At 42.9% G+C, this 144179-nt stretch overlaps 3 protein-coding genes and 1 pseudogene across 4 annotated transcripts; all 4 read left to right on the forward strand.

Annotated features, from left to right (window-relative positions):
* The first annotated feature begins 5932 nt into the window (after nt 1-5932).
* Nucleotides 5933-19420, forward strand: DBR1 (debranching RNA lariats 1). Of its 2 annotated transcripts, XM_025377825.1 has the most exons (9): nt 5975-6158; nt 6211-6284; nt 7253-7377; nt 9178-9258; nt 10371-10456; nt 13233-13457; nt 16645-16725; nt 17009-17154; nt 17923-19420. In XM_025377825.1, exons 2-9 carry the CDS (start codon nt 6241-6243, stop codon nt 18614-18616), a joined length of 1482 nt encoding a protein of 493 aa, XP_025233610.1. In that variant the 5' UTR covers nt 5975-6158; nt 6211-6240; the 3' UTR covers nt 18617-19420. The 2 variants fall into 2 exon arrangements, with proteins under 2 accessions (XP_025233609.1, XP_025233610.1); XM_025377824.1 differs by having other exon boundaries at nt 5933-6284.
* Nucleotides 19421-48269: 28849 nt separating this feature from the next.
* Nucleotides 48270-57232, forward strand: A4GNT (alpha-1,4-N-acetylglucosaminyltransferase). The gene is made up of 3 exons (XM_025377523.1): nt 48270-48446; nt 49370-49803; nt 56072-57232. The coding sequence occupies exons 2-3, from the start codon at nt 49396-49398 to the stop codon at nt 56684-56686; spliced, it is 1023 nt and encodes a 340-aa protein (XP_025233308.1). The 5' UTR covers nt 48270-48446; nt 49370-49395; the 3' UTR covers nt 56687-57232.
* An 8807-nt stretch (nt 57233-66039) lies between these two features.
* DZIP1L (DAZ interacting zinc finger protein 1 like) lies at nt 66040-121309 on the forward strand. The gene is made up of 16 exons (XM_025373940.1): nt 66040-66314; nt 77607-78188; nt 83864-83948; nt 86710-86831; nt 91769-91930; nt 95864-95992; nt 97346-97408; nt 98647-98787; nt 101133-101163; nt 102264-102317; nt 105737-105870; nt 111473-111665; nt 114939-115155; nt 115604-115770; nt 118554-118693; nt 120325-121309. The coding sequence occupies exons 2-16, from the start codon at nt 77688-77690 to the stop codon at nt 120484-120486; spliced, it is 2301 nt and encodes a 766-aa protein (XP_025229725.1). The 5' UTR covers nt 66040-66314; nt 77607-77687; the 3' UTR covers nt 120487-121309.
* LOC112617192 lies at nt 78749-80186 on the forward strand (annotated as a pseudogene).
* Nucleotides 121310-144179: the final 22870 nt, after the last annotated feature.

The raw sequence follows: 144179 nt of genomic DNA on the forward strand, positions 1-144179 counted from the left end.
TTTTAATCATCCATCTATTAAACACAGTTCTTCCTTCCTGAATTCTTATTTGTATTCACGTCTTATTTGGCTGGATTTCGTTATAGTCTTTTTTTTTTTTTTTTTTTTCCAGGAAGGGTCTATGAGTGTTGTCTCCCTGGAGTTCTTTTCAGTGGTCAAAAACATCTGCTTGCTGCCTTTTACATGAATAACATCTTGGCTGGCATATCATACAGGAAAACAGAACCCATTCTAAGTTTTTTAAACAAAAAGGTGACAAGTTATTGGAAGACCTAAAGTTGCAAAAAGGCAGGGTTTATTTTACTTGAGATCAGGAGCTGCAGAACGTTCATCACCACTAAAGAAGCTTAGGGTGCTGGCTGCCACTGAGAAGGTCAGGCTTGTCTGCTGCTACCACAATTGCCAGAGACAGAAAAGAAGCAGCTTTCACCTTTCTTCTGCCTCCTAATCTCACACAAGTGCCTCCCACTTGTAAAACCTAATCCAGAACTAAGGTGGCATGGGAATCCAAAAAATACAGTTCCTTAACTTTTAGTCCCTGCAATACAGGTATGAGCAGATAAGTAAAGATATATATACATAATTTGAGAATAAGTTTCAGAAATGATGTCCATTTACACCTAAATATTTCAGTGTGTGTTTCCTGAAAACAAGGAATTCCCTTATATAACACCAGTGAAATGATCAAAATCGGGAAATTAATGCTAATATACTTCTATCTAATTTGCAGATCTTATTCAGATTTTGTCCATTGCCTTAATTAATGTTTTTTTCTGGTAAATCTTTTTTTTTTTTTTTTAAGACAGGGTCTCACTTTGTCACCCAGGTTGGAGTGCAGTGGCATGATCATGGCTCACTGCAGTCTCCACCTCCCTGGCTCAAGTGATTCTCCTACCTCAGCCTCCTAAATAGCTAGGGACACAGGCACCCACCTTCACACCTAGCTAATGTTTTCTTTTTAATTTTTTTTGTAAAGTGGTCTCACTATATTGCCCAGGCTGTTCTCAAACTCCTGGCCTCGAGCAATTCTCCTGCCTTGGCCTCCTAAAATGCCGAGTTTACAGGCATGAGCCACAATAGCTGGCCCGGAAATATTTTATATCTTGATATGGGTGGTTGTCATACGTGCATCATCACACTGTGCATGTAAAATGTTATTTATGTTAATTTAAGTAAGCTATACCTTAATTAAAATTTTTTACATGGAGGAAAAAGATCTAGAGGAAAACAGTTCCCATAGATTAAAAATAAAATATAGAAGTTAAATTTAACAATGTAAAAAACATCCATTGTTCTATTTCAACAACATCTATATAGAAGGAAAATAAAATATTTAAAACTAATCAGAACTATTAGATTTCCATATTTTTCTACCCTCCCAATCAATGTAAGCATCATGAAAATTATATCTTCCTTGTAAATTTGAAATAAATTGCTCCAACATCACTCTGGACACAATGCCTTCGTATCTTTGATAATCTTTACAGTGTCTCCTATTATCATTGTTCTGTTTACATGTACTACTTCATTTTTAATTAATTTTGGTGTTTTTTCTTAGAATATTTATTTTAACTAATTTTTTTACATGGTAAGAGATGGATTTATTATTCTCTGTACTACCTTGATTAGATTATCTTTTCTTGATTAAGTTTTCCAGAGGTGTTTTCTTTGCTTGTTTTTGTCTTGGTCACTCATCCTTTTTTTTTTTGAGACAGAGTCTAACTCTGTTGCCCAGGCTGGAGTACAGTAGTTGCAACCTGTGCCCCCAAGTTCAAGCGATTCTCCTGCCTCAGCCTCCCGAGTAGCTGGGATTACAGGCACCCACCACCATGCCCAGCTAATTTTTTGTATCTTTAGTAGAGACAGGGTTTCACCATGTGGGCCAGGCTGGTCTGGAACTCCTGACCTCAAGTGATCCACCCACCTCAGCCTCCCAAAGTGCTGGGCTTACAGGTGTGAGCCACTTCGCCTGGCCCAGTCATTCTTTATTTACCAGTTTGGTCATCTTCCTTTCTGAAAGTTTTAGAAATATTCACCTACTTTCATTTAGCTTGCATTCTAGTTAGGAAAACTATTTGTCAGGAAAATGAAAAGTCCTTGGCCACTTAAAGGAAAAAAAGAAACTGATAATTTCAGAATCTCTTAGAGGGAGGTAATTTTTTTGTTTTGTTTGTTTTTTTGTTTGTTTGTTTTTGAGATGGAGTCTCGCTCCGTCTCTCCCAGGCTGGAGTGCAGTGGCGCGATCTCGGCTCACTACAACCTCCGCCTCCCAGGTTCAAGCAATTCTCCTGCCTCAGCCTCCCCAGAAGCTGGGAGGAGGAGGAGTAGTAGGCGCGCGCCACCACGCCGGGCTAATTTATGTATTTTTTTTAGTAGAGACGGTTTCACCATGTTGGCCAGGCTGGTCTCAAACTCCTGATGTCAAGTGATCCGCCCGCCTTGGCCTTCCACAGTGCTGAAATTACAGGTGTAAGCCACCGCACCCGGCGGAGGGAGATAGTTTTTAAATCCTCGGTGGATTTTAAAGTTTTATTTAAAAATAATTATTTTGGGGTGTTTAAAAATATTTTTTAAAATTCTAATTCACTTTCAGGTAATTGTCTTTGCCTTGAGAGGTTCGTCCTAAGGAATCCACCATTTGCGCCTGCTTGCTCGTTTATCTTGGTTTAATTTTGTCAAACTAAATTCCTACTTTTGGGGATTTTATTTACTATCCTAGTTTTGAATTTTAGCATCCGTGAGACTGCTAGGACTCAAGGACCTGTAAAGATAGGTGAAGACAGACCAAGCCCAAGAATCCTCTTTTCTTCTTCTTTTTCTTTTTCTTTTTTTTTTTTTTTTTGGAGACAAGGTCTTGCTGTGTCCCCAAGGCTGGAGTGCAGTGGTGAAATCTCCGCTCACTGCAGACTCTGTCTTCCAGGTTCAAGCAATTCTCCTGCCTCAGCCTCCCGGGTAGCTCCTACTACAGGCATGTGCCACAATGCCTTGCTAATTTTTGTATTTTTGGAGAGACGGGGTTTCGCCATGTTGGCCAGGCTGGTCTCGAACTCCTGGCCTCAAGTGATCCGCAAGGTACGGAGAGCATCAGGAAAAATAGCTAATGCATGCTGGATTTAATATCTAGGTGATAGGTTGATAGGTGCAGTAAATCATCACGGCAAACGTTTACCTGTGTAACAAGTCTGCACATCCTGCACATGCACCCTGGAAGATATAGATATAGATATAGATATAGATATAGATATAGATATAGATATAGATATAGATATAGATACAGATAGACCAGAAACGAGATATTTATTTATTTATTCTTTTTGAGACAGGGTCTCACTCTGTAACCCAGGCTGGAGTGCAGTGGCGCGATCTCGGCTCACTGCAACCTCCGCCTCCCGAGTTCAAGCGATTCTCCCGCCTCAGCCTCCCAAGTAGCTGGGATTACAGGCGTGCGCCATCACGCCTGGCTAAGTTTTCTTGCCTTGTCGCCCAGGATGGAGTGCAGTGGCGCGATCTCCGCTCACTGCAAGCTCCGCCTCCCGGGTTCACGCCATTCTCATTCCTCAGCCTCCCGAGTAGCTGGGACTACAGGCACCTGCCACCCTGCCCGGCTAATTTTTTTGTATTTTTAGTACAGACAGGGTTTCACTATGTTAGCCAGGATGGTCTCGATCTCCTGACCTCGTGATCCGCCCGCCTTGGCCTCCCAAAGTGCTGGGATTACAGGGGCGAGCCACTGCGCCAGGCCCACGCCGGGCTAAGTTTTATATTTTTAGTAGAGACAGGGTTTCACCATGTTAGCCAGGCTGGTCTCGAACTCCTGGCTTCAAGAGGTCCACCCGCCTTGGCCTCCCAAAGCTGGGACAACAGGCAGGAGTCACCGCGGCCAAGAAACGAGATTTTTAAACTAAGAATCCAATGAAACAAAAATAGACAATAGAATCAGCTCTGCAGATAAGATATTGGGCTTAGAAGATAGGCAACCTAAAATAACTATGATAAATATATGAGAGAAAGAGAGGAAAAGATGAAGAAAACAAATTAAAAGATAAAGAATCTCTTTAAACTATTGGCTTTACTGGAAAATAATCCAATATGAATCCTAAAATTGAAAAGGACTATGTTAAAACATTAACAAATGAGTTTATACATTGGAAATAGAACAAAATAGGATTAGTAAACTAGAAGACAGGTTATTAGAAATTATCCAAAATAAAACACTGATCAAAACGAGAACTATGGAACAGAAATAAAAGATAGATAAAATACCATGGAAAAATTCCAAAGGAGTAGGAAAAGACAGGGGGGAAAAAAAAAAAAGCAACATTTAAGTAGATACTGACCAAGAATTTTCCAAAACTGAAAAAAGATACCAAGCTATAGATTCAGAAAGCATAAATGAGATAGGTTCAAAAAAACAAAACATAAAACTTAGACATATTTTATTAAAATAGCTGTAAGGAGTAGGGAGAGAAAGAAGAGAAAGAGATAACAGTAAACAGCAAAGAAAAAGGCACATTACTGGCCAGGCGAAGTGGCTAACACCTTAATCTTAGCACTTTGGGAGGCCGAGGTGGGAGGATCACTTGAGGTCACGAGTTCGAAACCAGCTTGGCCATCGTGGTGAAACCCCGTCTCTATTAAAAATACAAAAAATTAGCTGGGCATGGTGGTGTGCGCCTGTAATCCCAGCTACTTGGGAGGCTGAGGCAGGAGAATAGCTTGAACTCGAAAGGCAGAGGTTGCAGTGAGCCGAGATCATGCCACCGCACTCCAGCCTGGGCAACAGAGAGCGAGAGACTGTCTCAAAAAAAAAAAAAAAAAAAAAAAAAAAAGACATTATTTTCAATGAAAAAAAATTAAGTGTATAGGTGACTTCTCATAGAAGATAATGCAAGTCAAAATATAATAGAATGCTATTTTTGAAATGCTTTGTCAAACAAAGACAAAAACACACTGCTTAACTAGTATTCAGTACTCAGTAAACACATCCTTTATAAATTAAGGTGAAACAAAGATTCCTCCCTCCCTCCCTCCCTCCCTCCCTTCCTTCTGACAGAGTCTCACCCTGTCACCCAGGCTGGAGTACAATGGCACGATCTCAGGTCACTGCAACCTTTGCCTCCTGGGTTCAAACGATTCTCCTGTCCCAACCTCCCAAATAGCTGGGATTACAGGTGTGAGCCACCACGCCCAGCTAATTTTTTGTATCTTTAGTAGAGATGGGGTTTCACCATGTTGGCCATGCTGCTCTCCAACTCCTGACCTTGTGATCCACCTGCCTCGGCCTCACAAAGTGTTGGGATTACAGGTGTGAGCCAGTGCAACCGGCCTCTTTTCTTATCTCTCTCTTTCTCTTTTTTCTCTTTTTTTTTTCTCTTTTTTTTTTTGAGAGGGAGTCTCGCCCTCCCCCGCCCTCCCCTCTCCTCTCCTTTCCTTTTTTTTTTTTTTTTTTGACGGAGTCTCGCTCTGTTGCCCAGGCTGGAGTGCAGGGGCGTGATCTCGGGTCACTGCAAACTCCACCTCCTGGGTTTGAGGAATTCTCCTGCCTCGGCCTTTGGAGTAGCTGTTATTACAGACGTGCGGTACTGAGCCCAGCTAATTTTTGTATTTTTAGTAGAGATAGAGTTTCACCATTTTGCCCAGAGTGGAAAGACATTTTTAAACAAACAAATATCTAGAAAAACATTCATCTGTGGTTGGCCTACACTAAACAAACAGGAAAACTAAACTGAGTTCTTCAGACTGAAGAAAAATGATCCCAAAGAGAAAAATGGAAATCCAGGAAGAAGAGTGTAAGAATGGAAAGAGTACATTTGTGGATGTATATACGAAAAAAATATTGACTGCATACAACAATAATATAAAAAAAAGAAAAAAGAAAATAAGTTCCCTGGGATCCCGGAGTTAGGTTTGACCTTCCCGGTTCCTCTATCGCGAGATCTGGAAACCGGAAGTGAATTATTTTGCAGGCGTCTACACCAGGCTGTGGCTCTACTTATTAAAGTTGGCGGGAGCTGAGCGATCATTCGGGCCTGGGCAGGCTGTGGTGTAGTGCGTTGCAGGCAGCGCTCACCTCCTCGGGCCGGCAGAATGCGGGTGGCTGTGGCCGGCTGCTGCCACGGCGAGCTAGATAAGATCTATGAGACGCTGGCGCTGGCGGAGCGGCGCGGCCCGGGGCCTGTCGACCTCTTGCTGTGCTGCGGCGACTTCCAGGCGGTGCGCAACGAGGCGGACCTACGCTGCATGGCCGTGCCGCCCAAGTACCGCCACATGCAAACCTTCTACAGGTGAGGACGCGGCCCGGGCCAGGACTTGGTGCGGGGTGGGACTGGGTTTGATTTCCCTCTGCCCCTGGCTGCTTGTTTCTCTTAGATCCTTTGTTCGCTCTGTGTCTCTAACTGGTACCTAACTGAATATAGGGGTGAGGTAGTGGGAGGCGGGAAATGTATTCAGTTAGGTACTGTATTCAGTTAGGTACCAAATTGTGTCTGCTTAACTTTCAGCACCCTGTCTCATTAGGAGCTTAGGAAATGTCACTTTCCTTCTTTCCATACACCCATCTTATTCATTTCACACGGGATCGAAGCCTGGGAGGGGACAACCTGGAGGAAGAAGCTGACAGGTTTAGATAACTACCTTGTACTTGATAGGGCTCTGGAATTAGTTCATTTAGTGATCCTGGAGTTTTTACTGGGCGCCTGCTATGTGCTTGTGGTTCTAGAAAGATAAGGTTATGGCAATGAACTCGACACAGTTCTTGACTTATTTGAACAGGCACTGACTTGAGGCCCAAGGTGGAAGCTCTTCATTCCTAAGGGCAAGGATGGATACTGGGCAATTTTTTTTTTTTTGAGACAGAGTTTCACTCTGTTGCCCAGGCTGGAGTGCAGTACCGCGATCCTGACTCACTGCAACCTCCGTCTCCTGGGTTGAAGCGATTCTCCTACCTCAGCCTCCCGAGTAGCTGGGATTATACCCAGCTAATTTTTGCATTTTTAGTAGAGACGGGGTTTCACCACGTTGGCCAGATTGGTCTCGAACTCCAGACCTCAGGGGATCCGCCCGCCTCTGCCTTCCAAAGTGCTGGGATTACAGGAGTGAGCCACCGCGCCCAGCCCCGGGCAATTCCTTTTGAAAGAGCTTTTTAACTTTTTATGATGAGGTCAATTTCTTTTTGTTGTTGTTGTTTTTTCAGAACTTATTTGCTTTTCTACTATGCCCAGTTGTGGTAACTGACTTTGCTCTTATGTTCTAGGTATTACTCTGGAGAGAAAAAAGCCCCAGTTCTCACGCTCTTCATTGGGGGAAACCATGAAGCCTCAAATCATTTGCAAGAGTTACCCTATGGTGGCTGGGTGGCACCAAACATTTATTATTTAGGTATGTGATTGTGTTTGTGGATAGTTTTTTTTCCTGGGATGGAAGAGTCTATCAGGATTTGCGCTAGTTGGGCTGTGTCCTAACAGGTATGGTGTTTGGAGAATGTCATTAATTTAAATAGTTAATCATGAAAATTTAATTAAGATAGTTAATTATTAAATGGTTGATCATGATAATATGCCCTTCATCTAGTGTTTTAAGCACTAGCTAATATAATTGAAAGACCTCACACACTATTTGTAATCGCTTCATTTTTTCTTACAATTTTTATTGAATTAAAAAAATACCTTAAACTTTTATTAATAGAAATTCTTAAGCATACACAAAAGTAGAGTATAGCATGATGAATCTCAGTACCTATTACCCAGCTTCAACCACTATTATATTGAAGTCTCCTGGTTTTTTTTTTTTTTTTTTTTTGTGGGAAGAGATGACTAGAGTATTTAAAGCAAATCCAACTGTTAGATTATTTCACTTATACATATTTCAGTACGTGTTTTTAAGTGATGAGGATCTTTAAAAATACTACTACAGTACTGTTATTATACTTAACTGAAGTACTCATTATCTATTGCCATGTTCATGGTCAGATTTCCCTGCTTAACCTAGGGATGTCTGCTTTACAATTGGTTTAAATAGGACCCAGACAAGGCCAGCCCATTTCATTTGGTTGTCACGACTCTGAAGTCTATTAGACTATAATAATCTCCCTGTCTCTCTTTTTCATGCCATTTACTTGCTGAAGAAAACACGAAATTTGTCCTGTGGCATTTCCTGCATTCAGGGTTTAGCTGATTGGATTCCTTTTATCCTCTGCATTTCCTATAATCTGCTTTTAGATTGACAGATTTGATTAGATTGTTTCAATATTAGTCCCTATAAACTATATAGCCTTTTCATCCCTTTATTTTTCGAGACAAGGTCTGGTTCTGTTGCCCTGGCTGGAGTGCAGTGGCTCCATCTTAGCTCATTCATCTCAGCCTCTGGCCTTCCAGGCTCAAGCCATCCTCCCACCACAGCCTCCCAAGTAGCTGTGACTTCAAGCGTGTACCACCATGCCTGGCTAATTTTTTTGTTTTTTTGTATTGTTTTGTGGAGACTGAGTTTGGCCATGTTTTCCACGCTGGTCTCGAACTCATAAGCTCAAAGTGATCCGCCCACCTGGGCCTCCAAAGTGGTGAGATTACAGGGATGAGCCATCCCACCTAGCTTCATCCCTTTATTTAAATGTATATTCTTTCTAGAACTGTTTATAGGTTTTACCAATGATGAGATTGTAATTTCAGAAATTTAGTTTCCCTACTTTGCTACTTATTGATCATCTTTTGATGTATTCGTTCTATATTACAATATTGTGAAAAAGTGAAATTGTCAGAAGATGATCAATCAGAAATGAAACTAGAAGCTGCAGGTTCTTTATACCTTACCTGTTGATTTTCAGGTTTATACATGTAAGTCCATCATAGGACATTTTCCGCCTCCCACTACCTCCCCCGTGTATTCAGTTAGTTACCAAATTATGTCTGTTTCACTTTCAGCACCCTATCTCATTTGTCCCTTCCGCAATCTACTTAATGTTTTGGCTCATCTAATTCCAGACCTTGCCTTTATATACTTTTATAATATATCCCTAATACACTGTTGGCATATTATTATGTAAAAAGGGTAACCTCATCATGGTGCTTAATTTTCAAATAATTTTAGAACTGTGTGGAATTCCATCTAAATGGAATGGTTTATTCAGTCAGTGTAAAGAGATTCCTTTTACCTACAGTAATTTTATTTAACTGTATTGTTTAGGTTTGGCTGGTGTGGTAAAATACCGAGGTGTAAGGATCGGTGGAATCTCTGGTATCTTTAAATCTCATGACTATCGGAAAGGTATTGTTTTGAGAATTATTTTTAAACTTTAGAACTCGCATGCCCCAGAGTGACTTAAGCATAATATATACTTTGACTCTTTCATATATCTTTGTATCCTTGATCTAGTTTTATCAAGTCTTAGTATTTTGCTAGTTTTTATTTTTATTTTTAAGAAATAAAACAGTATAGATACAATTAAAGTTCATTGTTTATCTGTCCTCAATCTCATTCCCTTCTTTTCTTCCCTCCCTCTCTTTGCCAAGCAGTCACTATGTTGAATTTGGTGATTATAATTTACTTGATTATTTTACATCATTACCACATGTATAAGAGCTTTAAACAATGTACTTGTTTTAAGCTTCATATAAATGTATCATATTGCTTGTATCTTTCTCCAACTTGCTTCTTTGTTTAACATGTTTTGAAATCCGTGTTGATACATTTAATCTAATCTGTTCATCTGTGAATAATATTCCATTATATAAGTATATCACAACTGCCTATTCATTTCATTGTGTTTGAATGAATTATACCTTGATTTCAAAATTAAAGGAATAGCTTGGATTCACATCAATTTCACAAATTTCATGAATTAAGTTGGCAGCTAAAACTTACATCCTGAATGTAACTGTTACAAGTCTGTTCCCTGCCGCTTGGCTCTTTCTTATTCTAAACTGTTGAAATGGAGGTACAAAATAGGCTGTCTTCTCTGTGGCAGGTGTGAGTACAAATTGGAACCACTCTTGGGAAGATGTTTATCAGTTTTTTCTGTTTTATCTCAGGGATATCATTTATGCATGTAATACACATATTTCTTTTTTGGCTTAAAACAACAATAATTTGTTATTTTATTAATATTGGGCGTAAGGAACTAGTCTCCAGTCAACATTTAGAAAGTAACTGAAGTGTGCCAGCAACCATGTGTGGGACCTTAGAAAGCACATACACCCTTAGTTGAGCCCGCACAGGAGACTGCAGTCCACCATCTTTTAAAAAAATTTCCCTAGATAACTTTTTAAAATCATATATACTGAAGGTGTACATGATATTTTGGAAACTTGTGTATATGTCTTTGTATTTGCAGTGTTTAAGGAAATTGAATATAGCTTATTTTTCTTCTTCAATCTAAGGTCATTTTGAGTGCCCCCCTTATAATTCATCTACAATCAGGAGCATATATCATGTGAGAAATATTGAAGTCTATAAATTAAAACAGGTATGTAAAAAGTGCATTACAGCAGACTTGAAAAAATTTTGAAGTAATTCTGTACCAAAATGTATTTTGGTCATATTGGTATGCTACTTTCAAGAAGAGCAATTCAGTATTTTTTAAATGTGGATCTTGAGTTGTTTTTAGGAGTTTCACGATGAACATTTTGTTTTTCTTTTTTTGAGACAGAATATCACTCTGTCGCCCAGGCTGAAGTGCAGTGGCATGATCTCAGCTCACTGCAACCTCCGCCTCCTGGGTTCAAGCGAGTCTTGTGCCTCCACCTTCTGAGTAACTGGAACTATGGGCGCCCACCACCACACCTGCCTAATTTTTTGTATTTTTAGTAAAGGCAGGGTTTCACCATGTTGGCCAGGCTGGTCTCGAACTCCTGACCTCAGGTGATCTGCCTGCCTCAGCCTCCCAAAGTGCTGGGATTACAGGTATGAGCCACCGTGCCCAGCAAATTTTTTTTACTTCAATAATTATGAGTTTATTTTAGTAAGAATGAAACATTTAATTCATGATTTCAAATATTACTTAGGGTAAGGCTAAAGAATACCTATTAAAATAAAATTATATTTAAAAGAAAATATTAAAGTGATATTTTAAAGAAAATATTAAAATAAACATTTTATGTAATAGTAATTAAGTAATGGTGTTAAATAGAAAATAAGTAATAGTAAAGATGATAGAGGAAATGGGAAAATTGTGAAGGTGGTATGGAAACACTGCTTAATTGCAGAGTAGGTGAGACTAGGTTTTCGTTTGAGAACCCATTACATGGCTGACACTGGGCCAAGCAGACTTCACACTTGGTATTTCATATAATCTCCACTCAAATCCTATGAGATAGATCTTACTCTTAACTTCATTCCTTTACGGATGAGAAACCAAGGCTCAGACAGGTAAGTAACCTGCCCAGGACTTCCCAAAGTTTAGTGATAGAGCCTGCCTGACTGCACTCATGCCCATCACACTGTCTGTAGAGCCTCTGCAGGAGCCTAATGATGCTTGCAAGTGTTTCTTTTATGCTCTATGCATACAGTTCCCTCAAATAGATTTTCTTTTTCACCTATCTAAATCCTACCAGTCCTTTAAGACCCAACTTAGATGCCATTTCCCAACCATGACTTTTCTTCTTTTTTTTGAGACAAGGTCTCACTCTGTCACCCAGGCTGGAGTGCAGTGGTATGATCATGGCTTGGCTCACTGCAGCCTCAATCTGCCAGGCTTGGGTGATCCTCCCACTTCAGCCTCCCTAGTAGCTAGGACTACAGGCATGCATCACCTCGCCCAGCTAATTTTTTTCGTATTTTTTTACAGAGTTTCACCATGTTGCCCAGGCTCGTCTCAAACTCCTAAACTCAAGTGATCCTCCTGCCTTGGCCTCCAAAGTGCTGGGATTACAGGCATGAGCCACCGTGCCCAGCCAACCATGACTTTTCTAGTTTAGAGTCATTACCCTAGTCTGAATTTTTGTTGCATCTATTGGCCATACCAGTTATTCAGTGGTTAGTCATATCTAATATTTTGTATTGTCTTGAGCAGTTACTTTAAGTTTTTTTTTTTTTTTTTGAGACAAAGTTTTACTCTTGTTGCCCAAGCTGGAGTGCAACGGTGCGATCTTAGCTCACTGCATGCTCTGCCTCCTGGGTTCAAGTGATTCTCCTGCCTCAGCCTCTTGAGTAGCTGGGATTACAGGTGCCCACCACCACGCCCGGCTAATTTTTTATATTTTAAGTAGAGAAGGGGTTTCACCATGTTGGCCAGGCTGGTCTCGAACTCCTGACCTTCAGGTGATCCACGCACCTCAGGCTTCCAAAGTGCTGGGATTATAGGCATGAACCACTGCACCCAGCCGGTATTTAAGTGGTGTTAATTTCGTTTTTCGAGTATTCGTTTCAGATTACTTGAAGGTTCTGGAGATAAGTCTGGAGTATATTTTGTTTCCTTTAGTTGTTTAATTAAATACTAATTTATGTAGTAAACAGAGTTTTTTAGTGTATACTATGTCAGCCTATTATAATTTTTTTTTTCCTGATAAATCTTTGGGTTTACTGAATCAGTCATGTTAGAGGTCTCGTGAAATCTGGTTTCTCTGGATCTTCAAAATAGTAATTTCTTTTTTCTTTTTTTTTCTTTTTTTGAGATGGAGTTTCACCCTTGTTGCCCAGGCTGGAGTGCAATGGCATGATCTCGGCTTACTGCAACCTCCACCTCCCGGGTTCAAGCGATTCTCCTACCTCAGTCTCCCTAATAGCTGGGATTACAGGCAGATGCCACGACGCCCAGCTAATTTTTGTATTTTTAGTAGAGATGGGGTTTCACCATGTTGGTCAGGCTCGTTTCCAATTCCTGACCTCAGGTGATCACCTGCCTCGGCCTCCCAAAGTGCTGGAATTACAGGCGTGAACCACTGCACCCAGCCCAAAGTAGTAATTTCTTTACCAAAGAAGAAAAGAACTATGGTCATCGTGTATTTTAGAAGCTAAGTGCTAAAGATCTTAGATGATTGGCAGTCCAGAGTCTGTCTCCATTGCCTTGCCTTGCCACTGAAAATAAGAATGATTTATGAGCAGAGAAAATGCACCTTTTCTTTGCCTAGATGAATGAGTAGCCTAGTATTTTTATCATTCTCTTAAAGTGTCCTTAAAATGAATTACACAGAATTCTAGAGATCTCAGTGGGTGAATGGTTGTATGGTGGTAGAGAGAAAGGAGGGGATTGTTTTTATTAATCTATTTTAAGAGTTTTCTTTTTTCTTTTTCTCTTTTGAAAGCTGAAGCAGCCTATAGATATATTCTTGTCTCATGATTGGCCAAGAAGTATATATCATTATGGAAATAAGAAGCAACTTCTTAAGACTAAATCTTTTTTCCGACAAGAAGTGGAAAATAACACATTAGGAAGTCCAGCTGCCTCAGAGCTTTTAGAGCATCTAAAACCTACTTACTGGTTTTCTGCCCACCTTCATGTGAAGTTTGCCGCCTTGATGCAGCATCAGGTAGAAAACAAAATATTTATTCTCTCATTTAACACACATTTATCGAACATCTGTGGACCAGACACAGTTGTAAAGTAAGAGAAAGAAGTAAAAGATAACTTACCTCTTATGAGTAGCTCAATATATGATTCTGGGAAAAGACAAGCAATTACAAAATAGTACAGTAAGTTTGAGAGAAAACTTAGGCAGTGGGAGCACATAAGCCAGACTGGTGGGATGGGAACGTGGGAGATGACGATAGAGAAGGTTTTCAAAAGGCGATAGCTGAACTGAGTCTTGAAATGCCAGGAACAAACAGACTGTAAGGGTATTTTATTTAGAGGGACTGACGTGCAGAGGCTAAAGGTCTGAGAGCATGGGGTGTTTGAGCGCTTGTAGGTAGTTCCTGTGGGACTAAGGCATAGGGACTGATGAAGCTGGAACAAGATCATAACTGCCTTCTAGGGGCCATGCTCTGAAGTTCAGGTTTTTGTTTTTTTTTTTTTTTGAGACGGAGTCTCGCTCTGTCGCCCAGGCTGGAGTGCAGTGGCCGGATCTCAGCTCACTGCAAGCTCCGCCTCCCGGGTCTACGCCATTCTCCTGCCTCAGCCTCCCGAGTAGCTGGGACTACAGGCGCTCGCCACCTCGCCCGGCTAGTTTTTTGTATTTTTTAGTAGAGACGGGGTTTCACCCGTGTTAGCCAGGATGGTTTCGATCTCCTGACCTCGTGATCCGCCTGTCTCGGCCTCCGAAAGTGCTGGGATTACAGGCTTGAGCCACCGCGCCCGGCCGAAGTTAAGGTTTTAACCAGAGATGGTGGGGAAATTTGGGGAGTGATGAAATCAGATTTTCATTTTAGAAAGATTAGTTTGACAGCATTGTTGTGTATGGATTGGAGTACTGTAAAATGGGAGGCAGAGCAGGCTATTTAAGCAAAAGAAAAGGTTTTAACCTAAGGCAAAGAGAGAATACGGAGAATGAAGTAGATTCTAGAGAGATTTTAGAAGGAGAATCATTGTGATTTGGTGACTGGGGGAGAAGAGAGTCCAGGATGATCCTCCGTTTTCTTTGCTTAACTGCATGGATGATGTACTTGATGGAAGGTAGAAAATAAATATATACTTATAATTAAAATTCTATGGAAGTATGCATTTCTTCCTTTCACCTCTGATTCTGGCTGAACTCTGACTTACCCATAAAGTATTCCATAGGAAAACTGTTTAGAAAATTCTGGGTTAACAGAGTTACAGATTTCTTCTTGGAAACATTTAGAGAATTTCTGAGAGTCTTTATTGCACTAATGGGCATTCCCTTTCGAGTAGAATGTGATGCTTCCCAAACTTAACCAAACACTTTTCTGTGTTAGAGGTACACTTTAAAAATGTTCCTCAAACACAGTTTGGAAGGTTTTGTCTGAAAATATTCCTATAGGCCCTTTGTATTGGGGATTTATTCTTCTCACTTCCCAGTTTCACTGGGAGACGGAGAGGTTACTCTTTTCATTGTGTTTCTGCATTAATGATATGTTTGACCTCTTTGTAATTGGCTTCTCAACCTCCTCTGACTGCCACTTTCTATTTTAGCCCCTTTACCAGCACCAAAGATCACTTTTCCTTGCAACTGCTTTGCTGCCAATATCTGCCTATAATTTCCATGCCTTCCATTTTTCTTAGTATAGATTGAGCATCTCTAATCTGAAATCTGAAATGCTCTAGAATCTGAAATTTTTGACATGACACACAATTTTCAGATTTTTGTATTAAGGATATTCAACCAGTATGTATTCTGCAAATATTCCAAAATCTGAAATTTAAAACACTTCTGGTCCCAAGCATTTTAGATAAGGCATACTCAACTTGTACCTCACCAGAACTGAACTGATGCTTGGTCCTCAGCAGGAGATACATAGCTTGCTTCCTTGTGTTTTTTCCCCCATGATGAAACTGGAACAGATCATGACTGCCTTCTAGAGGCCATGCTCTGGAGTTCAGGTTTTAACTAGAGATGCTGGGGAAAGGCTTTTTAACCTTTTCCACAATGACCTACATGTTTGTGACTCCCCCCATGTTTCTGACAATTCACCTTTGGAAAAAAAACTTTATTGGAGTATAATTTACATACCATAAAATAAACATGTTTTGGCGTGGTGGCTCATGCCTGTAATCCCAGCACTTTGGGAGGCCAAGGCAGGTGGATCACTTGAGGCCAGGAGTTCGAGGCCAGTCTGGCCAACATGGCGAAAGTACGTCTCTACTAAAAATACAAAAATTAGCTGGGCATGTTGGCGCACACTTGTAATCCCAGCTATTCAGGAGGCTGAGACATGAGAATCATTTGAGCCTGGGAGGCAGAGTTTGCAGTGAGCCAAGATCATGCCACTGCACTCCAATCTGGGCAACAGAGTAAGACTCTGTCTCAAAAAGAAAGAAAGAAAGAAAAAAACCACGTTTTAAATGAACAATTCAGTGATTTTTAGTAAGTTTCCAGAGTTGTGCTAATATCACATAATCTAGTTTTAGAACTTGTCCATCACTCCCGAAGATTCTTTGTGCCTGCTTGCAGGTAATCCTTGTTCCTACCCTCAGCTCCAGGCAAGCACTAACTTGCTTTGTGTTTCTATAGATTTGCCTTTCCTGAGCATTCATTTAAATGGAATCATAAAATATATAGTCTTTGACAACTGATTTCTTTCATTTGCTTGATTTTGAGATTCACTCATATTGTAGCATGTATCAATATTGCATTCCTTTTTAGTGCTGAGTAATAGTTCATTCTATGGATATATCACATCTATTTTTGGTGGTATAGCTAAGAAATCTTTGCCTAACCCACAGTTACAAAGATTTTCTCCTATGGGTTCTTCTAAAAATTGTACAGTTTTAGTTCTGCCAGTTTACTTTTAAGCTCTTTTGTTTATCTTTAATCCTTTAAGCTTTGATTTATGTATATTCAATGCTTTGAGTTAATATCGTCATCATTAGTTTTTGCTTTGAATTTTGTAGGAAAATTGAAGCTCTGAGAAGTTAAATGCCTTTTCTTATACACAAGTGGGTATAGAATTAACTTATTTTGGAAAAGTAACAGTTATTCCTTTGATACACAACTTAGGGGTATGTGTAATAAAGATTATTTTCATCCTATTCTGTGTATGAAGAATTACTGTGATTGTTTTAACATTCTTTCTTAAATCACGATTCATATTGTCCAGGCAAAGGATAAAGGACAGACAGCCAGAGCAACCAAATTTTTAGCCTTGGACAAATGCTTACCACATAGAGATTTTCTTCAGGTAAGAAGAACGAAGTGGCTTTATAATATAGTTGTACTCTTCCAGAGACTTAAAAAAATATTAATTTTCCTTTCAGAATTTTTTTGTGCTCTTTGTAATTTACATATTCTGAGAATTCTGTGGGAGTATTTTAGTTATTCATGTTTTAAAATTAAATGGGTTTATTTAAAATTAATTGAGATTAAATTTAAATTAAATTTCTTTTTATTTTATTAAATTATATTAAAGTTCTTAGGCTGTTAAAAATAAATATATATTTCTTAATGTTGATTTCATCCTGTAGATATTAGAGATAGAACATGACCCCAGTGCTCCTGATTACTTGGAATATGATACTGAATGGCTCACTATTCTCAGGGCTACAGATGATCTTATTAATGTGACTGGTCACCTATGGAATATGCCTGAAAATAATGGCCTGCATGCAAGGTAAGTCAGACTTTATTTAGGACCTGCTTTTTCCATTGCATTCATAATTTTTGTGTCTCCCACCTTTGTTTTGTTTTGTTTTGTTTTGTAACGGGGTCTAGCTCTGTTATCCAAACTGGAGTACGGTGGTGTGATCTTGGATCTTAGCTCACTGCATCCTCCGCCTCCTGGGCTAAAGGGATCCTCTCACCCCTGCCCCCAGAGCAGCTGGGACCATAGGCACACGCCACCATGCCCAGCTAATTTTTTGATATTTTTGGTACAGATGGGGCTTTCCCATGTTGCCCAGGTTGGTCTTGAACTCCTGAGCTCAAGCAATCCACTTCCCTTGGCCTCCCAAAGTACTGGGATTACAGGTGTGAGCCGCTGTATCAACCTCCACCGTTGTTTTTAATCAAGGGAATTATTGTTGAATGAGTATCAGAACAATTCAGTTTGCAGGTTTTCCATCTAAAAGAGACAGGAAAATGGACTGTTGAGCATTACCTCAAATAAATTTATAAGTGAGTAAGTGTACACAAAACTATAATATGGTAAAGATATAGTCCACACATTAAAATTGTTGTGGAGTATGAGTTAAAGATGGCTTTTTCTAAGAATTATTTTTATTTCTAAATGGTCCTTTGCTAAATTAACTGTAACTTTAAAAATGGAATTTTGATAGATGGCTTGTTTTTTATCCTTGCACCTGAAGTCTAGAATTAGACTTCATCATTTATTGTTTAGAGCTAATAAAATGTAAAAAGCTATTGTTTTGTACTTTTATAGGTGGGATTATAGTGCAACAGAAGAAGGTATGAAAGAAGTGTTGGAAAAATTGAATCATGACCTCAAGGTTCCGTGTAACTTTAGTGTAACAGCTGCTTGTTATGATCCTAGCAAGCCACAGACACAAATGCAGCTGATTCATAGGATCAATCCTCAGACTACTGAATTTTGTGCCCAACTTGGCATCACAGACATCAATGTTAGGCTTCAGAAGTCCAAGGAAGAACATCATGTGTGTGGTGAATATGAAGAACAGGATGATGTGGAGAGTAATGACTCTGGAGAAGACCGGAGTGAATATAATACAGACACATCTGCTCTATCTTCTATTAATCCAGATGAAATAATGTTAGATGAAGAAGAAGAAGATGAAGATAGTATTGTAAGTGCACGTAGTGACATGAATACACCATCTGTAGAACCTTCTGATCAAGCTTCTGAGTTTTCCGCAAGTTTCTCTGATGTCAGGATCTTGCCAGGCTCTATGATTGTGTCTTCTGATGATACGGTGGATTCCACAGTTGATAGAGAGGGGAAACCTGGTGGGACTGTGGAATCAGGGAATGGAGAGGACTTAACCAAGGTGCCATTGAAGAGGCTGAGTGATGAACACGAACCTGAACAAAGAAAAAAAATTAAGAGGAGGAATCAAGCCATTTATGCTGCAGTGGATGATGATGATGATGCAGCTTAAGACAATTTACTTGTTTTGTTTTTGTTTCTGTTTTTTTGAGACGGAATTTCACTCTTGTCAGACAGACTGGAGGGCAATGGTGTGATCTCGTCTCACTGCAACCTCTGCCTCCCGGGTTCAAGCAATTCTGCCTCAGCCTCCGAAGTAGGTGGGACTACAAGTGCCCGCCACCGCACCCGGTTAATTTTTAGTAGTGACAGGGTTTCACCATGTTGGCCAGGCTGGTCTCAAACTCCTGACCTCAGGCGATCCACCTGTCTTGGCCTCCCAAAGTGCTGAGATTACAGGCGTTAGCCACTGTGCCTGGCCGACAATTTACTTGTCTTAGTATTATAAATAGATATATGATTTTTGAGACTGTATTTTTAGAGCTGAATTTTTGACGAAAGACTTAACTTTATAATAATGAAGATACACTAGAGAATTTTAGTTAGATATTGACTTTAGGCTTTTGTATGTTTCAGATGCAAACATATTAAAACTTTCATATATTTACTTGACTGGGTATCTTTTTTTTTTGAAGACATACATTATTCACTTCTACTTTTACAATAAACACTTATTTAACATCTACTTTGTGCCAAGCACTCTGCTATAATATGGGACCATAAAGATAAGTAAGACAAGGATTTTTGCCTTCAAGGACTTGCTATCACTGTAAACATTTTGATGTATACAATATGGCTATATTATATTTTGTTTTATAAAATCAAGTCATTGTATATACTATGTATGCTTTTCATTTATTATAAATATTTTTTCTAATCAGCTTTTAATATCTGTCAAATAAAAATTGAAATTGAAGATGGTATATAAGATTTCAGGAAATAAACTACTTTGAATACTAAACATTGGTAAACGTACAATCTTATATTTGCTGAGATTAGTATAACCCTGCTGACTTTTGCATATTGTGTTCTTTTTTTTTTTGAGACGCAGTCTCACTCTGTTGCTGAGGCTGGAGTGCAGTGGCCGGATCTCAGCTCACTGCAAGCTCCGCCTCCTGGGTTCACACCATTCTCCTGCCTCAGCCTTCTGAGTAGCTGGGACTACAGGCGCCTGCAACCATGCCTGGCTAATTTTTTGTATTTTGTTTACTAATTTTTTGTATTTTATTTACTACTAAACAAAATACAAAACGGGGTTTCACCATGTTAGCCAGGATGGTCTTGATCTCCTGACCTCGTGATCCACCCACCTCGGCCTCCCAAAGTGCCGGGATTACAGGCGTGAGCCACCGTGCCCAGCCAGCATATTGTGTTTTAACTTTAGCTTTAATTTTCATGTAACTATAGTAACTATGTAGGTCATTTTTGGCATCGTTCACCCCATAGTTTTAATTACTAGCAAGGATCAAGCTGCACAAATACTGCCCCTCATGCTGCGTGATGGATTGCTAATATTAAAGTATTTTTGAAGATCTGTATAGAAAAACTACACCTCTGTGCTATCTCTGGTTAAACTACCTGGGCCACCTGAACAGATTGTCACTCTGTACTTAAAGTCGTGGAATCCAAGATTGTTCCATGATCTCATCAATCCATGGCAGTCCAAATCCAGGAGTTAATCTAGGAGAATAATGTAGTGCTTGGCTTCTACCTTGTCAACATTTGACTTCGTAAAGGTCTATTATTTTGGGGATTTTATCTTTATTTCCTTCCATTTTTTGGTTTACTTTCTTTTTTGAGTTGAATATTTAATTCACTTATTTTACTTTTTTTTTTTTTGAGACAAGGTCTCACTCTGTCGCCCAGGTGGGAGTGCAATGGCACAATCTTGACTCATCACTGCAACCTCCACCTCCCAGGTTCAAGGCAATTCTGGTGTCTCAAGGTGAATCTCATGCCTCAGCCTCCCAAGTAGCTTGGACTGCAGATGCCTGCCACCATGTCCAGCTAATCTTTGTATTTTTAGTAGAAATAGAATTTCACCATGTTGGCCAGGCTGGTCTTGAACTCCTGGCCTCAAGTGATCCACCTGCCTTGGCGTCCCAAAGTGCTGGGACCACAGCCATGAGCCACCATGCCTGGCCCACTTATTTCATTTTATTTATTTATTTATTGAGACAGAGACTCACTCTGTCACTCAGGCTGGAGTGCAGTGGCGTGATCTCGGCTCACTGCAGCCTCCACCTCCTGGGTTCAAGCGATTCTCCTGCTTCAGCCTCCCGAGTAGCTGTGACTACAGACCCACGCCACCACACCCAGCTAATTTTTGTATTTTTAGGAGAGACGGAGTTTCACCATGTTGGCCAGGATGGTCTCAATCTCTTGACCTCGTGATCCGCCCGCCTCGGCCTCCCAAAGTGCTGGGATTACAAGCGTGAGCCACTGTTCCCGGCTTGCTTTATTTATTTAGTTAGTTATTTAGTTATTTTTGAGACAGAGTCTCACTCTGTTGCCCAGGCTGGAGTGCAGTGGCACAATCTCAGTTCACTGCAACCTCCACCTCCCGGCTTCAAGCGATTCTCCTGCCTCAGCCTCCTGAATAGCTGGAACTACAGGTGTCCGCCACCAAGTCCAGCTAATTTTTGAATTTTTAGTGGAAATAGGGTTTCACCATGTTGGCCAGGCTGGTCTCAAACTCCTGGCCTCAAATGATCCACCCGCTTCGGCCTCCCAAAGAGCTGGGATTACAGGCCTGAGCCACCATGTCCAGCCTGGCCCACTTACTTTTATTCCCGTTATTTACATAAAGTATTTAAAGCTATGACCAGGCACAGTGGCTCATACCTGTAATCCCAACACTTTGAGAGGCTGAAGCAAGAGGATTGCTTGAGCTAAGGAGTTTGAGACCAGCCTGGGCTGTAGTGAGACCTCGTCTCTACAAATTAATAAAAATTAGCTGGGTGTGGTGGCACGTGCCTGTGGTCCCAGATACTTGGAACGCCGAGAAGGAAGGATTGCTTGAGACTAGGAGGTTGAGGCTGTAGGGAGCTGTGATCATCAAACTGCACTCAGCCTGGCTGACAGGGTGAGACTGTCTCAAAAGATAGAAAGAAAAAGCTATGAATTTCCCCCGATTGCTGATTTAATTGAATTGTAAAAATTCTGCCATTTATTGTTTTTCCCCAGAAATTTTTATTAAAGATAAAAGCAGAAACAAATATTAGAGTTAATAAATGGTGTTTCTCAAAAAATCTAGATAATCCTCTAGCTTACCTAGTCAAAAAATGAAGCACACATTAGAAAGAAAGAGAAAGCACAAATATAGAAGGAAAGAAAGAAAAAAAAAGAAAAAAAGGAAGGAAGGAAGGAAAACGAAAGAAGGAAGGAAAGAAAAGAAAAAGAAAAGGAAGGAAGGAAGAAAGAGAAAGAAAGGAAAGAAAGAAAGAAAGAAAGAAAAGAAAGAAATTGCCATACTAAAGAACCTCCTGGCCCGAAAAAAAAGAAAGAGAGAGAGAGAGAGAAAGAAAAGAAAGAAAGAAGGAAGGAAGGAAGGAAGGAAGGAAGGAAGGAAGGAAGGAAGGAAGGAAGGAAGGAAAGAAAGAAAGAAAGAGAAAGAGAGAGAAAAGAGAAATTGCCATACTAAAGAACCTCCTGGCCCAGATGGTTTCGGGAGGAAACTACCCAATCTTTTAAAGCCTAGATAATTTCTGGCCAGGTGTGGTGGCTCATGCCTGTAACCCCAGCACTTTGGGAGGCTGAGGCAGGCAGATCACCTGAAGCCGGGAGTTCAAGACCAGCCTGACCACCATGGAGAAATCCCCGTCTCTACTAAAAATGCAATATTAACCAGGCATGGTAGCGCATGCCTGTAATTCCAGCTACTCGGGAGACTGAGGCAGGAGAATCGCTTGAACCTGGGATGCGGAGGTTGTGGTGAGCCGAGATCATGCTATTGCACTCCAGCCTGGGCAACAAGAGCAAAACTCTGTCTCAAAAAAAAAAAAAACAAAAAAAAAAAAACAGATAATTTCTGTTAGATAAATTGTTTTAAAATATATAAAATTAAATAAAGTTTGCAGTTTCTTTTTATGAAAGTATCACATTGATGTCTAAATCTGAAAAAATTATACAAAAAAACCCTGTAAATCTCATATATAAATATCAATGCAAAAATCCTAAATAAAATATTAGAAAGCAATCCATGGCACACTTTATAATGATATGGCATGACCGATACAAAAATGATTCAATATTAGGAAGTCTGTTTACATAATTCACACATTAATACACCTAAGGCCAAACATCATGATTATTGTCATGGACAATGAAAAGGTCTTTGACAAAATTCAACACCAATTTCTGATTTTGTAAAAAAAAATAATAAACAAAAAGTAGCATCTTACTTAATGGGAAAGCACTAAGTATTCCCATCAAAGCAAAGGAACAAAACAAGGAAACCCACTACCTCCCTTACATTTTAACATTGTATTGGAAAGAACAAAACAATCACAAAAAGAACACAATGAGGGGAATCAGAATTGCAAAAGAAAAGGCATCCATATACAGGTGATCTCATAGTTTAGGTGGAAAACAAGAAAATTACAATTAGGCCAGTCACGGTGGCTCACGCCTGTAATCCCAGCACTTTGGGACGCCGAGGTGGGCGGCTCACGAGGTCAGGAGATCGAGACCATCCTGGCTAACACGGTGAAACTCCATCTCTACTAAAAATACAAAAATTAGCCGGGTGTGGTGGGGGAGCGCCTGTAATCCCAACTTCTCAGGAGGCTGAGGCAGGAGAATGGTGTGAACCCAGGAGGCGGAGCTTGCAATGACCTGAGATTGCACCACTGCACTCCAGCCTGGGCAACAGAGCAAGACTGTCTCAAAAAAAAAAAAAGAAAGAAAATTACAATTAAAAGTAATTCAAACAATCCTATACCTCAGTAAAGTAATAAGATAAAATTAACATAGAAATCAGTTTTCACACACACAATTACCAGTGACATAACACCAATAAGAATACTTAAGAAGTAGGCAAAACGTATAATGAGGAAAACCATAAAATATACTTGAAAAATACAAAAGTAGACTTTATGGTAAAATATCTTTTATTCTTGGATAGATGACAATTTTAAACATATCAATTATTCTCAAGTTACACAAATTTAAAATGATCCTAGTCATGATACCAATAGTTTTGTTTTGTTTTGTTTTGTTTGTTTGTCTAAAGCCACACAAGTTGATTTTAAAGTTTACTTGGAGAAATAAGAACAGACAGGAAACTTTCCAAAAAAGGGCAATGGAGGGATACTGGGCATATTATATATTAAAAACATACCATAAAACCTGCATGGGCCAGGTGCGGGGGCTCACACCTATAATCCCAGCAGTCTGAGAAGCTGAAGTGGGCGGATCACTTGAGGCCAGGAGTTTGAGACCAGCCTGGCCAATATGGCAAAACCCAGTCTCTACAAAAAGTACAAAAATTAGTGTGTGGTGGTGCACTCCTGTAGTCCCAGCTACTTGGGAGGCTGAGGTGGCAGGATCGCTTGAGCCCAGAAGGTGGAGGTTGCAGTAAGCTGAGATCACACTACTGAACTCCTGCCTAGGTGACAGAGCAAAACTGTCTTAAAAAAAAAAAAAAAAAAAAAATTCCTGTATAATTAAAACAATGTAGTACTGTGTAGTATTGATGCATTGGACAGATCAATGGACCAGAAAGACTGGAAATAGGCCCAAATGTATATAAAGTTTTCGTATTAAGTGACATCTGAAATTACTGAAGAAAAAGAATGTTTTTGTTTGTCTTTTCAGAGACAGGATATTGCTCTGTTATCCAGGCTGGAGTGCAGTGGTGTGATCATAGCTCACTGCAGCCTCAAATCTTTAAGCTCAAGCAGTCCTCCCATCCCAGCCTCCTGAGTAGCTAGGACTACAGGCATGTACCACCCCACTTGGCTAATTTTTTTAACTTTTTTTTTTTTTTTTGAGATGGAGTCTTGCTCTGTCGCCCAGGCTGGAGTGCAGTGGCTGGATCTCGGCTCATTGCAAGCTCCGCCTACCAGGTTTACGCCGTTCTCCTGCCTCAGCCTCCCAAGTAGCTGGGACTACAGGTGCCCGCCACCTCGCCTGGCTAGTTTTTTGTATTTTTTTAGTAGAGACGGGGTTTCACCGTGTTTGCCAGGATGGTCTCGATCTCCTGACCTCGTGATCCGCCCGTCTCGGCCTCCCAAAGGGCTGGAATTACAGGCCTGAGCCACCGTGCCTGGCCTAAATTTTTTTTGTAGAGATGGATTTCACTGTGTTGTCCATGTTGATCTTGAACTCCTGGCCTCAAGCAACCCTCCCATCTTGGCCTCCCAAAGTGCTAGGATTACAGGCGTGAGCCACTGCACCTGTTAAGATGATATTTTTAATAAATAGAGTTGGATATATGGATATTTATTTGGAAAGAAACTTGGGTTTATACTTTATATACCATAATAAACTCCAAAGAGATCAGAGATCTAAATGTGAAAAATGAAACCCTATAAATACCAGATGAAAACACAGGTAAATTTCCTTATAACCTGGAACGAAGGAAAGCCTCTGTAACTATATCTTAAAATGCAAACACAAGAAAAGATTGATACATTTTGACTATATATAAAAATAGATAACTTTTGCATGGCAAAGAAAACATACCATAAACAAAGTTAAAAGGTAAATGACAATCTGGTGATATATACTTGCAAGTCATCACCAACAAAGTGCTTATCTTCCCGAAATATAAACGATATAGACCCAGTAATCCCAGTTCTAGGAATATGTCCTAATGACATATGTCCACAAATTAAAAAAAAAAGCATAAGCACAAGGTTATTCATTGTAGCATTATTTGTAGTAGCATAAGATTAGAAATAACCTAAATGTTCACCAGAGGACTAGTTGAACAAACACCCAAAGAAATAAGATGAAGCCTTAAAAAATAGAAGAATGTGGTACATGAAATTTTATACGTGAATATTTATAGCAGCGTTATTCATGTTAGCCAAAAAGTAGGAATAACCCAAATGTCTATCAACCAATGAATGGATAAAATGTGGTATATCTATACAATGAAATATTACACAGCAGTAAAAAGGAATGAAGTGCTGATAAATGCTATGTGGATGAACCTTGAAAACATTATGCTAAGTGAAAGAAGCCAGACACAAAAATCCACATGTAAGACTCCATTTATATGAAATGTTCAAATTAGATAAATCTATAGAGATAGAAAGTAGATTATTGGTTGCCTAGGGCTGAAGGAAGGGAGTAGGGAATAAAGAGGAATAACTGCTAATGAATACAGGGTTTCTTTTGGGGGTGATGAATATGATCTCAAACTAGATTATGGTGATGGTTACACAACTCTGAATATATTGAAAACATTGAATTGTGGCTGGGTATGATGGCTCATTCCTGTAATCCCAGCACTTTGGGAGGCTGAGGCGCGCAGATCACTGGGTCAAGAGATCAAGACCATCCTGGCCGACATGGTGAAACCCTGTCTCTACTAAAAAAAAAAAATATAGGCCAGCCACGGTGGCTCATGCCTGTAATCCCAACACTTTGGGAGGCTGAGGTGGGCAGATCACGAGGTCAAGATATCAAGACCATCCTAGCCAACATGGTGAAACCCCGTCTCTATTAAAAATATAAAAATTAGCTGGGTGTAGTGGTGCACGCCTGTAGTACCAGCGACTTGGGAGGCTGAGGCAGGAGAATCACTTGAACCTGGGAGGCAGAGATTGCAGTGAGCCAAGATCGCACCACTGCACTCCAGCTTGGGCAACAGTGAGACTCTGTCTCAAGGTAAAAAAAAAAAAAATACAAAAATTAACTGGACGTGGTGGTGCATACCTGTAGTCCCAGCTACTCAGGAGGCTGAGGCAGGAGAATTGCTTGAACCCAGGAGGTGGAGGTTGCAGTGAGCCAAGATTGAGCCACTGTACTCCAGCCCAGCAACAGAGTGAGACTCTGTCTCAAAAAAAAAAAAAGAAAAAAGAAAAGGAAACATTGAATTGTACACTTAAAGAAAGAAGAATGTGAGAGATTCTTATAAACTGATATGGAGTGAGTTCTAGGTTATAAGTGAAAAAAGCCAGATGCAGAACAGTATATATGATATGGTTTGGCTCTGCGTCCCTACCCAAATTTCATCTTAAATTGTAATCCCTATAATCCCCACACATAGAGGGAGGGACATGGTGGGAGGTGATTGAATCATGGGGGTGGTTTCCCCCAAGCTGTTCTCATGATAGTGAGTGAATCATCATGAGATCTGATGGTTTTTATGTTTAACAGTTCCTCCTTCTCTTTCTCTCTTGCCTGCCACCATGTATGATGTGCCTGCTTCTCCTTCTGCCATGATTGTAAGTTTCCTGCATCCTCCCCAGTCTTGCAGAACTGTGAGTCAGTTAAATCTCTTTCCTACATAAATTACCCAGTCTCAGGTATTCTTCATAGCAGTGTGAAAATGGACTAATACAATATATTTTCTGCCAATAAGAAAGTTCACCTTCTGCTTTTTTTCTTTTGGTTTTGAATTTATAAAACATTTGCATGTTTCAAAAGTCAAACCTATATGGGAAGGTATACTCAGAGATGTCTTGTTTTCATTCTGAACTCCTTTATTCTCTTATCCCTCCCCAACTCTTTTTTTTTTTTTTTTAGTTTCTAGTTTATCCAATTATTTGAATTGGTACTATCTCAGGTGAACCTTTAACGTGGCGGAAGTTGTGAAAGTCATTGATTTTTGGCCTGTAAACCTCCATTCCTCTTTCTAGTACTGGTACCACATCTTATTTTTTTGAGAGTCACCTTTACTGCACTGGTGTCCAGCTCTTGCCCATTCGTGGGAAGTCACGTGACTCAAGTTGTACCAGTTGGATGCTCCTTCCTTGGAATACAAATCTTGATCAGAGAGATAAAGAGATGAAAATGGTTGGTGCTCATTAATTCCAGTGGCAGTAGCTTGACAAAACTATTGAGTAATTTCTACTATCTGTTCTACATTCTCAGGATTTCTCTTTTCTTAGCCTAGTTTTTCAGCCTTCCTTTCATCTTCTAATCACCAATCCCCCATTACCTTACCTCCTTCCAGTAAATTTCCCAGTTGTTTAATTTAGCCAGAGTGAGTTTTGGTGTTTGCAACCAAAATATCCTGACTTATACATATACTCTGAGTGTTAATGAGCTTGTCTTGGAGTGGAGGGAAAGTGCAAGGGAAGAAATAGAAGGCCCTTACCTGTTATTTTCTTCAATTTTTCGTTATCACCCTAGACCACTCATTTCTTTATTCAAGAAATATTTACTGAGATAAATATGTCCCAGGCACTATACCAGGGATATAATGGATGAGAAAAACCAGGTATAACTCCTGCCTTCATGGAGTTTATAGTACAATGAGATAAATTAATGTTAATAAAATAATCACACCAATAATAGTGAAATTCTAATTATAGTAGTGTCACACATGAGAGGAATATAAGTAGAAATTTGACTTACAAGTATTGTTTAATATTCTTATTGGAGGTCTTGGTCAAAAGTATAAAATATAAACCGAAAATAAGAAGTATAAGGGTTGGCCAGGAGGCGGAGGTTGCAGTGAGCCGAGATTGTGCCACTGCACTGTAGCCTGGCAACAGAGCAAGACTCTGTCTCGAAAAAAAAAAAAAAAAATCGGTAGCATTTTTCTACATCAGCAATAACCAGTAAGAAAAAATGAGAGCAAATGAAATAGCGAGAACAAATATGATAACATTTCTGGAAATTAATGGTTCAAAAAATGAGTAGACATCAATAAAGAAAAATTTTAAGTTATATTAAAAATAGTATTTTAATATTTACATAAATGAGGAAATAGTCCATGGTTCTGGATGTGATAGAATAACATTATAAAGTTGTCAATTAACAACTGCCAGTGATCTCAAACCACTTGAGAGAAAGTGTTCATGCCATTCTGGTAATTTAACAAATTGGAAAAGTAAAATTTTAATATGAATTATAGAAGTGAAATTATGTAGGACATTCAACATCAATTCTTTTTTTTTTTGAGACAGAGTCTCGCCCTGTCACCCAGTCTGGAGTGCAGTGGTGCAATCTCAGCTTACTGCAACCTCCACCTCTGGGGTTCATGATTCTCCTGCCTCAGCCTCCCAAGTTGCTGGGATTACAGGTGCCCACCACCGCGCCCAACTAATTTTTGTATTTTTAGTAGAGACAGGGGTTTCACCATGTTGACCAGGCGGGTCTCAAACTCTGACCTCGTGATCTGCCCACCTTGGCCTCCCAAAGTGCTGGGATTACAGGCATGAGCCACCACACCCGGCCTCAACATCAATTCTTTAAAGTAGATAAAGGTACTGATACAAGAAAGAACACTGTGAAATGTTGATATGACCACTATATTTATTATTAACACATAAAATGTGGAGAAGGAAGGCTAGGTGAGATTATCAAAGGATTCCAAAGCATTTCAGTTGCTTTTCTTTTCTTTTTTTTTTTTGAAGATGGATCCTTGCTCTGTTGCCCAGGCTGAAGTGCAGTGGTGCAATCTCGACTCATGGCAACCTCAGCCTTCTGGATTCAAATGATTCTTCTGTCTCAGCCTCCGGAGATTACAGGTGCCTGCCACCATGCTGAGCTAATTTTTGTATTTTTAGTAGAGATGGACTTTCTCCATGTTGGCCAGGCTGGTCTGGAACTCCTGACCTCGAGATCCTCCTACTTCAGCCTCCCAAGGTGCTGGGATTACAGACCTGAGCCACGATGCCTGGCCCTTCAGTTGCTTTTCTTTGTCCATTTTGGGCTTCTCCACTTACTGACTTACTGAGTCCAAAGTGGGAAATTGCTGGTGATTTCCTGAATTTTTCAGTAATACCTGTATCAAAATTCTGAACTCTCATCATAAGCTTGTGTTCATCAGTCATTGTTGGGATACTCATTTGGTTTTCTTTAAATTTTCTTTTTTTGAATTATTCATATATTCACACGATAAAACATATCTATTTTATCTCTGTCTTCCAGTCACCCAGTTCCTCTCTCTAGAGTCAATCAACATTATAAGTTGAATTTATCTTTTTCTCCTCTCTTTTGAGGAATATGGTGGCAATCTATATTCTACTTGTTACTTCACTTTTTTTCCACTTTAACAATCAGTATATCTTGGAGATGATTCCATGTCCATACACAAAAGTCTTTTTTGTTTTTTTATGGGTGCATTATATAAATGTATCTTATTAAACCAGTTCCTACTGATATACGCTAGGTTGTTTCTAACCCTTTGATAATACAAACAATGAAAATGTCATTTTACCTATGTGTAACTGGATCTCTAGGATAAATTCCTGGTATTAGAATTGCTAGTCAGGCCTGGCTTACACCTGTAATCCTGGTACTTTGGGAGGCTGAGATGGGTAGATCACTTGAGGCCAGGAGTTCGAGACCAGCATGGCTGACATGGCAAAACCCCATCTCTACTAAAAATACAAAAATTAGCTGGGCATGGTGGCGTGCACTTGTAATCCCAGCTACTGGGGAGGCTGAGGCACAAGAATTGCTTGAATTCAGGAGGTGGAGGTTGCAGTGAGCTGAGATCGTGCCACTGTGCTCTAGCCTGGGTGACAGAGTGAGATCCTGTCTCAAAAAAAAAAAAAAAAAGGATATGTTGGTTTATAATTTTGGTATGTACAGCTCAACTCCCCTTTGCAGAAGCTGATACAGATTTACGCTTCCAGGAATGTATGTTTCTCCACATCTTCCCCAACACCTTATATTATTAAATTTTATAAGCCTTTGCTTATCTTTTACTGTTAACTGCCTAGTCATAATTTTTTTTTTCTTTTTAGGGATGGGGTCTCACTTTGCCACCCAGGCTGCTGGAGTACAGTGGTGTCATCACAAATCACTGTAGCCTTGAATTCCTGGGCTCAAGTGATGCTCCTGCTTCGGCCTCCCAAGTAGCTGAGATTACAGGTGCACACCACCATGCCTGGCTAATTTTAAAAAAATTTTTGTAGAGATGGAGTCTCAATATGTAGCCCATGCTGGTCTCAAATTCCTGGCCTCAAGGGATCCTCCCTCCTCAACCTTCCAAAGTGCTGGGATTACAGATGTGAACCACTGCATCTGGCCAATTTTTGCCTGTTTTTTTATTGAATTAAATATAAATTTCTTATTGATTTGTAGAAGTTTCTATATAATAGGGAATTTATAATTTTGCTTTTGTCTCTGACTTACCCTTAAAGATACTGTAATCATTAGGCCTTTTTTTTTTTTTTCTTTTTTGAGATGGAGTCTGGCTCTGTCACCCAGGCTGTAGTGCAGTGGCATGATCTCAGCTCATTGCAACCTCCACCTCCTAGGTTCAAACAGTTCTTCTGCTTCAGCCTCCCGAGTAGCTGGGATTATAGGCATGGGCTACTGTACCCGGCTAAGTTTTGTATTTTTAGTAGGGATAGAGTTTCACCATGTTAGCCAGGCTGGTTTTGAACTCCTGACCTCAAGTGATCCACCCGCCTCAGCCTCCCAAAATGCTGGGATTACAGGTGTGAGCCATCGTGCCTGGCAGGTCTTTTTATATAATAAAATAATAAAATATAATAAAACACAGAATCAGAATATTCTACAACACAAGTATATGGCTGACTGAATTATAATGAGGTGAATGCTCCTGTAATTACCACCCAGGTTACCTGGGTGGCTAGAACTTTGCCAGTCATCCCAGAAGACCCTCTATATGCCCCATTCTGATCTCAACTCCCTCCCTTCCTTCATTATCCATTATCCTGTCTTTTACAATAATCACTTCTTTGTGTTTCTTCAGTTTTCCATCCATGTACAATCCTAATCACTACAGTTTAGTATTGTATATTCAAAAATTGCTATATCTTTAAAGCTTTTTTTTTTTTTTTTTTTTTTTTTGAGATGGAGTTTCACTCTGTGGCCTAGGCTGGAGCGCAGTGGCGCGATCTTCACTCACTGCAACCTCTGCCTCCCGGATTCTCCTGCCTCAGCTTCCTGAATAGCGATACTACAGGCACACACCACTACGACCAGCTAATATTTTGTATTTTTAGTAGAAATGGGGTTTCACCATATTGGCCATGCTGATCTTGAACCCTTGACCTCAAGTGATCTGCCCACCTTGGCCTCCCAAAGTGCTGGGATTACAGGCATGAGCCAGTGTGCCCAGCCTTAAAGTACCTTTTAATCTTCAGGAATCCCCTCCATTCTTTGTTTTCTTTACAATTTTTTCAGATTAAGAAACTGGAACTTCTGGTGTGTGGTTTTCTGCAGTCTGGATTTTGCTCTTGATACAGTTTAACAGATTTTGCTCTTGATACAGTTTTTCTCTATTGGCTGTATTACCTGCAAATCAGCAGCTGGAGCCAGAGGCTTTATTGGATTTAGGTATAATCCCTTTGAAAAGTCCATAGGTGGTGCTGTGTTCATTCATCAGGAGGCAAATAATGCCTGGTTTTCACTCTTTTTTGATATTAGCAGCTGTTGATGCCCAATGCCTGGAACCATTAGTTTACTGGGAGTTGCAAAATTGTAATATTCTAACTCAGTAATTTCTTTGCCATGTATTAGTTGGAATGCTTTTACATACATCTATAAATTGAAATATTTTTATAACTGCTGTTTTTACTGTCAGTAACCACAAGTACAATTTTATATAGGAAATATAAAATAAATCTTTGGTTCTCTCTCTTACCAATTTTCAAGATAGTGATTTGAGTATCTATCATGATCCAAAACTGGTCAATTAGGTTTTTAAAAAATATCATGAGTCTATGATTTTAAATATATTTGAAGAGTTTTGATCAACTGCAATGATTATGCCTTATAAAACTAAAAGTATCCTATTTTTGTTCAGTAGAAACCTCCTCAAATTGGTTCCTGAATCATTTGATATGACCCTACTAGCTTTCTTGCTATCTGGTGTGAAAATATATTCTAGATTCATCATGTACTTTTCCTGCCTCAGGCCTTGAATGAAGTATTTCCCTCTAAAAGCCCTAATTTTTCTTTCTTTTTTTTTCCTGTGTTGCCCAGGCTGGAGTGCAGTGGCACGATCTTGGCTCACTGCAAGCTCCACCTCGCGGGTTCATGCCATTCTCCTGTCTCAGCCTCCCAAGTAGCTGGGACTACAGGTGCCCAACACCAATTTTTAAAAATTTTTAGTAGTTGTAGTAGAGACAGGGTTTCACCGCGTTAGCCAGGATGGTCTCGATCTCCTGACTTCGTGATCCACCCGCTTCAGCCTCCCAAAGTGCTAGGATTACAGGCATGAGCCACCGCACCTGGCCCTAAAAGCCTTAGTTTTTCTTAGAGATATTTCAAAACCACAATCTGTTTGGGTTAAAGGATGGCTAATTGCTACTGGATTGGCCATTGTTTGTAGGCTTCTTCAATGATAGCTAGGAAATGTACACACACACACACACACACACACACACACACACGGCAAAATATCCCAAGTTCATTCTGATACTTACAATTCAAATTCAGGACTACAGGGTGTTTTGCTTAACCTTTTCTGTATTGGATATATTTCTATCCACCACAGGAAATCCTGATTTTCAAGGACCTAGGTTATGATAGAATTAGAATACTCTGTAATCACTCATTTATTTTGACTACATTATTCACACAAAAGTCTCACAATAAGACAATTACTGAGAGCTTTTTTGTGGTTTTTTTTTGTTTATTTTGCCTATCTGTTCTCCATTTTCTCCCCATTTTGGTTTTTGCTTGTTGATATGGTCAGTTTTAAGTCACTGATATAGATTTCTTTTTTCTATTTTTCTCATCAGTTTTTTGTTCCCCATTTCTTCCTTTTCTGACTTCTTGTAGAATAATTTAATATTTTTATGATTCGATTTTTACCTCCTCTGTTGTCTTATTAGCTATAAGCTCAGTTGTGTCATTTTGGTGGATACTTTAGGGTTATAATACATACCTTTAAGTTATGAGTTTTTGCCTTCAAGTGATATACCACTTTACATATAGTATAAGGACCTTATGATCATATACTTCCATTGCTTCCCTCACAACATTCACGCTATTTAGTCATATATTTTACTTTTATATGTGTTATAACCTCCACACTACATTGTTTTGATTTTTATTTAAACAATGATTATATTTGAAAAATTTTTTAAGTTTTGTTTTTAAACCTTTGTATATTTACTCATATATACTCATTTCTGGTGTTCTTCATTCCCTTGTGTCAGTCCATAGTTCCTCATATAATTTTTCTACTGCCTGAAGGACTTATTTTAATATTACTTGTACTGCAAATCTATTTGTGATAAATTCTTTCACCTTTTGTATATCTTTAAAAAAGTCTTTATTTTGCCTTCAAATTTCAAAGATATTTTCATGGGGGGTAGAATTCTATGTTGATAGTTCTTGTTGTTTTTCACTTTCAAATGTTGCCTCACTGCCTTCTTTTTTGTATTGTTTCTGATAGGAAATCTGCTATCATCCATGTCTTTGTTCCTTGTATGTAACATGCATTTCTCCACCTCTAACTGCTTTTTTAAAAAGACATTATTTTTAGAGCAGTTTTAGATTTACAACAAAATTGAAAGGAAGGTATAGAGATTTCCCATATACCCCTCACCTTCACACATGCATAATCTTTCCTATTATCAACATCCTCCACCAGAGTAGTACATTTGTTATGACTGACAAACCTACATTGCTACATCATTATCACTCAAAGTCCCCCTAATTTACATTGGGGTTCAGTCTTGGTGTTGTATATTCTAGGGGTTTAGATAAATGTAGAGTCACATGTACCCACCATTGTAGTATCACATAGAGTAGTTTCATTGTCCTAGAAATCCTGTATGCTCTGTCTATTCATCTCTTCTTCCCCGAAACCCTGGTAACCACTGATCTTTTTACTATCTCCATAGTTTTGCATTTTCCAGAATGTCATATAGTTGGAAACACAAAGCATGTAGCATTTTCAGACTGGCCATTTTACTTTGCAATATGCATTTGTGTCTACATGTCTTTGCATGGCTTGACAACTCATTTCTTTTTAGCATTGAACACTATTTCATTGCTTGGAAGTACCACAGTTTATCCATTCACCTCCTGAAGGACATTTGGTCGCTTTCAAGTTTTGGCGGTTGTGAATAAAACTGCTAAAAATATCCATGTATAGGTTTTTGTGTGGACACAAGCTTTTAGCACCCTTGGGTAAATACCCAGGACTGTGACTGCTGAATTGCATGTTAACGGTATATTTAGTTTTGTAAGAAACTACCAAACTGTCTTCCAAAGTGGCTATATCATTCTGCATTCCCATAGCAAGGAATAATAGGTCCTGTTGCCCCACATCCTTGCTAAACATTTGTTGTCAGTGTTTTGGATTTTAGTAATTCTAATTGGTGTGTAGTGGATCTCATTACAGTTTTAATTTGCAATTCCCTAATTATATATGATGTGGAGCATCTTTTCATATGCTTATTCACTATCTGCATATTTTCTTTGGTGAGGTATCTGTTAAGGACTTTGGTCCATTTTTATTTTTATTTATTTATTTTTTGAGATGGAGTCTCACTCTGTTGCCCAGACTGGAGTGCAGTGGCACGATCTTGGCTCACTGCAACCTCCACCTCCCAGATTCAAGTGATTCTCCTGCCTCAGCCCCTCAATAGCTGGGATTACTGGCACGTGCCACCATGCCTGGCTAATTTTTGTATTTTTAGTAGAGACAGGGTTTTGCTATGTTAGCCTGGCTAGTCTCAAGCTCCTGACCTCAAATGATCCACCAGCCTTGGCTTCCTAAAGTGCTGGGATTACAGGCATGAGCCACCATGCCCGACCTGGTCCATTTTAAAATGGGATTATTTATGTTCTTATTGTGAGTTTTAAGAGTTTTTGTATATTTTAGATAACGGCCATTTATCAGATATGTCTTTTACAAATATTTTCTATACATTTGTTGCTTTAAAAAACTCTTGACAGTGTCTTACATGGAGGAGAAATAATTTTAATGAAGTCAAGCTTATGAAATCTTTTTTTTTGTAGATTATGCCTTTAGTGTTGTATCTAAAAAGTCATTGCCAAACCCGAGGACATCCAGATTTTCTTTTGTGCTATCTTTTAGGAGTTTTATAGTTTTGTGTTTTACATTTAGGGCTGTGATCCATTTTAGGTTAACTTTTATAAAGGTTGTAAGGTCTGTGTCTGTCTAGATTCGTTTTCTTCGTATGTGGATATTCAGTTGTTTCATCACCATTTTTTGAAAAACTATCTTTTCTCCATTGTATTGCCTTTGCTTCTTTGTCAAAGATCAGTTGACAATATTTGTAAGGATCTATTTCTGGGCTCTCTATTCTGTTTCATTAATCTGTTTGTCTATTCTTTTGCCAATAACACACTATCTTGATTATTTTAGCTTTATAATAAGTCTTGAAGTCAGGTGGTGTTAGTCTTTCAACTTCGTTTTTCCCCTTCAATATTCTGCTGGCTATCGTGGGTCTTTTGCCTATCTATATAAACTTTGGACTCATTTAATCAATATTCAGAAAACAACTTACTGGGATTTTGATTGGTATTGCATTGAATCTATAGACCAAATTGGGAAAAACTGACATCTTGGCAATGTTGAGTCTTCCTATCCATGAACATGGAATATCTTTCCAATTATTTAGTTATTTGATTTTTTTCATCAGAGATTTGTAGTTTTCCTTATAGAGATCTCATACATATTTGTTAGATTTACTCCTAAGTATTTAATTTTTGGGAGTTGCTAATGTAAATGGCATTGTATTTTTAATTTAAATTCTTCTTGTTCGTTGCTGGTATCTTTGACTGCTTTTAACATCTTCTCTCTCCTCTGGGTTTGAGCAAGTTGATTATGATGTGTCTTGATATAGTTTAATTAATATTTCTTATACTTGGGTTAGTTGAGCTTCTTGTGTCTGTGCTTTTATCATTTCCATCAAATTTGAAAACATTTTAGGTATTAATTAATTAATTAATTTTTTGAGACAGAATTTTACTCTTGTTGCCCAGGCTGGAGTGCAATGGTGCAATCTCACCTCATTGTAACCTTCGCCTCCCAGGTTCAAGCGATTCTCCTGCCTCAGCCTCCCAAGTCGCTGGGATTACAGGCATGTGCCACCATGTCCTGCTAATTATGTAGTTTTTAGTAGAGATGGGGTTTCTCCATATTGGTCAGGCTAGTCTCTAACTCCGAACCTCAGGTGATCTACCCGCCTTGGCCTCCCAAAGTGCTGGGATTACAGGCAGGAGCCATTGTGCCCAGTCGAGTATTATTTTTAGAGATTATTTTTTCTATCTCCACTCTCTTTCCTCTTCTTTGGGGATACCAGTTACACATATACTAGGTGGCTTGAAGTCTCATAGCACACTGATCTTTTGTTCATTTTTGAAATTCTTTTTTTCTTTCTGTGTTTCACTGTGGATAGTTTCTGTTGTTGTACCTTCCAGTTCACCATTGTTTTCTTCTGCCATGTCAAATCTGCCTTTAATCCTAACTGGTGTATGTGTGTGTGTGTGTGTGTGTGTGTGTGTGTGTATAAAATAATTATTTTTTAAAATTTATTTATTTTCTTTTTGAGACAGAGTCTTGCTTTGTTGCCCAGGCTGGAGTGTAATGGTGCAATCTTGGCTCACTGCAACCTCCGCCTCCTGGGTTCAAGCGATTCTGCCTCAGCCTCCCGAGTAGCTGGGATTACAGGCACCTGCCACCACACCCAGCTAATTTTTTGTATTTTTAGTAGAGACAGGGTTTAATCATGTTGGCCAGGCTGATCTCAAACTCCTGACCTCAGGTGATCAGCTGCCTCGGCCTCCCAAAGTGCTGGGATTACAGGCGTGAACCACCGCACCTGGCCATCCATCTATTATTTTTTGACTTTTTAATTATGGCCATTCTTGCAGGAGTAAGGTGGTATTTCATTGTGGTTTTAATTTGCATTTTTCTGATGATTAATGATGTTGAACATTTCTTTTTTCTTTTTCTTTTCTTTTCTTTTCTTTTTTTTTTTTTGAGACAGAGTCTCACTCTGCAGCACAGGCTGGAGTGCAGTGGCATGATCTTGACTCACTGGAACCTCCGCCTGCTGGGTTCAAGCGATTCTACTGCCTTAACCTCCCAAGTAGCTGGGAGTACAGGCACATGCCACCACCCCCCGCTAATTTTTGTATTTTTAGTGGAGACAGAGTTTCACCATGTTGGCCAGGCTTGTCTTGAACTCCTGGCCTCAAGTGATCCACCTGCCCCAGCCTCCCAAAGTGCTGGGATTATAGGCATGAGCCACCACCCCCGGCCAAGCATTTCTTCATGTGTTTCTTGGCTGTTTGTATACCTTCTTTTGAGAAATGTGTATTCGTGTTCTTTGCCCACTTTTTGATGTGATGTTTTTTTCTTGTTGATTTCTTTGCATTCCTTGTAGATTCTGTGTACTACTCCTTTACTGGATACATAGTTTGCAAATTTTTCCTCCCACTCTGTGGGTTGTCCGTTTACTCTGCTGATTATTTCTTTTGCTGTGCAGAAGCTTTTTAGTTTAATTAGGTCCCATTTATTTATTTCTGTTTTTGTTGCATTTACTTTTGGGGTCTTAGTTGTGAATTATTTGCCTAAACCTATGTCTAGAAGGTCTAGAAGAGTTTTTCTGATGTTATCTTTGGAAAAACTCTTCTAGACATTGGCTTGAGCAAAGAATTTTTATACCTTCAGGTTTTAGATTTAAGTCTTCGATCCATCTTGAGTTGATTTTTGTATAAGGTGAGAGATGAGGATAGCTTCGTCTTTTCAATGCAAGGAGTCTATGAGCTCTGCCTGGGTTTTCCCTCTCTGTACTGTGGCCTAGAAATTGTCCTGAGGCAGTAAGCTAGGACAATCACAGGGCTCACCTTTGTTTCCCATCTTTCAGGGATTACTGTCCATTCCCTGATGTTCAGGGTCTTAAAAACCATTATTTTATATATGTTGTCTATTTTTTGTTTGTTTCACATGAGAGGGTAAACCTGGTCCCTTTATTTCATCTTTTTGAAAGTGAAATTCCCTATCATTTACAATTTTTATTCTGTTCCTATCAGTTTCTCTTCAGTGTAGGATTCTGTATTGGAGAGGAGGCCTGGTTGCTCAATTTTCCGAGTTGACAAAGGTCCAGGCTAGTCTAGCCCCTTTATATTTTCTTTGGTCTCCTTGCCTTCATCCGCTATTATACTGGACAAAACCTCCCCCAGTTTCAGTGCTGTTCCCACATTGCCTTGCCATGCTTTCTGGTGAGTATCTGTTGGATGCTCTGAGTTTCTTTTGCTTTCAGGTCTGATAATCTCTCTCTGCTTTTTTCAGCACGGAGCTGATACCCTGGAATTCTTGGGGCTATTGGTGATCTGTCATCATCCACATATATTTTGGGATTTATGGGGATACCTTATCACCTAGTTTTGTAGTAAATTTTGCCTGTGGTATTCTGGTTTTAAAATATAGTTGCTCTACACATTTTTACATGGGGATTTGGAGAGATTAAAAAATTACATGGCTGCTGTTATTATTTTCTTAAAATTCTGCTGAGATCTCTTGAGATAAAATTTATGTTTGTACCACATCCTGCACTTATTTTGGACTATCATTTTTACTAATAGTTTGTGGTTTTTTTGCTTCTAAATAGTTTCAAATTCTTCAAATTATTTCCTCTCAATAGCTGTTGTTGCTGATACCTGTTTCTTTTTCTTCCAGTCCTTCTCCTCTTCCTTTCCTACTTCTTTTTTCTTCATTTGTTCCAAGAATATGTGCTATCCAGTCACAGCTTTTTTTTTTTTTTAACCTGTTCCTTAATCTTCATTCATTTCTATCAATTTATTCTAAGGACAAGTGTCTCACTATTGCTACTGCCTTTTGCAGCCATTTTGTTCTGCTGAGGCAGCTGCTCCAAGGACATGTGGGGAATCAGAAAAGGATGCAGTCCTTCAATACCTACCATGAATTAAGACTACCAGACAAAGCCAGTGGAATTTTAAAAGTACAGGCAAAGAAGTACAGGTACAGAACAATTAGACCAGTGGAACAAAAGAGAAAACTCAGAGACAGATTCAAATATGTACATATATATGACATGCATATGGAGACTTGCTGTGTGATAGCATTGGCATCACAACCCAACAGAGACAACATGAAATATTTTGTAGACAATGTTGTGGAAACAGATTCTCCATATGGAGAAAAGGAAAAGCCAATCTCCGTATCTTATTATGTACAAACATGGACTCCAGAAGAATGAATACGTTTAATTTAATCTATGAAATTATACAGAATGGCCAGGCACAGTGGCTCATGCCTGTAATCCCAGCACTTTGGGAGGCCGAGGCAGGGAGATCACTTGAAATCAGGAGTTCGAGACCAGCCTGGCCAACATGGTGAAACTCTGTCTCTATTAATAAAACAAAAATTAGCTGGGTGCGGTGATGTGTGCCTGTAATCCCAGCTACTTGGGAGGCTGAAGCAGGAGAATTGCTTGAACCCAGGAGGTGGACATTGCAGTGAGCTGAGATTGCACCACTGCACTCCAGCCTTGGAGACAGAGTAAGACTCCGTTTCAAAAAAAAAAAAAAATTATACAGGAAAAAGAAAAAATGCAGGAGAATATTTTTGTAATTTAGGAGTGAGGAAGGTCTTTTTCTTTTTCTTTCTTTCTTTTTTTTTTTGAGACGGAGTCTCGCTGTGTCACCTAGGCTGGAGTGCAGTGGCGCGATCTCGGCTCACTGCAAGCTCCGCCTCCCGGGTTTACGCCATTCTCCTGCCTCAGCCTCCGAGTAGCTGGGACTACAGGCGCCCGCCACCACGCCCGGCTAGTTTTTTGTATTTTTAGTAGAGACGGGGTTTCACCATGTTAGCCAGGATGGTCTCGATCTCCTGACTTCGTGATCCACCCGCCTCGGCCTCCCAAAGTGCTGGGATTACAGGCTTGAGCCACCGCGCCCGGCCAGGAAGGTCTTTTTCAAAAAGATCTCCAAGACACACGTTATTCAACAAAATAACTCCTGTATTTATTGCATCAAAATAAGAATATCTGTTAAATAGACAAACCAGATGACATATTGGGAGAAAATAGTTGCAATATTTAAAACCAACATGAGACTAATATCTAGATTTTATAAGGAAGTTGTAGATTTACAATAAAAAGGCAGAGAATCCAACAGAAAGATGAGCAAAGTGCATGAAAAGGCAGTTTATACCAGAGGAAACAAAAAAGCTAACTTTTTATGAAGTGATACTTCAACTTAAGAATTATCAGAGAAATGCCAATAGAACAACAGCAAGACGTCTCACAGGAACACTGGGGTACTGCTGACAATCTAGCAATTGGTCACCACCCCAAAATTTGCATGATGGGAACCTAAATGGAAGGGCCATCATGGCAAAGATAGAGGTCATGTATTGGCCTAACAGCATAGACTCCCACTTACCAGGACCAAACTAACGACTGCTGCCTCTGAATGCCCAACTTGTCAGCAACAGAGATCAACATTAAGTCCCTGATATGGCATTATTTACTGAGGGGACTAAGTGGCTACTTGGTGCCAAGTTGGTTGACCACATCACACCCCTTCTGTTGTGTATTAATCAAGATTCTCCAGAGAAACAGAACCGATGGAATAGATGTAGATATATAAGAGGAGGTTTATTATGGGAATTGGCTCACCCAGTTATGGAGACCAAAAAATGCCATGATCTGCCAACTGCATGCTGAAGACCAGGAAAGCCTGTGGTGTAATTCAGTCCAAGTCTGAAGGCCTGAGAACTGTGTGTTTGGGGGGCTGGGGGCGCGGCATTGGGGAATGGTTAGGGAGAGCCTGGAGTAAGTCCTGGAGTCTGAAGGCCCAAAACCAGCAGCTCCAATGTCTGAGAGCAGGAGAAGATGGATGTCCCAGTTCACAAATAAAGAGGAAAAGAGGGAGAGAGAGAAAGGGAAGTCACCATTCCTTAGCCTTTTTGTTCTATTTAGGTCCTTAACAGATTGGATGATGCCCACCCACATTGGTGAGGGTGGATCTTCTTTATTCAGTCTACTGATTCAAATGCTAATTTCTTCTGGAACCACTCTCACAGACACACCTGGAAATAATGTTTTGCCAGCTATCTGGGCATCCTTTAGCCCAGTCAAGTCGGCACATAAAATTAACCATCACACCTTGAAAGAGCCAATGGTTCATCCCCACAGGAATGAAAATTCCTGGTATGAATTTTCTTTTCCTTCCTGTAACACCTCAACTACAGCACTATCTGAGGATTATGAAATGCCTGGTACACAGGCGTGGGATCTCATGTAGCACAGAATTTGACCACCATTTTACAGTGATGGAGGTGCAGGAGTGGCCCATGACCATGGGATCCACTGGCTGTATCACATATCACACCACTCAGAGGCAGCTTTCTGGAATGGCCTTCTAAAGGTGCAACTAAAGTGCTTGCTTGGAAGAAGCACTCTGAAAGAGTGGGGTGCCATCCTTCAGGACACAACATATTTATGTCTATCCAGAGATGTGCATTGGGTGCTCTGTTCCCAGTAGGAAGGATACAGGCATTAAGGAGATGTGAATAGGAGTGGCCCCACTAATCCTCACTCTTAATGATCTACTAGGGGATTTTGTGTTTCTTGTTCCTGAAACTCTGAGCTCTTCAGTGTTGGAGGTTCTTGTCCCAAATAGAGAAGATTCTTGCCAGGTGATACTGCAAGGGTTCCCCTGTATTACAAACTACTGCAGGGCATGTTGGACTCCTTGTGCTTTGGCACCAGCAAGTAAAAAGTAGTTACACTGGTAGAAGTAATTAACCCTGATTGGCAAGAGGAAGTAAGGCTGCTCTCTCACAATAGCAGCAGGGAGGAATAGATACGGTACCTACGAGATCCACTTTGGGCCTCCTGGTACTCCCTTGCCCCATTGTAACTGTGAACAGACATGTGCCGCAACCCTGAACCTAGAAAGTTATGACTATCAAGCATTTAGCACCTCAGGGTAAGTTGCACAAGCAGCTGAGCTACCAACATCTGATGAGGTACCTTCTGAGGGTAAGGGAATTTAGAATGAATATTGAGAAGGGACAAGATGAGTTGCTGCTCAAGATCAACTACGGTGACAGGGGCTGTAGCTCATCTCAGTAACCTCCTTCTTGTTAGTTCCTCCCAGGAAGAAAGGCCTCTGGAACCTCTGTGCAGAAGTAAATCTATGCAGCTCAAGGGGTGCACTGTGGCAGTTGTGAGAATGTGCCTCACAGACCTCCAGCTAGAGAGAGCATAACTGACCAGGAGTCCTAGCTGCTGCTGCTGCACTATGAAATACATCACTGATTTTATGCCGAGGCCACTCCTTCCACAGGCTGCTCCCAGCCAATGATTGGATGTGGCAAGAGAATTAAGGTAGACCCACTCTTGGGAGAGGCAGAACTACTCTATGACTGATTTTTATTTATTTATTTATTTTTGAGACGAAGTCTCACTCTGTCTCCCAAGCTGGAGTGCAGTGGCGTGATCTTGACTCACTACAACCTACACCTCCCCGGTTCAAGCCATTCTCCTGCCTCAGCCTCCCGAGTAGCTGGGATTACAGGTGCTCACCACCACTGGCTAATTTTTGTATTTTTAGTAGAGATGGGGTTTCACCATGTTAGCCAGGCTGATCTTGAACTCCTGATCTCAGGTGATCCACCTGTCTTGGCCTCCCAAAGTGCTGGGATTATAGGCGTGAGCCACCGCGACCAGCCTATATGACTGACTTTGGCTTGAGGACTCCCCAGTGACTGTGCTGAATCTTCTTTAGACAAGGACAACTTTAGACAAACCAGCCTAGAATGCTTACCCCCAACTTTTCTCAGATCTGCATTGTGACTTGACAACTGTCCCAGCCATACAAGACTTTCTTCCTATTTTTCTCAAATATGCATTTCCCCAATAAAACCTTGTGCAGTTAATGTCATCATGGTCTCTGCTTCTCAGAGGACCTGAACTTTGTAGCTTAGATGTGAGGGGTAAGGAGAAAGAAGAGTTCAGAATTAACCTGTGGTTTCTGGCTTGGGCAACTGAGTGCATGGTGATTGTCAGTCCCTGAGATAAGGAAGACCAGGGATCTCCATTTAAAGAGAAAAGACATAGCAAGAGGACAGAGCGGGGGTGTGTGGAAGGACAAAAGGAAGGAAAGGCAGAGAGGCCTCAGGTTAGGAGGACAGTTCCACTTGCTACAGGTTTCTGTTGCAGATGAAGTTACTCCTTCCCCACTGAAGCCTGGTCCCAATTCTGTAAATCTTAAGAGCAGCTCTAACCTCACTCATGGCTCAAAAACAGATTCTCATAAAAACATGTGTAAGGGGATTCGACAGAAGAAACCTACCCTGGGGTTTCTGTCTTAGCTTGGGCTGCTATAACAAAATACCACAGTTTGGGTGGCTTAAACAACAGACATTTATTGTAGCCACCTTCTCTCCGTGTTGCTCATATAGCCTTTCCATGGTATATATGGGGAGAGAGGGAGAGAGAGAGAGAGAGAGAGATCTGTCTTCCTCTTCTTCTCAGGGACCTATTCTAAACCTACTTACCTCCAAAGGCCCTGCCTCCAAACACCATCACATTGTGGGTTAGGGCTTCAACATATAGAGGGGTGCAAACATTCAATCCATAACAGTTTCTTTCAGCCATGTTGGAAAGTGCTCATTCTCAGACACTCAGGCTTTATAAAGTCCTGTGTCATGTGGACCCTTAGCATAGATGGCCCTAGGCTGTTTTCAGTTCCTTACAAGAAAAAGGAAGTAAACTCTGGCTTACAGAACTTAGCAAGGTCTCCTCAAATAGCCCCTCGCTCTCAGAAAGGTGCCACTCTTTTCTATAGGCTTCTTGCAGACCCTGTTCTTCAGTCTTTGAAAGTGGTGTCTGGGGCACAACTGGTTTATAGGGAACATTTATTAACTTATTTTCCCTTATCTCCCTGCTCTTATCCCTCACCTACTCTTTTATCTGCAAGTAAATTTAAAAAGGGGGGAAACTACGTGTGTGAACACAATAATTTCCAGAACAAACCCGGAAATCAATTATTGATAGCTGTGTAAAGTGTTGCAAACAGGGGCATGTTGGACTGCTGTGGCTGAGTGGAGAACAAAAGGCATTATCACCAGATATACAAGGCTAGATTCATTTCCTTGAAAATGCAGAACAGTTTAAAATATTGCTAAGGGACAAAGAGATTTTTCTCTGGTGCTAACTCATTGATTTTTAGTGAAAAATACTTTTTAACAATTATTTTTTTCAGGATTTAATGTTGATAATGTCAGTCCTTAATGCATGTCAATTATTTTATTATTCCTCTATGGGTTTCCTAGTATTGTGCTATGGATTGTCCTTAGTCTGCAGTGAAATGCCTCTGCCCAGCCATCTCTCCATTCATGTGAACCCAGCATTCCAGTGTTTGTTCCAACTTCAGAACAGTGGTGAAGGGAATTGGCATTGTTGATAAGATATCACTTCGTGTATTGGTTTCTCCCTGTTAATAACTGAATGCTTTAACAAGTTTATCAGCCCCACTTGCTTAACAAATATGTTAAAACCGGAACTGTGGTTCCAAAGGCTCCAAAGTAAAGAGGACAAAATATTCTTAGGTTGAAAATTTCCTTCATGCAATAAATGTGAGTTCAAAGAAGCTATAGAATTAAGCATTGTGCTTTTCATGTGAAATTCAATTAGACAAATATTTATTGTTAAAAAAAACTTCTTTTACCTTCCCCTTCTTAATACAGTGGGTCCTGTAGAAGGAGGAAGTTTAGTGCCAAACAACGAACTATTTTCATTTGAGTTTATCAGAGGTCATCCAAAGGACTGAAGAGTTGGGGAAATTTCTCCTCTTCAGTTCTATGGTTTCCTCCCTGGTCTGCCTTTTTTTTTTCTTTTTTCTTTTTTAACACTAGTTCCAAACATCCACGTATAATAGAAAAACACTGAATTCAGATGTTTTGTCTTATCCTGTTAATTTATTTGGGGCCACATCAATTCATATTTCCTAAGTTCTTATCAGTCAGCAGCAATTGCCCAGGCTCCATAGTCTGTTGGATTGACCGAGTCTGGCTTACATCATAATGGAGGAAGCAAGATCTCTCTCATATGACTCAGAAATTCCCAGGAAAGTAGACAACACATGAATGCATATGTGACTGTCATTGGTGTATTCAGACACATCCATTGCTCAAAGACAAGTAGTTCTTTGTACATCTCTAATCAGATATCTACACTGGGATTCCCAGGGGTTGCTTGGCTAGTTGGAGAAGGCCTAAAATTGTGTAGTGAAGAAATTCAGAAGAATTTTGAGCAGAGTTAGTGTCAAGGAGGGTCAGGGAGCAGGAATATTTCTTAGGGAAGGTGATATGTAGGAGAAGGTATGGACAAGTGACATCCTGGGTTAAGGTACTGATGTAAAATATGGCCCCAGGGTTCAGGGTTTCTTGAAGCCCATCCTTGGAGCTTCTAGGGATCTGTAAAGTCCAGGTTAGGAGCTGCTGCTGTGACACCTGCCTGAACAGACAGAAGTTAGTGTGGTATAGGCCAGGAAAGGCAGAAAGGGGAGTAGAAGGCAGGGAAAATAGTTCTGTTTCTCAAACCAAAGGGAATGCTGAAGGATGGATGTGGGGGCCCTGAGAAGTTGCAGGTAGAGTGGCTCAGATGACAGGAGGCCTTCTCAAAAAGACACAGGAAAGACTTCGGGCTATGAACCTAAAGAGGTTCCAACTACCAGTGACCTGGCTTCTGAACACATCTCATCAACTTTTATACAGGGTTGAAGATTTCCCTCTTAAAAGTTCACTGGGGACCAGGTGCAGTGGCTCACGCCTGTAATCCCAGCACTTTGGGAGGCCAAGGTGGGCGGATCACTTGAGGTCAGGAGTTTGAGACCAGTCTGGCCAATATGGTGAAATCCTGTCTCTACTAAAAATACAAAGATTATCCAGGCATGGTAGAACATGCCTGTAGTCCCAGCTACTCGGGAGGCCAACGCAGGAGAATCACTTGAACCCGGGAGGTGCAGGTGGCAGTGAGCCAAGATCATGTCACTCCAGCCTGGGCGACAGAGTGAGACTCCGCCTCAAAAAAAAAAAAAAGAATTAGAATAAGGAAGAGATTTCACTCTTCTGAACAAAACAAAACAACTTAATGTTTGTCATCAGGGAGTACAAATACCATCCATATTGATATAATTCTATTTTTCTCTTCTATTTTCCTTGGTAGAAAGTGACAATTGCTTCTTTGGTTTACAGAGCCCTTTCATTCTCACAGTGAGCCTAAGGTCAGTCATTTTCTGCACTTTTCAAGGGAGTTGAGGCTCTGGGCAGTTTAGGGGCTTGTCTAGTTCCCTCCGCCTGGGGTGGCTGGAGGCATAACTCCAAGCTCAGTGCTACTTCCATCATACTTTCTACTTGGTTCTTGGTCAGACCAAGTTTGGGATTTTTTTGTGTTTGGGATTTCACTGCATTGCTGATGCTCACATTCATCCTCACCTGACAAAGGCCATTAACTACATCATTGATCTCTGCTTTGACCACTTGTTCAATAGTTTTAGCCACTGGGCTAGCAATTGCGAGGCGCTAAGATATGTGACCCACCTGAGACCCAGGAATGCATTGCCACTCCCACAGATGGGGTCCTCTAGTTACCCCTGAGCAAGGAGCAGGAGCACTAATCTCCACTCCCCTTCACAGGAAAGAAAAACTAATCTGTCCAATTACAGAGAACTTTGGAAAGATGCCAAGGAACTCTGAGCCCAGAACTGATGAGGTCCAGAGAAGAAATTCAGCTCCAAAAGGAAGAGGGGAGACCTACAAGCTGTTTCTGGGATCCTTGGACACATAGAAAACCAGAAGCCATCAATGAGTGGGGCAGCTTTAATTCCTTTGTGTAGGACCTGCTATGTTAGAATCCAAAGTCTGCTCAGGAGCAGGCCTACCTGCTCACACTAGAGCATCCAGGGGGAACTGTGGATACCTGCTCATGGCCAAGACAGGTGACTGAGCAGAGGATGGCTCCAAAGAAGATTACTAAGAGCTCATGTCAGGGGCAGTGGGGAATAGGCCACAGGTGAGTGCTAACACCTTGGGAAATGTAGGGACTGCCACATCAGTGGAGGACAACAAAGCTGGCTTCCTGAGACTGAGAGGAGGCTCATACAAGGGGGACCTTGGGGAAAAAGGAGCCTTCCTGCAGCCACTGTGACTGACACTGGAGAATCACTTCTTACATTCTAAATCACTGGGCCTTTGGACTGCAGGCGCTTGTTCATTGCTTATTTGTGGTGATGGGCTCTCTTTCCTTTTCATCAAACTTTGTGCTTGCAAAGGGGTGTTTGTACCACCTTACAGGGTCTCTGTCCATAATTTTGATTCAAGCTAAACTGAACAAGTGCAGGATATGTTGGCTCCAAGGTTATGCCAGGATACAGCTTTCTCCAGGTGAAATAATCCCTTTCTAACCCCCATAATAGATCCACAAACAGGCAGGATTGGTGTGTGGGTCACCTTAAAAATCTGGTGAACCCCCTCTTGTTCCCAAGTGTCTGTGTTTGAGGGAACTTAGTAAAGGGAGGAGCTTCCGCGGAACCTTTTGTGTTTAGTCTCAATCTGCCAATGATTTACTCACCCTGTGTTGTTGAATTGGAAGATTGGGTGGCGATTTATCAGAAAGTGTAGCAGGAAAAACTTGTTGTTTCTAAGATCTCAAATACTGGTTAACTGCAAGTTTCCAGCTAGAAGGTAGGCTCTGATTCACTGTTTTGTATTTTGTAAAACAGTTATAAGTAATTTGAAAGATAGACCTGCTAAGAATTGAGATCTGTGTTCTGCTTGGTTAGAGCTAACATTTATGGTGAGGAAAACACTGCAGGTAACAGTTCAGAGCCTGGACTTTGGTGGCAGGTGGATGCAAGTTAGGGTCACAGCTCTGCTGCTTGATAATTGTGTGATCTTGGCAATTTATTTAACTCTGTAGCCTTCAGTTTGCTTCCTTTGTTAATTTTTTTTCTTAGTTCTATTAGTTTTTCAATTATGTTTTCTGAAACTAGAGATACTTTTGCCTCTTTTAATATTCATAGTAGAAATTTCTTTCTCTTGTTTTATTGCATTGGTTACAATTATCAGATTGTAACCAATGATATCAGTGACAATGACAATGGGCATTCATATAATATTCCTGATCTTAATGGGATGTTTCAAATGTTTCATATTAAGTATGATAATTACTGTATGTTCTGGTAGACATTGTTTAAAATCAGCTTAAGAAAGTTTCCTTATACTTTAAAAAAATTGTGAATGAATCTTAAAGTTAGTCACATTCTTGGCATCTCTTGAGCCAAAATGATATGGCTTTTCTTCTTTAGCCTGTTAAGATAATGCATTTTATCAATAGTTTTCCCTATTAACTAATTATTTTTAATGTCAAATCTTTTTAAAATCTAAGATAAATCCTGATTGATTATGATGCATTTTTCTTTCTCACACATTTCTTGTCTTTTTCTTTTTTTAAAAAATTTTTGTGATAATTTTAACTATGCTGCCCAAGCTAGTCTCAAACTCTTGGACTCAGGGGATCCTCCTGCCTCAGCCTCCCTAGTAGTTGGGACTACAGGCATGTGCCACCATGCCTGGCTGCATTTTTTCTTTTTAATATTGCTGGACTTGATTTCATAAGATTTTATTTAGGATATTTAAAATTTAAGTTTTTAAATGATATTCATGTATCATTTTCTCATGTGCTACCTTTATCAGCCTTTGCAGCTGTGATTTTTAATTAATTGTGTTGATTTAAAGGAGCAGGCTGGCACAGAGAAGAGGACATGCGGAAGGAGCTCCAGCTCTCCCTTTCAGTCACCTTGCTGTTTGCCTGTGGCTTCCTCTACCAGTTCACCCTGAAGTCCAGCTTCCTCTTCTGCTTGCCTTCTTTCAAGTCCCAGCAGGGGTTGGAAGCCCTCCTGAGCCACAGACGCGGCATTGTGTTTCTAGAGACCTCAGAGAGAATGGAGCCGACCCACTTGGTCTCCTGTGCTGTAGAGTCTGCTGCCAAGATTTATCCTGAGCGGCCCGTGGTATTCTTTATGAAGGGTCTCACTGATTCCACACCGATGCCCTCAAACTCCACATACCCAGCTTTTTCCTTCCTCTCAGCAATAGACAACGTTTTCCTCTTCCCTTTGGATATGAAAAGGCTGTTTGAAGACACACCATTGTTTTCATGGTACAATCAAGTAAGTGTTCAGGGAAACTTAAAATATCAACGAATTGTATATATGGGTAAACTGAGGGCAAGGACTCAGGTCGGAGATGGAACTAGAACTCATATTTGGGTTGACTCTCATTTGGCCCTCTTTTTATGTTGAGAACTGATTCAAATAAACAGGGGAGACTTGTGTTAGGTGCATCTTTATTCTCGTGTCTTTTGCTTCTAGCCTTATTTCTTTTAGGATCTTGGTTACTTTGGAGACTGTTCTTAACTGAATGAGTTTTTATATCTTTTCTAGGTGTATAGGACACTTTTTTTCGCTATCGTTTTAAATCCACTTATGTTAAACTTTTTTTTTTTTTTTTTTGCACCTAAAGGGGAAACCAGGCAATATTTAACATGAAATGATGTAAGTAGAAAATTCATGAAGGGTTGGTGAAATGCTGCGATATGGATTGGGTTGTATTAAGATATGATTGAGAAAAGTCCTGGAGCTCGGAGGAATTTTGTAATCCCCATGATAGTAGCAAACCATAATAAGGGAATAACATGCCAATCTAATATTTCTCTTATAGAAGAACTGAAATCAGGTTGCTTAAGGAAATTGTAGTACAGCCACTCAATGATTCCATTGTGCAGGCTTTAACTATGATTTTTTAAAACTGACATCCTATGAAGACTATAACACAATATGGAATTAAAACCACCTTATATCATAATGTGATTATAGTAGTTATAACGATTTAAGTTATGCAAAAACCCACACACATCTATTGAAAAAAAAAGACCTCAAAGAACTATACAACACACAATAATAGTAGGTGTTTTAGTATAATTGGATTAGGAGTGAATTTAGTGATGAGAATGTGTTGATTTTACAAATAAAATTATTTTAGAAAACAAAAAGTAATTTAAAAATTGACATAAAAATAATACTATTCGCATTGGGTGTGCTGGCATGCACCTGTAGTCTCAGCTACTCCAGAGGCCGAGGCAGGAGGATTGCTGGAGCCCAGGAGTTCAAAGGCCAGCCTGGGCAACATAGTGAGACTCTGTCTCAAACAAACATACAAGTAAAAATAATACTATTTGCTGGCCACATGAAGTTCTGTCTAAATTCTAATCATAGGCTGTAGCAAATATTTGCAAACTTTTTTTTTCTGTATAGGGCCAGATAGTAAATATTTTTGGCTTTGTGGACTAAGGTGGCAAAATTGAGGATATTATGAAGGTACTTGTGGTAGTTTCCTCCGTCTGCTGTAACTAATTACCACCAACCTGGTGGCGTAAAACAACAGAAATTCGTTCTCTCACAGTTCTGCAGGTCAGAAGTCCCAGATTATTTTCACTGGGCCAATATCAAAGTGCTGGTAGGGCTGTGTTTCCTCCTGAGTTCCTAGGGAAGGATGATCCCTTGCCTCTGACAAGCTTCTGTGGCTGCTGGCATTCCTTGGTCAATAGCCCCTCACTCCAATCTCTGTCTCCATCTTCAAAGCTCTTTTTCTCTGTGTGTAAAATCTCCCTCTGTCTCTCCCTTTAAATGACACTTGTGATTGCATTTAGAGCCCATCCAGGATAATCTCCCCATCTTAAGTTTCCTAATGACATCTGCAAAGATACTTTTGCCATATAAGGTAACATTAGCAGGTTCCAGGAATTAGGACCTGAGGTCTTTGGGTAGCCATTATTTAGCCTACTCCCTGCCCCGCCTCATTTGCCTGGAAACTGGGTGGACTCCCCTGGGTGGAGGGCATGCGTGTACCTAGTTGCTGTCAGCTGGAGACATTTTTTGGACTAAGTGACACACCTGATGAGGAGGGATCTGGTGGGCCAGAAGGGTAAGGGCTGGGGTTGGGAGTGGCTGCTGGGGTCAGTTTATTCTTGGCCTCAGTGACTTCTAGATCCCAAAGTGCCTATCTCTCCTTCTGAAGAGCCCTGAAGTCCTCAGATTGGGACTCATCAGGAGGAGGTGGGGCAGTTCGTGGACTGAGTTTCCACTGTGTTGGCAGTGCCAACAGCAGAGTTCCCCAAAAAAAAGGTGGTGCTGCCCTGCGCAGTGGCAGGGCGGGCAGAGGGGTAGGGAGGCAGTTTCTGGGAGTGGAGGGGATACCCCAGGTTGGTCTTTGTGGCTCTCAGTGCTAACTTGCTTGAGGGTGCTCCGGGACTCTACAAGTTTCCTGATGCCTGAGCTAGACTAATACCACCTGATATAGTTTGAATATATATCCTCACCAAATCTCATGTGGAATAGTAATCTCCATTGTTGGAGGTAGGGCCTGGTAGGAGGTAATTGGGTCATGGGGGTGGATCCATCATGACTTGGTGCTGTCCTCAGGATAGTGAGTGGGTTCTCACAAGATCTGGTTGTTTAAAAGTGTGTGGCACCTACCCCCGGTGACTCTCTGTCTTGCTCCTGCTCTTGCCATGTGATGCACCTACTCCTGCTTTACCTTCAGTTGTGAGTAAAAGCTCCCTGAGTCCTCCCCAGAAGCCAAGCAAATGCTGTTGCTTTGCTTCCTGTACAGCCTGCAGAACTATGGGTCAATCAAATGTCTTTTCTTTATAAATTACCCAGTCTTAGGTATTTCCTTATAGGAATGCAGGAACAGCCTAACACACTGCCTAAATTGTATTTTGCTCCTTGAAAAAAATCTGTAATTAAATTATTTTGGGAGAAGCTGCATGCCACATCCTTTTCTTACAGAGGAATCACGCACATGAGGATATTAAAGCCTCTTTATCATTCTGAACTAAAGAAATTTAACTGGATTCAACCCATCACTTCCTAAACTTATTTGAGCATGGAACCCTCTTTCAGTGTGACACATAAATAATCTCTTGGCACTGATGTTCCATGGAACACAGTTTAGGTTGCTCTAAGCTGCACCTTAATTTTACTATGTTGGATTTTAGGAGCAAGATGGGCTCTGAGCTAGAGAGCTCCTAAGTGTTTGTGAGCCTGCAGGATACTACAGTAGGCTGTACATCTACAGGGATCACACCATAATACCCTAGGGATGCTGAGCTCTGGCATGTGCTTCCCCAGTTAGGCCACCACAGGATAGCTGGGAACCACCTGTTAGGAAAGACTCAAGGTGCCATCACTTCCTCATGACCACTGGGTTTGCTGCACTGATCTGGGCTACTGTAGCCCTTGATGATGCCCAGGAATTAGAACTATGGGCATAGGGTGGGGATGGGCAACTGTTCTCTGAGCAGCGAGAACCTTCAACCTCTTTCTGTTGGTCATCCTTATTGGTGCGCTTATGTTGTTTTTGTTTTGTTTTGTTTTGTTTTGAGATGGAGTCTCGCTCTGTCGCCCAGGCTGGAGTGCAGTGGTGCGATCTCGGCTCACCAGAACCTCCGCTTCCCGTGTTCAAGCAATTCTCCTGCCTCAGCCTCCCAAGTAGCTGGGACTATAAGCATGCACTACCACACCCAGCTAATTTTTGTATTTATAGTAGAGATGAGGTTCCACCATGTTGGCCAGGATGGTCTCGATTTCTTGACTTTGTGATCCACCCACCTCGGTCTCCCAAAGTGCTGGGGTTAAAGGCTTAAGCTACCGTGCCCTGCCCCTGGTCATAATTTTTAACTTAAAAAAAAATAGGAATGATCATAGTACCTATTTTTGAGGACTTATGTAGATTAAAAAGAGCTTAGAACAATTATTGATAAATGTTAGCTATTATTATTAGGTTTTTGGCAATTGTATACAATGTGACCATTTTTTTTTTTTGAGACGGAGTTTTGCTCTCTCGCCCAGGCTGGAGTGCAGCGGTACGATCTCAGCTCACTGCAACCTCCACCTCCCAGGTTCAAGTGATTCTCCTGCCTCAGCCTCCGGAGTAGCTGGGATTACAGGCACCTGCCCCCCACCTGGCTATTTTTTTTTTTTTGTATTTTTAGTAGACATGGGGTTTCACTGTGTTGGCCACACTGGTCTCCAACTCCTGACTTTGTGATCTGCCTGCCTCTGCCTCCCAAAGTGCTGGGATTACAGGCATGAGCCACCCCTGCCCGGCCTATTTTTTTTTTTTGAGATGGAGTTTCACTCTTGTCACCCAGGCTGGAGTGCAATGGCATGATCTTGGCTCACTGCAACCTCCGCCTCCCAGGTTCAAGTGATTCTCCTGTCTCAGCCTCCCTAGTAGCTGGGATTACAGGTACCTGTCACCACGCCAAGCTAATTTTTGTAGTTTTAGTGGAGATGGGGCTTCACCACCTTGGCCAAGCTGGTCTTGAACTCCTGACCTCAGGTAATCCACCCACTTCAGCCTCCCAAAGTGCTGGGATTATAGGTGTGAGCCACCATGCCCAGCACAATGTGACAATTTTTAACAACTTGTGAAGATTTCTGCAAAGTTTTAGTTGACCTGCTTTCATTTGACTGGATAGCAGAATTTTAAAGACTCTTTATTTTGTCAAAAGCCAGGGGTGGTTGTTTAACCTTTTGTCCAATGTCTTTAAAATTAAAAAACAAACAAACAAACAAAACATTTTGCTATTTCTCTTCAAAATCTTAGCATTCCATATGAGAACATTGACATTTATGCTGATTTATTTTTTCTTTTTAAAGTAATTTTCTGTTTTGCCCACATTTTAGCCTTTGCAGTCATCTAAGACTCCTCTCTCTCCCACCCCACATCTAGCCCATCAGAAAATCCTGACCAGCTTCATCTTCATTATGTGCCCTTCCCTCACCCCTACTGTTAGCACCATCATCTCTTGTCTGGATTATGCCAACTGACTCCTAACTTGCCTTTGCTTCTGCCCTTGCCACCTACCAACCCTACCCCAGACTGATTTCCACACAGCAGCCAGAGTGACCCTTTGAAGACTACTTGAGATCACATCCCTCCTTTCTTCTAAACCTTCCAAATAACTTCAGTCTTGGCCCCAGCCTACATAATCTAGCCTCCCTCCCCACCCCTGTCCAATTCTGATCTCATTGTCTACCCTACTCCCTTCTCTACTCTGCTTCAGCCCACTGCCTCCTTCTTGTTCCCGCACATGGCAAGTGTGCTTTTGCCTCAGGGCCCTTGTATTCACTGGAATACAGACCTGAGCTTCAGTGACTTTTATGCCGTGCATTTGTGGAACTATATGAACCAGGAGGGGAGGTCTGTGGGTAGAGGAAGCAACACACTGGTGGACAATCTCTATTGCAAGAGAAGAGAGTTCTAGGAGTTCCCTCCTCCTGGAACTCTCTTTTCTCAGCTATGGGCATGGGTCACCCACCCACTTCATTCCAGTTTCTGGGGGAACTAATGAAATACAGTGCTCCACCCTGGCCCCTTCACAGTCCCTTCACCCAGCCTTTTTTCTTCATAGTTGTTGTCAATATCTGACACATAATGTTTATTTATTATCTGTCTCCTCCCAGTAGGGTTTTCTGTTTGTTTGTTCACTGCTGTATCCTTAGCAGTTTTAATAGAGTTCGGCACATAGTAAATAGGTCCTCATTAAATATTATTAGAGGAATTAGTAAATGAGCAAAGGTATGCATTTTAAGATTCTTTTTACCAATTTTTCAAAGAGCAGACATACTGATTTTTTCATTGTCAGTTGTTAGCATTTTAAGGGCTTTATTTGGTTCTTCCTCTACAGTTTCTTTTTTTTTTTTTTTTTTTTTTTGAGACGGAGTCTCGCTCTGTCGCCCAGGCTGGAGTGGTGCAGTGGCCGGATCTCAGCTCACTGCAAGCTCCGCCTCCTGGGTTCCCGCCATTCTCCTGCCTCAGCCTCCCGAGTAGCTGGGACTACAGGCGCCCGCCACCTCGCCCGGCTAGTTTTTTGTATTTTTTAGTAGAGACGGGGTTTCACTGTGTTAGCCAGGATGGTCTCGATCTCCTGACCTCGTGATCCGCCCGTCTCGGCCTCCCAAAGTGCTGGGATTACAGGCTTGAGCCACCGTGCCCGGCCTACAGTTTCATATTTGTAGTTTATGTCACCCACATTGAAGAATGAATCATACAGTGCATTGTGAAATCTTTTCTGGATTTCTTCTTTATCTTTCCAATGCTTTAATGTTTTTAAAAAACCATTTCATGAAATCTTTAAAAGGTGCTAAAACCTTTCCATTGATGCTGATTGCTGCAAACTTTTTACTTAAATGAAAAATTTTGGAGTGAGGTAAGTTTGGTAAATTTGCAAAATCGGGCTTGTGGCAAATAGGATTTTGGGAAGCTGGCTTCTTTTACCCCTCCCCAGCTTCTCTGGGCCTGGCCTCCTGCTGTGATGCCCCTCCCTCTTCCCCCTGGCTACTTGGGACTGATTTGCACCTGCTCCTGCAGATCAACACCAGCATAGAGAGAAACTGGCTCCATATCAGCTCGGACGCATCCCGCCTGGCCGTCATCTGGAAATACGGTGGCATCTACATGGACACCGATGTCATCTCCATCAGGCCCATACCTGAGGAGAACTTTTTGGCTGCCCAGGGTTCTCGGTACTCTAGTAATGGAGTATTTGGGTTCCTCCCCCAGCACCCCTTTTTGTGGAAATGCATGGAAAACTTTGTTGAACACTATAATTCAGACATTTGGGGCAACCAAGGCCCTGATTTGATGACAAGGATGTTGAGGGTATGGTGTAAACTTGAAGACTTCCAGGAGCTAAGCGACCTCAGGTGCCTGAACATATCCTTCCTACACCCCCAAAGATTTTACCCCATCTCCTATCCAGAGTGGAGGCGCTACTATGAAGTGTGGGATACAGACCCAAGCTTCAATGACTCCTACGCCCTGCATTTGTGGAACTACATGAACCAGGAGGGGCGGGCTGTGGTTAGAGGAAGCAACACACTGGTGGAAAATCTCTATCGCAAGCACTGTCCCGGGACTTACAGAGACCTGATTCAAGGCCCAGAGGGGTCAGTGACTGGGGAGCTGGGTCCAGGTAACAAATAGAGCTAACACTGGGTTGCTGCTGCTGCAGTGTGGAAATGGACATTTCCTGGAGTGCCACATTTTCACTTGATCTCCACTGTCCCTTGGGGGGGTGGGCAGAGGGTTACCTCTCAAATGTCAGTTAGGATTAGCTTTCTCTGTCTATAATAGAACAACCCCAAATAATACTGGCTATAAAACATACACTCATGGTCCATGTGGTTGCTTGACCTCCAACCCACCATGTTTGCATTTCAGGCAGTAGGATGAAGAAAAGAGGAAAGGTGCACTTGCTTTATTTTGTGAAGACTTCCTGCTAGTACCATATAATACTTCCTCTTACATTGCGCTGACTGAGATGTAGGTGCAAGAGAGGCTGGGAAGTTTAAGGAGGAAGAAAAAATGGGTACTGGGGTAGGCAGCTAACAGTTTTGCCACATGTTCTATTTAATACAGTAAGATTAATTCCAGGACCTGTTAGAGCATTGACTGAGGTAAAAAGAGACTTGATTTCTAGTCCTGATTTTGACATTCATTATTGCATTCAGTCAATAAATATTAACTGAGCCTGGTCTATGTGCCAAGCATTATGAAAAGCATTATGAAAATAATTATGAAATAATTATGAATATTATTCATATTTAGATGCTGCAGATACAGCTGGATCAAGCAGATGAGGTCCTCAGCACTTATATCCTAATCCCTGGCCTCATGACCCTGGGACAGTCTCCTCTCTTCCCCAGGGTGTCTGCTGTTCTCTACCCTACCTCTTTCCAATATACACTTTAACCCTGTCATAATTGGCCCATAGAAACAAATTACAAACTCAGACTATTTAAAACTGCTGCCCTTTTTAGATTCACATAAAAATTTACCTCCTGCATTTCAAAATGTCATGTTCAAAACACCATAAATAAATACAATTTTTATTTGTCAATTACAAATAAATTATTTATTTATTTTCAGGAGGTATGAGAATTATACTATTATGAGAATATTTCAGCAAACACTTATCAGTGAAGATTTTCTAGAACTTCCCTTTTCATAGTTTGCTTTACGGAAAAAAGTTTGTATTTGCCCTTGAATATAAAATTATGATACCTTTTCAAACTATATCCATCTATCCCTCTTTTATTCTAATATTTCCCCCTTTAGGAATCACTACTGGCCAGGCACAGTGGTTCACACCTGTAATCCTGGCACTTTGGGAGGCTGAGGCAGGTGGATTGCTTGAGCCCAGGAGTTCAAGACCAGCCTGGGCAACATAGTGAAACCCTGTCTCTACAAAAAATACAAAAATTAGCCAGGTGTGGTGATGCGTGCCTGTAGTCCAAGCTAGCTGGGAGACTGAGTTGGGAGGATCACCTGAACGTGGGAGGTTGAGGGTACAGTGAGCCAAGATCGTGCCACTGCACTCAGTCTGGGTGACAGAGCCAGATCGAAAAAAAAAAAAAAAAATCACTGCTCTGACAGTCTTATTAAAAAATATTTACAAGTCATGTCTCATGCCCCAGCTTTATTTATTCACAGCTACTTGCTTTGGACTTGTAGATGTCTGATACCATCGTCAGGCTCTGAGGCTGCTGCCATACCCCATGGTTGTCCTCTGGGTTGTGTCCTAGGAACTGCTACTGGTTTTCAGTTCTCCTGACTGTCTCCACAGGTGAGGATTTCTAGGGCTAGCTGTCTTAGAGACAAGCAGGGACACATAGGTCTCTCACTTCTACATCTAGAGAATGCATGACAAATGGTTCTTCAACTATTGAACATTCCTGACCGATAGGGTTTTGAGGGGTTTGATTAGAAATATTTTCGATATTTCAAAAATATGTGAATTGGCCATGCACATCGGCCCACGCCTATAATGCCAGCACTTTGGGAGGCCAAGGTGGGGGGATTGCTTGAGTCCAGGAGTTTGAGATCAGATTGGGGAAAACAGCAAGACTCTGTCCCTACAAGAAACAAATAGCCAGGCATGATGGCTCACCTGTAGTCCTAGCTACTCGGGAGGCTAAGGAAGGAGGATCACTTGAGCCCATGGGTTCTAGGTTATGGTGAACTGTGATCACACCACTGCACTCCAGACTGGGCAAGACAGTGAGACCCTATGTCAAATAAATGAATAAGTAAATAAATGTATACACACACACACACACATACACAAATTCATTTTGACATTAACGATAATTTGATGTTTATAGGGAGCTTTACCTGGCAGTAAATTATGTTTTTGATTAATATGTTTTTTGATTAATAAAAAATGTAGGAAATAAAGTAAAGTAATAATGTATTACTTAATGAATCCAGTTTGCTTAGTGAAAAAGAACATTTCAAAACATGGTGGTGGTGATGATGGCAACAGTAGTAAGTGGTAAGAAATGTGAGGTTCCTGGGACCCCAGATAACCCTAGATTCCTTCTGGTCTTTTGTGAATCTATGCCATTAATTTATGTCAGGCTACATTTTGAGAATAGGCTCATGCTGGTGTTTTCTCCTGTATTAATTTTTTTTCAAATCCTACTCATTCTTAGAATTTCAAATAGGATTGTGTGGGGCAAAATGTGAAAGTGCCTGTTGTGTACTACTGTCAAGTTTGTAGATACCTCTCACTCTTTCTCTGCATATATATTCCTGCTTATTGATAAGAAGTCTCTTCCAAGTACCCTGCACTGCCACCTTGTCTGCCCTTGCTTTTTCCCCAGGACTCCCACAATTCAACAGGGCTGTCTTGTTTCCTTCTCTAGGGTAACGGCCAGCATCAGTGCTGATTGGGTGGTATCTTTGCCAGACGCATTAAATATTTTGTTTTTTTGTTTTTTTGTTTTTTTTGAGACTGAGTCTGGCTCTGTCGCCCAGGCTGGAGTGCAGTGGCCGGATCTCAGCTCACTGCAAGCTCCGCCTCCCGGGTTTACGCCATTCTCCTGCCTCAGCCTCCGGAGTAGCTGGGACCACAGGCGCCCGCCACCTCGCCCGGCTAGTTTTTTGTATTTTTTAGTAGAGACGGGGTTTCACCGTGTTAGCCAGGATGGTCTCGATCTCCTGACCTTGTGATCCGCCCGTCTCAGCCTCCCAAAGTGCTGGGATTACAGGCTTGAGCCACCGCGCCCGGCGCATTAAATATTTTGAATACCATTCCTGAGTTTCTCATATCAACAGTTAAAAAAAACACAAATGGAATCATAAGATTCCATAACATGTGTTATGGCCAGCTGTGGTAGCTCATGCCTGTAATCCCAGCACTTTGGGAGGCTAATGGGGGCAGATCACTTGAGGTCAGAAGTTTGAGACCACCAGCCTGGCCAACATGATGAAACCCGTCTCTACTAAAAATACAAAAATTAGCTGGGCGTGGTGGTGGGCGCCTGTAATCCCAACTACTTGGGAGGCTGAGGCAGGAGAATTGCTTGAACTCAGGAGGTGGAGGTTGCAGTTAGCCCAGACTGTACCACTGCACTCCAGCCTGCACAATAAGAGCAAAATTCTGTCTGAAAAAGAAAAAGAAAAAAAAAAAAAAAGATACATGTTATTTGTATGTTGTTTTTCACTTTAAAAAGGTATGTGTTAGGTACCTTTTTTTCATTAGCACACCAAGATACACTTTTTTCTTTATAATGGTTGCATAGTGTTTCATTGTAGGATACATGATACATAATCTATTTAATCATTATTCAATTGGATATTTAGGTTATTCTAATTTTAATAGTACATGTAATACTATAGCAAAAAATCCTGATTCCTGCATTTTTGAGGACTTTAAATTTTGATAATTATTTTTCAAGAAGGCTGTTTGAAACTGCCCATTTTCCCACTTTTCACCAATTTAAAACATCTACTTAATTTTGCCCAGTATAATAGTTTAAAACATGTAATTTTGATGTTCATTTTGGTAAGGTTGTTTACATGTTTAACTGGTAATTATTTTTATTCTATGAATCATCTCATCTTTTGTCCACTCTTCTTTTGGGTTGTTCTATTTCTCGTTGATTTGTAAGCACTCTTTATAAATTAATGTCACTAATACTGTATCATTACATTGCATTTTTTTTAGTTCTTTGTTTTTTAACCTCATTTAGGATGTTTTCATCATATATATTTTAAAATTTTTATGTAATCCAACCTGTCTTTTTTTTGGTCTTTTGGGTTTCATGCCATGCTTCCCTACCCTTCTGTCACCCTGCTCCTCTTCAATAAATAAAGGTAGAGCTCTCTCACCCAAGGGAATTGTCAGGACCCTGAATCTCAGATGTATCTTCTAAACTAAGTAGCAAGGTTAACGCACTCTCCTTGGTGATACTGGGGCAGGGATTCTTAATTTAGGGGGCTGTGAAGAGATTTTGGGAGTCTGGGAACTTACATCTTTATTTTTACTAGCTGTTAATCAAAATGTATCATTTTTTTCAATTATTAATGTAGGCCACAAACCGCAGTAGTATCAGTGAAACCTGTGACTGTCATTAAATATTAGTTTTTTTCCTATCATGTTAAAGTTATTACAGATATCTTGAAATATTGTTTACACTCTTACTACTTTTAGATCAGATGCTAGGTCTTGCTATTTAATGCATTAATAAACAAATGCTATTATTTTGCACATTTTCTTGTGTTCTCATACCTATATTTTCAATATTTTGATGTCCTCTGTAATTCTATGTTTTGCTTTGTGCATTTAAAACCATTCTTAGACCGGCACGGTGGCTCACGCCTGTAATCCCAGCACTTTGGGAGGCCAAGGCGGGAGGATCACAAGGTCAAGAGATCGAGACCATCCTAACCAACATGGTGAAACCCCGTCTCTACTAAAAATACAAAAATTAGCTTGGCGTGGTTGTGCGTGCCTGTAGTCCCAGCTACTTGGGAGGCTGAGGCAGGAGAATCACTTGAACCTGGGAGGCGGAGTGAGCCGAGATCGCACCACTGCGCTCCAGCCTGGCGACAGAGCAAGACACCGTCTCAAAAATAAATAAATAAATAAATAAAATAAATAAATAAAAAGTAAAAATAAAAACCATTCTGGGGAAAGGGTATGGGCTTCATCAAACTGCCAAAGGGGAATCCCTCCTCCAAAAGGCAATAGCCCAGGCAGGAGGCGGCTGGGGCAGCTCCTTCCAGATCCCACCCCCCATCACTGCCAGCCAATGAGTGGCCATATCACAGCCACGCCTTAGGCCAAGCTTATCCAGCTCTGCACTTTCATTTTTGCAGAAGGGACGTTTTCCTGAGAAAGGAGGTCTTTTCGGTAGGTGCTCAGACTTCCTTCAAAGTGATCTTTTCGGGGATTGGGCTAGAATGTACGATCTGCCTAAGAAAGAGTTTCTTCTCGGATCCTGCCACTTCTAGACATGTCAGAGTGCAGGCCTTTCTTTTGTTACTAGATTCTTAGATTTTTCAGGAGAAACCAGCAAACCAGATTTTATGTAAACCCCCCCTCTGACTGTATGCCTGCCTATCTATACATCAACCCAGAAAGCCCAACAATACACTTTTGACCTTAAATCACCTCAGGGCTCCTTAGTGGCCGGCATCCCAGCGCGGGGAGCCCTGTCCATACACCTCAGATACATTTCCCTTCAGGAGAATGGGATCCAGAGCAGGCTTCTGAGGTGTGATGCCAGCATTTGGCAGCAGAGGGCACTCCTATTACAGGTTGCCTAGGCTGTGTCCTATTTCCTGAGGTGTAGGAGGGAGACCGTCTGTGAAAGGGGCTGAGAGGGCAGGTGCCTAGTACTGGGCTTAGGAGGGAGTGAGGGGCCATTGGGGTATTGAAAATCCATCCTCCTGTCCTCCCACCCAGCAGTTGTGGGCCAGCTGCTCAGGGTGACAGGACTAGCCAGCTAGGGCTGGTCTCCTTTAGTCTGTGCACCTGTCCCCACGGCTGATACCAGATCTTGTGTGTGCTGCAGTAGAGGTGGGCAGCAGAAATGACAGCTTTCCAGTGCCAAGTGATCTAGTCCTCTAGAGGCTGTTGGTATCCTTGGGACTAAGAAAAGAACTTGGCACATAATAGGCACTCGGTAACTCTTCCCTTTGTTGAGGGTTGAACTAAGGCCTAGTAAGGGAAGAGTGTGAGGGTTGCATGCATGAGGTCTTGGTCAGCTCAAGATGGAGGATTTGGTTTTTGGCTAAAGTAGATCTGGGTGCATGTCAAGTCTACTTTCTTACACCAGCCCTGCAAAGGAGGGCACCCTATTTACACATGGGGAAATTGAGGCTGGTGGAAATAACACACACAAAGGTATCCTCAGAACTACTTTCTGAAAATGTCAGGGACACAGTGGGAAGAGAGCTGAGAAGTAAATGTCTTAGGCGATTTCACAGTGTCAAGTCAAGAGGGCACACCACTGACTTGTAGGTTCAGGGCAGAGCCTACATAGAATTTAGCTAATTTGGTTCTAACAACTCTTCTAGGTAGAGTTTACTTTTCCCACTTTACAGATGAGAAAAACGAAGATCAGAGAGGCTACGTGATGTTCCCAGGGTTATGTAGCTTGGGAATGTGGAATGTAGATGCATCTTTGACTCCCAAAGCCTGGACTCTTCTTTTTGCTCTTCTGGGTGGCAGAAAACCCTGGGGTGAAAAAAGTGCCCTGACTAGGAGAAGACAGCAGGAACAAGATTCCCCATCCGAGTAGGTGGTGCACAGATATCCCAAATTGGTCCTGGTCCCTGCTCCATCTACTATTTTTTTTAATGTTTAAAAAATTGTGGTAAACTATATATAACGTAAAATTTGCCATTGTAACCATTTTCAAGTGTACAATTCAGTGGCATTAAGTACATTCACATTATTGTGCAACCATCACTACCATTTATCTCTGGAACTTTCTCATCATTCCCAAACTGAGATTCTGTACTCATGAATCAATAACTACTCATTCCCCCTCCTCCGGCCACTGGTAACCACTATTCTACTTTCTGTCTCTGTGAATGGACTATTCTAGGTACAAATGGAATCATACAATATTTCTAGGTATAAGTGGAATAACACAATATTTGTCTTTTTGTGTCTAGTTTATTTCATTTACATAATGTTTTTGCCTTGATCTGAATGTTTGTGTCCCTGCAAAATGGGGTTGAAATCTTGACCCCCAAGGTGATGGTATTGGGAGGTGGGGCTTTTGGGAGGTATGGTTAGGTCATGAAGGTAGAGTCCTCATAATTGGGATTAGTGCGCTTATGAAAGAAACCCCAGAGAGCAAGGTAGCCCCTTCTACTAAGTGAGGGTGCAGTGAGAAGATGACAGCCAGGAAACAGGCCCTCACCAGGCACCGAATCTGCCAATGTCTCTATTTTGGACTTCCCAGCCTCCAGAACTGTGAGAAAAACACTTCTACTATTTATATGCTACCCACTCAATGGTATTTTGTTATAGCAGCCTGAATAGACTAAGACAGTTTTCAAGGTTCATTCATATGTCAGAATTTCCTTCCCTTTTAAAGTTAATATTTTTTTTTTTTTTTTTTTTGAGACGGAGTCTCGCGCTGTGTCACCCAGGCTGGAGTGCAGTGGCGCGATCTCGGCTCACTGCAAGCTCCGCCTCCCAGGTTCAGGCCATTCTCCTGCCTCAGCCTCCGAGTAGCTGGGACTACAGGCGCCCGCCACCACGCCCGGCTAGTTTTTTGTATTTTTAGTAGAGACGGGGTTTCACCATGTTAGCCAGGATGGTCTCGAACTCCTGACCTCGTGATCCGCCCGCCTCGGCCTCCCAAAGTGCTGGGATTACAGGCTTGAGCCACCGCGCCCGGCCTAAAGTTAATATTATATTGTATGGATATACCACATTTTGTTTACCCATTAATCTGTTGATAGACATTTGAATTGTTCCCACTTTTTGGCTATTGTGAATAATGCTATTATGAACATGAGTATATGAATATCTGTTTGAATCCCTGCTTTCAGTTCTTTGGGGTATATACTCAGAAATGGAATTGCTGGATCTTTTGGCAATTCATGTTTAATTTTTTGAGGAACTACCATTGTATCCACAGTAATGGTACCATTTCACATTCCCACCAGCAATGCACAGGAGTTCCAGTTTTCCTGCATGTCCTTGACAATGCTTGCTCCCATACACATTTGCTTTGGCTGCCTCAAAATGTAGAGCTTGGCAGATTGAGACTGTGGTGGGAAGAAAGCCTTTGCAATGGAAAAAAGAGAAAGAGGGAGGGAGGGCGAAGAGTTGGGGGATGGGAGAGACAGAGAGTGTGAAAAGGAGCTTTTTTCCCCCACTCTTCCTGGACCCTCATGGGGGCTGCACAGACTCCTAGAACCTTCAAGTAGCAAGACAGAGGTCCCCTCCACCAGCCACAGAGCTCTCCATACACCTGGCCTCCTATTCCCAGCAACTTTGAGGAAGTATTTTTTTTAATTGGCCATGGTTTTATCAAAAGCCTATTAAGTTTTTGCCACAAAAGGATTTTCTTTAAAATAAAAATAAGGGTAAGTATTTGACTGATGTCCCTTGGGAGTGCTTTAGAGAAGAGGAATGAATACTGACATGTCCTATCTTCCCAGATGCAGAATTGTAAAACAAACAAACATAATTGCTTTTCACATGTAAAAGAAAAGTGACTTAGAACATACTAGCGTTTTCTTTGCCACGAAAGAGTTTACTTTCAGTGACTAAGCCAGAACTACTAGAGTTGTCAGGCCTAGGGACAGGACACATGGCAAGTGCTTAGCCAGGCTGGCCAGGACTGACCATTTCTGCAAGGAGTCCACAAGAAGGCTCAGGGCAGCCCTTTCCTGCTCCTATCAATTTGAGTTGAGCAACAAACCTTTTGACCAAGTATCAGCTCCAAGGCACAACCCACAGTTACGGTGCCCACAAAACAGAATCTCAGCACAGCAACTACTGGCTATGGGAAGCGATCAGAGACTAACATCAGGAGAAAAAATACGTTTTTCAGTCCTGGGTTTCCAAGTTGGCATCCCCAGGGCAAACCAGCAGGTTGGGAGGGTAGGGGCTGGTGGGTGGGGGCTGCGGAGGGAAGGTGGCTGCCATTTGTCTGATCAGACCTGGGGCACACCCAAAGAACTCTCCTAGCTTGGGATCAGGTCAGGAAGAAACCAGGACGGTCCCTTTAGGAGAGTGAGCAGGACTATCTGCCCGGGGGGCTGCGCCCGCCCCTGCACAGCAGGCCATCAATTGTACCGGAGGCAGGGTGTGGGGAAACCGGGGCAAGTCCAGCCTCTCAGCAAGGCCAGGAAGCCATTCACTTGGATCCTGGATTTTACTAACGGATTAAACGTGGCATTCTCTCCTTCCCCCATCCGTTACAGACCTAAAAATAGCTCGTCCCAGAGGGGCCGGGAGAGGCTCCACCTCTTCTTGAGGTGGGGCGGGGCGGCTGTAGTGGGAGCGGGAGGCACCAGAGACCCCAAGTCACGAGCTGACTGGCGCACCAAGGAGCTCTCTGCCCGCGGCCCCGCACCGGAGTGGGCCGGGCAGGCTCTGCCTCCGCCACAGAGAGCGCCCGGGCTGCGGGGAGCTGGGGAAGCATCCCAGGAACGGCCGGCGGTGAGCATTCCGGGAACTGTCTCTGGGCTGTCTGTGGCGGTGGAGCAAGTCTGGAGGCAGGACGTGGGGCGAGTAGGGGAGCCGCCACCTCGAGACGTCTTCCCGCCGCCCCCGGTTCCGGGCGACCCCACGGTGAGCGGGCCGCGCGGGAAAACTATGCCAGGAATTAGTCCCGGGAGCGGGGCGGGTGGGTAGCTTGGCTGCACTCCTGAGGATCAGGGATTCGGGAGGTTAAACATTAGCCGGGGCGAACTCCCTACCGGGGTGCAGCGGGGCGCAGGAGGAGCCGGCTGCGTGCGTCCCCATTGCCCAGGGCGCGCCCTTCCGGCCCGGCGCCGCCCTGCACGCCGGCCGCCTCAGCCTGCGCCGAACCGCGGCGCCCGGGGAGGGAAGGACCCGCGCGCCGGGCAGTGAAGGCGGGAGCGGGAATGACGGGATGCCCCAGGTCTTGGCTACACTGGGAAGACGGACTTGAGTTTTTAACTTTTTGTAAAAAGAAAAGTGATTTGGGAGGGCTTGATGATCTGAGTGCCTTAGGTAAAGGAGGATCTTTTAGTAAATAGGTGATTTAAAAACAATAGCATTGGCATCTTTCGTTCCCCTTCTTCCTTTCCTGGGCTGGACCTCAGCAGGAGGCAGACGTGGTATTTTCATCTTGAGGTGGCTGCGAATAAAGTCCACCGAAGACCTGCTCAGTGCAGGACAGGGGTCCAGGAGACGGCAGAGGAGGAGGTCCGAGGGGGCCTGGGCAAGGCCTAGTTCAGGGAGCCCTTTCTGGGGGCCCAGGGCCTAGGCTGCCCCTGCCTGGCCTCCTGGAATTCGATTTCTAACAGGACTTTGGAGAGAATCCTGGGAAGTATGGGGTCTTCTGACTTGGCTTCTCACACCCTCATCTGCAGATAGGGTGGGTGACCTCTCTCTTCTCAGTTGCAGCCCCTAACACCTCTCCACACCCCTCCCGGATGTGAGGACTGGCCAGTGAGAACAACCCCGCTTAGGGAAGGCTGATCCTCCAGTCAAGTGGCTGATAAGGGACCTTTTGTCTGTCTCGGTTAGCACCAAGGGTCTGGAGACACCTACCTCGTCTGTCTCAGTCAGCACCAAGGGTCTGGAGACAACTACCTCATTTTGATACTATCTAAATGCCTCATGAAGTTGTATGCTTCAGGTTGGAAACAGAAATCTGAATTCATGTGGGCACCATAACTGTGGGTTGTGCCTTGGAGCTGATATTTGGTCAAAAGGTTTGTTGCTCAACTCAAATTGACAGGAGCAGGGAAGGGCTGCCCTGAGCCTTCTTATGGACTCCTTGCAGAGATGGTCAGTCCTGGCCAGCCTGGCTAAGCACTTGCCATGTGTCCTGTCCCTAGGCCTGACAACTCTAGTAGTTCTGGCTTAGTCACTGAAAGTGAACTCCTTCGTGGCAAAGAAAACGCTAGTATGTTCTAAGCTAGTTTTCTTTTACCTGTGAAAAGCAATTATGTTTGTTTTACAGTTCTGCATCTGGGAAGATAGGACATGTCAGTATTCATTCCTCTTCTCTAAAGCACTCCCAAGAGACATCAGTCAAATACCTACCCCTATTTTTATTTTAAAGAAAATCCTTTTGTGGCAAAAACTTAATGGGGTTTTGATAAAACTATGGCCACTTAAAAATATCTCCTTAAAGTTGCTGGGAATAGGAGGCCAGGTGTAAGGAGAGCTCTGTGCCCGGTGGAGGGGACCTCTGTCTTGCTGCTTGAAGGCTCTAGGAGTCTGTGCAGCCCCCATGAGGATCAGGGAAGAGTGGAAAAGGAGAACACAACAGAATCTGAGAATAAGTCTAAGCTCTGCAGTGGTAGTACTTCAGGAGAGCTCCCAGGTCCCTGTTATCTCCGTTGAGGTCTCTGGAGCTCCCTTGCATACTGTGTGTGCATAACCTGTTTGCAAACTGTGCGAAGGTTGCCTTGGCAGCCACAGCAATTAGCATTAATGACACGCCTGAGCTCCCCCAGTGGGCACTGCTGAAGTTAGCTTGGGAGCCAGGTCAGGTTTGTAAATGATTGCCTGGCAGCCACCTTGGAAACTTGGCTCCCTCAAGTTCTCCTCTTGACTGCATTCTTGAGGAAGCAGAAGAGACAATAAGATGGCAATGTTGTTGTTGTCTAGCTGTCAGTTTATGTTTAAAAAAAAAAAGATGTTTGGCCAATTTTGAGGAAGTTACTTTTGACAGATTATCGGTGGACTGGTTTTAGAGGAACCATAAAGTCTCCAGGGATTGTTTCACAGTGGGATGGCTGTGAGGTGGTGAACAACCTGTCACTGGGAGAGTGCAAAGCAAGGGTGGTAGATGGGTTTTCTATGTTCTAGATGGGTGTGGAATTGTCCCAGGCAGAAACCAACTCTTAACAATGAAGCAAGTTTGAACGTAGCACAAATATTCTTTTGGGTCCTTTATTCATAATATTGGTCTAGGACTGGGAAGTTTCCCAAAACCCTGTCATTATACCTAAAGGTGATTAAACAGCTTCAGTTTTCCTAATGACAGTGAATCATTTCCCCTCTCTCTCTTTTTTTTTTTTTTTTTTTGAGAAGAAGTCTCACTCTGTTGCCCAGGCTGGAGTGCAATGGCGCGATCTCGGCTCACTGCAACCTCTGCCTCCCAGGTTGAAGTGATTCTCCTGCCTCAGCCTCTTGAGTACCTGGGACTACAGGCGTGCACCACGACACCCAGCTAATTTTTGTATTTTTAGTAGAGACAGAGTTTTACCATGTTGGCCAGGCTGATTTTGAACTCCTGACCTCAGGCCATCTGTCCACCTTGGCCTCCCGAAATGCTGGGATTAGAGGCATGAGCCATTGCTCCCAGTTGACAGTGAGTCATTTCTACCTTGTGTTTCTATTCCCAGATGTGGGAAAAGCAGTCTGCTCAAAATTCAGTCTGGATAAAGCACGATGTCCTTGCCCCTAGGGTGTATGGTTTCCAGGTAACATGCAACACTCTCATTCGGTTTTTTGTCTGCCTATCCTAGTCAGGACGCAAGCTGTGGAGCTGAGTCGGGTTCAGACAAGCCCTGCTGAAATACAGGGAGAATTTAGAATCTCCAGCACTAACCCTGTCGTGATTTGCTGTGAATTCTGTCAGTGCTTGTACTTTGGTCAAGAAAACTCAGGTATTGTAATTTCCATAATGAGAAATAATTGGTATGTCATCATCATCATTATAATCATTATTAAGAGTTTGGCATAATTGAAAAGCTCTGGAGTCAGACAGAACTTGGCTTGAATCTTGGCTTCATTATTAGTAGCTAAGTGAGCAGGGCCCTTAGCTTCTCTGAGCCTCAGTTTCTACATCTGTGAGATGAGACAAACCATAGCCATCTACAAGGCTATATGAGTTTAGAATTAGTACTTTTAAAGGCTGGCACAGTGCCTGGCATATAGATGTTTGAAAAATGTTAACTATTATACTATCATCATATCATAATCATCTTCAAGTTCCACAGTGCTGCTCCATCTTTATTTATTTATTTATTTATTTATTTATTTATTTTTATTTTTTTTGAGACAGTGTTTTGCTCTTGTTGCTCAGGCTGGAGTGCAATGACACAGTCTTGGCTCATGGCTCACTGCAACCTCCACCTCCCGAGTTTGAGCAATTCTCCTGCCTCAGCCTTCCAAGTAACTGGGATTATAGGCACCCACCACCACGCCCAGATAATTTTTGTATTTTTAGTAAAGACGGGGTTTGACCCTGTTGGCCAGGCTGGTCTTGAACTCCTGACCTCCTGTGATCCACCTGCCTCAGCCTCCCAAAATGCTGGGATTACAGGTGTGAGCCACCGCGCCTGGCCCTGCTCTGTCTTATAATGCTAGAGCTCTTAGGACATCTAAGAATTGGACCCTTAGGGTTCTAGAAAAAGACATGAGTAATACTTTTGAGGTGCATTAAAACCTCATGAACTCAGACCCCTAATTCTGTGTAGCTGGGAGTGGGGCTGCCACCTTCTGTGTTTATGGAGTACGCTCAGAGTGTAAGTGTGAAGGTTTCAGGGCTGCTCAGGAAGCAAGCTCCAACACTGAGGCCATATCTTGACAGTCAGCGTGGGCGCTGCGACTTCTCACTGATATGCCTGATTCCACCTGCCAGGGCTCCTGCACTCTCAGCTCTTATTGGTAGCCCATGGGATTAAACTATGGATGCAGATGGTCAACAAATCAGCATTTACTAAGTCTGAATGGCATTTCCCTCCAACGAGTCTGAATGAGGGATTCCTAACTCAGCTTTTACTCTTTTTTTTTTTTTTTTTTTGAGACGGAGTCTCGCTCTGTCGCCCGGGCTGGAGTGCAGTGGCCGGATCTCAGCTCACTGCAAGCTCCGCCTCCCGGGTTCCCGCCATTCTCCTGCCTCAGCCTCCCGAGTAGCTGGGACTACAGGCGCCCGCCACCTCGCCCGGCTAATTTTTTTTTTTTTTATTTTTTAGTAGAGACGGGGTTTCACCGTGTTAGCCAGGATGGTCTCGATCTCCTGACCTCGTGATCCGCCCGTCTCGGCCTCCCAAAGTGCTGGGATTACAGGCTTGAGCCACCGCGCCCGGCCAGCTTTTACTCTTTATCCTAATTCTTGGCAGTCCATAGTCCCATTTATTCAAGACCCTAAGAATATAGAATTTTAAGTCAGATATTCTGAGATTTCAACAATTTTGCTCAGTTCAGTAGCAATCTGGGTGCCAGGTAATGGGCTGGGGACGGGGATACAGCAGATATGAATAAGCCATGGTCTCAGCCCCTGTAAAGTTCATAGCCAGGGGAGTGGGGGAGGAAGGAGACAGAAGTGTCCTGGTATGGGCCCCTCCTTGGTGTTCCCAGAGAACCCTTTCCCAGCTCCTGTCTTGGCACTTGCCACTCTGTGGGTTAATTTCTGTGTATTTTTCTGTCTCTCTGGAGAAAAAAACTTTGGAGCCAGACACTATCACTTACTAGTTGTGTGATTGTGGGAAGGTCATTTCCCCTCTTTGTTTCCTCTCTTTGTTCACTCTCTGTTTCTTCATCTGCATAATAGGTTGTTGTGAGAATTAAGTGGGATAATATGTATAAAGCCTTAGCACTGAGTATGGAAAATAATAGAATTCCAGAAATGTGAACTATTTTTATTAACAACAGTAGGGATAGTTGCCCAGGTCATCATTGATCCCGAGTGCCAGTCATGATGCCTGGCACTTAGTACGGCCTCAGGAATCATTTGTTGATGGGATGGAGATATGAATGTTGCAGAGACACCCTAACAGACCAAAGTGTATGCTCTGTACTCTGGAAGCCCAGGGGAGGGGCAGGGAACTTTGACTGTGAGCCTAGCAGGGATTTATGGTGATAATCATTTATTTATTTATTTATTTATGTATTGTGGGAAGTTTGTTTTTTATTATTATACTTTAAGTTCTAGGGTACATGTGCACAACATGCAGGTTTGTTACATATGTATGCATGTGCCATGTTCGTTTGCTGCACCCATTAACTCTTCATTTACATTAGGTATTTCTCCTAATGCTATCCCTCCCCTCTCCCCCTACCCCACAACAGGTCCTGGTGTGTGATGTTCCCCACCCTGTGTCCAAGTGTTCTCATTGTTCTATTCCCACCTATGAGTGAGAACAGGCGGTGTTTGGTTTTCTGTCCTTGCGATAGTTTGCTCAGAATGATGGTTTCCAGCAAGGACGTCATGACTAAAACACCAAAAGCAATGGCAACAAAAGCCAAAATAGACAAATGGGATCTGTTTATTTTAGTTTTAATTTTACTTTAAGTTCTGGGATACATGTGCAGAATGTGCAGGTTTGTTACATAGGTATATATGTACCACAGTGTTATCAACCCGTCATCTAGGTTTTAAGCCCCGCATGCATTAGATATTTGTCCTAAAGCTCTCCCTCCCCTTGTCCCCCACCCCGCAAAAGGCCCAGGTGTGTGATGTTTCCTCCTTGTGTCCGTGTGTTCTCATTGTTCAACTCCTACTTATGATTGAGAACATGTGGTATTTGGTTTTCTGTTCCTGTGTTAATTTGCTGAGAATGATGGTTTCCAGCTGCATCCATGTCTCTGCAAAGTACCTGAACTCATTCTTTTTCATGGCTGTGTAGTATTCCATGGTGTATATATCCCACATTTTCTTTATCCCATCTGCCATTAATGGGCATTTGGGTTGGTTCCAAGTCTTGGCTATTGTGAATAGTGTTGCAATAAATATGTGTGTGCATGTGTCTTTATAGTGGAATGATTTATAATCCTTTGGGTATATATCCAGTAATGGTATTGCTGGGTCAATTTGTATTTCTGGTTCTAGATCCTTGAGGAATCGCCATACTGTCTTCCATAATGGCTGAACTAATTTACACTCCCATTTGGAGGTAATCATTTGTTAGCAGGGCCTTGAAACATGCATCGACCTTTAGTTGGAACACAAGGAGGTGGCAAAGGACCATCTATACCAAGAGGCAGCATAGAATAGGGGTTAGGAGCCCAGACTGGAGTCAAGCTGCCTGGGTGTGAATCTTACCTCTGGATCTTGGGCAAGCTTCTTTATTTCTCTGTGACTTAGATGATAATAGTACCTCCTCAAGGGCTTGTCCTGAGAAATATGAGTGCTTCTTTGTAAAGCTTTTAAAAACAGTGCTTATACATAAAATAAACAGCCCAGAGGTATGAAAGTGTGGAAGGCAAGTAATACGGTTACATGGGAGATGCAGCTAGAAAGGTAGGTTTGGAAACAGTTCATCAAAGTCTTTGAATATCACTCAGTGTATTTGGAATTAGCCAACAAGGAACACAAAATCCATTCCTCTGTGGCTGGAGCTCAATAGTGGTTTCCCACTTTAAGCAGGGCCTGCACTCTCAGGTTTGCCACGATCCCTAATGTTTCCTAATCCAGCACTCCACAGATTTAGTGATTCTAAATCAGTAAGTCTGGGGATCTGCATTTCTAACAAATTCCCAGGTGATGCTGATGCTGCTGGTCCAGAGACCACATTTTGAGAACCACTGCCTTATTGTCTCTTGGACACTAAGATGGCGAATGAGTTGCCGTTTATCATCACGCATGTACTGTGGTTTATTTCACATCTGCTACATTTTGTGCATTTAATGTTACTTTTCTGGCCCTGGTGGAACTTGGGTTTGCAATTCCTGGCACAGTCAGTATGGAATGGTTGGGTATAAGATCACAAGAGACCGAGGGGCTACAGAGACAGAGATTTGGGGGTGACTGAGGCTCAGCCTAGAGCAAGCCTATAGTAGCCGAAGCTGTGAGCTCATTCCTAGGGATAGCGTGCAGGGAGAAATGGGTTGCAGGTGGAGAGCAGAATATCAAGGGGGCACTGGCACACCCTGTCATAAAAGAAAGGGGAAAGAATAGTTACTGTTTAAGGAACAGCATTCAAACAGGTAGGAGGAGAGATGAGAGAGAGAGAGTGGCTGATGGAGAGTTCTTGACTTTATTATTAGAGAGAAGACTGTTGGCAAACATCTGAGGCCAAAGCTTAAATAGTTAAACAGTACAGTTCTCAGGTGAGCTCACCTGAAAGCTGGGACATCAGGAAGCAGGTGTCTTATTACCCTTGCCCACAGCATGCCTGGTAACCTGCTGTTGCTCTGAGGCACAGCTTGTTGTGAGCAGTCATCTCTGAGGCTCTGGTGGCACAGTTGCAGCTTTGGAGCTAAGCATGGTGAGTATCATGTCACCTAACTCCTTTTTTTTTTTCCCTCATAACATGGCAGAAATGTGCTAGTTTTCTCATGGCCATGGTGGGGGGCTTAGGTCTGGCTGGTTTTCTTTTTGGAGTACTTGCTGGGAAAGAGATTCTGAGAAAGGGAAGGATAGAGCTGAAACTGAAAAGGTGGGCTAGTGGCATCCTGTAGGCAGTCTCAAGACCAGGCTAAGCGGTTTGCATTTGGTACAGTGGGAATAAGGAGCCGTGCCGAGCTCCAGGGTGGGGAGCAGCTGTGTGGTTAGTATAGCTCCATAGCCCAGGACCTGAGCTTAGGCAGGACCCACATAGGCATACTATAAATGAGGAGTGAGTAAATGGATGAATTGGAGGTTTAAGGGATAAAGGATGATAATCTGATCAAAGCAAAATTTTAGGAGGAATAGCCCCAAGAATCAATGTTGAGTGGTTCAAAGTCCGTAAGCTTTGGTGCCAGATGAACCTACAATTACACTTCAAATCTGGCCTCCTGTTTTCATCCATTTTGTACTCTCCAACAGAGTAACACAGACTGGGTAATTTATAAAGAAAAGAAATAAATTTCTCACAGTTCTGGAAGCTTGAAGTCCAATGTCAAGTCCAATATCAAGTCCAATATCGAGCTTGAAGTCCAATATTGGGCAAGGGCCTTCATGCAGCATCATCTCTTGGTGGAGAGTGGAAGGTCAAGAAAGCACAAGAGCAAGAGGGAAAGGGACCGAATTCCTCCTTTCATCAGGAACCTACTCCTGTGATAACTAACCCACTCCTACAATAATGACATTCATCCATTCATGAGGGCAGAGTCTTCGTGACTTAATCACCTCTTAAAGGTACCATCTCTCAACACTGCTACATTGGGGATTGAGTTTTCAACATATGACCTTTGAGGGATGCCAAATTTGTAAAATGAGCATAATAATACCTGTTTGTAGGTTTGTATTAGGAGTTTGTATCTAGCATAGAGGGTGGCACTCTCTGCAGAGTTGCCAGTGTTATCACTGAGCACCTTCCCCTTGCATCTTCTCCAAGTCTCATAGCACCCTGTGAGGTAGGCAGGGCTGGCCTGTCACTGCCTTTCACAGAAGAAGACAGAAGAAGACAGTGGCCCCCAGCCTAGTCCTACCATTTTTTAAAGGCCTTCTTACTTCTGAAGCTGATTACTTCTTTGACTTTCTGTTGCACTTTTTAAAGTCTGAATCATGGACCAGGTGCGGTGGCTCATGCCTGTAATCCCAGCTCTTTGGGAGGCCGAGGTGGGTGGATCACGAGGTCAGGAGTTTGAGACCAGCCTGACCAACATAGTGAAACCTTGTCTCTACTAAAAATACAAAAAATTAGCCGGGTGTGGTGGAGGGTGCCTGTAATCCCAGCTACTCTGGAGGCTGAGGCAGGAGAATTGCGTGAACCCGGGAGGTGGAGGTTGCAGTGAGTCGAGATTGCGCCATTGCATTTCAGCCCGGGTGACCGTTCAAAACAGTCTCTCAAAAAAAAAAAAAAAAAAAAAAAAAGAAAGAAGACTGAATGATGTAATCTCGAAAGGACTTGATTAAATAAGGTAAAATGTTCCTCTTGTTGCCTTAGTCAGATTCTCACTTATGCAAGAGCTGAAGTTCTATGTTTGCTTTTAAAAAATAATAAAAGTGATAGAAGATGGTGAGAACTTTGAATAGTACAGAGAGGCAGAAAGTGAAAAATAAAAGTCCTCTAATCTCCATTCTCACTTCCCAGAGGCAGCCATTGCTAATAGCTTCTTGTCTATCTTTCCAGAAACAGTCTATGCTTATGAAATAATATACATAAATGAATCGTATATATGAATTATAAATGAGCATATTTTATTCGTTATAAAACTAATTATAACAAATATGAGTCTTTTCATATGTGTGTGTGTGTGGGTATATATGTGTGTGTATATATATGTGTGTGTGTATATATGTGTGTGTATATATGTGTATATATGTGTGTATATGTGTGTATATATGTGTGTGTATATATATGTGTGTGTGTGTACAAATATGTGTGTGTGTGTATATATATATAGACTCTCCATGTCTGTGGATTCTGCATCTGCAGATACAACAAACTGCGGATCAAAAATATTTGAAAAAAAAAAAGGATAGTTTCTTCTGTACTGAACATGTACAGACTTTTTTTCTTGTCATTATTCCTAAATAATTAAGTATAACAGCTATTTTTATAGCATTTACATTGTATTAGGTATTATAAATAATCTAGAGATGATTTAAAGTTTATGGGAGAATGTGCATAGTATATGCAAATACTGTACCATTTTATATAAGCAATTTGAGCATCTGTAGATTTTGGTATCTGAGGAGGGTCCTGGAACGAATCCCTCATGGACACTGAGAGTCGACTGAATATGTATGTATGTATATAATGATCATCATTGGTCTGTGAAGGCCTATTTACCTGTCTATCTGACCATCACCACCCACACACCATCCATCTATTCATTTATTTGTCCCCATTCCACACTCCCGTTTCCCTCCCTCCTCTCATAGACAACCATTCTAATATGATATATATCTTTCACTTTGGTGAGTTATTAAATATGATTATATTAATGTCATTACAACACAAATAGAGGTATATATGCCTATTTTGTGTGTGTTTACATATATATCTCTCAGAGATTATAATTTCGTATCAGTATGTATAAGTCTGCTTTATACCAATCGATAGCTGCATAATATTCCATTGCCTAGAGATACATTGTACTTTGCTTTCTTCTACTTTTTCTTGTACTTTGCTTGTATAAAAGATACTACAATGACAATTTTTTCACAAGTACCTTTGTACATATGAGTTTGTCTGTAGCGTAATTATAATTTTTAGTAGTGGAATGTTCAAAATTCCCATTGATATTGTCAAATTCCTCTTCAGAGAGTACAGTTCATATGCTCACCAAGAGTTTTGAGAGTAGAATCTGAGTCTTGGCAAACAAACTGGAGATCTTTTTACTTAACTGTTAAGTTAAAAAAGCCCATGATGGATTGAGCATCACGTGGCAGACTCCGTGACTCCCTTAAGTCCCTCTTGACAGGGGTGGACATCATTTCACTCACATTCCAGGAGAGAGAACTTAGTCATATGATCACATGTTATTGCTGGAGAAGCTGGGAAAGGTAGTTCACTCGTGTTCTACTAGAATCCTGTAGTTACAGGAGAAAGAGAAGACAGGGTAGATATTAGGTACCTTGGTCACTCACAGCAAGTTGTTGGACTTTATCCTGATATAAAAATAGGGTTGCAGAAGGACCCATTTCTAAATTTGATAGCCACCTGCTGACAAAGGCCTTTGCCATGCACTCCTGCAGTGGAGGTGGGCTTTGCAGAGGGGGCTCACTGAGGACCTGCTGTGTACCAGGCACTAGGCTGGGTGCTTCACTTGCCTCATTCCTCACCACATGCCTACACAGTGGGCCCCATGTTCCTCCTTAGACCCAGGAGGCTTAAAGATGTGCAGGGACTTGCCCAAGGCAGAACATTCGAATTCACATCTGTGTGATTGCAAAGCCCACATTTTCTTTCCACAGCTCTGGCCATGTCAGCACACACCATGAATGCTACAGCTGCTGCAACGACACCTCACTTTGCCCCGCTTAGGCCCTTGCTGGCCAGATATACAGTATGTGCAGCCACACACACCTCACCTAACTTGGACTCTCTTCTCATTTTCCAGGCCTTCTCTCAGCTCCTTGGCCTACTGCCGTGGTCTTGGTGCCACCCTCCTCTGGTGGTCAGCTCAGGGCTTCCTCTGCCCATGCAGTCCCCAGCTGCCACTGCTGAGGGCCTCAGCGGCCCCCTCTTTGGGGCCTACACGTTCCCCACCTTCAAGTTTCAGCCTCGCCATGATAGCATGGACTGGAGGCGCATTAGCACCCTGGATGTAGACCGCGTGGCCCGGGAGCTGGATGTGGCCACTCTGCAGGAGAACATTGCTGGCATCACCTTCTGCAACTTGGACCGGGAGGTATGCAACCGCTGTGGGCAGCCTGTGGACCCGGCACTGCTCAAGGTGCTGCGCCTGGCACAGCTCATCATCGAGTACCTGCTGCACTGCCAGGATTGCCTGAGTGCCAGCATTGCCCAGCTGGAGGCACGGCTGCAGACCAGCCTGGGCCAGCAGCAGCGTGGTCAGCAGGAGCTGGGCCGCCAGGCTGACGAGCTCAAGGGTGTGCGGGAGGAGAGCCGCCGGCGTCGCAAGATGATCAGCACCCTGCAGCAGCTGCTAATGCAGACAGGCGCCCACAGCTACCACACGGTGAGGAATCTCCACCGGGCAGGCAGAGTGGGAGGGCTGTGCGCCCCAGCCACTGGGCAGCTGTTGCCACTGGGCAGCACTGCTGGGGCCACAAGGCTGCTGGGGGCTGTTCTCACTGGTTAGGAGCAGATTTCAGAGATGCTGCTCGTGGCCAGAGAGCCTGGGGGTGTCTCATTAGGCTCTACTGTGTGTGTGTGTGTGTGTGTGTGTGTGTGTGTGTGTGTAGACTGTACATGTGTTGGAGGTGTGTGTGTTTATGGAGAGGGTGCATGTCTAGTGTATGTATATGCATGAATGTATGGAGAGTGTGTGTGTGTTTGTAAATGGTGTGAATACGTGTGTGTGTTTAGTGTGTGTGTATGTGAATACTTGAGGGTACCTCTGTGTGTATGTAGGGTGTGTGATGTGTAATGTGTGCTCGTACTATATTATAAAGGATACAACTCTGGAGCATGTATAAAAAGGTGTATTAATAGTGTTTGTGACCAAGAAGCAGCTTCTCTGCTCCTTCTGGAATCTCCGCCTGGTTCAGCCCACCTGCCTCTGCTTCTGCTTCTACCATGTTCATCAGGGTGACCCAGAAGTCCTACAAGGTGCCACCTCTGGCCCCCGGGCCTTTAGCAGCTGCTCCTACATGAGTAGGCCCAGTGCCTGCATTGGCTCCTTGAGCTTCTCCTGAGTGGGCAGCAGCAGCTTCCGGGTTGGCCTGGGTGGAGGCTGTGGTGGGGCCAGTGGCATGGTAGGCATCACTGCCATCACAGTCAACCAGAGCCTGCTGAGCCCCCTTAACCTGGAGATGGACCCCAACATCCAGGCCATGTACACCCAGGAGAAAGAGCAGATCAAGACCCTCAGCAACAAGTTTGCCTCCTTCATCGACAAGATGCGGTTCCTGGAACAGCAGAACAAGATGCTGGAGACCAAGTGGAGCCTCCTGCAGCAGCAGAAGACGGCTCAGAGTCAACTCGGTCAACATGTTCGAGAGCTACATCAACAACCTTAGGCAGCAGCTGGAGACTCTGGGCCAGGAGAAGCTGAAGCTGGAGGCAGAGCTTGGCAACATGCAGGGCCTTATGGAGGGCTTCAAGAACAAGTATGAGGATGGGATCAATAAGCGTACAGAGATGGAGAATGAATTTGTCCTCATCAAAAGGATGTGGATGAAGGTTATGTGAACAAGGTGGAGCTGGAGTCTCGCCTGGAAGGGCTGACTGACGAGATCAACTTCCTCAGGCGGCTGTACGAAGAGGAGATCCAGGAGCTGCAGTCCCAGATCTTGGACATGCCCGTGGTGCTGTCCGTGGACAGCAGCCGCTCCCTGACATGGACGGCATCATCGCTGAGGTCAAGGCGCAGTACAAGGAGATCGCCAACCGCAGCTGGGCTAAGGCTGAGAGCATGTACCAGATCAAGTATGAGGAGTTGCAAATGCTGGCTGGGAAACACAGGGATGACCTGCAGCGTACAAAGACTGAGATCTCCGAGATGAACCAGAGTATCAGCCAGCTCCAGGCTGAGATTGAGGGCCTCAAAGTCCAGAGGGCATCGCAGATGCCAAGCAATGTGGGGAGCTGGCTATTAAGGATGCCAACACCAAGCTCTCTGAGCTGGAGGCCACCCTGCAGCGGACCAAGCAGGACATGGCGCGGCAACTGCATGAGTACCAGGAGCTGATGAATGTCAAGCTAGCCCTGGACATCGAGATCGCCACCTACTGGAAGCTGCTGGAGGGTGAGGAGAACCGGCTGGAGTCTGGGATGCAGAACAGGAGTATCCATAGAAAGACCACCAGCAGCTATGCAGGTGGTCTGAGCTCAGCCTATAGGGACCTCAACAAGCCCTGGCCTCAGCTACGGCCTGGGCTCCAGCTTTAGCTCTGGTGCAGGCTCCAGCCCCTTCAGCTGCACCAGCTCCACCAGGGCCACTGTGGTTGTGAAAAAGATAGAGACTCGCGATGGGAAGTTGGTGTCCGAGTCCTCTGACGTCCTGCCCAAGTGAACAGCTGCGGCAGCCCCTCTCAGCCTGCCCCTCCTGTGGCTGCCCCAGAGCCCAGGATGATGGTGGGAGGCTGCTGTGTAGGGTAGCACAGGGAACGGGAGACCCACCTGAGGCTCAGCCCTAGCCCTCAACTCACCAGTGGGGGAGTTTACTGCTTAGGGACCCCACTTGCCCATGCCCATGCCTCCAGCTACAAAACAATTCAATAGCTTTTCTTTTTTTTTTTTTTTTTGGTCCAAAATAAAACCTCAGCTATCTCTGCCAAACAAACAAACAAACAAAAAACAAAAAAATAGTGTTTGTGTGTGTGTGAATGAATGAATGAAGGGTATATATGTGAGTAAGAGTGTGTTATATACTTATGGAGAGTGTGTAAGGATGCGTATGTAAAAGAAGGATGTATATGTGTCTAAGAGTGTGTTTATAGAGGGTGTGAGTGCGTGCATATTTATGTATGATGGAGGATTTGTATGTGTGTGTAGAGGAGTGTGTTGTGTAAAGGTGTGTGTGTGTGTATGTGTTGAATCTATGTGTGACAAGGGATTGGTGGAGCCAGGCCTATTCTGGAATACTGACTCCATTATACTACTAAGTGACAGTTCATTTCCCAAAGCAGCATGAGCATTTGAATGTGTCTCCACGGAAGTATGGATTGGGGACGTTTTTCCTTTAATAAAAATTGTCATGGCGGCTAGGCCCTGTGCCAGGCTCTGAGGATGTGGGCACAAGTCATGCTGGTTCAGGTTTTTAAGACATTCATAGTTTGTGGATGGGTGGGTTACCTATTTCTGCTCATAACACTTCTGACACCAAATGTGTGTTTTTTTTCCTTACACCAACCAATTCTCTAATGCCAGCTGGGTGCCCTTCATTTCAATTCTGACACTATCTACCTGCAGTCAGCATCGGATCCCATGAGTTAAGGGATCAGTCCCATAAGACTGGTCCACTTCAGATACCCAGGCCTCCTGTACTTCTAACTGGCCACAAATTGAGGGTTCCTATAACTCCATCCTGAGGTTCAATAATTTGCTAGAAGGGTTCACAAAACTCAGGAAGAAGACACTTTATTACCAGTTTGTTATAAGGATAGAAGTCAGAATAGTCAAATGAAGATGCACTGAGGACAAGAGAGTATAAGGTATGGGAGAAGGGACTCAGAACTTCTCTGCCCTTTCTGGGTGTGCCAACTCCTAGCACCTCAGTATTTACCCATCTGGAAACTCTCTAAATCCCATCATTTAGGGGTTTTATGGAGATTCCACCAAGCATGCATAATTGATTAAATCATTGGCCATGGCTTAGTAGTCCAGCCCCTCTTCCTTCCCTGGGGGCTGGAGGGTGGGGCTGAAAGTTCCAACCCTCTCCCCATGCCTTGGTCTTTCTGGTGACCAACCCCCATCCTGGGAGGATTAGCTGAGCCCAGCATCCTTTGGCTGTTGAGCCAAAGGAAAAAAGGATGGGGGTTGGTCACCAGAAAGTCATTTGTGGGGTGGGGCAGAAGGTGCCCAGCCACCAGTCCTTTCATTAGCATACAAAAAACACTGTTTTAGTAAGTTTAGTGTTGCTATAAAGGAATACCAGAAGCTGGTAATTTATAAAGAAAAGAGGTTATTTGACTCACAGTTCTGCTGGCTGGAAGGTTCAAGACTGGGCACCTGGTGAGGGCCTCTGGCTGCTTTCACTCCTGGTGGAAGGTGAAGGGGAGCTGGCCTATGCAGAGCTCATGGCAAGAGCGGAAGTAAGGGGAGAGGGAGGTGCCAAGCTCTTTCTAACAACCAGCTCTGTCAAACTAATAAGAATGAGAACTCCCTCACCTTCAAGGGAGGGCATTAATCTGTATATGAGGGATCTGCCCCATGACCCAAATACCTCCCACTAGGCCCCACCTCTCAACACTGCCACATTGGAGATTAAATTTCAACATGAGATTTGGAAGGGACAAACATTCAAACTATAGTAGATGCTCTTATTACTCTGGAGATTCCAAGGATCTCAGAATCTCTTGTGTCATGAACTAGGGACTAAGACCAAATATTATCACAAAAGATGCTTTTATCACCCTTATCACTCTGAAGATTTTAAGTCAGGGGTGTCCAATCTTTTGGCTTCCCTGGGCCACACTGGAAGAAGAAGAATTGTCTTGAGCCTCACATAAAATACACTAACAATGATAGCTGATGAGCTAAAAAAAAAAAAAAAATTCCTAAAAATCTCACAATGTTTTAAGAAAGTTTACAAATTTGTGTTGGACCGCATTCAAAGCTGTTCTGGGCCACATATGGCCTATGGGCTGCAGGTTAAACAAGCTTGTTTTAAGTGTTTTAGGAGCTCCCTGCCAGAAACTAGGAACAAAGACCAAATTTACATTTTTTTTTTTTTTTTTTTTTGAGACAGGGTCTCACTCTGTCACCCAGGCTGCAGTCTGATCATGGCTCACTGCAGCCTTAACCTCCTAGGCTCAGGTGATCCCCCCACCTCAGCCTCCTGAGTAGTTAGGACTATAAGCATCTACCACCATGTTTGGCTAATTTTTTGTAGAGACAGGGTTTCTCCAGGTTGCCCAGGCTAGTCTCGAACTCCTGGGCTCAAGTGATCCACCCACCACAGCCTCCCAAAGTTCTAGGATTTTAAGTGTCAGCCACTGTGCCCAGCCTACATTCTTATTGTATCACAATATCACAGTGGGACAGAAGGAATCGTCACGATATATTATTAATTGATAACAAATTGATGTGATTGATATGATGTTTATGATTAAAAGGGTCAGAACCCTTTTAGTAGTAAGGCCTGTGGACACACCTGGTTGCTAGGAAGGTTGGGACATAGAGTGTTTATTCTCATTGGCCACAGGACTTACTATTACCAAGGAAGAAAAGGAAAATGGGTATTGGGGAACAACTGGCAATTCCTGTCATAATTGTCTGCAAAGATAGCAAATAATCTGCCTATGGATTAACTAGCAATGGCAGCCTCCAAAGCTGTGTTGAGAAGAATTCTGAAATTTTACAGTGAAAAGATGATGTAGATAGATTGCTTATGTCTGAAATGTCTTAGGAGAGGGATGTGGAATTACAGATGCTGTTTATCTGCTAACCTCTGCCTCTGGTGGTTCTCTACTCTGGGGTGAGACATAGACATTGGCATATTTAAAAAAATTTTTATTATGGAAAATTTCAAGCATATACAGTAGTAGAGAGAATCATTTAATGAACCTTTATCTATGCACTAACAGTATCAACCCGTGGCCAGTGTTGTTGCGTCTCTTCCCCTGCACACTTTCCCCCACTTCTGGATTATTTTGAAGCATATTAGCAGTATGATTCTATTTGTAATATTTCAATATCTCTATTTGTGTCTCTAAAAGAAAAAGACTGACTTTTAAACATAGACAAACACCATCATCACTCTCTGATAAAGCAACAGAAATTCCTTAGTATCATCAAATATCCAGTCAGTGTTCGCAGTTTCCCGGGACACTGGTGGTATTTTAAAGCTCCCCAGGTGATCCTAGTGGGCAGCATGGGTTGACATCATTGCCTTGCTCAGTAAATTAAATTCTTTATTTCTGAAGCAGCCCAGGGGTCCCAAGGGGATGGGGGCTTTGATATAGGGGAAATCCCAGGCTGACTCAGGTGACCTAATCCTGTACTCCCCATTGCTTCCTCTCTGTATAGTGCCACCTGTGTGACAAGACATTCATGAATGCCACCTTTCTCCGGGGCCACATCCAGCGCAGGCATGCAGGCGTGGCAGAAGGTGGTGAGTCCAGACAGCAACCTGGGCCCCTTCTGGGACTGTGGAAGGGCCGGGGGCTGGTATTCAGTGGGTGGCAACTACCTATACCACCCAAACTGCTCTCAGAAACTCACTGTCCAATTGGGGAGGGGATGATCCCACCATCCACCACCAGGGGAGCCCACATGGGTTGGAAGGGTTTCTGACCCCATGTGTAAAGAAAGGCTGGAGTCAGACAGGTAGATTTCAGTCTTAGCTCTGTCCCTATTTATTATGTAACCTTGGTCCATGCTTTCCCCTCTGTGTCTCAGTGGCCTTCACTGTGAATGGGGCAGTCAGATGGAGTGACTTTGAAAGGCTCTTACCTTCCAGCCTTCTGCGAATCTGCAATTTCCTGATGCCAGCCACGAATAAGCCTAAATGGGGTGAATGGGCAGTCAGACCAGTTCTTTGACTTTTCTACATACTTGAGATTATCATGACCTAATCACTTTAATTTTACAACTTCAGATTCCAAAATGAGGAACAAGGCTGTATGTTTTCCCCATAAAGAGATTTGCATATTTTACATTCACTTTTGAAACAGTGTCTCATTCTGTCACCCAGGGTGGAGTGCAGTGGCTTGATCTCGGCTCCTCTGCAGCCTCCACCTCCCGGGCTCAAGCGATCCCCCTCCCTCAGCCTCCTGAGTAGCTGGGACTACAGGCACATACCACCATACCTGACTCATTTTAAACATTTTTCGTAGAGATGAGGTCTCACTATGTTGGCCAGGCTGGTCTCAAATTCCTGGGCTCAAGCGATCTGCCTGCATTGGCCTCCCAAAGTGCTGGGATTATAGGCGTGAGCCACTGCGCTCAACCTATATTCCCTTTCTGAGGTTCAACAAGAAATATTAGTTAAAACATAAAACAAATATAGATGTAAAAATACCATTAAGTACATCTTTTCCTATTTTCCGTCATTTAAATTCCCTTTTCATAAAAAAAGTACCACTTACCTAAAACTATGTATTTAATGCATATCTAATTCTTCTTAGTTCTGCATTGGAGGCTATAAGGAAAAATAAATTTTCCATGCCTTCAATTTTTTTTGAATAAAAATGTGTCTCTGATATAGAAAATTTAAATACAGGAAATTAGAAAAGAGAAAATAAAAACCATGGACAATATCACCAGCAGTTAATATTTTGGTGTATTCTCTGTCATTTTTTTTCTGTAGACATATATAATCATATAGTGTGTGCTTTGATTATTGCTTATTTTCATTTAAGAATATGTCATATTTTCCAATGTCATTAAATTATCTTTGAAAATGTGATTTTTTAATGGCCGAATAGTATTTCATTAAGTGGCTATCATAATTTATTTCACAATTTCCTCCTGTTGAATATATGGCTTACCCCAACATTTCTTTATTATAAATCACATGATGATTGGTATTCTTGCATGTCAATCTTTGTGCATAGCTCTTCTTATTTCCTTAATGTAAAGTGCTGTAAGGAGAGAGAAATGTGTTCTTAAGATCACTTTTGCTATGTTGATGGTCATGGCCTCTTTATTCGCAGGCAGCTGACTTCCCGGATGCCCTGCTCTCTTATTCCACAGTCGCCTCAAATCATGTTGTTAAAGCAGTTTAATTTCTACTGCAACTAAAAATTGCTTGTTTGTAAAATGTCCAACCTGAGAAAAGCCACATCGCTTTTCAAAGAAAAGGCTTAGAATTTTAATAACAGTATGATTTATCTAGTAATCACTAAATATGCTTTAAAAAGTAACAAATGTTCAAGAATAATTGGATTCTTTTTTGACCCTGAACTCTTGCTTTATCATCAGTATGTGGTTTAGTTAGGATGCTTTTTATAATTTATTCTGAATCTTTTTGTTCACTTAAACAATTTAAAGTATACACTTAAAGGAGCTTTGATTCTTTATAATACATGCTGCTTCTTTTTCATTTGAAATTTATTTATTTATTTATTGAGACAGAGTCTTGCTCTGTCTCCCAGGCTAGAGTGCATTGGTGCTATCTTGGCTCACTGCAACCTCTGCCTCCGGGGTTCAAGTGATTCTTCTGCCTCAGCCTCCCGAGTAGCTGTGGTAACAGGCACCCGCCACCACACTCGGCTAATTTTTTTTGTTTTTTCAGTAGAGACGGGGTTTCACCATGTTGGTCAGGCTAGTGTTGACCTCATGATCAGCCCGCCTCGGCCTCCCAAAGTGCTGGGATTACAGGCATGAGCCACCGCGCCTGGCCTGACATTTAAAAGTATACACGTACATTACTGAAAACAGTGAACTTAAAACTACAATGATTTGTATTACTTTAAAATTCTCTCTGATTACTGTCAGGATACATAGATATGTTCTTTTTATTGATAATTGGTGTACATGCTATTTGATGTTCTGTTCTGTTACTACAGTAATTTTAAATTTCTATTTCCATATGTCAGTACTGTCAAAATACTTACTTTAAGTGACAGTACAATAGTAATTCACATTTTTTGAGCTGTTGTGCCAAGCACTATGCTAAGCACTACGCTAAGCACTTTGCATTCTCACATTTCATCCTCACAGCAGCTCTCTGAGTTAGGTGCTATTATTATCTCTATTTTCCAGTTTGGGGAAACAGAGGGACAGGGAGGTTATGTTCTTTGCCCAAGGTCAATGTACTAAGTAGTGAAGCTGGTTTCAGACCGAGATGTGGCTGATTGATGAGGTGAGAAACTACACTCCCTTGATTTTTGGACTTAAACTGATCACCTGTCTTTTCATGGACCCCACAGGAAAACAGAAGAAGCAGGAACAGCCAGTGGAAGAGGTGTTAGAAGAACTACGGGCCAAACTAAAGTGGACCCAAGAGGAGCTGGAAGCCCAGAGAGAGGCGGAGAGGCAGCGGCAGCTCCAGGTGGGCAGGGAGAGAAAACATCAGGGAGACCCAGGTCATGGACCTACCCCAGGAGACCCTTGATGCACATGAATCCCACAGGGCAAACGTTCCAGCTGGTTTCCCAGAGCTGGGAGTCAGAACTGGGATAGTGCCTTCTCGGACATGGCAAACGATTTTAGGTAGCCTGGAAAGGAAAATTGAATTATTTTTGCCAGACTTATGTGGACGAAAGTAGAGCAGAGAGTTGCAGTTTCCTGCATTAGTCAGCACCCTCTGAGGACATTTGCACCTGAATTTTAGCTTCGTACACAATACTGTAAGTTAACTTTTTAGGGACAAAGACTGGGTTTGATTCTGAAAGCTCCAGAACTCAGCACAGAGAAGATGCTCAGTAAATGTTTGTAGAATGAAAATACATGAAGTTACCCTGCTCATCCCTTCATTATTCATCCCCTCAGCATGCATTTATTGAGCACCAGCTGCATAGTGGGTATTGTGACGAATACAGGCATACCTCTTTTTTTGTGTTTTGTGTGTTTCACAGACATTGTATTGTTTGCACATTGAAGGTTTGTGCCAACTCTGTGTTGAGCAAGTTTATCAGCATCATTTTCCAACAGCTTGTGCTCACTTCATGTCTATGTATCACATTTTGGTAATTCTCACAATATTTCAAACTTTTTCATTATTATGAAAAATAATGTTACGGTGATCTGTGATCAGTGATCTTTGATGTTACTGTTGTAATTGTTTTGGGGTGCCACAAACTGTCCATATAAGATGGCAAATTTAAGCATCTCTCACTTTAAATCAAAAAGTAGGAATGATTAAGTTTGGTGACGAAGGCATGTCGAAAGCTGAGATGGGTTGAGAGGCAGGCCTCTTGTGCCAAACAGCCAAGTTGTGAATACAAGGGAGATTTGAAGGAAATTTAAAGTACGACTCCACTGACCACACAAATGATAAGAAAGTGAAACAGCCTTATTACTGAGATGGAGAAAGTTTTAGTGGTCTGGATAGAAGATCAGACCAGCCACAAAATTCCCTTAAGCCAAAGCTTAATCCAGAGCAAGGACCTAACTCTCTTCACTTCTATGAAAGCTGAGAGTGACAAAGCTGCAGGAGAAAAGTTGGAAGCTATAAGAGGTTGGTTCATAGGTTTAAGGAAAGAAGCCATCTCCATAGCAATGAAAGTGCAATGTGAAGCAGCAAGTGCTAATATAGAAGCTGCAGCAAGTTATCTTGAAGATCTAGCTAAGATCATTGATGAAGGTAACTGTACTAAACAGATTTTCAGTGTAGAAAAAATAACCTTCTATAGGAAGAAGCCATCTAGAACTTTTATAGCTAGAGATAAGACAATGCCTGGCTTCACAATTTCAAAGAACAGCATGATTCTCTTGTTAGGGTCTAATACAGCTGGTGACTTTAAGTTGAAGCCAATGCTCATTTGCTACTGTGAAAATTCTAGGGTCCTTAAGAATTATGCTAGCTCTACTCTACCTGTGCTCCAAAAATGGAACAAGAAAGTCCAGATGACAGCACAGCTGTTTACAGCATGGTTTACTGAATATTTTAAGCCCACTGTTGAGATCTACTGCTAAAAAAAGATTCTTTTCAAAATAATTACTGCTCATTGACAATGTTCCTGGTCACCTAAGAGCTCTGGTGGAGATGTACAAGGAGATTTGTATTGTTTTCTTTTTTTTCTTTTTTTTTGAGATGGAGTCTCGCTCTGCCGCCCAGGCTGGAGTGCAGTGGCCGGATCTCAGCTCACTGCAAGCTCCGCCTCCCGGGTTCACGCCATTCTCCTGCCTCAGCCTCCCGAGTAGTTAGGACTACAGGCGCCCGCCACCGCGCCCGGCTAGTTTTTTGTATTTTTTTAGTAGAGACGGGGTTTCACCGTGTTAGCCAGGATGGTCTCGATCTCCTGACCTCGTGATCCGCCCGTCTCGGCCTCCCAAAGTGCTGGGATTACAGGCTTGAGCCACCGTGCCCGGCCTGTATTGTTTTCAAGCCTGTTAACACAATATCCATTCTGCAGCCCATGAATCGAGGAGTAATTTTGACTTCCAAGTTTTATTATTTAAGAAATACATTTTGTAAGGTTATAGCTGTCTAGATAGTGATTCCTCTGATGGATATGAGCAAAGTAAATTGAAAACCTTTTGGAAAGGATTTGCCATTCTGGATGCCATTAAGCAAATGTGTGATTCTTTGGAGGAGGTTGGAGTTTGGATGAAATAGATTCCAGCCATCTTGGATGACTTTAAGGGATTCAAGACTTCAGTGGAGGAAGCCACTGCAGATGTGGTGGAAATAGCAAGAGAAATAGACTTAGAAGTGGAGCCTGGAGATGGGACTGAATTGCTGCAACCTCATGATAAAACTAATGGTTGAGGAATTGCTTCTTATGGATGAGCAAATAAAGGAATTTCTTGAGATGGACTCTACTATTGCTGAAGATGCTGTGAACATTGTTGAAATGATAAGAAAGGACTTAAAATATTACACAAACTTAGTCGAGAAAGCAGCAGTAAAGTTTAAGAGAATTGACTCTGATTTTGAAAGAAATTCTACTGTGTGTCAAATGCTACCAAAGAGCATCTCATGCTACAGAGAGATCTTTCATGAAAGGAGGAGTCAGTCCATGTGGCAAACTTCACTGGTGTCTTTTTTTTTTTTGACAGAGTCTTGCTCTGTCACCCAGGCTGGAGTGCAGTGGCATGATCTTGGCTCACTGCAACCTCCGCCTCCTAGGTTCAAGTGATTCTCCTGCCTCAGCCTCCCGAGTAACAGATTCCAGGCATGTGCTGCCACACCTGGCTAATTTTTTGTATTTTTAGTAGAGACAGGGGTTTTGCCATGTTGGACAGGTTGGTCTTGAACTCTTGACTTTAAGTGATCCACCCACCTCGGCCTCCTAAAGTGTTGGGGTTACAGGCGTGAGCCACTATGCCTGGCCTGTTGTCTTATTTTAAGAAATTGCCACAGCACCCAACCCTGATCAGTCAGCAGCCATCAACCTCAAGGGAAGACCCAGCACCAGCAAAAAGATTATGACTTACTAAAGGATCAGATGATCGTTAGCATTTTTTAGCAATAAAGTATTTTTTAAAATTTTTATTATTTTTTTTTATTTTTCCATAAGTTATTGGGGTACAGGTAGCATTTGTTTACATGAGTAAGTTCTTTAGTGGTGACTTGTGAGATTTTGGTGCACCCATCACTGAACGATATACACTGCAAAACCATATTTGTTGTCTTTTACTCCTTGCCCCCCCCCCCATTCTTCCTCTCAAGTCCCCAAAGTCCATTGTATCATTCTTATGCCTTTGTGTCCTCATAGCTTAGCTCCTACATATCAGTAAAAACATACATGTTTGATTTTCCATTCCTGAGTTACTTCACTTAAAATAATAGTCTCCAATCTGATCCAGGTCACTGCAAATGTTGTTAATTCATTCTTTTTTATGGCTAAGTAGTATTCCTTCATATATATATATATAAAAAACTGTGAGATATATATATATCTCACAGTTTCTTTATCTGCTCATTGATTGATGAGCATTTAGTTTGATTCCACGATTTTGCAATTGTGGATTATGGTACCGTAAACGTGTGTGCAAGTATCTTTTTCGAATAATGACTTCTTTTCCTCTGGGTAGATACCCAGTAGTGGGATTGCTGGATCAAATGGTAGTTCTAGTTTTAATTCTTTATTTATTTATTTATTTTTTTGAGACAGAATCTCGCTCTGTCACCCAGGCTGGAGTGCAATGGTGCGACCTCAGCCCACTGCAACTTCCACCTTCTGGGTTCAAGCGATTCTCCTGCCTCAGCCTCCTGAGTAGCTGGAACTACAGGTGCATGCCACCACGCCTAGCTCATTTTTTGAATTTTGAGTAGAGACAGGGTTTCACTGTGTTAGACAGGATGGTCTCCATCTGCCTGCCTCAGCCTTCCAAAGTGCAGGGATTACAGGTGTGAGCCACTGCACCCAGCCCTAGTTTTAATTCTTTAAGGAATCTCCACACTGTTTTCCATAGTGGCTGTACTAGTTTACATTCCCACCAGCAGCGTAGAAGTGTTCCCTGATCACCGCATCCATGCCAACATCTACTGTTTTTTGATTTTTTGATTATGGCCCTTCTTGCAAGAGTGAGGTGGTATCGCATTGTGGTTTTGATTTGCATTTCCCCAATCATTAGTGATGCTGAGCATTTTTTCATATGCTTGTTGGCCATTTGTATATCTTCTTTTGAGAATTGTCTATTTATGTCCTTAGCCCACTTTTTGATGGGATTGTTTGTTTTTTTCTTACTGATTTGTTTGAGTTCATTATAGATTCTGGATATTAGTCCTTTGTCAGATGCATAGATTATGAAGATTTTCTTCCACTCTGTGGGTTGTCTGTTTACCCTGCTTACTGTTCCTTTTGCCATGCAAAAGCTCTTTAGTTTAATTAGGTCCTAGCTATTTATCTTTGTTTTTAAGCAATACAATATTTTTAAATAAAGTTATGTACTTTTTTTATACATAATCCTATAGAACACTTAGTAGGTTACAGTCTAGCGTAAATGCAACTTTTATATACACTGGGGAGCAAAAATATTTGTATGACACACTTGTTTTATTGTGATACTTGCTTTATTCCAATACTTGCTTTATTGCGATATTCTCTTTATTGTGGTGGTCTGGGACTGAACCTGTAATATCTCAGAGGTATTCCTGCATAGAGAAAAAGAAACAAGTCCTTATACTCAAGAGACTTTACAGTTCAGGTAAGACTGGCTTAGACTGGTCCTCCCAAGTCCAAACAACGGGAACTGTGGGATGAATGTTCTTTGGGTCTCCATAGTGACTTGGATAGACAAGGAAGCCTAAGCAGGTCTTAGTAAATATTTGCTGTGATGTGGAATTAATCATCGTATTGTTCTTGCTCTTCTTTGTAGGAAGCAGAGATCATTCATCAGAGGGAAGTAGAAGCTAAGAAAGAATTTGATAAATGGAAAGAACAAGAGTGGACCAAACTTTATGGGGAAATAGACAAACTAAAAAAATTATTTTGGGATGAATTTAAAAATGTTGCCAACCAGAACTCTACACTAGAAGAGGTACCCAACATAAAAGGCTTTTCAAAGTTCTTTTGTTGGAAATCTGCTTATTCTCAAAATTTATATCTTGGTTTGTACTAGTTTTATTTCATCTGCTATTGGAAACTAAAACACTGTGAGGTCAGTTATCAGAAGCCAGTTATCAGAGGCCTGATATTAGAGGCCCAGATATCAGAGGCCTTGGGGTTGAATCACTGCTGTGTCACATACTGGCTGTGAGACCTTGGATGAGTTAGTTAACCTCCTCATGCCTCAGTTTTATGACTGTAAGATAGGCTGCTGAGAGGGTTAAATTAGTACACATACACTATGTAACATTATCTAGCATATAGTAATATATCAGTAGTATATCTGGTGTATAGTAATATCTCTAGGTATTATTCTTATTTTTGCCAAGGGGTTTCATCACTGGACAATAAATGGGATAAAATTTAAATGAATGCGTTTTTCTCCCAACAAATATTCCCTGAATCCTGGTTACATGCCAGACACTGTGTTGGGGTCTTCAGAGGTCAGACATAATACCTACCATTTACTGACTGTATTTACTATTTTCCAGCCCCCATGCAGTATACTTTATATACACTAACTTTTCATCTTCATAGCAACCAACCATAACATTCTCAAAATAGGTGCATTACTAGTTTAGTACTTTTTTTTGAAGTTTTTTTTTTAAAGCTATTTTCTTTCTTTCTCTCCTTCCTTCCTTCTTTCCTTCCTTCCTTCCTTCCTTCCTTCCTTCCTTCCTTCCTTCCTTCCTTCCTTCCTTCCTTCCTTCCTCCCTCCCTCCCTCCCTCCCTCCCTTCCTCCCTCCGTCCCTCCCTTCCTCCTTCCCTCCCTCCCCTCACCTTCCTTTCTTGTTCTCATTCTCTCGTTTTGTCGCCCAGGCTGAAGTGCAGTGGTGCGGTGTTGGCTCACCGCAACCTCCATCTCCCGGGTTCAAGTGATTCTCGTGCCTCAGCCTCCAGAGTATCTGGGATTACAGGCGTGTGCCACCGTGCCTGGCTAATTTTTGTATTTTTTGAAGAGACGGGGTTTCACCATGTTGACCAGGCTTGTCTGGAACTTTTGACCTCAAATGATCCGCCCACCTCAGCTTCCCAAAGTGCTGGGATTACAGGCGTGAGCCACTGTGCCCAGCTATCATTCTTTCTTTATAGGTGAAGAAATTGAGGCCATATAACTTGCCCAAGGTCACTTAGCTAGGAAGAGATGGAGCTGGGATTTGAACCTAGCTCTTTAATTTCCAAAGGTCCTATTCTTCTACTGGATATACTATCAAGTTTATGCAGGAAAACCTTATTAAAGTTATCCCTGGGCTGGGCGCAGTGGCTCACGCCTGTAATCCCAGCACTTTGGGAGGCCAAGGTGGGTGGTTCAGCATGGCCAACATGGCGAAACCCCGTCTGTACTAAAAATACAAAAATTAGCTGGGTGTGGTGGCGGGTGCCTGTAATCCCAGCTGCTTGGGAGGCTGAGGTAGGAGAATAACTTGAACCCAGGAGGTAGAGGTTGCAGTGAACTTAGATCGCACCACTGCACCCCAGCCTGGGTGACAGAGTGAGACTCCATCTCAAAAGAAAAAAAAAGTTATCCCTTGACCATATCTTCCCATATAAACCTGTATGACTAAAACTGTATCAAGGAAAAAGTTTTAAGGAAAAATATTTTTTAAATGTATTTATCTCTCATTGGTCCTCCTAGATCAAGGAGAATCTTGTTTTTGAAAATGAACCGTCTAATAGCTTTTTTCACAATCATTCCATGTTTTACCTAAAGAAACACCTAGGCAAATTTTTTTTCAAAAGGAAATTGTCATATGCCTGGAGTCTTGGGTGCTCCATCATTCCTGTCTGAGATGGAAAGCCAAAGGTGGAAGGTGGACGGGTTGATATGAGAACTCTGTGTGCACTGGGGTGGGGGTGGGGGCTCCCTAAAATGACACCATTCCATCCAAAATGCTTCCCAGCTGGGCCAGGCATGATTGTGGAAGAGAAGATGCTGCTCCACTGTTGACCTCATGCTCCTAATACACAGCTCCACATCCATCCTTCCCAAGCGCATGCAAACATCTCCTGACCCCCACACTTCCCCGACACAGTGCTAGCTGACTAGACGTTTGATAAATAGGTATTGATAGGAATTTCAAGTTGTTGTTCAGAAACCGCCTCTTCAAGGGTCAAAGGGTTACTTTTGATCAGAAAATTATGAGTTTCGGTGAATGAGGACATAATCCTTATCATCCATGATATCCTTTTTAACTTGGATCACATTCTCCTAAATTGGAACATCCTATCTTTTTTTTTTTTTCTTTAAGACAGGTTCTCACCCTGTTGCCGAGGCTCAAGTGCAGTGACACAATCACGGCTCACTGCAGCCTTGACCTCCCAGGCTCAAGTGATCCTCCTTCAGCCTCCTGAGTAGCTGTGACTACAGGCACGTGCCACCACACCCAGCTAATTTTCATATTTTTTGTAGAGATGGGGTTTCGCCATGTTACCCAGGCTGGCCTCCTGGCCTCAAGTAATCTGCCCATCCCAGCCTCCCAATGTGCTGGGATTACAGGCTTGAGTCACTGCGCTCAGTCCATCTTATTCTTTTTTAAAAACCTTTCCCCTATAGGATTATTTATATTGTGTTTGTATGTTTGTGTGTCTTACCCGTGTCTCCTTTCAATATTTTATTGTTTTATTAAAGTATAGGAATCAAACTGGATACCAAATTCTCAGTGTAGTTGGGTAGTCATTTTGTTAATTTATTTAAAAAAAATTTTTAAGGGTAAAAACAAGCAAGATTCCATTTAGAATGACTGTTAAATAAAACGCTGTAAGACGTCCATTTTCAAAATGCAAAAACCGATTCTCCCTGATGTGAGGAAGGCCAATGAAAACTCTATGTATTTTGAAAATGTTTTTTTCCTCCAAACTTTTTGCTTGATACAGAAGTCTGAGAGCTTACTTTGGCTATGTCACCTGACTAAAGAGAGAACTTTAGATTAGACCCGGGGTAAACTGAGATGCCAAAGGAGTGTCTAGCTAAATGAAAATATCATGAAAGTTTGTAATGCCAAGAAAGTCAGCTCTGCGGTGTGTCATAAGCAGCATATGGAAACCAGGAGTGACACATCAGAACCCGGGAGGTGCGCATACATCTGATCAAGCATTTGACTCTCTGATAATATTCAAGGAGTTTAGAAACTGTTAACCTTTGGAACCAGTATTGCTTAGCAGTAGTTGAGAAGTGTTAGCAAGAATGATGCCAAGTTAAACTTAGGCACTTGCAGTTACTTCCTTAAAGCCTTAATGGGGCTTATGAGTTTTATATAGTCATACAGATGGAAATACGTTGCTTTTGTTACTACACCAGTCATATATTATAAGAAATAATCATAGGTGGGTGGAAAGGCATCCTCTCTTTGATCCAATTTTCTGTACCTTTTCCTTCAGGTCACACACACTACTAGCCCAGGAATCACCAGGTATCGATGACTGTACTCCAAGCTGTGCAAAGCCCTTTCTGGAGACAGCCAGGATGTTTTGTAGGGAGAGAGGCAGGAGTCCTCAAGGAGTGGCTTGGGGTGCCTGAGACCCTCCCATAGGCTCTAAGAGTCTCATACTCATCAGCTTATTCCAGACTGAGGAAGAAATGGGGCAGCAGTCAGGAGAGCTCAGGATATTGAGTATAGCAGAATTTAAGTGAAATGGAAACTACACTCTTTAATTTGTTCTTCCATGGAATTGCTTTTTCTATGCAAGGGCTGAGCCCCCAAGGAGAGCCCTCGTGCGGGGGAATGCTGATTTGTGTGAATATTTGTAGGCGTGTAGGTATCTAGTGAGGATAAGTTGGGAGGATGAGTTGGGTAAGGCGTGCCCCTCTGATCTGACATCATGATGAGATCTTCATCTGAATAAAACTGTGCCCTGGCCTTTTCAGAAACTGCGGGCACTGCAGTCCCACAGTGTGATGGAGTCCAACCTGGGATCACTGCGAGATGAGGAGTCAGAGGAGTGGCTCCGGCAGGCACAGGAGCTTCAGGCCCTGAGAGAGAAGACAGAAATTCAGGTGAGCTGATGCTCCATGCCTTTCTTCCCAGAGGAAGCCGAGAGCCATCTTCTCTTCCAATATATTCTCTCATTTATGAAGGTAGAGAAGTTGAAGGACATCAAAGTTCTGTATTTTTAGACCTTCTGCCAGTACATGAAAGCATAGAATGAATAGGGTTCTCAGGTGAGGCTGGTGGTATGTGTGCAATGTCAGATTTGCCTAAGATCTTTTAAAAAATACATAAAACTCTGTCTCTTATTTGACACCTTTGCCCCATTCTAATTCTAACCTAGTTGGAAACAACTCTTAGAAAGTGTGACAGTCTCTTGGGTTTGAAGATATTTGGGATGCATCCAGTGTTGTGATGGTAGTTGTTTAGCAAACAGCTCTCTGGAACTAAAAAACTTTAATTTGTAGCATTTGCCAATTTCCATGGTGTAAATACTCCCACCATGGCCGATTTCCTGCTATCAATGTGAGGTCACTGAATGGAGCCAGGAAGACTTGTGCAGTCTGCTCTCACGGGCTGGTAGGAGGTGGCTGTGGCCACCCCTGGATGAATTTTACTGCAGTCTGGTTATAAAATGGTCTGTATCACTGATAATTCCATGGCAAAGAAGGGTAGTTGGTACAGGTGTTAAATCATGTTGTGTTTCTCTTTCTGCTGTCCGAGAATCTTGAGAAAAAATGTAAAGTCTAACTAACAATCAGCAGTAAGGTGTTTCTGCTGATTGATGTTTGACAGGTTTCACATTATAAAGAGGCCACTCTTTTCCCGAGAACTCTGTTCACATTCTTTGTCTACTTTTCTATTATTGACGTTTCCCCTATCAATTTATGAGTTTGTATAATGTATGGAAATTAACTCAGCCCTTTGTTGTTCTACTTGTGGTTATTTTCCCCAGTATTCTGTTGGTCCTTCAATTTTGTTTATTATGGTTTGGCCATACAACAATACATTCATGTTTATGTAGTCAAAATTATCCAATTACTCATATTTTCTTTATGGCCTTTCCCATTCTGAGATTTAAAGACAACATTCCTGTGTTTTCTTTTAGTACTTTTATGGCCTTATTCTTTGTGTTAAATCTTTGACCCACCTACAGTATATTTTGGTTTAAGATGTGTAATAAGGATCCAACCTCCTATTTTTTTTCTGGTAGCTAGCCATTTGTTCTAACACCATTAGTCAATAATCCATCTCCCTCTCCTCATACTGTTTCCATTTATTTCCATCTTTGTCTGGATTTTCTATTCTATTCCACTACTCTGTCTGCCTACCCATGAGCCAGTACTTTTAACTTCCTGTAGCTTTATAATATGTTTTAATACCCGCAAGGGTCCATTTGATAAGCTTTTAATCTTTTTCAGAAAATGGAGTGGAAAAGAAAAATGAAGGAACTGCATGAAGAGCACGTGGCTGAGAAGAAAGAGGTAGCTTTTGTTGGGTGATCTCGGGGAGCTTGGTTTCCCGTGACCTCCTCTCAGAATTCAGCATTCTCTGTGTCCCCTCACCCACCATCTCCCCTATCTCACCTGGAACTGGTTGGCAGATAATTTGCTGCAGATTTTGCTCCTCGCTACTGTCCCCTCAGTACACAGAAGGGGTGAACTGTCCAGCCAGCAGCTTCCCTGTCCAGGAACAGGGCCCTCCAGGCCTTCTCTGAATCAAACACAGCCTTTGTTCTGTGGTCTTCTTTGCAGTGACCCCTATAGGCCCTCCAGGGAGGGTTGTGCCATAAGCCTCAGATGAATCGCCTGGTCATTTCACATTTGGGCTCTTCTTTGAAATTCCCCCACCCTAGGAGAGAAGCAGGTGGCCGTGGGCCTCTGTGATAGTTCAGCGGCAGTCCGAAGGGAAGGACTTGGATACTGAGAACAGTGAACAGGGAGCGGTGGGCCTCAGGGCAGAGCAAACAGCTTCTGTAAAAGTGCCCTGAGCAGGAGGCAAGTTGAGGAGGAAGCTGGTTCATAAGAGCCCCAGGTTCTGCCCGCAGAAAGCTCAGAAGATGAAAAGGCTTAGATCAGTCTGGTCCATGGTAGACGCTCCTCACTGTGGTGTAGGGAAGCACGATCACTCACATGTGATGGTTTTATTTTATCTGAAGCATTTCCAAATGGGAAATATGTTCACATTTGTTCCAAAAACAGGAGAAATATATTAAGTTACACTGAGTAGAGTCTCACTCCCACCTGTTCCATCTACCCGTCCCCAACACCTACTGCTCAGGTGACTTTTATGGCTTTCTTTTGTATTCTTCTAAAGTTTCTTTATGCAAATATTAATAAATATTTTCACTTTATTTCCACTGTTACATCAGAAGTAGCATGTTAACTTGTTTTCTTCACTTCTTGTTTTCACCTAAAAACATCCATTTGATGATTTTCAAATGGTTTTAATTTATCTGACTGTTCCTCAGTGGGTGGCTACACCTGACAGACAGCCCTTTTTCTTCTAGTCTTAAACGCATGCCTTCCATTCTTTCTTCTTCTCAGGCACAGCACAAAAATGTCCCCAGACTTGAAGGTAGTCTTGTTAGAAAGCTTGTCCAGGTCTCAAAATCCTTTACCGTGCTTGCCCGGCACTTGCCTACAGGTGCTGGGCCTGCAGACACTGGGCACTCAGATGTCCCTGCAGACATTTGACTGACCAGCCATCTTGTGCCTGCCAGCTACAGGAGGAGAACCAGAGGCTCCAGGCCTCCCTGTCTCAGGATCAGAAGAAGGCAGCTGCCCAGTCCCAGCGCCAGATCAGCACCCTCCGTGCCCAGCTGCAGGAACAAGCTAGGATCATTGCCTCCCAGGAGGAGATGGTAGGTCTGTCCCCGCTTTCAGCCAGGCCTTGGTGTCCCTGGGCCTCTTTCCTGTGAGGATCTCCTTGGATTCTTCTGGGCTTATCAGTGCTAGTCTTACCACTCAGGCTCCTTAAGGAGAGAGAAAAGTCCTCTGGCATGAAGGGCACAAAATCATCAGGCTGTAGCTGCCTCCTTCCAGGCTGAAGATGTGCCGTCTCCTTAGGGGCTGCTGGCAGATGGGGCCACTCTAACAGCAGAGACCATGTAAAGTGCTCAGCACCTCACTGATACTTTGCTTACTACCTCATTTAAGCCTCACTACTGTCCTTCAAGGTAGGCATCCCCTTCTCCCCATCTTCATTTGACAGATGGTGAAATACACTGGAGAAGGGAAGTGCCTCGCTCAAGTCCTCATAGGGCACTCTGTAAGTGATGAGATTTAACCCTGGCCAGGCAGGAAGAATGCAAAGCTTGTGTTTTTTACACAGTGCTCTCAGGCAGAATTCCTTAACCAGTACCTTTTTCATAAAGGAACAGTCTCTGATGAGGTGAGAGAGAAAGCAGTGTGATGAAAAGGCATTCACTTAGCACCTTTCTCCTAAAGCTGGCCCCTGTGACTCTTTACCTATTGCTGACAATTCTCTGCCCAGTCCAGGCTGAGCTCTCCCTCCCGAGCCCCAGGTCTGTGGAAAATCTGTATCTTCCTCTGCTGCCACCCACCTCATGGACCAGGCTCCACACAACTTCCCTGGGCTGAGCACCCACTGTTACTGCCTAGTCCTGGCCTCTTGTTCCTGCACCCCTTGCTATTTGTGCTTTCCCACACACCCAGCCACATTTCACCCAGGTGACATAACTACCCCACTCTCTTGCTACTTTTCAGTTTCCCCCCCAAAACACTCAGCTCTGCACTGAACTCTAGTCTGGAGGTGTCCTAAGGAGGAAACCATGGCAGAGTTTCCACAATGTTCCCTGCTGGCTATAATGTCCTGTATGTTACTCAGAACTCTTGTTTGCAAATGATTCAGTTAGGAGCCTGTTGGCTAAAGATAACAGAATAGGCTAATAGGGGCTTATTTTTATTGTCACAGCAAGAGAGGTGACAGTTGCTGGGCTTGGTTAGCAGCAGAAGTATGCCATTGTGAATCCAGACTGTGTTTTTCTTTTTACCATCTTCAGTGTGATGATTTTGTTTCCCGCTTCACTTTCATAGTTGCAAGCAGACTACTGTAGCCCCAACCATACAACCATATTTGGCAGAAGAAGTTGATGACATAGTCCCTTCCCAAGACTTGTGCTTATCTGTGTTGCTGGTTAAAGCTGTGTCACATGGGAAACTACAGCTGCAAAGCAGGCTGGGAAAGTAAACAACTAGTTCTGCAGTTTGGAGTGAGGTAGGCAAAGGAGACAGCAGTGGGGAATGGACACTGGATGAGTCATACATCAGTATGTGCCACCGCAGGTGATAAAAAGCAACCCAAACTTAAGCAGAAAAGGGAGTTTGTCATAAGGGTAGATGGAGCATCTCACAGAGCTCACGGCAGGGAGCAGCTGAGTCTGGGAGTAAACTGAAACCAGAGACATGAATGTGGTCATCAGGTTTCCTCTTCTGTGTGTCTCTGTTACTTTCTCTGTAACTGCTTTATTTTTCCCTTTTACCCTGAAGATCAGCTTCTGCTTCTTATCTGTTTCATGTGGTAAAACAAACAAATATATAAACCAAGAAAACCACAAACAGTTGGTTGCCAACAGCTCTTGATTTCATTCATTGCCAGTCCAGAGCTCTCTGCCCAAACCTGACGTTGGGTCCGGCTGTGGTGTGAAGCCACACACCTGTGGCTGTCCTGCCTGCAGCCATGAAGGAGGAAGGAAGAGGAACTTCTTGGAGCAGGGGGGTTGAGCAGACCGTTCAGTGAATGTCTACATCTGGCCTCCTGTCCTGGATCATGTCTGACTCCTTCCTCCCAGGGAGTGCTCTGCTCAGATGCCCACATTGTGGGAGGGAGCCTCTCCCTTGCCCTGGCTGTTTCCCATGAATTATACCAATAGGAACAACTGTGTGCCTGTCCCACTCTGTTTCTATGGGGTTCCTGCCCTCGAGCCTTAATTCTTCTTTGAAGAGGGGACATTCTTGCCCCCCCACCTTGGAAAATGGAGCATGCTGCCATTCCCTTTCACACACGGACCCCAGAGATGTGTCAGGGGACTGGGGTGGTGCATCTGAGCTCCTTCCAGTTCCCAATGGGAGGCATGGAATCAGTAACCATCCCTTCCTCACTGTGCTAGGCCGACACACTGCTCGAAGCAGAGTTCTCACAACGTTCTCTGCTGGTTGTAACCCACTCTATTCCACCTCTTTGCAGATCCAGTCCTTGTCCCTCAGGAAGGTGGAAGGTAAGTCTACACAGGGCAGTATGTAGCAGTCTTGACTGTTGTGTCTGGCTTTTCTCCCTCCTTTTCCCTCCCCCCAATCAATTCACGGGTGGTGGATGGGTGACAGCCACCTGTGGACGTGTAGTGTCAGGCGTCTGGGACACACAGCCTGCAGCTGCGTTTGTGCTGAAGGCTTTCCATGCAGCTGGCAGAGCTGCTTGCCTGGTTTGCTCCTGTCTGTAGAGGGATGGAGGCAGTGGGGAGGAGGGTGGTTATGAGTAGAGTGGGGGTTCTTGGGAAGGCTTTTCTAATTCACCATGCCTGCAGCGAATGAGGAAAATTAGGATTCAGCGTTGCCAGCAACCTTTACCTTGTTCCCAATGTTCAGCAAGTTGACCCCAACCCCATGTGAATGTGTCCTGTTTGGCATATACAGTCTCCCCCTCTTGGGTACTCTGGTGTGGGGATGCGTGTATCTGTGTGTAATGGGGTGCAGGTGCTGGCATCTAAAGGTAGATGGCAACCCGCAGGGGACTACTCCTGTTTAGAGGACCTTGGACAGTCCCTTGTGAAGTTTGGCCCTTCATCCTCCACCCCCAGCTCCCCTGTCCTATGGCTTTAGCTACACTTCTGCCTTTTATTGCAAACTCACATTTCCTCCTATCTTGCCTTCCTCCCATCCCCTTCCCAGCCATGCAGCCAGTTCAGAGAGGCCTGACCCCTGTGGCCCTGAACTTCTTGAGGGATGGAGCCAGAACAGAGCCAGTAATAACAGCCATGTGCCACACCCTTCCCCAGCCACTTCAGATTCATCATCTCATTACATTGGCTCACTATTGAATGTGGTGTCGATATTATTCTCATTTTCTAGACTGGGAAACTGAGGCTTAGAGGGGTTCAAGGACTTGCCTCTTTCACAGATAGCAAGGGGCAGAGCTAGTGTGTGGACTCTGATTTTTCTGCCCCCAGTGTCTGCTGCATCCTGCCTTTCTACAGTCAAGATGAACTGACTGGAGGGTTTTCTCTCTCTGGCTTATACTCAGCTGGAGTCCTGTACTTTTCTCCTAGTCTGGGATAGGGTCCAGGGCACCGGCACCACTAACCATTCCTCCTCTCTTCAGGGACCCACGAGGTGCCAAAGGCTGCGGACGCAGAGGAGGACTCTCCAGAGGAAGGTGGGACCTTACTTTCTTTCCTGGGTGTCCAGTGCAGAAACAGATTTGTTGCCCTCCTTCTTGTTTAGTTTCTCTCTACTTAACTGTATCTGAACATCCAAAGCTGGAGTGGAGGGAACTAAGGACATGAAATAATATTTCTTAACACCTTCTGTGTGCCAGGTATGTGACACACAGGCACTAATGTACAATCTGCTGGTTTAGTGATGGGGAAGCCCAGGCCCAGAGAAGTCATTAGCTTGTCCAGAGTCACAAAGCTAGAAGGTAGCTGAGTGAGGTTTTGGAGGGACTTCTGATTCACAGCCTGCCCCACTGACTCTCACCTGTGACTATGCAGAGCAGTGGAAGATAACTCGCTGAGTTGTCTTAAAACGGCATTTGCTGTTTTGTTCTACGTTGTGAGTGTGCTGCAGACAGGTCCCACAGGGCCTAACTAATGCGTAGGAATCCACCTCGGCTCCCTTTTCAGAGCACTGGGTACCTGCTGTTTTTATTCACCCTATTTGGTGACTGACTCTGATTTGCAGACCTCTCAACCAGACGTAGCCAAGGGATGCCAAAGAAAAGTGAAAAAAAGAGAGATGCTCCCAGACTGCAAGGAGCTCTTAGGATAGTCAGGGAGAGGAAGCTCCCAGGACAGGTGAGTGAGTGCTGACTGGAAAAGCTGCTGACCAGGGCCCATTCGTTTGAGCAAGGCAGCAATGTGACAATTTCAAAGTTCCCCAACAGACACGCCCAGACAGGTTTTTATTGTGCCATCAAAGAGCTCATCACGGGGTACTTTATTTTTTAATGTAATGTTTTTCTTTATTTTTGAGATGGTAATCCTTGGGGAAAAGAAAAAAGGAATGGTATAAAAGGGTATGCAGTGAGAAGCAGGCCTCCCTTCTGCCCAGCTATCCAGTTTCCTCTCCAGAAGTTTCACTGTTAATGGTTTCTCGTGTATCGTCTGATGCTACATGGGAGTATGTGCAAATATAAGCACATGTGTGTACCCGTTCTCCTCCCTTTTCCCAAATGGGAACACACTGTACACATTGTTCTGCAGTCAGTTGTATTGTTAACAACTTACTTGAGAAATGGTTTCATATCCCTTTAAAGAGAACTGCTTCATTACTTTTTCAGGGCTTTGCAGTCTTCCCCTAGATGGACAAACTAAAATTTATTTAACCAGTTAGTCCTCTACTGCCTCCCCCTACCCTCCCAGTGCATTTAACCTTGGGATATAGTTGTAAAAATTAGAATTGCATATCACTTTTGAGGAAAGTATCTGTTGAGTGACACAAAATCCTCAGGTAGGATGAATCACATCTTCAAACAGTGGATGCAGGGTTCTAGAGAGGAGGAGGCTGAGATCGATGAGTCAGGGGGATCCCATGGCCGTGCTCGTGCTGTTACAGTGGAGGTTTTACTTGCTTAGCAGACTGTTTGTCTACCTCTTCCCATCCCAGACCAGCAGGCAACAGATCACTTGGGAATTTGTTAGAAATGCAGAGTTGTAATTCTCAGACCCCATCCCAGACAAACTGAAGCAGAAACTCTGGGGGCAGGACCCAGCAGTCTGTTTTCACACATTCTCCAGGGCATTCTGATTCTTGCTCAAGTTTGAGAACCATCATGAGACCAGTGGCTATCTACAACTGGCTAAACATTAAGAATCACCCAGGAAGCTTGAACTGTCTAGAGGACCACGCTACACCCCCACATTACCTAAAGCAGAACATGGAGTGGTTGGGCTCCAGGCATCAGTAGCATTTAAAGCTCCCCAGGTGATTCCAATGTGAAGACAAGGTTGAAGCTCATGTCCTGGTGCAAACTTGATTGAGCAGAACCACGCAGGGTCGGGGGTGAGTGGGTGGTAGGGGAGGGATTGTTATAACCCAGATTTCTGGGTTCCAGCTGTAGAATTTTTGATTCAGTAGGTCTGGAGTAGGAGCTGAGAATCTGCATCTCACAAGTTACAGGTAATGCTGATGCTTTGGCTCACAGTTAAGGACCATTGTCCTAGAATCATTGTTTCTCAGGCTTTGCTGTTTATTAGAATATCTAGAGAATTCAAAATATAAATATCAAATGTTGGGTCCACCTTGAGAAATTCTGATGGAATCAGCCTGGGGTGATTCCAACAGGCAGCCAGCGGTGAAATTTACCACCCTTGATTGTGAGTGAGGTCCTCGGGGGATGAGAGATGAGCTTCGCTGTCCTTAGCATCCAGCCTTAGCCGGATTACACTCATGCTACTTGTTTAGTTAATGTCTACTGAGTGAGTCAAAGGGCTTGGTCCCGCTCTTACCACAGAGGCCCCCACGTGGAACCTGAAGAACACTGTAGGATGCCTTTCCTGACTCACCTTGGACTGCTCCTTTGTAGCACTTACCACATTTAATTGTAATTGCTTATTTTGCTAGCCTCAGATCAGTATTTCTTAAAGTATGGTCTGTGGCTTACCTCCATAAGAATCATCTCAATATGTTAAAATGCAGATTCTAGGGCCCTCCCCCAGGCTTATGGAATCAGACTCAGTGGAGGGTGAGGTGAGGGACTATTATTTTACTTTAATTTTTTTGAGATGGAGTCTTGCTTTGTCACCCAGGCTGGAGTACAGTGGCGTGATCTCGGCTCACTGCAAGCTCCGCCTCCCGGGTTCACGCCATTCTCCTGCCTCAGCCTCCCGAGTAGCTGGGACTACAGGCGCCCACCACCACGCCTGGCTTATTTTTTGTATTTTTTAGTAGATACGGGGTTTCACTGTGTTAGCCAGGATGGTCTTGATCTCCTGACCTCATGATCCGCCCGCCTCGGCCTCCCAAAGTGCTGGGATTACAGGTGTGAGCCACCGCACCCGGCCGGGACTATTAATTTTTAACCCATGCCCAGGTGATTCTGACATATGCTAAAGTTAGAGGGAGAATCCCCGGCCTAGAGAGTAAACTTGAGGGAGCAGCGATCTGTCTATCTTGTCCACCAGTTTATCACCTGGACCAGAATTGAGCCTGGCATGGAAATGAGATGAGGGTATCAGGTGGGGCTAGGATTAGGCTGGAACCCACAGCAGTGGGGCCTGGAATCTGAGATCAGAAGGGAGCCCAGAGAACAAGCTGCTTTAAGGGCTCAAGTGCAAGCTCCAAGTTCTGAGTTAACCTGTGGTAGGACTGACTGAGCCCAGGTCTTGGAGATCCAGACTGGCGGGGGATGAGAAATGTAAAGATGTGTGGAGAGTCCAAGGCAGCGGTACCCAGGAGCAGAAACATCCCAGCTTCTGACCCAAGGATGGACACTCAGGAGGGGTCAGTGGCCCTGGACTCACAGGCTAGAGACCAGGATCCCTGGCAGTGTGAGGGCTTGGCAGGTGCAGTGGGGCTTTAGGAACAGAGAACTCAGGTGCCCAGGCTGATCTGGGTGATTGTCTCATGCTACAGAGATGGACGATTCCCAGGATGAACAGCAGAAGGTGCTGGCAGCTCTGAGGCATAACCTCACCTTGCTGAAGCACTTCAGACCAATCCTGGAGGACACTCTGGAAGAGAAGCTCGAAAGCATGGGGATAAGGAAGGTGAGTTTCAGGGCCACCATTTTAAGGGCTGATACCTACGATTTAGACACTAAGCACTCTCAAACAGACAAATGATCGATTGTTCTTTGCATTGTGAGCTCATTCATCTCACTTGTGGCAGCCCGGGCTCCTTTGGCATCTGCACGCCTTTCTCACTTCACAGTGGCAGTGTGGTATCTTTCCTGTGTTTCTCCAGCAGCTTCTCAAGACTGGCCCTATTTGGCTGGTGATGCTACCCTGAGTCCTGACTGCTCAGTGTTCTCCACTCATTGGTTACTTCCCTCTGTGTCTCTAATTTTTTTGCTAGAGGGAATTTAATTGGCTCAATCTGGCCTATGGACAGGTCCCCCCCTTGGGTAAGTATCCATCTGCAAGCCCATTATCTGTGGTATACGTGGCTGTGTCCACTCAGCAGGTGGCTGTGTGTGGGCATCATTGAAAGCTATGTCTGGCACCAATTATTTGTGGGTTTTTTTTTGAGAAATAACAACATATTTTCCTATAGTTTTTTAGCAGTTACATATATGTATGTATATTTTATTTTGAGATAAAATATCTGAAATTTAATTTTTTTTATTTCAATGGGTTTTGGGGGTACAGGTGTTGTTTGGTTACATGAATAAGTTCTTAGGTGGTGATTTCTGAGATTTTGTGCACCCATCACCTGAACAGCATACACTGTACCCAGTGTGTAGTCTTTTATCCCTTGCCACCCCCGTGCTCTTTCCCCCAAATTCCAATGTACCATTCTTATGCCTTTGCGTCCTTATAGCTTAGCTCCCACATATGAGTGAGAACACATGATGTTTGGTTTTCCATTCCTGAGTTACTTCACTTAGAGTAATAGTCTCCAATTCCATCCAGGTTGCGGCAAATGCAATTATTTCGTTCCTTTTTAGGGCTGAGTAGTATTCCATGGTATGTATATATATCACAGTTTCTTTATCCACTCGTTGCTTGTATATTTAGGCTGCTTCCACATTTTTGCAGTTGCAAATTGTGCTGCCATAAACATGCATGTGCAAGTATCTTTTTCATGTAATGACTTCTTTTCCTCTGGGTAGATACACAGTAGTGGGATTGCTGGATCAAATGGTAGATCTACTTTTAGTTCTTTAAAGAATTTCCACACTGTTTTCCATAGTGGTTGTACTAGTTTACATTCCCACCAACAGTGTAAAAGTGTTCCCTTTTCACCACATCCATGTCAACATCTACTAATTTTTGATATTTTGATTATGGCCATTCTTGTAGGAGTGAGGTGGTATCACATTGTGGTTTTGATTTGCATTTTCCTGGTAATTAGTGATGCTGACTCTCCCCACTCTGGGAAGCTCCCTCCTCATTTAAGGACAGTCTGCAGTCCTTAGGACCTCCAGTGCTGCTACCCAAGGCTTCTGGGCCCGTTCCTCAGCCACTCGTCCTGATCCATTGTCTCCTTGGGTGTGGATTATTCTTGTTTCTCCAGTTCTGTGAGGTGTGACCTTAGATTATGTATTTGTACTCTTTCAGACTTTTTTTTCTTGAGACGGAATCTCGCTCTGTCACCAGGCTGGAGAGCAGTGGCATAATCTCGGCTCACTGCAACCTCTTACTCCCTGGTTCAAGGGATTTTCCTGCCTTAGCCTCCTGAGTAGCTGGGATTACGGGCATGCGCCACCACGCCCAGCTAAATTTTTTTGTCTTTTTAGTAGAGACGGGGTTTCTCCATATTGGCCAGGATGGTCTCGAACTCCTGATCCACCCACCTCGGTGTCCCAAAGTGCTGGGATTACAGGCGTGAGCCACCGTGCCTGACCACAGACTTTTTAGTGTAAGCATTTAATGCTATGAACTTTCCTCTTAGCACTGCTCTTGCTGTATCCCAGAGGTTTTGATAGGTTGTGTCACTGTTATTGTTCAGTCAGATAACTTTTAATTTTCCATCTTGATTTCATTGTTGACCCAACGATTATTCAGGAACCAGTTATTTAATTTCCATGTATTTGCATGGTTTTGAGGGTTTCTTTTGGAGTTGATTTCCAATTTTATTCCACTGTGATCTGAAGGAGTACTTGATATAGTTTCAATTTTCTTAAATTTACTGAGACTTGTTTTGTGGCCTATCATTTGGTCTGTCTTGGAGAATGTTCCATGTGCTGATGAATAGAATGTATATTCTGTTCATGTTGGGTAGAATGTTCTATAATATCTGTTAAGTCTATTTGTTGTAGGTTATAGTTTAAATCCATTGTTTCTTTATTGACTTTCTGTCTTGATGACCTGTCTAGTGCTGTCAGTGCAGTCTTAAAATCCCCCGCTATCATTGTGTTGCTGTCAATCTCATTTCTTAGGTCTTGTAGTAATTGTATTGTAAATTTGGAAGCTCCAGTGTTAGGTGCATATATATTTAGAATTATGATATTTTCCTGTTGGACTAGTCCTTTTATTATTATGTAACGTCCCTGTTTGTCTTTTTTAACTGCTGTTGCTTTAAAGTTTGTTTTGTCTGCTATAAGAATAGCTACTCCTGCTCGCTTTCGGTATCCATTTGCATGGAATGTTTTTTTCCCGCCCCTTTACCTTAAGCTTATGTGAGTCCCAATGTGAGTTTAGGTGAGTCTTCTGAAGACAGCAGAAACTTGGTTGGTGAATTCGTATCCATTCTGCCATTCTGTATCTTTTAAGTGGAGTATTTAGGCCATTTACATTCAATGCTAGTATTGAGATGTGAGGTACTGTTCTATTCACTGTGCTATTTGTTGCCTGAATACCTTGCCTTTTTTTTTTTTTTTTTCATGTGTTATTGTTGTATAGGTCCTGTGAGATTTATGCTTTAAGGAGATTCTCTTTTGGTAGATTTCAAGGACTTGTTTCAAGATTTAGGGCTCCTTTTAGCAGTTGTTGTAGTGCTGGCTTGTTAGTGGCAGATTCTCTCAGCATTTGTTTGTCTGGAAAACACTGTGTCTTTCTTTCATTTATGAAGCTTAGTTTCACTGGATACAAAATTCGTGGCTGATAATTGTTTTGTTTAAGGAGGCTAAAGAATAGGACCCAATCCCTTCTAGCTTGTAGGGTTTCTGCTGAGAAATCTGCTGTTAGTCTGATAGGTTTTCCTTTATAGGTTACCTGGTGCTTTTGCCTCACAGCTCTTAGGATTCTTTCCTTCATCTTGACTTTAGATAACCTGTTGACTGTGTGCTTAGGTGATGATCTTTTTGTGATGAATTTCTCAAGTGTTCTTTGAGCTTCTTGTATTTGGATGCCTAGGTCTCTAGTAAGGCTGGAAAAGTTTTCCTCGATTATTCCCTCAAAGATGATTTCAATTTTCAAGCTTTTAGATTTCTCTTCTTCCTTGGGAATAACAGTTATTCTTAGTTTTGGATGTTTAACACAGTCACAAACTTCTTGGAGACTTTGTTCATTTATTTAAAATTCTTTTTCGTCTTTGATGGATTGTGTTAATTCGAAAGCCTTGTCTTTGAGCTCTGAAGTTCTTTCTTCTCCTTGTTTGATTCTATTGCTGAGACTTTTCAGTGTATTTTGCATTTCTCTAAGTGTTTTTGATTTCCAGAAGTTGTGATAGCTTTTTATGTATGCTATCTATTTCACTAAAAAATTTTCCTTTCATATCTTGTATCATATTTTTGATTTCTTTAAGGTGGGCTTCACCTTTCTTTGGTGCCTGCTTGATTAGCTTAATAATTGACCTTCTGAATTCTTTTTCTGGCAATTCAGAGATTCGTCTTGGTTTGGATGCATTGCTAGTGAGCTGGTATGATTTTTGGGGGAGTTAAAGAACCTCGTGTTGTCATGTTACCAGAATTGTTTTTCTGGTTCCTTCTCATTTGGGTAGACTCTGTTAGAGGGAAGATCTGGGATTCAAGGGCTGCTGTTCAGATTCTTTTGTCCCATGGGTGCTCCCTTGATGTGGTGTTCTCCCCCTTCCCCTAGGAATGGGGCTTCCTGAGAGCTGAACTCTAGCGATTGTTTTTGATCTTCTGGGTCTAGCCACCCAGTAGAGTTACAGGCTGGTACTGGGGAGTGTCTGCAAAGAGTCCTGTGATGTGATCCATTTTCAGGTCTTGCAGCTGTGGATACTATTTCAGCGCCTGCTCCGGTGGAGGTAGTAGGGGAGTGAAGTGGACTCTTGAGGGTCTTTGTGTTTTTCTTTTTTTGTTTAGTGCACTGGTTTTGTGTTAGTTGGCCTCCAGCTAGGAGGTGGTGCTTTCAAGCTATGGCCCTATAGGGAGGAAGCATACTTGCCTACTTGCTCTAGGGACACGTAGTTAAGTATTCAGGTTTCTCAGGTGGTGGGCATGGCCATATAGCTCCTAAGAGATTATGACCTTTGTCTTCAGCTACCAGGGCGGGTAGAGGAAGACCACCAGGTGGGGCCAGGAATAGACATGTCTGAGCTCAGCCTCTCCTTGGGTGAGGCTTGCTGCAGCTTCTGTGGGGGATGAGGGTGTGGTTCCCAGTCCAGTGGAGTTATATTCCCAGGGGGATTATGGCTGCCTCTGCTGAGTCATACAGGTCGCCAGGGAAGTGGGGGAAAGCTGGCAGTCACAGGCCTCAGCCCGCTTCCACGCAGCCTGCAGTCCTAAAGTCCGGTCTCACTCACACTGTGCCCCACCAACAGGACCGAGTCTATTTCCAGGCAGCCGGTGACCAGGGCTGGGAACTTGCCCCAGATCATGAGCCTCCCCATTGAGAAAGCAAGCAGACTCACAGGTCTTCGGCATCTCAGGAAGTCTGCAGCAGTGATCCAGTTCCTTTAAAGGGTCTATGGATTCTCTCTCCAACTAGTATTTGAATGCCATTGTGCTTAACCAGAACATGTATGTTATTGTTAGAAGCACCAATGAAATCTATTATTAAATAAAAACACACCTGTTATTAAATTAGCCAAGCACTACACTATTGGAAATACTATTTGTGTACAGTAAGTTAGAAAAAAATCAAATAGACAACTAGGGTTATTTTAGGAAGAATGCTCACTGCTTTGATCGTTTTCAACTACTGACTACTCTAACTTTGGCCCTATATTTAGACTTGATTAAGACGTTCCTTTCTAACCTTGCATGAATCCTCATCTTGGATTCGGATGCCTCCCTAGACCCTCCCATGGGCTCTGGGTGGATGTCAAAAGCTCGAGCAACTTCCAGTAGGTCTTGAAAGGGACCTGAATTGTGTTTACAGCAGTTTAGTTTTTTGAACATTGTTAGCCATGGACAATGTGTTTGGCATAATAATGGTAATTGGGGGTACAAAAATGAGCAAGCTATGGTCTCTTATCCTAGGATTCAGTCAGATGTAGAAAAGCATGTTCCAATGAAGTCCCTTATGCTATGATGTGGTTAGAATTGTGATGCAGTCCTTTGCATTATCCTGCTGTGCACATTTTGATGGTGCTCTCAAACCCCAAACCACTGCACTTTCAGCAGCTTTGAAGCTGCTGCTTACCCTTCTCTGATCCTCATTTCATGCCCCCCACTCCTGCAAGAAAAGCACCAGGCACTGATCACAGACTCCCAGGCCAGCAGCAGCAGGTGTGAGAGGCTTAGGGGAAGGAGAAGAAGGGTAGCCTCTGTCTGTAAAGGTGAACTCCTGTCTCCTCTAGGGTGCAAAGGGAATCTCGATTCAGACTCTCAGACACCTGGAATCCCTGCTGAGAGTCCAGCGGGAGCAGAAGGCCCGGAAGTTTTCTGAATTTCGGAGTCTGAGGGGAAAGCTTGTCAAGGAAGTCACCAGCAGAGTGAAGCAGAGACAGGAGAATGGCGCTGTGGTGTCCCAGCCAGATGGGCAGCCTTCAGGTACACTGGGGAGAGGGCTCGCTCAGGGCTGTGACCTGGAAGGGTCCCATTCTTGCCAAGACTTGTTTGCACATGAGGCGGGTATAGTCTTTGTCCCCCATTAGGGGCACTTCTCTGAAGGGCTGAGCTGGTAGGGTTCTCACAGGTGACTGAGTCCAGAAGTTCTCTGTTGAGAAAATAGGATCTGGGGTGGGAGTGGGGGCATTTGTCCAGGGTCACTCAGGGAAGTTGGAGGAGAGCCGGAGCTGGAGCCTGTTGTCAGCCTGAACTGTCCCTGTGCAGACATGCTGCCTCCCATAGCACCTTCTTTCTGCACTGCTTGGCTTGCTGCGACCACAGTTGAGTGTCTCTTCAACAGAGAGCAGCCTATTCAGTTTCTGGCTCTACACACCAGGTGTGCCAGCCTGGGGAGGCAGGCAGAGGCCTGGGAACGTTGGAGCTGCAGGTGGAGGCAAATATCAATCAAATGTAAACTTCCACAGAGCTCAGACAGCCGCTGCTCTGGCAATGGGAGGGCATGAGAGGCTGGGCCAGTTCTGCACACGGATGAATTCTCAGAGCTCAGAGTTGGTTCTTTGGGCCAGGTCATAGCTGCTACTTTGCCATTTGTCCATGCTCTGGGGGTCATGACAAAAGAAGGCCCTGTGGTTCTGGTGGAACACTAAATTCTGTGGACCAGGACCCTTGAGTCTGTTCTTATGGAGCAAGGGTATTTGTGTTCCCAGGTTTGAGAGCCCCCTGTTTCTAGAAGGTTCCCAGAGGCCCTGGGCTGCTGTGATTGGAGGCTCTGGGGAGGGCTTCAGTGGATCTGGTCCGCTTATGCAGGGTGCTGTCCTGCTCCTTTTACTTTGTCTTCTCAGTCAGGGACACGCGTGGCCAGAAGGAGGCTAGTTCTGTATCTCCTGTGTCCAGGAAGAACCAACCTGAGCTCTTCATGCAAAAAAAATTTTGCAGAGTATGGCCCAGGTATCTCTGATATGAGAGATGATTTTAGTTGCTACATCTACCAATCATTTTATAACTTATTTTTATTTTTCCTCATGTAAATTAGGAGAAAATAACACTAACATAGCGATCCTGTGAGCTCATGGAAATTATTACTTGGACAAGTACAAAGCAGGTATTTTGTGTTTAAAAGCATTGTCATTTTGGCATGAAAATATGGTAAAAAATGAGTTGACCTGGGAAACTATAATATTTAGTTTAAACTTCTGGTCTTAAAATCTCTAAGGAAAGGATGGTTTTTAGTCTTGCACAGAAAACTCAGACAGAAGGATATTTGTCCTGGTTGCCAATCTGCTTTTCATGCTTCAATTTAAATGTACATCCTTTTGCTCATTCAGTCAAATGGTCATTCATTCATTTGCCCACTCTTTCATTTAGTTCAGTACTTGCTGAAGTTGACTCTGTGCCAGGGCCTGCCACCTCACCTGGGAAACCAGCCAGGACCAGGTGACATGATGGAGCCAAGCACAGGGGTGGTGGGAGCTCAGAGGAGGGAGGGGACAGGGACTTGGGGAGGATTAATGGAAAAACCCTCGGAATGCTGGCTTCCAGGAGACAGCAAAGGTATCTTGCTCCTTCTAGGTACTACGCCCCACCCACTCCCACACACCTTTGTTCCTGTAGTAAAAAAGCCAGGAGGGAGAGCCCCCTTCACTGCCTTTCCCTTTCCCTGGCCCTGAGAGTCTGCTTTCTCTGGAGATGTTACTGAGGTGTGAGATGAGCACTGTGTTTTTGTGGCATTTTGTAGACCTTTCCTTCGCACCTTTATTCTTTTCCTGGGTCCTGCAAGTGCTGTCTTAATGCTCACCTCTCATTTCTGCTCAGACCCTGCCTCTTCTCTTGTCTGGGGCAAGGTTGTGGGAGGTAGCAGTGAGGGCCCAAGATTGAGGCAGACAGACAGCCTGGGTTTGTATTCACCACTTTCTTCCGTGGAGCTGAGGGCAAGCCTCTGTAGGGAAAAGGATAGCCTCTGAAGATGCTCGGGGGCCACGTGGTTGTAGGTAAAGTGCTTTTCTTGGTATCTGGTGCACAGTCATGGGAAACTATTGTTATTTTCCCCCAGCAAGCTTGTCTTTGTCTTCCCCTTCTCTTCAGTTCACTCTTTCCTGAAAGCTCCACTTCTGAGTAGACACATTGACTGAGAGCAGTGCACAGCTGGCCCTTGAACAACGCAGGGGCCAGGGGTGCCACCCCCCTATGCAGTTGAAAATTTGCGTGTAACTTTTGACTGCCCCAAAACTTAACTACTCATAGCCTGCTGTTGACCAGAAGTCTTACCGACAACATAGACTGTTAACACATATTTTGCATGTTATATGAATTATATGCTGTATTATTATAATAAAGTAAGCTCGAGAAAAGAACATGTTATTAAGAAAATCACAACGAAGAGCAAATATGTTTACTATTCGTTAAGGGGAAGTGGATCATCATAAAGGACTTCATCCTTGTCATCTTCGTATTGAGTAGGCTAAGGAGGAGGAGGAAGAGGAGGGGTTGCTCTTGCTGTCTCATGTGGCAGAGTCAGTAGAAAATCCATGTACAAGCGAACCCGTGGCTGTTCAAACCCACGTTGTTCAAAGGTCAACTGTATTTCAAACATTTTTTGATCTTGAATTACTGTAAGAAACTCATTTTACATTGTGACTCAATCTACACATGTGTCTGACTCCCTGTGATGCACTCTATCTCTTCTCTTTCCATAAAAACTTGCTGATCTCAGACCTCTCTTCTCAGCTATAGGTCTTGATGCGATTTGGAAAACAGAGGGGCTGTGTCCAATTGCCTGCCTTAGTAGTGCCTTGCCCCAGGTTGCATTTGGGAGGAGGTTTGAGTGGATCTTGATGGTTCATGCAGTCCTGCGGCGACCTCTGGTGGCAGCATGGTCTTCCTGCAGGGCTGCCTGCACTGCCGCAGCTGTAGTGTGGGTTGGGGAGAGGGTAGCGGTCTTGGTGAAGTCCATCTAGGACTGCTGAGTTCTTCTTCAGGCCCGCGGACTCCTGCTGGTCTATAATGACAGCATGACTCTGGAGCACCCAGCTGCTCTCCTGGTCTCTGAGGAAACTGTGGAACTATGGTCCCAGCCTTGAATCTGGCCAGCAGCAGAACACCTGATTTGGCAGCAATTGTGAAATCTGCTGTGGTTATTACAGCACAGAGAGGGAGTGATTGTCCGTTTCCAGGGTGTTGGAGCCGCTTTCTCCCTCCTCTTAGGCTTGAGACCCAGCATGGGTGTCCTCCAAAAGTCATTCCTTTCTGTGTTTCCAGTCAAAAGCCAGCAGAGCACACTGGTCACCAGAGAGGCCCAGCCAAAGACCAGGACCCTGCAGGGGGCCTTGCCATCCACGCCGGCAGAGCCGCCCCCACCAACTCGTCAGAGCCATGGCAGCCATGGCTCTGGCCTGACCCAGGTGTCCACCCCGGCTCCACGCCCCAGAGTGCATGGACCCTCCAGCACCCCTCCTTCCTCAGGGCCTGGGATGAGGTGAGCCCCAGACTCTGCCCTCTCACCCCACCTGCAGTGGCGGCTCCTGGCTTCAGGCAGCCCTGTTCTGGGCTCCCTCCGGGCTTCTGCAGATAGGTGGGGGGCAGATACATGTGAACAGAAGGTGCCTCAGGTGGGGTCCAGTCTGGGTTCTGGACTTGAGAACCTGTGCTCCCAACCAAGACAAACCCACCCTCCCCTTACCCATCTCCTCCCCCAAGCCCGTTGCCACTCTGGAGGGGCGGATCCTCAGACAGGCAGGGCTCTACTAAGGGGGAAGCTGGTGTGGCTGCTGCACTCCTCGGGTCTCCTAGCTATCTTCTGGGCCTGAGGGAGGGAGCAGGGCTGCCCTGAGCAAACCAAGCCAGCTTGCAGCATGGTGAAGTTTGGCTTTCAAAGTTTTCTTTCTGGCCCATGCATCCCTCATTTCTTCTCCTCCTCATGGCAGCACGCCCCCGTTCAGTTCTGAAGAGGACTCAGAGGGAGACCGTGTGCAGCGTGTGTCTCTACAGCCTCCGAAAGTTCCCTCCAGGATGGTGCCTCGGCCCGAGGATGACTGGGACTGGTCTGACACAGAGACCTCAGAGAATGCCCAGCCCCCTGGCCAGGGCTCAGGTGAGCTGGCACCTTCGGGTGAGTGGGCTGGGACCACGGGTGAAACCCTTCTCCAGCCCAGATTTCTCGAGGCTCCAGAAACACCCTTCAGCTTCCTTTAGGCTTTCTGATTTGACATCTCTTTCTCTATTTGGCTTGGAGGGGATGGTCCTCCTTCACCTCAAAAATTTTTTTTTTTCTGGGATAGCAGAGATATCAGGAGAAAGCTAGAGTTTGAGCAAGGTTTATTTTACCCCTTGTTTTGTCATTAAATTATTGACTGTGGGAGGTCAAAGGCAGCCACTCATCTCTTTTCTCCTCCATGTTCTTTCCAGTAGAGAATAAACACAGTGGCCAGCCACGGGTGATCAAAGCCTCGCTCTAATAGTGGTGACAGGGCCCAGGAATGCCTGAGGCATTGGCTTTCTGTTAGGGCTGGATTAGAGGAACAACCAGCACTTGAGGCCAAAGTGGGGGCCCCTCCAGTCTCCCCGAATCCAGATCCTGATCTTACTTGTGCGCAGGGCTGGGTTTGCAAAGCAGACCCTGAATGTGTAAGACCTTAAACAGGCAGCTGTAGGGTGCACTCCAGCCCGGCTCCAAACCCAGCCACATGGGCGGGGAGGCTCCGAGAGAAAGAGCTGGCACTGTTTTCTGGATCAGCGGCCCTCCTTCAGGTGCGCCGTGGCCCAGGGTGTGTTGCAGGCCCACCCCTCTGCTTGGCTGCTTCTGTGAGGAGAGGGTAGGATGTGGGGAAGAAACTGGGAGGGTGTTTCTCCTATCCTTGTCCATCCCGGTGAGGAGAGCAGAAGTTCCCTCCTTCTGTGCAAGCTCGAGGCGTGAGAGAGAAGGCTCTCCCCTCTGTGTTGGTGTTTCTGGGTGCTCACCGAGTGCTCAGCTCTGTGGATCTCTTCGCACGAGTCTCCTCGTTTACTCCTCACAGCACTGATGAGGGAAGGCTGAGTCACACACGTCGTGACAGAAGTTGAAACTAAGCCTCATAGACATTATGACTGGCCCAAGACCGCAGAATGATGTCATGGCAAGTTGGGATTCTGTATGATGTTTTTGAAGTTAATGTGTTAGAGTCACGTTTATTTATTTAATTGTAAACTAATTTTTTTTCCCCAGAAAGAGCTGCCTTTAGCTGTGTTCTAAATGTTAAGAATATCCCCATAGTCTTTTATGCTGTTTGAGTTCGTTAGCACCGATCAAGAGTTGATGGTCCTAGAGTTAAATACCACAGTGGTCAAAGTAGCCTCCAGGGCAAACCTCAGTTACAACTTGAAGGGAAAACAGTTTGCTACCATGAACATTCTGACAAATATAGTTTTCTATAACACATAGACTGTAATAAGCATAACTTTTTGCAACAACTCAATTGTGAAAAATGTGGCTTCCCAGCAAAGCTTGAGACAGAGGAGGCAGCCACAGACAGTCAGTCAACCTTTATAGCAGGCTGCCTTTGGGCCACGCAGCCTGTTTCATCATATGGGGAAGCTCTTTGCCCTTTTCAGCCAAGAGACTTAGAAATTCAACGTGTTGATGGAAAGGGTATTGTAGAGACCTGAGCTAACTGTCATGGTAACTGGAATGAAAATATTCATTCAATGTATTATTTTCTGTTTAACAGGTTGCAATGACTAGTTGAGCATCCTTCTTTTCAAAACAACTGTCTACTCCCATTCTTTCAAGATTTTCCTATCAAACTGCCAACTGAGGCCTGCAGCTTCTGGCTTCAGTTGTATTTTCTAGCCAAGACTGAGTTAAAGAATAAAGAATGTGGCATTTAGAGTTTTGTCTTGCCAAGGTCAGTAAGTAGAAACTCTGGGATGTCAGGCTAGGCTTGTGGTCTGCAAAGTTCTTGCTCCTAATAGACTCTGCAGCACTTGGCCATGTTTACAGCATAAGCCAAGCCTGCCAGTCCATCAGAATTCGCCAGAAACAGATCTCTGGAGAAGTATTGATGCCCTGCCAGGTGAGGGCAATAGGGTGGCAAGGTCTTGGGACTGGGAGTTAGGAATCTTCAGAGAAAGTCCTGGCTCTGCCACTTGCTACCTGCTTGTCCTTGTGCAGGTGGTTTCTGCTCCTTTGTTGTAAAATGAGGTATTTGGACAAGGTGATTAATGAGAGGGTGAGGAAACAGTGCCTGCTACATCATAGGCCCTTAACAAACATTTCTTGAATGAATCAGTGAGCCAAGGGCTGTTGTAGCTCCAAAAGTCAGCTCAGACCTTGATTTCGTTTGAATCGTAGAAGACTGTAGTTAGCTTCCTGCTTCTTGGTCATTCCTGAGGTTCATACATCACCTTGGTGTGCCAGGCACCAGGGATCTATTGATGATCTCTGTCACTGCTTAGCTCCTGCTTCCTGCATGGACTTTGCAGAAAGTCATTCTTGCCTGCAGTCCTCATGTACTAATCTTTATGATATTTCTTCTTGTCTCTGTGTGAAGATGTTGAGGAACTAAGTGCACGCTAGTGATACAGCTCATTTCCCACACTGAGCAGAGGTCCTGCCTCAGCCTCTCATTAGAGGGAAGCACAGCTTCCTAAGTCTCTGTCACTAGCCATGTCATTAAGTTTGCACAGTCACATTTTCCGAATATGCCAAGCCTCTGTTCACTCGGCACCCATTGGCCTGGCCTTCTCTGTCTCCTTTTTTGTGGTTGCCCAGCCTTCTTCCTCCTGACCCTTCTGCTCATTCCCTCTATCCACACTGGAGCCTAGACACATGACCCATAAAACTGAAATGCTCATTTTCTAGGCTTCTGCCACTGACACAGCCGCTTTTTCCCCTTCCAGGAACACTGGTGCAGTCGATGGTCAAAAACCTGGAGAAGCAGCTAGAAGCTCCGGCAAAGAAGCCTGCTGGAGGGGTCAGTCTGTTTCTTATGCCCAATGCTGGGCCGCAGAGGGCTGCCACACCAGGAAGGAAGCCTCAGGTAGGATGTAGGATGCTTAGAGTTCACCCTGCAATTCCCTACAGAACCAGCTCTGAGTTTGGGGGGCCTGGGGTGAAGGTTGGGGAGGGTCCAGCAAGTATCATCCTTTGCCCTAGTGGGACGTCGCAGGTGATCTCCCTCTGCCCTGTGCACATGGAGAGATGGCCAGTTTGGAATACTTGTGTCCAAGTTAACATTAAAAAGCCTTTTGGTTCATTATACAAGCAATGCTCAGTAAGTTTGGATTCTTCCATCTCCTGCCACTCAGAGAGCCTCGGAGCCGACTCTGTGCCTGGCTTCCTGCAGCAACTGCTCTTCCAGTCCGGTCTCATCCTACAGTGGGCTCCTCCCCAGTGCCTCTGCCACGGACCCTAAGACAATATGTGTGTGGAGCGGACTCCCCCAAGGGTGGTACTGGAGTGGCCTCGCATAGCACATCAGAGTCAGTAACAGCACAAGACGGGAGTATTTAGATACCTCTGTTTTAGAAACCTGAGCCTTGCCTCAGACTGTAGCCACCATGAGATTTTCAGACTTAGAGCTCAGACGTTGAGCTTTCCTGGCATCACCAGACCTTCCTCACTGCCCCTGTCTCCTCCGTCAGGGAACAACTTGCACACTGCTGTTATTTTTCAAGCAGAAAACTTCAGAGCTCCCTTTACTTCGCACTCCTTTCTCACCTTTCTCCATCAAAAAGGTGCATCCTGGAGTAATCAGTGCTATTGCTCTAAAATTTGGTAGTGGTGGGCAACCATTCTTGAGTTTTTGATAGCACTCCCCGCTCTTTACCACGGTGTGTTTGGTTTATCACACGGCTCATGTACGTTTGTGAGTAATGCATCCAAATGACTGAGAAGAAAAAACTTGTTCCTTTTTCCAAATTGTGAAAGAGCACCAACAGCCCCAAACAGATTGAGGCGCTGCTCAGAGCATGCTTGCTGCCCTGCACCCTGCTTGCGTTCTGATTGGTCGCCTTACATTCCTGGAGAAAATGCACAGGATGGCTTGTATCAAAGCCCAGGTGGCCAGCAGGGGCAATGAGGACTCCAGAGGGGAAGGCCTGGGCTGCTACGCAGGTGGCTGTGGTCAGGGGTGGCCTGGTCCCTTGGCCGACTCTGAGCTGTCCTGCTGGCTGCAGTGCAGACCCTTCCAGGCTGAAGGACTCCCAAGCTCCTCTCATGCTCCTTCAGTCAGGATGTTTACCAGGCCTGAGGGAACCCGTCTGAGAGGAGGCGGGTCATTAGCCCACAGTGCATTCAGCTCGAGAACTTGGAACGGTGGAGTTTCTGGGCTTCTGGCTCTGTCAAAGAGGGAGTTAAAAATCTGCACAAAGCTGAAGTGAAAACGAGAGCAACCTGCTCTGCACATAGGCCTTTCCAAGGCGCTGCCTGGGTTTGGTTAGTAGAATTTCAGGGGTATTTGAAATCACCGTGATCCCAGGTCACTAAAGCAGGTTCTCAAAGGCAGGAAGACTTGAGAAGGCAGGAGGAGTAGCGTCTCCCTTTGGCTTCCTTCCCAGTGTGCATTTGTCCCCATTTCCGTTCTGCATTCCCATCCTGCAATGTGCTTAGCTCTCAGCCACCCTCCTCCCTTATCAAAATGTATTTTCTTCTCCCCTTCACCCCCTGCAGCTTTCTGAAGATGAGAGTGACTTGGAAATCTCCTCCTTGGAAGATCTTCCTCTGGACCTGGACCAGAGAGAGAAACCCAAGCCCTTGTCTCGCTCAAAGCTTCCAGAGAAGTTTGGCACTGGTCCACAGAGCTCCAGCCAGCCCAGGGTCCCTGCCTGGTGATTCACCCCAGAGGCTAGCTGGCCAGAGTTTGCCTGGCTGGGGCCAGCTCAGGTCCACTCCAACAGAAGAGGCTGCTGGGCCTCTTGTCTTCACAAACAACCAAGAGATCATCCTCTTGGAGAGAAGCAGTGCAGGGAACGGATATGATCTCATCCCTCCTGACCTGTGAGGGGCCCTGCTATAGAGCGCCACAGGTGCCTGATTAGGAGCCCCTGGTCCCAAGGCTTGAGAAAGGGTTAAAACAGAACCTCCAGGTAGTTTTCTTCCTCTACCTCCGTGTCCCCCTGAGACTGAAAAGAGTCACTAGCCCTCTTTTCCCAAGCCTTTTATAAAACTGTAGGAACACTGTGGAGATGGCTCCTATCTGGAGTCCTTTTGGGGACATATGCCTCAGTCAGTCATTCTGTGATTGATCCACAATTATTTACTGAGTGCTTGCCTACTCTGCGTCAGGCTCTCTAGCCTCTCACTACTGAGTTAGGGTGCAGGCAGAGGCTGGGGCAGAATGTCTGCAGCCAGTGCCAGCACAGGGTAGTAATCTAGTGGCAGAGAACAGGGTGTTACGGGGAGCATATGAAAGGCCATCCAGCCCAGCCTGGGTGACCCTGGAGAGTTTCCTAGGGTTGTGTTATGTGGCAGGCCTACTCATGGATGGGAAGAGAGGAGGGCCACTTGGCTGGACCTTGTATCCCCAAGGGACCACACGTGTATTTTTTGATATTATTTCCAAAATCAGGTTTTATACATAGCCGTTGTATATTTGTAGTGTGAAAAACGTTAATATATTATATGCAAACGTTTAAATATAGTATGATGTTTTTAACTCTGGTATGTATTTCATTATTTTTGGAGCTTTCAAGGGGTTGGGAGGGAAGGAAGCAACTGCATCTTAATTGTTTCAGTTTAGGTCTTTTGGGACACGGTTGCCAAGATGGAGTCATTGAGGAGCCGCACTTGGGAAAGAAAAGGAGGTGGAGGCAGGATCCGGTGGGGAAAGGCTGCAGAGTGCAATGTACACCTGACCACTGTGAACAGAAAGAGAGAAGGAAGCTAGTGGAGCCAGGAGAACTCAGGGCATCGAGTGGGGTTGACAAGGTCTCCACTGACCCAGTGGGGAGCTCCTGAGCAAGAACCGCCCACTTGGGAGTCCCCCTTTGTTCAGAAACGTCCAGGCCCTCATGCCTGCCCCGCACTTGGCCATTGGCTGGGGTGGCCTGGACTGAATGAGACCTCGACTTGAAAACTGGAGTGAACCTTGGTGTGAACCTGTCAGTCAATTTCATTTCTCCTGGTTGAATGGCAATTTTTTTTTTTTTCCTGAAAGGGAGACCCAGCAAAGAACCTCCATCCCTGACACAGCAAAGATCTATTTTTAACTTTTTGCTATGGAAAGTTTCAAACACATATATGAGTAAAGGGAAGAGTGTGATGAACCCATGTGCTCATCACTGGGCTTCAAATATTATCAACTCAACTTAAGGTCAATCTTGTTTCGTCTATTACCACCTCCACCTCACCCAGACTTCCTTTGGCCTTTGGGTGATCCTGACACCTGGTGAGGACTTGAAGTTCTCATAGGAAGGTGATGGAGGAAATGCACTGCGGGAAGCAAAAGGGGTCTGGTGGTGGGGTAGGGCGGCTGGGGGAGGGGCAGGCTGGGGTGTTGTGGTACAAAGGAAGCTGCTCAGTGAGGAAGCTCAGGAGAGCTGCAGAGCTGATGCTTCCAGACCAGCCCACAATCTTGGTGGGATGGGAGTTGATGAGTAATTGCCTGATGAGTAAAAGCCTGGAGCAATTACTCCAGGCTTCCTGTGCTTCTGTGGGGTACCTCTGAGTTTCATTCTGCACGGTTTCTCAGAGTCCCTTGTGGGACTGAGTGCTAGTTCTCACTAATATGCAGTTACTATTATTAATGCATAGTTCATCGGCCTTCCTCTTTTCTGTTTCATTTTTCTCACTCCCTCACTTCTTTCTCTTATGAACACCTCTGAGATAAATTAATCTGCACCCAAGTCCTTGTTTCTAGCTCCACTTTCGGGGGAACGCAAGTGCAAACAGTAAATGTGTTTGTACGTGTGTGCACACACTGGTGATGATTATCAATGAGAATGTCTCTGTTCTTGAATGTTCATCATTACGTTATATGTTTCCAAATGGATTTTTCTATCTACTTTGGAGGGTTTGACTAACATATTACTTTGGTGTTTCTATGCTGTGTTCACCCCTCCCCATTTTCAAGTACATTTTAAAATTCTTTAGTAAGTTGTATTAGGTCTCAATAGAAACAGAACTAGTAGGATGTATAGATAGATAGATACTTATGGGTATTTATTAGCCAGTGTCCCTAATAAATGACAGGGGATCTATTAAGGGAATTAGCTCATGCGATTACGGAGGCTGAGAAGTCACAGCATAGTCTGTCTGCAAACTGGAGAACGAGGGAAGCTGGTAGAGTGGCTCAGTCTAAATCCGAAAGCCGGAGAACCTGGGACTGTTGGTGCAGGTCCTTGGGTGCAAAGGCCAGAGAACCTGGAGTTCTGACATCCAAGGACAGAAGCTGAGTGTCCCGACTCCAGAGAGAGAGCTCTTCTATCCAGGCCTGCAGCAGATTGGATGGTCCCCCCACAGTGGGTGAGGGCGGATTTTCCTCACTCAGTTTACTGATTCAAATGCTAATCTCTTCTGGAAGCACCTTCTCAGACCTACTCAGAAATAATGCTTTACAGCTGTCCAGGTACCTCTTAATCTCATCAAATTGAACCTAAAATTAACCAGCACAAGATTTGCCAGAACTATGGAACATATGTAACAGATCATTTAAAAATTACACAAATGATAAGATTGATACAGAAAAATTAGAAAATACAGATAATCAAAAAGAATATAACCCACAAATTAGTCAATTATTGTTAACATCTAGATAGACATGCGCTGGTGAAGAAAAAACTCCCTCCTAGGGTTCAACTATATTCTTCTCTAGCTTGATTTTCCTCCTGGAAAACAGATTCCAAATGTCTTTATATCAGTACACATGTACGTGTCAGTACATATAAATATAAGACAGTTATATTTAATGGCCACCTAGTATTCCAGGCAAAGATTACAAAAATTTTTTTAACCAGACATTTCTACTTTTTGCATTTTATATATAATGAAGTGATTAAAAAATGTGTATATGTGTCTTTGTGCACTTGATTAAGATTTCCTTAAAATAAATTCTTAGAAGTGAGGTTGCTGGGCCAACATAATAATGAAAGCCAGCTCCATATGCCAGGCACTGGTCCAAGTTTGGTACAAATATTATGACTTAGCCTCGCAGCAGCCCTTGAGGTGGATGCCACTGTTATAGTACATGCTTTTTATGGGCTAGGAATTGAGGTACACAGCAGCCAAGAAACTTGCTTTGGGTCCTGCCACCAGTGAGTGGTGTGACTGCAATCTGGCTTTGGCAACCTGGCCCTGGAACTCTAGCTCCTTTCCCCATGTACTTTTCTTAACATATTGCCAAATGCTTTCCAGAAAACTGGAGCCAATTTAGTCTACTAGTGTTTGGAGCATACAAGAAAGCTAGTTTTTGCATTCCTTTGCTCCCAGGGATATCATTAATCTTTCAAAGTTTTGGCCACGTGATACGTGAAAAATGAAACCTCACCTTTTAAGAAACTTGCATTTTTAATATTTCTTCTAAAGTAAAATTCTTTTTTATTTCTTTTCATATTGGTTGTTGCTATTTCTTCTTTTATGAGTTGCCTGTAGTTTACTTTTCTTTTTGCTGTTTTATCTTTTTATTATGAAAAATTTCAAGCATATATAAAATAGAATTGTGTAATGACCTTGGTGTTCCTGTTACTCAGTTTTAACCATTATCAATACATAGAGAATCTTATTTCCTGTGTATCTTTCACCAAATAATATTGTATATTTTAATATCATACTGCATATTATTCCAAGTAATATACATGTAATACTACATATTATTCCAAATAATGTCATTATATCTACAAACATTTCTGTATGTGTCTCTAAAAGATACTTCCTTTTAAAAAATAACCACTTTACCACCATCACACTACAACAAAAATCAGTACTTTTTTTCTAAATGTCGTCAAATATCAATTCAGTATCCACAATTCCTTTGTTTTACTACACATATTTGTCTTTTTTTAATCTATAGATTCCTCTTCCATTCTTCCCTCCTTTCCTCTCTTCTTTTCCCTTTTCCTTCCCCATGATTTTTATTATTTTTACTGTTGCTGAATAAATCAGATTGTTCGTCTTGTGGAATTCCCCACAGTCTGGGTTTTGCTGATTGATTACTGTGGTGATATTTAATGTATTCCTCTTTCTCCTGAACTATCTGTAGGTTTGTAGTTAGAGCTAAATGCTTGATCAGGTTCAGCTTTGACTATTCTTTTGTGTTTTGGCAGGACTCTTCATCGGTGGTTTTGTGCATCTCCATCAGGAGACATAGAATATCTTTTTTTCCTTTCTTGTGATGTTGATGATGGCATTGATGATAGACATTGATGATCATTGATCATTACCATCTTTTTTTTTTTTTTTTTTTGAGATAGAGTCTTGCACTGTCACCTGGGCTGGAGTGCAGTGGTGCGATCTCAGCTCACTGCAACCTCCGCCTCCGGGGTTCAAGTGATTGTCCTCCCTCAGCCTCCCCAGTAGCTGGGATTACAGGTGCCCACCACTATGCCCAGCTAATTTTTTGTATTTTTAGTAGAGACGGGTTTTCACCATATTGGCCAGGCTGGTCTTGAACTCCTGACCTTGTGATTCGCCCTCGTTGACCTCTCAACGTGCTGGGATTACAGGCGTGAGCCACCGCGCCCAGCGCTATCTATTAATTAGAGATCTGTAAAAGTTTGATAGTCTAAGTCTGTTATTCCTTTGACATTTACTAGCTGGAAAAGTTTTGTAAAGAGAAATCCTCCACATCAAACTGTCTGGTTGCCCTGAGGTACAGTTCATACAGGTAAAGCAGCTGAAGGCTCGAATCTTTCTTTTTTCAGAATAATGAATGAGCTTCCTAGTATCTTCAATAGGTGCCATACAACCTTATATATTTAAATATATTTGATTTGTTTAAATCACTTGTAGCTATTATCCTTATTAATGCTGAGTTTGTCCTGTCTTTGGGTGCCTCTTTAATTCGGTTCTTGAATGATTTTGATATGACCTTAGTAGTCTGATAGCTTCCTTCCAGGCTCATTGCATACCTTTCTTGTCCCAGACCTAAAATTAGTAATTTATCTGAGGGAATCCTGGTTTCTTTTAGAAGGAAATTATATTTGTAGACATCTGGGTGCTAGGAGTGCCTATTACTACTTGTTTTTAAGAACTTTCAGTGCACAGAGATAAGAAATACAATAAAAATATTGTGAGTTCATGCTGATATTCCCTATTCAAATTCCTGACTACAGAATTTTTACTTTATCTTGTTGATCTAACATCTATATCACTTTTCTTCCATACCAAAAATCCTGGCTGTTAACATCACAATCATAGTCTTAGAAATAACAATACCCACCCTATTGCTTATTGTATGACTACTGAAAACAATTTAAAATTTATTATTAATTTTTTTGGAGTTGTTTTTGTCCTTAAGGTAGATCCTACTTGGGATGTCTATATATCCCTATATGTCACTATATATGTGAGATAGATATAGCATTAAACAAAAGTTGGCAGGTTATAACATGAAAAATAAAATATTTTCTTTTTGGACCTAGCAGCATCATTTGTGTAATGCATAATGATAAAAGATACATTAGGTCATGATAGTTCCCAACATGTATTTTAGGTGTATGTCAACCCTTCTTTTCCTTGCAGTATCATAGTAATCACTTGTGTGATACCATGATTAAATTACTGTTTTAAAGTCATTTGTAGGGGGGTGGAGCAAGATGGCCGAATAGGAACAGCTCCAGTCTCCAACTCCTAGCGCGAGCGACACAGAAGACTGGTGATTTCTGCATTTTCAACTGAGGTACTGGGTTCATCTCACTAGGGAGTGCCAGACAATCGGTGCTGGTCAGCTGCTGCAGCCTGACCAGCGAGAGCTGAAGCAGGGCGAGGCATCGCCTCACCTGGGAAGCACAAGGGGAAAGGGAATCCCTTTTCCTAGCCAGGGGAACTGAGACACACAGCACCTGGAAAATCGGGTAAATCCCACCCCAATACTGCACTTTAAGCAAACAGGCACACCAGGAGATTATATCCCACACCTGGCCGGGAGGGTCCCACGCCCACAGAGCCTCCCTCATTGCTAGCACAGCAGTCTGCGATCTAACCACAAGGCAGCAGCGAGGCTGGGGGAGGGGCGCACACCATTGCTGAGGCTTAAGTAGGTAAACAAAGCTGCTGGGAAGCTTGAACTGGGTGGAGCTCACAGCAGCTCAAGGAAACCTGCCTGTCTCTGTAGACTCCACCTCTGGGGACAGGGCACACCTAAACAACAACAAAAGCAGCAGAAACCTCTGCAGACGCAAACAACTCTGTCTGACAGCTTTGAAGAGAGCAGTGGATCTCCCAACATGGAGGTTGAGATCTGAGAAGGGACAGACTGCCTGCTCAAATGGGTCCCTGACCCCTGAGTAGCCTAACTGGGAAACATCCCCCACTAGGGGCAGTCTGACACCCCACACTTCACAGGGTGGAGTACACCCCTGAGAGGAAGCCTCCAAAGCAAGAATCAGACAGGTACACTCACTGTTCAGCAATATTCTATCTTCTGCAGCCTCTGCTGCTGACACCCAGGCAAACAGGGTCTGGAGTGGACCTCAAGCAATCTCCAACAGACCTAGAGCTGAGGGTCCTGACTGGTAGAAGGAAAACTATCAAACAGGAAGGACACCTACATCAAAACCCCATCAGTACGTCACCATCATCATCAAAGACCAGAGGCAGATAAAACCACAAAGATGGGGAAAAAGCAGGGCAGAAAAGCTGGAAATTCAAAAAATAAGAGCGCCTCTCCCCCGGCAAAGGAGCGCAGCTCATCGCCAGCAATGGATCAAAGCTGGACGGAGAATGACTTTGACGAGATGAGAGAAGAAGGCTTCAGTCCATCAAACTTCTCAGAGCTAAAGGAGGAATTACGTACCCAGCGCAAAGAAACTAAAAATCTTGAAAAAAAAGTGGAAGAATTGATGGCTAGAGAAATTAATGCAGAGAAGGTCATAAACAAAATGAAAGAGATGAAAACCATGACATGAGAAATACGTGACAAATGCACAAGCTTCAGTAACCGACTCGATCAACTGGAAGAAAGAGTATCAGCGATTGAGGATCAAATGAACAAAACGAAGCGAGAAGAGAAACCAAAAGAAAAAAGAAGAAAGAGAAATGAACAAAGCCTGCAAGAAGTATGGGATTATGTAAAAAGACCAAATCTACATCTAATTGGGGTGCCTGAAAGTGAGGGGGAAAATGGAACCAAGTTGGAAAACACTCTTCAGGATATCATCCAGGAGAACTTCCCCAACCTAGTAGGGCAGGCCAACATTCAAATCCAGGAAATACAGAGAACGCCACAAAGATACTCCTCGAGAAGAGCAACTCCAAGACACATAATTGCCAGATTCACCAAAGTTGAAATGAAGGAAAAAATCTTAAGGGCAGCCAGAGAGAAAGGTCGGGTTACCCACAAAGGGAAGCCCATCAGACTAACAGCAGATCTCTCGGCAGAAACTCTACAAGCCAGAAGAGAGTGGGAGCCAATATTCAACATTCTTAAAGAAAAGAATTTTAAACCCAGAATTTCATATCCAGCCAAACTGAGTTTCATAAGTGAAGGAGAAATAAAATCCTTTACAGATAAGCAAATGCTTAGAGATTTTGTCACCACTAGGCCTGCCTTACAAGAGACCCTGAAGGAAGCACTAAACATGGAAAGGAACAACTGGTACCAGCCATTGCAAAAACATGCCAAAATGTAAAGACCATCGAGGCTAGGAAGAAACTGCATCAACTAACGAGCAAAATAACCAGTTAATATCATAATGGCAGGATCAAGTTCACACATAACAATATTAACCTTAAATGTAAATGGACTAAATGCTCCAATTAAAAGACACAGACTGGCAAACTGAATAAAGAGTCAGGACCCATCAGTCTGCTGTATTCAGGAGACCCATCTCACACGCAGAGACATACATAGGCTCAAAATAAAGGGATGGAGGAAGATCTACCAAGCAAATGGAGAACAAAAAAAAGCAGGGGTTGCAATACTAGTCTTTGATAAAACAGACTTTAAACCATCAAAGATCAAAAGAGACAAAGAAGGCCATTACATAATGGTAAAGGGATCGATTCAACAGAAAGAGCTAACTATCCTAAATATATATGCACCCAATACAGGAGCACCCAGATTCATAAAGCAAGTCCTTAGAGACTTACAAAGAGACTTAGACTCCCATACAATAATAATGGGAGACTTCAACACTCCACTGTCAACATTAGACAGATCAACGAGACAGAAAGTTAACAAGGATATCCAGGAATTGAACTCATCTCTGCAGCAAGCAGACCTAATAGACATCTATAGAACTCTCCACCCCAAATCAACAGAACATACATTCTTCTCGGCACCACATCGCACTTATTCCAAAATTGACCACATAATTGGAAGTAAAGCACTCCTCAGCAAATGTACAAGAACAGAAATTATAACAAACTGTCTCTCCGACCACAGTGCAATCAAACTAGAACTCAGGACTAAGAAACTCAATCAAAACCGCTCAACTACATGGAAACTGAACAACCTGCTCCTGAATGACTACTGGGTACATAACGAAATGAAGGCAGAAATAAAGATGTTCTTTGAAACCAATGAGAACAACATACCAGAATCTCTGGGACACATTTAAAGCAGTGTGTAGAGGGAAATTTATAGCACTAAATGCCCACAAGAGAAAGCAGGAAAGATCTAAAATTGACACTCTAACATCACAATTAAAAGAACTAGAGAAGCAAGAGCAAACACATTCAAAAGCTAGCAGAAGGTAAGAAATAACTAAGATCAGAGCAGAACTGAAGGAGATAGAGACACAAAAAACCCTCCAAAAAATCAATGAATCCAGGAGCTGGTTTTTTGAAAAGATCAACAAAATTGACAGACTGCTAGCAAGACTAATAAAGAAGAAAAGAGAGAAGAATCAAATAGACGCAATAAAAAATGATAAAGGGGATATCACCACCGACCCCACAGAAATACAAACTACCATCAGAGAATACTATAAACACCTCTACGCAAATAAACTAGAAAATCTAGAAGAAATGGATAATTTCCTGGACACTTACACTCTTCCAAGACTAAACCAGGAAGAAGTTGAATCCCTGAATAGACCAATAGCAGGCTCTGAAATTGAGGCAATAATTAATAGCCTACCAACGAAAAAAAGTCCAGGACCAGATGGATTCACAGCTGAATTCTACCAGAGGTACAAGGAGGAGCTGGTACCATTCCTTCTGAAACTATTCCAATCAATAGAAAAAGAGGGAATCCTCCCTAACTCATTTTATGAGGCCAACATCATCCTGATACCAAAGCCTGGCAGAGACACAACAAAAAAAGAGAATTTTAGACCAATATCCCTGATGAACATCGATGCAAAAATCCTCAATAAAATACTGGCAAACTGGATTCAGCAGCACATCAAAAAGCTTATCCACCATGATCAAGTGGGCTTCATCCCTGGGATGCAAGGCTGGTTCAATATTCGCAAATCAATAAACATAATCCAGCATATAAACAGAACCAAAGACAAGAACCACATGATTATCTCAATAGATGCAGAAAAGGCTTTTGACAAAATTCAACAGCCCTTCATGCTAAAAACGCTCAATAAATTCGGTATTGATGGAACGTACCTCAAAATAATAAGAGCTATTTATGACAAACCCACAGCCAATATCATACTGAATGGGCAAAAACTGGAAAAATTCCCTTTGAAAACTGGCACAAGACAGGGATGCCCTCTCTCACCACTCCTATTCAACATAGTGTTGGAAGCTCTGGCTAGGGCAATCAGGCAAGAGAAAGAAATCAAGGGTATTCAGTTAGGAAAAGAAGAAGTCAAATTGTCCCTCTTTGCAGATGACATGATTGTATATTTAGAAAACCCCATTGTCTCAGCCCAAAATCTCCTTAAGCTGATAAGCAACTTCAGCAAAGTCTCAGGATACAAAATTAATGTGCAAAAATCACAAGCATCCGTATACACCAGTAACAGACAAACAGAGAGCCAAATCATGAATGAACTTCCATTCACAATTGCTTCAAAGAGAATAAAATACCTAGGAATCCAACTGACAAGGGATGTAAAGGACCTCTTCAAGGAGAACTACAAACCACTGCTCAGTGAAATAAAAGAGGACACAAACAAATGGAAGAACATACCATGCTCATGGATAGGAAGAATCAATATCGTGAAAATGGCCATACTGCCCAAGGTAATTTATAGATTCAATGCCATCCCCATCAAGCTACCAATGAGTTTCTTCACAGAATTGGAAAAAACTGCTTTAAAGTTCATATGGAACCAAAAAAGAGCCCGCATCTCCAAGACAATCCTAAGTCAAAAGAACAAAGCTGGAGGCATCACGCTACCTGACTTCAAACTATACTACAAGGCTACAGTAACCAAAACAGCATGGTACTGGTACCAAAACAGAGATATAGACCAATGGAACAGAACAGAGTCCTCAGAAATAATACCACACATCTACAGCCATCTGATCTTTGACAAACCTGAGAGAAACAAGAAATGGGGAAAGGATTCCCTATTTAATAAATGGTGCTGGGAAAATTGGCTAGCCATAAGTAGAAAGCTGAAACTGGATCCTTTCCTTACTCCTTATACGAAAATTAATTCAAGATGGATTAGAGACTTAAATGTTAGACCTAATACCATAAAAACCCTAGAGGAAAACCTAGGTAGTACCATTCAGGACATAGGCATGGGCAAAGACTTCATGTCTAAAACACCAAAAGCAACGGCAGCAAAAGCCAAAATTGACAAATGGGATCTCATTAAACTAAAGAGCTTCTGCACAGCAAAAGAAACTACCATCAGAGTGAACAGGCAACCTACAGAATGGGAGAAAATTTTTGCAATCTACTCATCTGACAAAGGGCTAATATCCAGAACCTACAAAGAACTCAAACAAATTTACAGGAAAAAAACAAACAACCCCATCAAAAAGTGGGCAAAGGATATGAACAGACACTTCTCAAAAGAAGACATGCATACAGCCAAGAGACACATGAAAAAATGCTAATCATCACTGGCCATCAGAGAAACGCAAATCAAAACCACAATGAGATACCATCTCACACCAGTTAGAATGGCGATCATTAAAAAGTCAGGAAACAACAGATGCTGGAGAGGATGTGGAGAAATAGGAACACTTTTACACTGTTGGTGGGATGGAAAACAGTATGGCGATTCCTCAAGGATCTAGAACTAGATGTACCATATGACCCAGCCATCCCATTACTGGGTATATACCCAAAGGATTATAAATCATGCTGCTATGAAGACACATGCACACGTATGTTTATTGCGGCACTATTCACAATAGCAAAGACTTGGAATCAACCCAAATGTCCATCAGTGACAGACTGGATTAAGAAAATGTGGCACATATACACCATGGAATACTATGCAGCCATAAAAAAGGATGAGTTTGTGTCCTTTGTAGGGACATGGATGCAGCTGGAAACCATCATTCTTAGGAAACTATCACAAGAACAGAAAACCAAACACCGCATGTTCTCACTCATAGGTGGGAACTGAACAATGAGATCACTTGGACTCAGGAAGGGGGACATCACACACCGGGGCCTATCATGGGGAGGGGGGCGGGGGAGGGATTGCATTGGGAGTTATACCTGATGTAAATGACGAGTTGATGGGTGCTGACGAGTTGATGGGTGCAGCACAGCAACATGGCACAAGTATACATATGTAACAAACCTGCACGTTATGCACATGTACGCTAGAACTTAAAGTATAATAATAATAAAAAATAAAGAAAAAAGAAGACAAACAAACAAACAAACAAACAAAAAAGTCATTTGTAGTTCTTTTTTGTGTTTATGCTACTGAATGCCTTACTTTTGATTTTAGAGATTGCATTTTTATTATGTAATTTGTGTCTTATTGCTCTTAAGAGTTTTTAATATATTGAAAATATTAATCCTTTGTTGTATATGTTACTTTTTCTCCTTTCTAGTCGATCATTTGTCTTGTAACTATGTTCATGGAGTTCTTTATATAAAGAGATTTTAAGTTGTAGCTGTCTAATCAATCAGTGTTTTACTTTGTAATTTCTGCTTTTGGTGTCATAATTAGGAATGTTTTCTCCATTCCAAGACTTCTATATGTTCATCTATATTTTCTTTTACTAGTTTAAAAAGTTTTAAAAATTTCAATATTTAGTATATCTGGATTTTTTGAGGGATGTTAACAGTAAGTTAGGGATCTATTTTATTTTTACAATTAGCCAGTCATCTCAGCAGCATTACTTGACAATTCATCCTTTCTTCACTTGAAAAATACCTGCTCCATCAAATGTAAATTATTGTATGTGGTTAGTGTATTCCTGAACTTTCTATATATTCCAGTAATCTGACTATTCTGGTACTACTTTGGTGTTGCACAGTTTTGTTTTTAAAAATTTATTTTTAGTTGTGGTAAAACAACACGTAAAATTTACCATCTTACCCACCTCTAACTGTATTGTTCGGTGGTGCTGGGTATATGAACACTGTTGTGCAACCAATTTCCAGAACTTTTTCATCTTCCCCAACAGAAACTTTATACCCATTAAACAATTCCCTATCTCCCCCAACCCAGTTGCAGGCAACCACCATTCTACTTTCTATTTCTATGATTTTGACTACTGTAAATACCATATATGGTAGTATCATACAGTATTTGTCTTTTTGTGACTATCTTATTTCACTTAGCGTAATGTCATCAAGGTTTATTCATGTTGTAGTGTGTGTCACAATTTCCTTCCTTTTTAAGATTAAATACTATTCCATTGTATGAATATATCTCGTTTTAAAAAATCCATTTGTCCGTTGACACTTGGTTGCTTCCACATCTTGACTATTGTGAATAGTGCTGCTATAAACACAGCTGTGCAAATATTTCTCCAAGATCCTATTTTTAACTTTTTTGGATATATACCCAGAGTGGAATTACTGGATCATATAGTAATCATATAGTCTATTTTTTGTTTTTCAGGAACCTGTATACTGTTTTCCATTTTATATTCCCACCAAAAATGCACAAATGTTCCTATTTCTCTCCACCTTTGCTGACACTTGTTATTTTCTGTTTTTTTTAAAAATATTAGCCGTCCTAATGGATGTGAAATAATATCTCATTGCAGTTTTGATTTGCATTTCCCTAATGATTAGTGATGTTGAGCATCTTTTTATATGATTGTTGGCCATTTGTATATCTTCTTTGCAGAGATGTTTATCCAAGTCCTTTTCTTATTTTAAAATTGGGTTATTTGGGTTTTTTTGTTGTTGAGTTATAGGAGCTTTATATATTGTGGGGTTAGATATGATTTGCAAATGGTTTTCTCCCATTTTATAGGTTGTCTTTTACTGTGTTCATTGTGTGTTTTGATGCACAAGAATTTTCAATTTTTATTTAGTCACATTTATCTATTTTTACTTTTGTTGCCTGTGTTTTGGTGTCATTTCCAAGAAATCCTTGCCAAATCCAATGTCGTGAATATTTCCCCCTATCTTTTCTTCCAAGAGTTTTATAGCTTTAGGTCTTATGTTTAGGTCTTTGATCCAGTTTGAGTTAAATTTCATATATGTTGTAAGGTGGGGAGTGGGGAGTCAAACTTCACTATTCTGCACATGGATATCAAGTGTTCCTAACACCATGTGTTGAAGAGACTGTCCTTTTCCCATTGAATGGTCTTAACACCCTTGTTGAAAATCATGTGACCATATATGCAGTGTTTATTTCTGGGGTCTCTATTCTACTCCATGGGTCTACATGTCTGTCTTTATACTAGTACTACACTATTTTGATTATTATAGCTTTGCCATAAATTTTGAAATCAGGAAGCATGAGACCTTCAATTTTGTTTTTCTTTTTCAAGATTGTTTCAGCTATTCAGGGTCCCTTGAGATTCCATATGAATTTTAGGATAGATTTTGCTATTCCTGCAAAAAATGTTGGGATTTTGATAGACATTGCATCACATTTGTAGATGACTTTGGTTAGTATTTACATCTTAATAATACTAAGTCTTTCAATCCATGATCACACGATGTGTTTCCATTTATTGGTGTCTTCCTTAATTTTTTTTCAGCAATGTTTTGAAGTTTTTAGTGTACAAATCTTTTGTTTCCTTGATTTGGTGTATTGTTATTTTATTCTTTTGATGTTATTATAAATGGGATTGTTTTCTTAATTTCTTTTTCAGATTGTTCATTATTAATGTATAGAAATGCAACTGATTTTTGTGTGTTGATTTTGTATCCTTTAACTTTGCTGAATCCATGTATTAGTCCTAATAGTGTGCTATTTTTAGTCAGGGAAATTTTATCATATATTTTACCATCTTGCAAGACACAGATACTCTGATTATTTTTCTCTTTCAGAATTTTTTATTGACTATTTTTCAAATGTGAAATTACATCACATTCTTGTGAGGCCATCCCAATCTCCGCATATGAATAAATGCTCTGACGGGTAGGTGCCTTCATGAATTCTAATTAGAAATCTTTTTTGAAGTTGAGTCCTGAACCTTAGTTGTGGGCATCTTCTTTTAAGTAGAAAGTCTCATTTCTCACAATTCTTCCTGTTCTGGATTCTCATCAGGCTAGTTGTCTGTAATGCAGGAGTATAGTCCCTGGTAGTGTGAGGTAGCAGTGTGCTATAGGCTGTTAACAAAAAGCTTTGCAGTTGACCCAAAGTTGCTAACTTTTATTTTGCCGAGTCAGCACATAAAATAAAATATGCAACAATAACTGTCATTTTATAAAGGATACTTTAATACCAGCAGAGTAAGAAAATAAGGCTCTCCAAGAATGGACAGCTGTCCCCATATTTTGTCTTAGACAAATGAAAATTTAGCAATAGACCAACTCTGGTCCACAGCCTAGCACTTGGGAGCTGCTGCACTGGTTTGTGTCTTTGGACCATACCAGCTCTTCCCTTCCATGACTGCATGGTTCAATATAAAAAGAGAAAATTTAATTAGCTGTATTTTCTGAGGTAAACTAAAGAATGTCCTGAACTTATACATACAGGGATGACATTGATTGGAAATGTATAATAGGTTTATAGTTACAACCGGAAAAAGGTTTTTATCACCTGAAAACCTGAGCCCACAATTTAGGAAGTAGAAGATGCTTTGGTCTCGTGGCTGGAACCTAGTAGTAGTGTGTAACTGAGATAAAGATTAAGACCATTTTCAACTTTAGAAAATCCAAAGTGAATTATATATTTATAATAAACTGACTCACATACTATAACCAAATTCTAGGCTTATAGGGAATCTGAGTAAAGTAACCTTTAGAATCAACAGAGCATCAAGTGTAATTCTACACTTTTTTCTCTTCCCCATGTCTCTCATTGCCAGTTTCTTCTTTTTTTATTATTATTTTTTGAGATGGCATCTTGTTCTGTTGCTCAGGCTGGAGTGCAGTGGCCTGATCTTGGCTCACTGTAACCTCTGCCTCCTGGATTCAAGCGATTTTCCTGCCTCAGCCTCCTGAGTAGCTAGGATTACAGGCATGTGCCACCATGGCTAGTTAATTTTCGTACTTTTAGTAGAGACAGGGTTTCACCATGCTGGCCAGGCTGGTCTCAAACTCCTGACTTCAGGTGATCCACCTGCCTCGGCCTCCCAAAGTGCTGGGATTACAGGCGTGGGCCACTGCGCTTGGCCTCACTGCCAGTTTCTTAGGGGAGCTGCAAAGGTCCACTAAGTCCTCTCCAGGCTTAGGTGGAAAGGGTGTGGAAGGAATTATCCTGCACCTGTATGGCCTTCTCTACATCTGTGTTCATGCCTGCGTCTGTTACAAAAGGTTGCAAGCCTGTCTCCCAGCTGGACGTAAAGATGCAGGCTCAACGTTTAGCATACTAGACAGAAAACAGAGCTGCTGGTGGAGACACTAACATTTGTTAAGTTCTCTAGGAAGGAGGTGTCTCTGATGCTTATATCACTTGTATCTGCCCATAGCAGACACTCATCATCTGATAAGCTGAACTGGGCCAATTCTGAGGCAGTAATTGTGCCAGGAGTGTCTTCATGCATTATTCCACCTAATGACAAGACACGCGAGAAGAGCTAACCTAAGCAGGGAGCCAGAAAGAAAAATGTTTCAAAGGGATAGAGAGGGCTTTAAATAAAGCTCAGAGGGCGGTGAATATAAGGGCCTGATCCAGAAAAGATGCGATGAGCTGAATTGTTCTTCCACTGGCAATAGCTGACCACTGTTAGGCTTTTGTGGAAAAGGAAGCAGCATTTTGTACTCAATAAACTATCATTGCAATGGATCAAATGATTGGTATGAAAGAATAGAGAGGTGCCCATTGATTCTGTGATTCTGGCCTCAGTCAGGGATCTTGGAGAGGAGATCAGTGAGAACTTAGACCACATAGCTGATCACTAAGGGTTCATTGAACCCACAGATCCAACGGCCTTTTCTTTGGTAAATTGAGCATAATAGTCACATGGAGGGAGTGCTTTGGGTTCCCTGAGTGAAGGTGATGGATTAGTTTAAAAGCTGCTACTGCTTCGGTTTTATTTTGTGCATGTCCAGTCAACAGGTGCCTTCCACACGGTGGCACTGTGGGCCACAAAGTGAATGGCTACACAGGCACTTTTTAATGACAGGTGAACTTCACTGTAAGAAATAAGCCGGGCTCCTGCAGCCTGCACCACCACTCACGGTTTGGCAGGACTTGACGAATTGTCTTATTCAGCCAGGCAACTCTCCCGTGATTAAAAAACAAAACAAAGCACAAAACCCCCAACATTTAAAGATAGAAAATGGAGCAGGACAGGGTGTGGCCTCTCTTGCTTTCCTGCATACCCTTGTGTTGCCAGCACCCAGCTGAGGTCTTTGCACAGAAAAGGCAACCAACAAATGTTGATTGGTTTCACAACCTGTACCTGCACTCGAGAAGCCTCATTATTAGGAGCTTTTCCCCAGCCTGGAAGTATCCAGCATGAATGGCAATCCCACACTGAAAGATCTTTATGACCCTGTTGCTACTTCCTCAGCTGCTGTACCATTTCTGTCATTTTGTTTATAGATATATGTAATTGATTTGTCTATGCCTGCTGAATCCTTTTCCTCATTCCACCAGTTTCTTATATATATTCACTCTTAACTGAATCTGAGCTTTGACTGACATGCCCTTGAACTGTCCCTGACTCCTCAACTTCCCAGCACATATGCATACCACCACTATTTTCTTTCTTTCTCTTTTCTTTTCTTTTCTTTCTTTCTTTCTCCTTCCTTCCTTCCTTCCTTCCTTCCTTCCTTCCTTCCTTCCTTCCTTCCTTCCTTCCTTCCTTCCTTCCTTTCTCTTTCTTTCTTCTTTCTTCTTTCTTTTTCTTTTTTTTTTTTGAAACAGGGTCTTGCTGTGTCACCCAGACTAGAGTGCAGTAGTGCGATCACAGCTCACTGCAGCCTCGACCTCCCAGACTCAAGAGATCCTCTTGCCCCAGCCTCCTGAGTAGCAGGGACCACAGGCGTGTGTCACCATGCCCGGCTAATTTTTTATTTTTTATAGAGATGGCGGTCTCTCTATGTTGCCCAGGGTGGTCTTGAACTCCTGGGCTCAAGTAATCCTCCCATCTGAGCTTCCCAAGGTGCTAGGATTATAGGTGTGCACCACTGTGCCTAGCCCCAGCACAATTTTCATTATCTCTGCCATCATCACTACCACCTCCACCTTCACCCCCATCATCACCACCACTACCTCCTCCACCTCCACATCCACCACCATCACTACCATCACTCCACTACCACCATCGCTGCCTCTACCACCACCATCACCTCCACTATCACCTCTTACCTCCACCATCAACATCACTGCCATCATTTCACTACCACCACCACCACCTTCACCACTACCACTACCACCTCCACATCCACCACCATCACTACCATCACTCCACTACCACCATTGCTACCTCTACCACCACCATCACCTCCACTATCACCTCTTACCTCCACCACTAACATCACTACCATCATTTCACTACCACAACCACCACCACAACCACCACCTCCACCACTACCACCTCCACATCCACCACCATCACTACCATCACTCCACTACTACCATCACCACCTCTACCACCACCATCACCTCCACTACCACCTCTTACCTCCACCATCACTACCATCATTTCACTACCACCACCACCACAACCACCACCATCACTACCATCACTCCACTATCACCATCACCACCTCTACCACCACCACAACCACCACCTCCACCACCACCACAACCACCACCTCCACCACCACCTCTTACCTCCACCACCGCCTCTTACCTCCACCACCGCCTCTTACCTCCACCACCAACATCACTACCATCATTTCACTATCACCACCACCACCACAACCACCACCTCCACTATAACCACTTCGACCTCCACCACCACGGCTATTACCACCTCCTCTACTACCTCTATTACCATTATTACCACCTTCTTACCACCACCACCATCTCTACCACCACCTCCACAAACACCATCTCCATATATTTATCCAAGTAATCTGAACATTGTTGCCTATTTGTGAAAGTAGCTTCCATTGTAGAATGGGTGAAAGAAACTGAGGATGGAGGTCAGGAGCTCCAATTAAAATCCTGGCAGCCACAAACTTGTTTCATGACTTTGGGAAAGTCATGGAACCTTTTGTTTTTTCATCTGTGAAGTGAGGCTGGCAGTCGGTCCCCTAGACTTACAGTATATATAATTCCATGAATGCTGCAGGCTTTAGAAATTCACTTTTACCTTTAAAAAGCTTAGTCAATTTACTAATTATAACCTGAAAGTCTTTTTGATATTTAAAAAATCCTCTTGCTTTTTCTTTGTTCTTTGAAAATTTAGAGCTGCCTCATTTCATAATGCCTGAAGCCTATATTTATAATCAGCATCTATTTCATGGTTCTGAGCCGTTTTTCACATAATTGTCTTTTTTTTTTTTTTTGCTTTAGAATTAGTTCTTTTGTGGCTAATGTATAGCAGAAACAAAATGACTTTTGAAAAAGCCCTTCGGGAATTATGGGGTTCACAGCTATATCATTAGGGGCCCACGCAGCTCTGCGACAGAGCTGGGTCTTAGAAGGGGAAGGCCCTGTTCTGGGAGACAGAGGCAGGGGGTGTGTGCAGATCTGCAGTGGGTGTAGATGGTGATTTGAGGGTGGCCTGGAAGAAGCCAGAAAACGGTCGTCTGGACTTCAGAGAGGAGAGGGATGAAGTGAGTCCAGGGAGGCCGGCAGGGGGCAGTAGATCACAGAGCACAGGGAGGATGCGCGCGGAGGGTGCAGGTGACAGCTCTGTTGCTATGTGGGGCACTCTGGGACCTCTGGCAGGGAACGTCACCTTACCTAAGACCCACAGATTAGTAGATCTAGGTGCATTTGGGCTTCACGTGTCCTGCTGGTGATACCATTGCTTACTTGTGATGCCGAGTCACGTGTCAGCCTCCTGTGGATGCTGGCTTCCAAGGACTCTCTCAAATCTTGTTGCTGTGCTTTGTTGTTAAGAACAAATACTTAGTTTGGCTGGATATGAAATTCCTTCATTTCAACTATTTAATAACTGGTGCTGGGAAAATTGGCTAGCCATAAGTAGAAAGCTGAAACTGGATCCTTTCCTTACTCCTTATACGAAAATTAATTCAAGATGGATTAGAGACTTAAATGTTAGACCTAATACCATAAAAACCCTAGAAGAAAACCTAGGTAGTACCATTCAGGACATAGGCATGGGCAAAGACTTCATGTCTAAAACACCAAAAGCAACGGCAGCAAAAGCCAAAATTGACAAATGGGATCTCATTAAACTAAAGAGCTTCTGCACAGCAAAAGAAACTACCATCAGAGTGAACAGGCAACCTACAGAATGGGAGAACATTTTTGCAATCTACTTATCTGACAAAGGGCTAATATCCAGAACCTACAAAGAACTCAAACAAATTTACAAGAAAAAAACAAACAACCCCATCAAAAAGTGGGCAAAGGATATGAACAGACATTTCTCAAAAGAAGACATTCATACAGCCAACAGACACATGAGAAAATGCTCATCATCACTGGCCATCAGAGAAATGCAAATCAAAACTACAATGAGATACCATCTCACACCAGTTAGAATGGCAATCATTAAAAAGTCAGGAAACAACAGATGCTGGAGAAGATGTGGAGAAATAGGAACACTTTTACACTGTTGGTGGGATGGAAATCAGTATGGCGATTCCTCAAGGATCTAGAACTAGATGTACCATATGACCCAGCCATCCCATTACTGGGTATATACCCAAAGGATTATAAATCATGCTGCTATAAAGACACATGCACACGTATGTTTATTGCGGCACTATTCACAATAGCAAAGACTTGGAATCAACCCAAATGTCCATCAGTGACAGACTGGATTAAGAAAATGTAGCACATATACACCATGGAATACTATGCAGCCATAAAAAAGGATGAGTTTGTGTCCTTTGTAGGGACATGGATGCAGCTGGAAACCATCATTCTTAGCAAACTGTCACAAGAACAGAAAACCAAACACCGCATGTTCTCACTCATAGGTGGGAACTGAACAATGAGATCACTTAGACTTGGGAAGGGGAACATCACACACCGGGGCCTATCATGGGGAGGGGGGAGGGGGGAGGGATTGCATTGGGAGTTATACCTGATGTAAATGACGAGTTGATGGGTGCTGACGAGTTGATGGGTGCAGCACAGCAACATGGCACAAGTATACATATGTAACAAACCTGCACGTTATGCACATGTACCCTGGAACTTAAAGTATAAAAAAAAAAAAAAAAGAACAAATACAAATCCTACCCAGAGTATGCAGAGAATCTGAATGATAATGTTCTGGTCTTGTTAAATTTGCCATTTGAAATTTCATAATGGAAATGTAGCATGACACATCTACAAACCATGTCTTCTCTTTGACTTTTTAGGCCTTAATCCCCACATTCCTAGAATGTGATTTCTTTCCATGTTGACATACCCCTGCCTTCCACACACAGCCACTTGCAGGTTGGGTAGGCAAAAGGCCTGTGGATGGAGTGAGAAGAGTAAGGTATGTCCATTGTGCAAAGCATGACCAAACATTTTCCGCCATGGCTTAAAACTAAAGCTGGAGAGCATGATGTCTCCATGTCAGCTGGAGGCAAGAAAGGACATTGGTTGGAAGGGACCACTGGTGTTGCAGAGCAACAGTCTTGAAGGCTCTCGGAGGATATGGCTGAGACCACCCCCAGAGGCCAGCTTCATATGTGGCATGCAGCCCGTGAGGGGTGGGGAGACTGCCCTGGGAGTCAGAGTTGGGGACGCACAAGGTGAATGACGCCTGCTGCCATTGGATGTCATAGACCTGAGGCAGCACTGTGAACAGAACATGGAAGGGTGAGAGTGGATGCATGGGTCCACACATGTGACAATGGGCATTTGATAGCCCAGAGTTCTGAACTTATTCTGGGAAAAATGTGAGTGAGAGTCACCCTAAGTCAGAACTTCAGCACCATTTTAGGCGCCCGTACCCTAGGATCCACACCCTGGGATTCGTACTCTGGGATCCACACCTTGGGATCTCACCCTGATAAGCCCACCTCCCCTTTGTGTTTCCCAAGCCACAAGTGAGTGGTGCTGCCATAGGGTTCTCCATCTGACGTATGTCTACCTGGGGTATCAATTTTATTTGAATATCTGAGGGGATAAAAGTTAAACATTTTAACTGGTAAATAACTTTAACCTTAAACAATTACAACAGATATAGATATATGTTGGAGCAGAATACAACATGCACAAGACTTCATACTTAGAGCTGTCCATTTGAGTCCTGGCCTTGCTGGCCTTGCAAGGACATAGGCTATTTCTTCTATGTGTTTTTTAAAAATTTATTATTATTATTAACATATAATTCATATAACATAACTTCAGCACATAATAAGTTCACAGAATAAGGTATACAATTCAGTAGTTTTCAGTATACTCATAACGTTGTGCAACTATCCGCACTGTTCCCCTGTGTTTGAAGGGTCCTTTCATGGAAAGGTTCAAGAAGTGCTGCCTGCCTGTACCATTCTGCCTCCAGAGTAGAATTTGCAGCATCAGTGACAGGAGATAGGGAAAAACCTTTGTTAGGGGAGGACTGGGTGTCATGGGATTGCATTTTCAGCTCCTACCAAGTCCTTCCACTTAGGCAACTCTCCTTCTTTCTATATGGGAGACAGACCATTGCTTCGTGTGAGAGCTTGAGTATTCATGCTGTGCTGTGTGGATTATCACCCGAAGAAGCAAGGATGGAGCTTTCCTGCCTTCGACATCACTGACTCACAAAGGACAGCTTAGAAACTGTGAAGACTCCTGAGAGACTAGAAGGGGCTGGACTTGCTTTTAATCAGGTTTCAATGCAGAGACAGGTGTTCTGTCAATTCCCTTATTCAGAGACACATTTGTTGTGGCATTAATAAACAAAGTCAGCATTCCCTGGAGACCAACAAAAGCCTGATCCAATGTGAGTTTGTGCCTTTCTGTAAAGATTTGTGGTGGGATTCCAGGCAGTATAAATAATGGTCTTCTACTCACTGCAGATACCATGGCTATTCCTGGGGGCCAGATCCTTGGTTATGTTTTTGTTTTAAATCACATTTTATGCAAATTCACAGGCAGGCTCAAACAATGGTGAGTCCTCTTGTTATTCCTGGCCAGTAGCTCAGCTGAATGAAGATTCAGGTGTAGGAAAGCAAGTCTCTGAACTTGCCTCTGCTTTGAGATTTTTTTTATCTTGCAGACACTCCTGAGATTTTTGCGACAACCGTATACCTTCTCAGAGCCATATAGAAAAATCTTGCTAGCTTAGATCCTAAATTTCACAATACACACCCATTGCAAGTTCCAAGAATTCACTGTATCAGAAAATAGCTGCTGCCTCTTTGAGAAATGGTAATTTTTTACATAGCTTTGAATAACATAGCTATTCTTTATAGACCACATACTGTGTGCTGGATGTTTTACTCATTATCTTTAATCCTCACAACAACCTTGCAAGGTAGGTATTAGCCTCTGTTGACTGGGTTGCTGAAGCTAAGATAGGTTAATAACTGACCTGCTTTCATACACTGGGCTAGGAAGTGCTCTGCCTCAAAATTTCCCAAGACACGCTCCCCAGCTTGTGAACCATACTTCTCAACTGGTCTCCTGTCAGGAGAATTGAAACATGGGCTTTGAGTCAGACAGACATGATTCAGATCCCAGCACCAGTAACCACTAGATGAATGACCGGGCAAGTCATGTAACCTCCACAAGCCTCAGTTTCCTCAGCTGTAACTGTGGTAAAGATGCTTTGGGAGGTAGTTATGGGAATGGAATGAGATGAACGCCTCCAAGTCACCAGAATGGCGTATTAGCACATTG

The sequence above is a fragment of the Theropithecus gelada genome, chromosome 2 (assembly GCF_003255815.1).
Source record: "Theropithecus gelada isolate Dixy chromosome 2, Tgel_1.0, whole genome shotgun sequence".
Lineage (NCBI taxonomy): Eukaryota > Metazoa > Chordata > Mammalia > Primates > Cercopithecidae > Theropithecus > Theropithecus gelada.

Coding starts and splice junctions, on each gene's coding strand:
- DBR1 (XM_025377824.1), top strand. CDS start 6,088: ATGCGGGTGGCTGTGGCCGGCTGCTGCCACGGCGAGCTAGATAAGATC. Junction 9,259..10,370: donor ATCTCATGACTATCGGAAAG/GTATTGTTTTGA, acceptor CTTCAATCTAAG/GTCATTTTGAGTGCCCCCCT. Junction 10,457..13,232: donor AAGTCTATAAATTAAAACAG/GTATGTAAAAAG, acceptor CTCTTTTGAAAG/CTGAAGCAGCCTATAGATAT.
- A4GNT (XM_025377523.1), top strand. CDS start 49,396: ATGCGGAAGGAGCTCCAGCTCTCCCTTTCAGTCACCTTGCTGTTTGCC. Junction 49,804..56,071: donor TGTTTTCATGGTACAATCAA/GTAAGTGTTCAG, acceptor CTGCTCCTGCAG/ATCAACACCAGCATAGAGAG.
- DZIP1L (XM_025373940.1), top strand. CDS start 77,688: ATGCAGTCCCCAGCTGCCACTGCTGAGGGCCTCAGCGGCCCCCTCTTT. Junction 91,931..95,863: donor AGAACTCTACACTAGAAGAG/GTACCCAACATA, acceptor TGGCCTTTTCAG/AAACTGCGGGCACTGCAGTC. Junction 111,666..114,938: donor GCCAGATGGGCAGCCTTCAG/GTACACTGGGGA, acceptor CTGTGTTTCCAG/TCAAAAGCCAGCAGAGCACA.